A 136585-nucleotide genomic window follows, 5' to 3' on the forward strand; every position below is an offset into this window, starting at 1 on the left:
CAGAGAAGCCGCAGGGTGCTCTCTGTCCCCACCAGCTCTCATGAGGTGAAGGCTCCCTCCCTGCCTCGGTAGCATCAGACAGAGCGAGCGCATTCTGTAGGGCAGGCTCTCCCTGGGGCGTAAGAGCTTCAGCGTTCACTGAAGAGAAACAACCACCAGCTGCCTGTAACCAGCACAAAGACAGAGCCCTAAGAACCGCCCCACGGCTGCGGGGTCAGCCTGCTCCTCAACAGCAGGGTCTCTACCTCCCACCGCTGCTCGCGGCATCTCCCCTCCCGGGGCAGCAGTCCCGAAGGGCTGCGAATCCTTCTGGGCACCCCTGGGCTGTGACAAAGAATGGATCCATTCAAGAAAAACAGAGAAAAAATTTATTATTTTTCTTTATAAAATATCTCCAATAAGTTATATAGGCAAATATTTAAGTTAAAATAAATTAGCTCCGCTCTACGCTGGGACACACGACTGTCCACAAAGTCAAACTAGGATTTGTGTTTCTTTGAAAAAATATGCCCTAGATCTCCAATGTAAGATTTGAAAAAAATATCTATGCTTGGTGAGGAGGAAGGAGAAATCTGCAATGGACAGAGGGGTTAAGGTGCGGTGCTGAAGCTGCCTGGCGCCAGTGGCATCTCCACATCCAGCTAAGTGCTAAGAGCATCTTCATCGTCGCTCCAGTCGGGAGGAGCGTCCGTCCCGAAGTACCGATCGCCAAAGTTCCCTGTGGGGAGAAAGAGAGAGACGCAGTCGCGGGTGCAGCTCTGCAGGGAGCCCCGGGACCCGTCCTCCAGCCTGCCCTCGTCCCAGCAGGCGAGGGAACAAAAGCAAGTTTATCCAACAGCTTGAACAGCTCTAAAACTCGCGTAGCAGCAAAACTGGAGCAGCCTGGAGGCTGTTTTAGCACCCCGTGGCAGGGGTGTTTCCTGGCACAGCAGGGGCGAGGACAGAAGAACAGAGTGAGCTTGTCTTGGATGAGCTTGTTTAAGGTGACAGCTTAGGGAATGAGGTGGGCACAGGTCTGCTCCAGCTGTCCCGGCCCAGCTTCTCCACCTGGGGCCGGAGGAGGCTCGCGGCACGTGGAATGGCTCCTTCTGCCAACAAGGTTATGGCTGCCTGACAGCTCTCAGAGCGTGCATGTTGATCCCAACACCCACGTGGCAGCAGGACCCAGAAGAGGCAGCGGGTCCCCGGGTAAAAGAAGGCCAGACCTAAGCTGCTGCCTACAACCAGGGCTTCACCTCCTCTGGTGAGTGGGCCAGAAGCACTGAAAATCCCCCTGCAATAGGTCATTCCTACCCAGATACTCACCGATGCCGGGGATTATCCGGAAAAGGTCATTCACCTTCTTGTCCACAGCCGTGGTTATGATCTTCACCCGGGGGAAAGCATAGGCAACTGAGTGGACACCCATCTCCGCCATAAGCAGGGAGAGGAGGAAGATCTTGTCTTCTGGGACATCATGATCCTACGGGAAAGGCACAGAGACAGCTCGGGGTAAAGGCATCTAAGGCAGGTTATGGCCCATGCCTCCGGGGAGCGGCACTCGGAGCACTGGAGGGCCTCCCAGGAGCCACTTTCTCTCCTCCCCTCTCCGTGGCCAGCTGGGGTTACTGGGCACAGGACCAAGAAACCGACTAAATCCAGGCTGTTACTGCACAAGGAAGGGGTGACTTTGTCAACGCCTGGTTACAGAGTCACCCCAGCTTGTGCTGGCTCCCACGACACCCTCCTTCGCAAGGAGGAGCCAGTTTCAGCGCAAAGACCCTCAGCGTGGCTGCGGCTGCTGTTTTGCACATTATTTGGGGGCGAACCACCCGCCCTCTGCAGCGTGCCCAACATCCTCCATACCAGCAGCACCCGCACTGCCATCATGGCTGCTGCGCCCGTGGAGACCGTGCAGTCCATCAGGATGACGTGGTCTTCGCTGATGTCCTTCGGCAGCCGCAGATAGTGGAGCTGGGCAGGGGGAAGAGAGAGAGATCAGCTTAGAGGCTGCAGGCTCAAGGCGAATGGAGCAACCTGAGCCCTTCTCTTAAAGGGGTGAAGGATCTTTCATGCGTCTCCACCCCGGGACCCCAGCTGTCAGCTTGGAGCCAGGTGCTGGTGCAAACACTTGGACGGCAAACCAGCCCTGCGTGCACAAACATGCTGGCAAAGCCCACTTCAGAAGCTTTCAAAGCACTCGCTTTCTGAGCACTCACCCCCCCACCAAGATCAACTCTCAGATCGCTGAAGAGCTCTCAGGAAATACCCGAATCACATCCTGCATGCAGGCTAACGCCAGGAGATGCCCTCGGCAGCCCAGGGTCCTGGGTTTTACCTCCGGCTCGCCCGTGTTGCAGTTGGTCTGGATGAGAATGGTCCCGATGCGGACGTCCTTGCACACCGCTCGCAGCGCTGGCTCCATGGTCTCGCCCGCTCGCAGAATAGACACCCCGGTGATCTGCAGCACACAGCGAGGGTGACCGGGCAGGCACGGTGCGGGAGGTGCGCGCCACCCCCGTATGGCATTGGGCCTCGACAGCGGGGGACTCTATTGAGCAACCCCAAAGCACATCCCTTCCAAGAGGGTTGTGCTGCTCCCAGTTCAGGCTGCCTCCCTCAGTGGGAGGGCAGCAGTGGCACAGTGACACTGCCGATGGCACCCCTGGCCACCAACCTGCCACCTGTCCCGATGATACAGGGCATCATACTCATGACAGCGGGCACCAAACCCGGGCCTGATGGAAGCCCCAAGAAGCCAGGGGTGTCCTTCCCCTGCATCCACAGGGCTTTCCATGTAGCCCCACGGGGCAGGGTTGAATAGTAAGTACCTTTTGCTTCCACTTACTTGCTTCCCGCTGTATGTCCTCCCTTCGTAGTCCTGTCCCTGAGGGGTCTGGACTGTGCAACTCTACAAAAACCACGCGAGAAGCATTACCAGGGGCTCTGACGTGGCTCTCGGAGGAGCCCTGGTACCGGGCAGCCAGCCAGCTGTGGGCTGGTCTGGACCCTTGGAAACCGAGGCTGGACAAAGAGCTGTCACCCAGGGCCACGCCATTGCTCCATGGCCTAGGGGAGCCCTGCCCCTTTTTAATCTAGGAGGAAAGGGCTGATACACGGGGAAGGTTGGAGGAGCAGCGCCAGGACTGTCCCGGCTCCCCGGCAGTTACGGGTTAGGAATCGGAAAGGAAACACAGCGCCTGCTGCCCATCCTCCCAGCTACACCCTTGAACCCACCTGGAAAGGGAGCAAGGAGAGCGCATGCTCAATCAGCAACCGCATCAGCCTCTTGGAGTAGAAAATGAACTCATCTCTGCTGGTCTCCTTGTTTCTGGAGGGGAGGGAAAGGCAATGTAAGCTGTGGACCAAAATGTGCCCCGGGAGATGCTGACAGAGCTCAGAGGCTGCGTGGGGGAGGGCAGCCCCTGCCCCTGTCTGGCTGTCAGCGTTTTGTTTGCACGGGGGCCACCAGCTGAGCCTGGAATTGTGGTGGCAGTTTTAAGGTAAAAAAAAAGGCAGAAAAATTGTTGGCAAGACCATGGAGCACTCACAGCACAGCTCCTGTACCCAGGGCCCACCACCGTCTATCCTGTCCCATGTCCCCAAGTCGCAAGGACAGGGCACAGGTGGGATTCGGGAGTCCAAAGCAAGCCGAACCCGCCCCAGCCGGCAGCCAAGCCCCATCCCGCCCCAGGAGGCCGCGGTGGCGGGGGCTTTACCTGATGATGGTGTGCATGCCCCTCACCTGAGGGGTGCTCTTCAGCACACTGAGGGTCTGAGGAAGGGGGTGGCACTGGTGGGCAGAGGCCAGGGCGGCCCTGAAAATCAAACACACGGTCAGAAGGTCTCTGGGCAAGGCTGCCCAAAGGCTGGTGCACAGCACACGGCCGGAGCCATCCTCCCAGATGTCATCTCACACTGCAAACGCACACCAAGGGCATCCAGGGCGAGCCGAACGAGCGGCCAGCCCCGCCTGGTCCCCCGCGATGGCAAAGGGACCTACTGCCATGAACGGGACAGGCAGCGGGTGGTCGGTGGAGCCAGGGAGACCTCGCAGCCCAAGGACCTGCCTTCCTTGCTGGGCAGCTGACCCGTGGTTGGCCCATCTTGGTTTCCACTGGTTGGGAAGAAAGTGGAAAATAAAATCAAAACCTTCTCCTGCTCGGGAGTCTTATCTGGTGGTGGACCCTGAACTCATGGGGTGAGGAGGAGCTGTTGTGGTTGTCTCTGTCCTCCAAGTGCCAGATGTCACCAGGAACGGGTGACAGGCAGCCAGGCCCGCGGCGCTGGCACATGGCTCAACGTGGAGCCAGGCTGCAACGAGACCATTTCAGAGAGTGCCTGGCCCATTCAAGGATAGTCGGATCGACACCAAATTGGGAACAGCTTCAAGACTTTACGGCTGGACAGGACTGGCTTTGTGTGACTCATCTCCACGTAACTAATAGGGATGGGAGCTATTCTTGGATCAAGGGAACACCATTCATGGGGAAGCGCACAATGGAGCCCCATTAGTCACCTCGCTCTTTGAGAGCGGCAGTAATGAGATGAAGGTCACATCTGTTTGGCTTCCACAAGGCTGGGCAGAATGGACAAGCGACTTTGTCTGGGAGGAGGGCTGGGGTCCGAAAGCCACACATCAGATCACAAACGTGCCAGCAGCTGCATCCCGGTCAGAGAGATGTTGGGGAGGAGGAGAAAAGAGCAAACAAACAAAAGCACCAGGTGATTAAGACTTCAAATCAAGCAGAACCCTGGATTAATTGCACACACACACAGAGGCACACAAGCGGAGAAGAAGACAGAGAAGATGACTGGGTAGGAATGGAGGAGGGCAGGGCTAGATGACTTGAGGCCTCCATCCACATAGCCATCTCCTGGTCTTGGCTGACCAACACCAAACGAGACATTCCCAAGGCCTGCGGGTACTTAAGGGCTCCTTCTTGCTTTTGCCAGCTCCGGTCCTGTGTAGCAGCAAAGAGCCCCTATGCAGGGAACGCTCCCGAGAGCACAGACAGCTCGCAGCCATGCGGAGCGCGTGGGACGGGTTGTGCTCCCGTCGCAGGCTTGCCCGCTGCCGGCAGAGCCCGGCTGGGTTGGGGCCAAGCCCAGCGCGCTCCCGCTGCCCGCAGACCCCACCGCCTGTTTGGGACAAGCAGCCCTCAAGGCCCCGGACCTGCCGTCAGTGAAGCGAGCTCACTCTGTTAGTCACCGCAACTCGGGTTAGCTGCCTTCGGAGATGCTCCCATGCCAGGGCTGTGCTGCTGGCAGCACCCAGCAGCTCTGCCCCGGCAGCCCCCGCTTCCTTCCTCCTGCCAGACCTGGCCTGGGGACAGATTCTGGGGGCACAGTTGCCATCCAGCCCTGCCTAAACCCCTCCTGGCCCCAGGGATGCAGACCCACACGGCGGCTGAGGACCTGAGCCCTGCCTTTGGTGGACGCTGGTACCTGCGCAGGGGCTGCCTGCTTGCCTGCTTCTAGGGGGGGCAGAGATCAGCCCCCCAGCACAGAGCCACACACCAACTCATGGCCCCAGCTGGGTTTGCTAAGGTGACAAACCTCTGTCCCCCAAACCAGAGGAGCTGTAGGGGTCATAGCCCACAGGGCTGCCTCCCACCCACCACGGCCCACCCAGGGGCACACGCCTGAGCTTCCCACAGGCGCCTCTCCCAGGTCCACATCACAGCATCCTGCCACGCCAGTGGGATGGGCAGCCCCTCTCCTGCCCTGGTCTCTGTGGTGCTGCAGGTGAGATGCGGTGTGACCTGGCTATGGCTCCCTGCCGCAGATGCCAGCGAGCGCTCCTACCCCCGAGAGCGGCCCCGCGTGCCTGGGAACACCTCCCCTGCACCCCGAGCTGTCAACAGCCCCTGGGGAAACGCTGTCAGCGTTTTGTCACCGAGCTTTCCACACCTTCCTGTCACACCCGTGCAGGGGCTGGTGCTCAGTGCGGGGACGGGGAGGTCTGGATGCAACCCTGCTCGGGCGCCTGTCCCCAGCAGCCCAGGGAAGCTGCTCAGTGCTCTGGGGGTCCCCAGGGGGTCTGCGGCAGGTCCCATTTTTGGGGTCAGGGTAAAGATGGTCTCTCAAGTCCCCCCACCCCGGTTTGCCCTGCACTGCCCCAGCAAAGCAGGACACTGTGAGCTGTCTGCCCGGGTTAGTAACGCGGCTCACACTGCACAGCCCTCGCCCCCATTCCCCGGCGTTAGTGTCACAACCAAAACTCTGCCGTTAGCGTTTGTCTCCTCACATATCCCAGCGCAGCTTCCTCTGGTCATCAGGTGGGAGGGATGTTCAGGAGAGACAAGACAGGAAACACGAGAGTTTAAGGGGAGAGGGACAAACACGACATGAAACAAAGGAAAAAGCACTGTCATTAGTCAAAGGGGGGAAAAAAAAGCCCTAATTGATCTATGGCTCTTGGACCTGCCTGGTGCCTGGGCCATCGCTGTACAGACCCCAGCGCTCCTCCCTTGGTGACCAAGTCACGTCACAGCTGCTCTCCACGGCACCGGCTCACTTCTGTCTCCATGGGGGGGGAAAGCTCTGTCCGCTCTCACCGCCCCGGAGTCACGGCAGGGACACTGTCACATCTCTGTCCCGTGTGGTACCGTACTGCAACACCAGCTGCAGCTCTCGGAGCCTGGAGGGAAATGCCCAGCCCTCGCCCGGGGCTCTGCTGCAATCCCTGAGCAAGCGCAGGCGCTCAAGGCCAAGCTTGCGAAACCTTCATTCAACCTGCCCCGCACCCATGCAAACTGCTTGTGGGCTCACAGAGGTGCCCATCTCCTGGCACGCTGGAGAGACGATCTGCTCAAGCCTCGGAGAGCCTGGAAAGCCGAGAGCACTGGGAACGTGGGGAGAAACGCGGCTCTGAACTGAACATCACCGCCCGCCGGGAAGACCTTCCTTCCCCCGCGCTGACCTGGACCGGCCCTGGGATCGTCATCCCTTGGAGAGGGGCTGCAGGTTGAGGCAGAGAGAAGAGCTCAGCGGCAGCCGCCCCACCACAGCCGTGTCACCTGCGGTGAAACCCCTTGCCCAGGCCTGCCGGGAGGGACGGAGGGAGCGGATCTCTGCCACCACGACCCGCAGGCAGCCTGCCTGCGAGAGCAATGCTTCCTGTCCCTCCCCCTGCCAGGCAGGACCGCGACGGAAAATTCAGACGGGCAGCCATGAGCACGTCAAGAAAACGTCTCACTTTGGAAACTTATTTCCCCCCCCCCAGAATAAAAGCTTTAAATGAAAAAAAAAAAAAAAGAAGAAGAAAGAAAGAAAGAAAGAGAGAGAGAAAGGGGTGACCATCTCTCAGGAAGGCTTCAGGGAACATCCTCAGCTCTTTGTTGAGCATGCTATCAAGCAGGAAGCAGACAAGAGACATCCAGCTACAAAGGAGCTAATGCAGTCAAGGCATTTCAAACACGTACAGCGGCTGGCTTTCACGGCTGACATTTCAAACAAGGGCTATTAAACTGCGCCACGGGTTGATATTTAAAGACACAATTGGCAAAGGGCATGCCAAGCTGACCGAGACCTTGGGGGTGGGGAATATTGATTGGCAAGGGGAATTCAGCTGAAAAGAGCTGAATGGCTCCGAGAGCTGGGCTGGTTGCTGAAATAGAAGGGACAGAAAACAGGCTCGGCTGAGAGCACTGTGCCTCGGCCAGCATGGGCCCGCCGGTCCGGCTCCTGCTGCTGGGCTCGAGGAGAAATACTCACCTGGGAGTGCCTGTACATACTTACACCTCCAGCACATGCACGGTTAAACACGTGGGAAGCTGGACAAGAAATATCTCAACTGCAAGGATGCTAAGGTCTGACCTGCACTCTGAGGGAATACAGAGGAAAGCAACGATGCTCCTCAGCAGCCCGCAGTTACAGAAGGAAAAAAGGCTTGCAGGTCCAGGGAACGGCATCACTTTCTTTAAACTCCTCAGAACTCACCCATTTGATCAGCTGAGAGTCGGGGAGAGGCACTCCCTGCCCGGCCCAGCCAGCCTCTGGGTCAGGAGAGGCAGTCCAGGGCCAGCCTGGAGCACAAGGACCAGAGAAGTACCTCGGACTGGGGCCAGATCTAAGCATCCAGGTTTTATTCTACCAGCGACAAAGACCTCGCTGCATCCCCACGGCTGCCAAAAGGCGGTGACATCAGAACAACAACCGTGACATTTAGATGAAGCCATTCCAGACAAGAGGATAGGGAATTGTTTAAGATGAAAAGCCCCGTTTGCCAAGCACATCTCACTTGACACGTCTCTCCATCCGCCTCACTCCTCTTGCGAGCGCAGAGCCACGGAGGAGCTGATGGGAAACCGCAGCAGCAAGAAAAGCACTGGGACTCCAGGAGTGTAAACAGATTTTTTGCCGGAATTTTTTTCCAGACTTTCTGGCAAAGGCATAAATAGAAACCACGCGCCTTAAACAGAGCATAAAAATGTCTGTGGCTGTGGTCATCACGGTTATTTTTGGAGGTCAAAGTTACCTTTCCAAACCTGCTATCTTTGTACTTTCTTGACATATTATTAAATACTTGATTTTTAAGGTGCACAAAAAGATCACCCGTACTGAGCGCCACTTTGATTAAAGAGGAGAATCCCTGGAGAGAAAGGAAATTTTACATGTGTATATATACACACATACATATGGGCATATATACATACACACACACACACACCGGTCTACTCTCTCATGTTATTCCTGCAATTTTTTAAAGCAACAGACTTCTCTCCACGCTAAAGAGCACCTTCCCACCTGGCCCTCCAGAGACACAGGGGAGCTTACGCTGTCTGTATGGAAACGTCAGGCCCCATGGTGTTAAACAAGCAAACAGAAATAAAATAAAACATCCAGTTGCCTAGTCCAGGAAATGAATGGCTTAGCAGAAACGAGTCTTTTCCTGTTCATCTTAAGTATTTTGAGAGCTTTTTGTATGCTAAATGTAAATTTTAGGGTTACTTGAGTTAAGTGTCTCCATACGATGATGGAGATCCAAATGGAAACCCATCTGCAGTAATGCATCCCCTCTGCTTCCTACAAAAATACCTGGAAACTTTGCTGGCTGCTTAACGGAAGCAAGAGAGCTAAAGTCCCATCTGGATCCACTGGCTGAAGAGGTTAAGTAAATCAATGTACACTTTATAGCATCCACCTGCCGATACTGAGAAACCAGAAATCCTGCTGGATTAGGGTATAAGTATTTCCTTAATCCCCAGGGAGTTGCTGTGTAGTCTTTAGATACTGCAGGACAGCAGGTACCTCTTGCCACGCCGAAGCTGCTACGCTCCTCCCGGGTGCCGTCAGGCTTGCAGCTGAGAGCCTCTGTGACGGCGAGGGATCCAGGGCTCCCACCACCCTTAGGCCGCTTTGTTTAATTTAATAATTGATGTTTAATGATTAATCATCAGGGATGGAGAGTGGCTCTGAACAACCGTTCGTCTTAGAGGATGAAGGGAAATAAAAGAGAATCCCAGGACGCAGATCTTGCAGAGATCGGGGGTCCCCAGCTAACAAACCTGGCCCTGCCCCAGCTTCAGGGGTCTGCGCTCAAGCTGGTGGTACCCTCGCAGGATGAACACATCCCTGGGGAACAGCCCTGTCCCTGCTGGTCCCAAAGCCAAGGACAGGGAGGCCTTTCGTCAGCTTCGAGCGTGACGAGGCCATGCGTTATGCGAGCTGTCGGTCTCGACTGCAGGTCGGGGTTAGGCCAAGCAGTGCCTGGCATTGGAAATGCCTCGGGCTGCACAGACAGGACAGAGTTAGGGGCTCTTACCTGACACTGAGTTCACGCTGCGGCAGCAACACAAAGACACAATGCAACCGGTATTAAGCATTGTCAACACCAGGGTCGTTTCAAGATAAAAGAAAAGGAAAAATAGGAATATTTTCCTGCATTCACATGTAGCCTTTTCCCCTTCTTCCCCTCCCCAGGTAAATGAAAGCCCCCCCAAGCCAACCCCTCGCCTGGCTGGCAGCGGCGCTCTGGGGAAGAGCTGCTGTGTTTGCTTGCTGCAGCGTCCAGCCGTGAGCTTTCCTGGCCAGATCCCAGGGGCTGGGAGAAATGGCCATTTCCCCCCTCCTGGCCTGTGCCCCGCGGCTGCGTGCCCTCCTCAGCCTGCTGCTAGCAACGGTGCCAGGGCTCTGATCCTTGCTCCTGTGACCTGGGGTTTAGAAACCAACTTCCCGACCTGCCAGAGCTTAGTGCTGTAAATCCGGGCAGTCAGAAAGCCCCGACTGCCGCCTGCAGCCCTGCGGAGAGCGGGGTGCTCTGGGAGGGGGAACTTTCCATCACGCCTTTGCATCAGAGCGGTCCCTCCTGAGCAGGCACGGGAGGCACGATGCTGTCGCGTGCCAGCTCACATCCAGGGGCCGAGCGGCTCCGGCCATCTGGGAGCTCAGAAAGGCCTGCAGGAATCGAGCCCTTTACTTTCAAGTGCATCCATCTCCAGGTCACGCTCCTTCCACCTCCCAGGACATTGCTCTGAGCGTCTCCACAACTTAAACATCAAAGCTACAAACGTGGGGCGGGAGGAGGCTGTGCTGCTGAGGGAAGGGCAACACACAACAGCGTCATTTGATCGAAGGGTCCCAGGCTCAAACCCCTGGTCAGGACTGGCTCAGGGGACACGGAAGAAGACTTGTTAAAGCCAGTGATGGGGAAGTGATGGAGCACGTGCCTGGATCGGGGCTCAGGCTGGGCGTAAAACATGACAAGACTTTGGGTTTTGAAACCCATGGGCTGCACCCAACACAGAAGTGGAGAAGTGGGCTCTTGACTGGAAAGACTGTGCAGCAGTGTCTGCAAGGGGGTGAAGAGGAGAAGCCAGAGCCAGAGAGCTGAAGTATTGCAGGGTTTGGGGCGATGCTGGCCCCGGGAGGGCTGCAGGCAGTGAGGGCACGTCACTCAGATCACTGGAGGATGGTTGGTTTGTCCCCAGATGACTTGCTCTCCCAGGGAGGGAAGGAAGCTGCTGCTGGACCACAGCTTGCAGAGGAGCCTTGCGCTAACCAGAGCACAGGGACGAGGCAGTCTCCTTCTCTGAAACGGAGGGAGCAGGGCTGGGAGGAGTTCATGGGGACAGCCCCGCGCCTCACACGCCTGGAGCACGGAGGGAAGCCAGGCCATTCCCACCTTGGCACCCAGAGCACTGCTTCCTGCAACGCCACCGCTGCACAGGCAAGGTCAACCCCACCATTAACACCCGCGGGACCAGGCAGCTCTTACCTCTTCCAGCTGGCTGTGGACGTGCTGAACGATCAGGTCGATAGCCACTGTGTTTCCGCTCCCTGGAGCGAACCAAAATCAAGAGACAGCCTGGTCAGGACCACAGTGCTAGCAGTGCCTGGAACACGTTTCTTCCTCAAGCTCCCCACTATGTTAAAAAAATACACCGTACCCCAAACATCCCTTCCCTAGCAAAGCATCATCCAGCAGGAGACATTCCTGCTATTATTAAATTCTTATTTAGTAATCTATTATTGAATATCTAGAAGTCACCTTTTAAATCACTAAGCTGCAGGAGCTGGTAGGGCAGGAGACTGTTTGAGGGAAAAGTGCAGACCTCCCCCTAGGAATCTGCTTTCGGCCAGTGTTTGGAGACACTCAACTGGAGGAACCTTTGCTTTGGCATGGGACAGCCACTCTTCTGTCCTCGCCAGCCGGAGGGCGGTGGGACTGGCCAGCAGAGCTGAGGGACGGGGTCTCTCAGGTCCCGCTCAGGACTGAGCCACGCGGCAGCTCGGGGCAGCCCTGGGCAGGTACCTCGGGGGACGACGATGTCGGCCAGCCGCATGGTGGGCTGGATGTACTGGTCGAAGGCGGGCTTGACAAACTTGTTGTACTGCTTGATGACACCCTCGATGTCACGGCCACGCTCGCTGATGTCCCTGCGCAGGCGACGCACCAAGCGGATGTCCGAGTCCGTGTCCACAAATATCTTCAGATCAAGGAGCTGAAATGAGAGGGGAGGGAATGACCCCCACCAGGTTAGGTGTATAACTTGAACCGACCTTCTCCACCAGCCACAACCAGAAGGCTGAGCCCTGTGCACAGCACAACACTCGGCTCAGCTCTGCTCTGGCCTGGAGGGAGCTTTGCCTCTGCAACCCCTGAACTTGAACCTGGCTACCAGGCTGGCAGTGCAGATCATAGAATCATAGAATAGTTTGGGTTGGAAGGGACCTCTAAAGGTCATCTAGTCCAACCCCCCTGCCGCGGGCAGGGACATCTTCAACTAGATCAGGTTGCTCAGAGCCCCGTCCAGCCTGACCTGGAATGTTTCCAGGGATGGGGCATCCACCACCTCTCTGGGCAACCTGTGCCAGTGCTTCACCACCCTCAGCGTAAAAAACTTCTTCCTTAGATCTAGTCTAAATCTACCCCCTTTAGTTTAAAGCTGCAGTGAGTTCCTTCCTGCCACCTGCCCCTTAGTCTCGTGCCCCCTGAGACCTGTCCTGCTCCAAACCCTGTCTCCGCTTCTAAGCAGCCCCAACGCTTTGGCTGGATGTTACTTAAGAGTGAGGAGGAGACAAGAGAAGTTAATGCCCACGACACAGACCAACAGGCTTAACCCAGGAGCGCTGGCCCGTTAATGCCGGAGGGGAGCCAAGCACAGCAGGTCAGCTCATGACACTGCCCTTAATTGCAAGAGACAAGAGCAGGGATGCTCAGAGGAAACTCCTGGGGGATTTACCCGGCTGTCCACTGGAGGTCATCGTTGCTCCAGGAAAGTGCAACCCGGCTCACTTGGCAGGGAAGGAAACTTTCTAGACTGAGCTTGGCTAAGTTTGTGCATGGCTCACTCCCTCCTATAGCATTTCTCATGTATCCAAATAATTCCCAAGAAAGCCTGAAGTGCTGGATGAGTCCATGCTAGGCTTTGCGCTGTAGAAGTACAGCAGACTTTGCTGCTGGCTGTGCAAGCTGAGGCATGCAGCATGAAGGTGGGCTATTTCTAGTCCTGTTTATGCACCACCACTGCCAGGGAACAAGTCACCACTCAGCTCCCGGTTCCTGGGAACGAATGGATGAGATCAAGGTCTCTGCTTGACCTCTGCCAGGGGCTCTTCCCCTGCCGCTGCAAGACTCGAGGCCTATTTCTCCTGCACAGTAAAGTGCCGCAGCAGCCGGTGTAACCTGGAAGAGAAGGTCATCTCCCTGCTGCTGAACCTCAGGAGAAAGCATGCTCCCACCATCTCCCCCCAGCTGGCTGTGGGGTGGAGGGCTGGTTTGTAGGGGTCATGCTGAAGGTGGGAGGACAGGGTCCCATCCAGCGGTGCACAGGAGCCCCAGGGCACCTGGGACTCTCTTTGTGCTGCAGAAGAGGGGGCTGCAGCACTTGCGCCTGCCAGGCTTCCCCAGAACCAATTCTAAACCCTTCCTCACCTTCAGGAGCTCCTTGTCCGCGAATGCCATGATGCCTTCAAAGATAATCACGTTGGCGCCATACAGGGTTTTCTGTGGAGTCAAAATGGATGTGGTTAGACACAGAACGTGTTCAGAGATGCCCCATCCCGGGGAATCTCTCTCAGTTGTTAGTGACTGCGACAGCTCACCCGAAAAATGCGCCCCGAGCCAGCCACAGAGCAGAGGACGACTGCGTGAGTCTGACTGCAAAAGGCAGGGGCTGGAGGGGCCCAATCGGCACCCCCCTCTCCTGCCTTGGCGGTCCCCCCCACCTTGTCCCACAGTGTCCCGTACCCATTCCTTCTTCCGGCTGTGGGTGGTGAAGTCATAGATGGGGATCTTCACGCTCTTGCCTTGCTTCAGCTTCTTCAGGGTGGCGATGATGAGGTCAAAGTCGAAGGCATCGGGATGGTCAAAGTTGAAGTCATTGCTGGCTGCCTGCTCCTGCTGCTGCTTGGTCAACACCTGCCCACAAAGAAGGGGTTAGTCCATGGGGACATCCCCACCGGCAGCCTTCCTTCCCCACCGCCGTGCCCAGCAACCTTTCCCCCTGCCCCAAGAACCATCCGAAGGGGAAACCATGAGGCTGTCACTAAATCCACATTGCGTTTCCCCATCAGGGGGCTATGCCAAGGGCCACGGCAGCCCAAGGAGCCTGGCCAGGATGACGCGCAGCCTCACCTTGTAGAAGGAGTCCATGGACAGCAGAACCACCCAAGGGACGTCAAGAGCCTCAATGATCATGGTGGCCACCGTGGTCTTCCCAGAGGCGCTGCCTCCTCCCAGGCCTGCCAGGGAAAAGGGGATGAAGCCACCAACCCCACAGTCTGCCTTTCCAACCACAGGCTAGAGCCCAGGCCCTAGGCTGGGCCCAAGCCCCTTAGTGCAACCCCTGTTGCACTCAGTTGGAGGAACCTCCAAAGAGGGAGATCGACAGGCACTACAAGAGGGAGATTACCCTTGAAAATGTCAAATGGCTTGTACTATAACTGCCAGCGATGTGCACAGCAAAAGCTGGGAAACCCTTCGTTAGATGGTTGTGTAACAAGGGGAGAGCTGGCACGAGAACCAGCCTAGAACAAATCCCTGGGAACTCGTGACAACCCAGGCAACAAGAGTTGAGGGAACAACGAGCAAAGACTGTGGTCTGCCCCGTGCCTGCTGTAATCCATCACCCCCATCTGCAAGCTCTCAGCTTCTGCCCAATCCTACGGCTCACCCAGTCAACGCTGGACTAACCACGGGGACTCTCACTGCTCCTGCCTGGGCTGAGCAGCTCACAGCCTGGAGTCTGGAGCCAACCTCAAGTTTCCAAGGAGGTTGTGGGGCAGGAATCCTCCCAAGATCTCCTGGAGAGCCACCAGGCAGGCAGCACTGATGCTGCCCGTGCTAGCCTGCAGCAGCTGAAGTGCAGAGGTGGGACAGAGTCCGGACACGCGCTGCCTCTGCCTACCTATCACGAAGGCCTCTTTGGACTGCGTCCCATGCTCATTGTACCATGGTGGCCGGCCAGCTGTGTAGATGGTCCTCTTGCTGGTCCGCAGCAGGGGCGGCTCAGACTTGCACTGGCTAGTGGTCCGCTTTCGGGGTGGCTTGGTGGAGCCCACCGCAGGGTACAGCCGGTCTAAAGATTCGGCACTGCTGTTGCTGGGGATGGGGAGAGGAAGGAGCTTGGTTACAGGTGGTGGGGAAGGGCCCATGTTCCCAGTGCGTGGGATTGGGGTCTCCGGGGGATCCCACGCTGTATGGCTGAGGGATGCAATGGAAGAGGGGGAGATGCAACCACAGCCCCGCTGCAGCACTACCAGCACCTGAGCCTCTGCAACCCCGGGCCGCGGCCGAACATCAAGAAATTCTGACACAGGACCACATTTTAACCTGGAAAAGGTGCAGGTTAAAAGCCTACGTTATGTCTACGTTAAATAAACACTCCAGGGAGCTTTCAAAAGCACTGAGGGGTGTTATTACAGAGGGCAATAACCTGTCCCGACACGCTGAGGGACCTTTCTGGGGGATGGAAGCCAAACACATGGGCTACAGCTCAACCGTCCTTGTCCCCCCATGCACGATCCCTTTCCTCTCCTCGCTTTGAGCGCTCCACTCCCACCCAAACCTCTAGTTCTCCCACCCTTTAGGCCTGAAACCCCAGGGGACAAGCCTGCAAGCTGGCCAGAGCCGGGCAGCGGGGCTGCCGAGCTGTTCACATCTGCTTTGCCGTGTGGGCTGAGCGAGCACCGAGCACCGACGGAGCCCTGGAGCTGCTAAATGCCTCTCTCTTATCTCCCCTCCCGCCGCGGCCTGGGGAGGGAGAGGAACAAACCACCCTCCGGAGCCCTTTCAAGCTTGGCAGCGGCTGGGAGGTGATAAGTGGCCTCTGGCCAGGAGATAAGCTGCAGCCGTGCCACCCAGCCAACACAGGAATGGGGAGGATTATTTATACCAGCTCCTGCTCCTCCCAGCTCGCACTTTCGCCGCCTCGGGAGAGATGTCTCCTCCCTCTGAGAAGGTGCAAAGGGCTCTCCCTGCTCATGCTCGCTCCTCTCCTCAGCCGTGACGGGGCTGGAAATGAAACCTCTGCAAGGTCAGAGAGCCCCGGGCGCCGAACACGCCAAACCTGGCACCGTTTGGTACAGCCCGGCCAAGCTGGCGGGGCTTTGCTGCCTCTCTGTTATTTTTTGCTCTTGAAAGGGCTTAAACTGCAGGGCTTTACAGATTTTGGTTTGATTTTAAGCTGTTTTGGTATGAAGATTAATTCCCTTCCCTCCCTCAGCCCTTTTTAGAACAGTTTTAGATAAAGATCATAATTTGAGACCAGCCATCTGCACGTAAAGCCAGCCGGCAAACCCCGTGTGCGTGGCGCAAGCCCCCCGACCACGCCATCCCCACCTCCTGCACCGGCACATCCCTGCGGAGCGGGCACAGAGGCAGCGATTTGCCTGGCTTTGCTGAACCCCTCCTAGCAAAAGGCAGGCTGCAGCTCCTGCCCCTGCGTCAGGACATCTCACACCGACGCCGACCCTGCAAGTGTGCACCTACAGAGTCCCCCTGCGAGAGCCTCAAGCCACCAACACCCCGTCCCATGCAGGAGCCCATCGGCGCACATGGCCAGCACTGAGCACCGCCAGCCTCCGGCTCGCCCAGGAGCCGTAAACACCCCAAGGATCGCTTTTAAAAAGCAATGTCAGGAGGTGAGACCTGCCAGGAAAGTCTTCTGGGGTTTCTTTCTGTGCTGAGGTGGCTCCTTCCACCAGAGAGGCAGGGGAAGCAAACCCAGACGGGGTATTTCGGTCTCCTCTCCCACCAGTGATGCTGCAGCATCAATTAGCCACCGCGCGCTATTCCCAGAGCGGGGCTGACATCAGCCGACGATGTCGGTCCACAAACAAAGTAATTTTGGCTTGATAAAAGCAAGAGATGACAAAAACACAGTTGTTTACCAGAAAATAAAACGGTTTCTTTCATCTGTGTCCCAGCCCCTCTCCCGGGACTGCGGTTACTCGACAGCCGTGCCGCCGGCGCTGCCGCCGAGGGCTGCTCAGCCAGTTTTCCTCCGGGGATGCCCACCCGTCTCCGTGCGGCAGGCGAGCGTTTCGGGATGCTCTGCTCTTTGGTGTAACGCAGCGCCCAGCTCTCCTGTGCCAACCTCAGCCTGCAGATGCCGCGCCCGAGACCACGATCCGCACGCTGTGATGCTGACCGAGGCCACGATTCCCAAAGCGACTCCGAGTTGGGCAAAACTGGTTTTCGGAGCCGGAGCGGAGCCCGAGCGAGAGGCTGACCTCTGCAAAGTCCGCTGCCAGCATCTTTGCTTAGTACTGACATAACCCAGCTCCTGGCGGGGATGAGGAAGTTCGGACCCCGACAGCTCCGGCTGTATCCAGAATTAGAGGCTGACATCCCGCTTTCCCAGCCCCTCCGCTCCCCGAGGCACCCGCAGCACACCAAGGGGGCTGGCACAGAGGGGACCCACCCAGCAGCTCCGCGCCGGGGCATCGCCGCGGGACGTAGGGACACGCGTGGGGACAGGATGGCGCAGGGACGGTCCTCGGCAAGAAGCGGAGCCGTTCTCCGCCCGCACACCCGGGGCTGCTCTTGGATGCAGCATTTTAATCCTGTTCCAAGAGTTGGTCTGCTTTGCCTCCTCTCATCCAAATATTCTTGGACTTTCACCTAAATTCTGTATCTATAGATATCTATCTGTATCTATCTGTATCTATAGATATCTATAGGTACAGAATTCTCTGTCTGTATCTATATAAGAGGTAGATATTCTACACCTCTTAAACCAACGTTTCCCATGGTTTATCTCAGATAAGCACGGCCGTGGGGAGGGCTGCGGGACCGTCCCGGAGTTCTGCAAAGGTCATGCATTTTCTCCTAATGTTACACTTCAAGTTTTGTAGATGTTTTCCGCGGCTGCCTTTGCCAGGGAGGGACTCTCCTCCCCTCCCAGGGAACGGCTGATCCCAGCCATCTCGCAGCTCTCTCGCTCGGCCGTTTCTTCCTATCACTTTTTAAAAATTCCCTGAAGCAGCGACAAAGCCCGTGCAAGGCCCCTACCCGCAAGGCAAAGCCCCCAGAGGAAGGGGACTCTCTATTTATAGCTGAAGTTAATGCCGTTGCTCTAACCAAAGGACGGTCCTCGTCCCATGCAGACCCTCCCAGCCTTCCTGAGCGGAGCGTACCCCCTGGGTTTCAGCGGCACGATGCCATAGCAAGGCAAATATGAAAGGAAACATCGCCCTGGGCTCGGTAACCCCTCTCCTGCAAAGCCTTCCTGGAGGACTCGGCCACTGCCAGCTCTCCGCAGACTGTCCCCAGCTTTTGGGGACGCTTTGCCTTCCCTGTAGCCGGTGCAGCCTCGCTGGAGTCTGCCCGCGCCCCTCTGCCAGGAGGAAGCCTGACCCCGCGGGGATGCCCGGCGGTGGGGTCTGCTCCCCAAAAGGGCTCTCCAGCCCCGCAGACGTGCTGGCACAAACGAAGGAAGCATTTTGCTCCTGCTTACCCCAGGCATGGATTTACTGGGGTGAGAGGGGCAGCCCTCTCCCTTCCCCACCGCCACTCCCATCCCCATCCCCGTGCCCTCCGTGCCAAGGCTCCCTGCATCCCGCTGCCCTCCGAGACCCCTGACTACCCTGGATCCGTGCTGGGCTAGGAGGGGAAAGGCAGCAGGTCCCAACAGCCCCCGCAGCCAGCAAGGAAAAACGGCAAAGCCCCAGACCTGAACTTGGAAGCAAACAGGAGAGCACGTCCTCGGCCCTGCGCCCCGTAAACACCACACCGCCCAAGAGCCCAGCCCTCCAGGTGCCCCCACCCAGTCCCCCGCAGCCTGCCGAACGGCGCGGGGCTGGCTTCATCCCGTGTCTGGTGGGAAGCTGATCTTTCCCCCAGCTGCTGCCTGCGCTTTCGCAGCCCTCAGCTGGGGGAGCGGGACCGGGGCTGCCGGGGGTTCGCTCCAGCAAGCAGGGACTGAAAGCAAACAGGTGGAAAAAAGTAAAAACCCACCCGAAACCGAAGCCAAAGAGGAACTCACCCGCCGTCCGGCCCGAGGGCCCAGCAGCCCGATATGCGGACGCTGGAGAAGGCGGGGGGACTGCTCATCTCCACCCTGCCGTGGAGCGGGAGGCGATGCTGGGCAGAGGGTGCTCACCCCCCCGTCCCTTCAGCTCCCGTCCCCCAAACTCCCGGTGCTACCGTGGCGAGAGGGTGGCCGTGCCAGCGGGGGTCTGTGGGCAAACCCCGGTGCAAGGAGCCATGCACGGGAGTGTCTGCCCACCCCCCCCTCCCCCCCCCAGCACGGGGACGGAGGCCTCCCCAGGGGCGGGGGCAACCCGGACCCCCCAGCAGATCTGGGGGGCTCACGACGGGAAGATGGAGGAAGGAGAGAAGAGCGCTGCTGGGGGACTGTCTTTTGCTGGAGCTGTGGAGCGGTCAGCACGCATAAGAGGATAGCTTAACCTAGAGATTACGTTCATTACCTGATATTAATAGCACTGGCTTGATTAAAGAAAAAGCGGGGGGGTCAGGGGGACAAAGTGACACCTCCCCTCACCGCCCCCATGCACAGGCAATAAACACTGGCCCCCCTGCGCCTCTGTTCCCTGGGACTGGGGCTTGTTCGGCTGCCTCGGACGCTGGGGGCTCGCCGGGGCAGCGGGGAGGGCAGCTCTGCTGCCCGCCCGGTAAGTGCGCGGCCGCGAGCACCGGCGAGCTCCCGGCACCAGCGGGGAGGAGGCTGCAGGGGGGCAGGAGGGGACGGTCCCGGGGCAGGGATGGAAGGGGTACCCAGCCAGCACCCTGCTTGCAGCCAATGGAGCCGGCTGGGGCTCGGGGCCGGGGTGCTGCTGGCTATGCCGGGGTTTTTGGTGCAGGGCTCATCCCCCTCCCTTAGCTCCCAGCAGCGGGAGGTCTGGCTGCGAGCCCCCCCGGGGCTCAGCTCCCCGGGGAAGAGCTGCCCCTCGCCGTCCCCTCGGCCCTGGAGTAAACAAGTGGGTGAAACTCAACACCCCGGGGCTGCGGGCGGCTAAGAATAACGTCCCGCTGGCTGCTCCGGCCCTGCAATCTGCTCTCTCAGCCTTCCTCCTGCCAGCTGCCCGCTGCCCCCCCCGGCCATTTCGGCTCCTCTCCCAGCACCCGCCTCGCCGGGGAGGGCAGGGAGCCCGGGCACCCAGCACCGAGCAGCCCTCGGGGGAAGCCGGGCAGCAGCTGAAGGGCAGGACGCCCAGCAAGGGGTGGGAGACGGCTGGGCACCGCGGCAGAAGGGGTCCCGGCTGGCCCTGGAGCACAGGGACTGTGGGGCAGAGCAGCACCCACCACGCAGCGCTTGGCTGCCGAGAAAGGGGGAGGTAGCGGAGGACACACCACAACGCCAGGCAGGCAGCAGCAGGCAAGGCTCTGCCAGGGACGTCACGGCTCGTCACGACGAGGTCCTGCAGTCACCAAATGAGCCCCCAGCCCTCCCCGGCACGGCGAGACGAGAGCTCGGCTTCAGCACACCCCCAATCCGAGGGGGTGCGGGGCGGACGCTGCCCCCACACTTAGCATCAAGCAGGGCTGAACATCTGGAGATGGGGCCAGAGACGGGGAGAAGACCCCTTCCTCCTCCTCCCCAAAGCACCGGGGCTATTCCAGAAATGGGGGACACACGCTGCGTGCCGGTGTCCTCAGCAAACCCCCGCTGAACGGGGGGCGGCACCGGGCACGGCCACACCGGCCCCCTCCTGCTCCTGTCCAGCAACGGGACCCGCAGAGGAGAGCATCACCCGAAACATGCCTCAATGACTCCGAGACCGCCAGAGACCGGGGACAAGGCTCTGGTTCCCGAACAGGGGCTGCAGGAGGAGCAGGACGGGGACGGGAGGGTTTCGGAGGTAACCTGTCCCCAGCTCAAGCCACGGCTGCTGCCCCAACGATGCCAGTGAAGTGACCGACGATCAAAGGAACCTTTTCCATCCTGTGATTTCAGCACGGACTCCCCTTTCTCTGTAAAAGCTCTTTCAGAAGTTTAAAAATAAAATTCTCTTCCGCAGCGATTTCTATTCTTTCTCATTAAAGCAGCAAAAAAGAAAAGGGACAAGGAACTTGGCGGTGAGGAGCCCTTGCCCTTGCCAAGGCGACATTGTTCCTCATCGCACGCTCCCCGGTGCCTTTTTTCCTGCCTTTGTTTAAAACGTCCAAGCGACGGGAGCAACCCTCCCGGCGGCTCACCCGCCATCCCAGCCGGCCTCCCAGGTAGGACGGGCATCGCCCGCACCGGTTCTGAACCCCGGCAGCGACCGAGCCTTCTTCCCGGCACACGCTCCTCCGCAAATCGCCTCCGCTTCCTAATTCCCTTCCCGGTTTCTGAGCAATTGCACCGGCCGAAACTCCTGGGTTTTGGACTTTTTTTTCTTCTAGATGATTTTTAAGCGCGAATCTCTCCTCTGTAATGGCAGCCTCCAGGAGCTGGACTTAAAACCGGGAGAAATAGCAGACGCTGCGAAGGCTGGGGTCCCCTTTTCCTTCCAGTGACGGAAAGCTGCTCGGCGGGTTTTCCTTGGGATTTAAGGACGGAAGCCAAATTGCACGTGGCTTTTCCTGGTTTGGTCGCTGTAACCCGAATATCGTCACCGGATCCGTGTAAAAGCTCAGGACACACCAACCCCCAGCGGAGGGGTGCCTGGCCCCCCGGGAGAGGGTCCCTCTCCCAGCTCCCACCCCTGCGAGCAGCACCCACGGGTGCGTGGGGGCCAAACCTGCTTCCCTCCACCTTCGAGCGTGGTCTTTGCCAGGCCAGACCCGCGTGTGCCGGCCCTCAGCCGGGCCTTTCATGTCCTAACGGCGTCTTTAACTTAAGCCGAAAGCGGTTGCGCTGCAACAGCCTGGTGCAAAACCCTGGGGCCACGTGGGGCGGCCCCGCACCAGAAACCCCCTGTCCAGGGACCGGGGCGAGACGGGGCCGGATCCCACCACCCTGTGAGCAAGCCGGGCCGGAGGACGAGTTTCGTGCGGGGAGTTGCACAAGGAAAGGCTTCAGGAAGCCCTAAGCGTCGGGATGGAGGAACCCACCCAAGGGACGGAGGGACCCGGCCCAGGGACGGAGGGACCTGGCCCAGGGATGGAGGGACCCATCCAAGGGATGGAGGAACCCACCCAAGGGACGGAGGGACCCGCTCAAGGGACGGAGGGACCCACCCAAGGGACAGAGGGACCCGTCCAAGGGACGGAGGGACCCACCCAAGGGACGGAGGGACCCGCTCAAGGGACGGAGTGACCCACCCAAGGGACAGAGGGACCCGTCCAAGGGACGGAGGGACCCACCCAAGGGATGGAGGGACCCGTCCAAGGGACGGAGGGACCTGCCTGCCACCCCGCTCCAGGGGTGCCGAGACCCTGCCCGGCAGCCCCGCCGTGCTGTGCCTGTGCCTGTGCCGTGCCCCTCCTGCAAACTCATCGAACATCGCGCCCGCTTTTCCCCGGCCTCGCACCAAGCTCTGCCGCCGCCCTGCCCTGGCCAGAGCCACCCCGGAGCGGGACGGAGCGTCCCCGGGCGAGCTCAACACACACACACGCTCTCTCCCAGCTCTGTTAAGGACTCCGATTCCTAACGACGAAAAGGACAAACGTTTCCCTCTTCAAACCCAATTATCTCGCTGCTATTTATACGGAGCGAGGGCCGCGGGAACCGCGTGGTCAGCCTAACCGTCGGCTCGCTCCGCGGTGGAAGGGGCTCGGTTGTACAACCCGGTTACTCGTCTCCCGCCCGGCCGGCGTTACCCGGGGCGGCTCCTTCCTCCCCTGCTCACCCTCAGCCTCCCTGCTACCCGCCGCTGACTCACAGGAAGGGCAAAGGCGACGCCGTTGCAGGCAGCTGCCGGCTCCGTATTTAGCTGCCGAAACACGCGGGCCGGTTTCGCACCGACTCAGGCGGAGCCGGGGTCGGCCGGTGCCGCGGGGACGCTGGGGTGCCGGTCCCCTACAACCAGGGACGTTCCCATCCCTCTCAGCAGGTTTGCCGCGTCAGCAGCGTTCCGGAGCCAATTCCCGGGTATTTGGTGTTTGGGAGCGGTCACGCTCCTCCCTGCCGGAGGATTGTGGTGAAAAAGGGAGTGGAAAAGAGAGAGAAAACCTGAGTGTGTGTGTTTTGGGGGGGGGGGGGGGAAATCGTGGGGTTGTTGGTTGGGGTTTTTTTTTTTGGGTAGCAAACTCGCAGGTTGCCCCGCTCCGTCGACGCCTCGCGCTCGCCGGAGCCGACGCATGTGCCGGCTCGCTTGCGAACGGAATTCGCCCGCTGCGGAGTTAAGGTCCCCCCCCAAAAAATAAAAATAAAAAGGAAAAACGAGGAGGGGAGCGGGGGGGGGGGGGGGGGGGAACCAACGCAAACAAACAAGAAATTAGCCCGGTTTGGGTAAAAAACCCGTTGGATAAACGCTTCCCTGAGGCTGCGCGATGGGAAGCATCCGCGGCGTTGCTTGGGAAAAGGCAAAGGGGGGGGGAAAAAGGAAGGAGCGACGGCATCGGGGAGGCCCCACTCGCGGAAGTGGCATCGTGGGGACGGGACCGGGACCGCAACGCCCCGGAGCCGCCGGGAACCGGCGGCTCCGGGGCGTTGCGGTCCCGGTCCCGTCCCGGGAGGGCTTGTAACGGGGAAGGGACGCGGGTCCTTACCTGTCGTGCGGCTCCGCCGGAGCCCCCTCGGCCACCGGGGCCGCGGCCATGGTGCTGCCGGGGAGAGGCAGGACCGGGCGGGCGGGGAAGCGGCGGGGACCCGGGCGGGGGCGGTGCCGGCGCTTGGCTCCCCGGGACTTGTAGTGCGGGGATGGGGAAGGGAGGGCCGGGGCGGGGGGGGGGGGTGAGGGGGGCTGTGGGGCGCGGGTGGGTGCTTTGGGGCGCGGGTGGGTGCTGTTAGCACGGGTGGGTGCTGTGGGGTGGGGCTGGGTGCTGTGGGTGCTGTGTGGCGCGGGTGGGTGCTGTGGGGTGCAGGTGGGTGCTGTGGGCACGGGTGGGTGCTGTGTGGCGCGGGTGGGTGCTGTGGGGTGGGGCTGGGTGCTGTGGGTGCTGTGTGGCGCGGGTGGGTGCTGTGGGGTGCAGGTGGGTGCTGTGGGCACGGGTGGGTGCTGTGTGGCGCGGGTGGGTGCTGTGGGGTGGGGCTGGGTGCTGTGGGTGCAGGTGGGTGCTGTGGGCACGGGTGGGTGCTGTGGGGCGCGGGTGGGTGCTGCGGGTGCAGGTGGGTGCTGTTAGCACGGGTGCGTGCTGTGGGTGCAGGTGGGTGGTGTGGGCACGGGTGGGTGCTTTGGGGCACGGGTGGGTGCTGTGTGGCGCGGGTGGGTGCTGTGGGGTGGGGCTGGGTGCTGTGGGTGCTGTGTGGCGCGGGTGGGTGCTGTGGGGTGCAGGTGGGTGCTGTGGGCACGGGTGGGTGCTGTGTGGCGCGGGTGGGTGCTGTGGGGTGGGGCTGGGTGCTGTGGGTGCAGGTGGGTGCTGTGGGCACGGGTGGGTGCTGTGGGGCGCGGGTGGGTGCTGCGGGTGCGGGTGGGTGCTGTTAGCACAGGTGTGTGCTGTGGGTGCAGGTGGGTGGTGTGGGCATGGGTGGGTGCTTTGGGGCACGGGTGGGTGCTGTGTGGCGCGGGTGGGTGCTGTGGGGTGGGGCTGGGTGCTGTGGGTGCAGGTGGGTAGTGTGGGCACGGGTGGGTGCTGTGGGGCGCGGGTGGGTGCTGTTAGCACGGGTGTGTGCTGTGGGTGCGGGTGGGTGCTGTGGGTGCGGGTGGGTGCTCTTAGCACGGGTGGGTGCTGTGGGGTGCAGGTGGGTGCTGTGGGCACGGGTGGGTGCTGTGTGGCGCGGGTGGGTGGTGTGGGGTGCGGGTGGGTGCTGTGTGGCGTGGGTGGGTGGGGTGGGGTGCGGCTGGGTGCTGTGGGGTATGGGTGTGTGCTGTGGGTGCAGGTGGGTGGTGTGGGCATGGGTGGGTGCTGTGGGGTGCAGGTGGGTGCTGTGGGCACGGGTGGGTGCTGTGGGGCATGGGTGGGTGCTGTGGGGTGCGGGTGTGTGCTGTGGGGTGCAGGTGGGCGGTGTGGGCACGGGTGGGTGCCTTGGGGTGCAGGTGGGTGCTGTGGGGTGCGGGTGTGTGCTGTGGGCACGGGTGGGTGCTGTGGGGCACGGGTGGGTGCTGTGGAGCAGCTGCGCAGGAGCACCCATGCCCAAGCAGCTGAGGGGGTGCAACACGCAGCACCCCCCCACCACCACCCCGCAGCTGCCAGCAGAGCCGGGGGGCAGCGGGGATTTGGGTGGCCCCGGGCTCCGAAACGGTCACTGGGCGCTGGGGAGCGGCGAGGCTGGGAGGACCCCGGCCCCGTGGGGGCCCCGGGGTGCCGGGCACTTGGGGCGATCTGGTTTTTCACGGCATCGTGCTCCCTTCTCACGCCCGGGCTCCCCCAGCCTGAGGTTTGTGGTGCCGCATGTTTGGGGGGGGGGGGGCCGGGGCAAGCGCCGCTCCCCGGGGACCCCCCATCACACCCTCGGGGAGCCCAGAGGGCCCATCGGGAAACGCAGAGTTAACGGTCAGCAACAGGGAGATCGGCCTAAATCTGGCGCTTATTTGGGTTCGGTGCCAAAAAAGACATTAGGAAGCGGAAGAGGATTTGTTCCCACGCTGGGGCGGCCGGGGGGTGCCCCGGGTCCCGCAGAGCCCCCCGGGGAGGAGAGGTCCCGTGCTGGACGCGGCCCCTGGCGCTGGGAGACGCCGGGTGCTGTTAACAGGAGGAAGGGCAGGTTGGGGGCAGATTTTGGGGGGGTGGGGGGGTTGCCATGGGGCTGGAGCGAGGGCAGCCGGGCTGAGCGGGCACGGCAGCAGCTTCCTTGCACCGGGGATCGCTGGCTGTGCCAAGAGGCGGTGCGGGAAGCACCCCCGGGCCTCGCCCCATCCCTCCCTGGTTTTGGGGAGCCGGGGGCACCGCTGGGATGAAGACCGCGGGCTCCATCCCCGGCACGAGGCCGGGCCGGCCCGGGAGGTTTCCTCGGCCGCCGCCGCCAGCCGCCCACGGAGGAAGGAGAAACCCGGCCCATCCGGCATCAAACCCTCCCACCGAACTGCAAAATAATGATGATGATAGTAATAATAAAAAATCAATAAACATTTATTCGATACAGCTGTTTTTAATACATACAGTACATCGAGTTACCCCTCCGCGGTGCTCGGCGGCGCGGCTGTTAAGAGCTGCTGTTACAGTACTCTCCAACTGAGGATTTGTCAATGATTAACAAAAGAACAGATCGTCACAAATCGGGAGTTTATTATAAGATAGTTTACTGTTAAAACAATTTTATTTTTTGCAAATAAACACTTTTTAATATATATATTTATATATTTATATATATGGTTACAAGTGATAAATTGAAAATTCTTTTTTTTTTTTTTTTTTCCATTTTCTTTTTTTCCCCAAAATACACTTATGCACTAATAACTGGCATCGACGAGAAACATTCGGATATGCCGTGGGATGGGTGTCACCAGGAGAGAAAGAAAAGAACACAACGCTCCCAACGTTCACGGGCGCGAGCCATGCTCCGGGCCGGGGCAGCTCCACCGCGGCCGGACTCGGCCCTCGCTCCCTGCCCCGGAGGGTGACCGTGCCGGCGCGGCACAGCCGACCTGGCCGGCGCACCGTGGTCGTGCCGAGGGTTTCCTGCCCGCGGCAGCCCCCCGCAATCGAAGCTTTCGGGGGCGGCTCCGTGAGGTTTTTTTTCCCCGCGGGGTCGCAGCCCGCCCGTCCCTGACGCCACAGAGGTTTAGCCCTTTCCTCGGGGATGTGGGCGGCCGGACGGCGGGTCTCTGCAGCGGCAGAGGCGCAGGAGCCGCGGGAGCTGCGGTGTCACGGTCCCCAGGCGGCTGCAGAGGCAGGTGCCACCCAGGGACGCGCGGGGCTGCAGCCGGAGGAGCCGCCCCGCAGCCCCCGCCGTGCTCCGAGTCCCCACGCTCCCGTTTACCTACCGTGAGCGACCCCCCCCCAAGCACCCCGGGCGGCGGGTCGGGACCGCGGGGGTGACGCCACTCCCCAGCACCCCTCTCCCCTTCGCGGGGCTTTACGTTGACTGTAGGTTATTCCTCGCCGCCGCAGGGGACGACCCTGTGGCTCAGGCCCCTGGCCTGAGGGCAGGGGGGTGCCAGGCCCGGGGGGGAGGTCCCGCGCTGCCGGACCCGAGGGTCTCCAAACCCCCGCGGGTGAGGGGACGGAAGGGGAGAGGACGCGCTCGTCCCCCGTCTCGCCTCGCAGCCTCCACCCGCCCCTGTGGGTTTAGGTGAGTTTCTCCCCCCCCGGCCGCTGCCTCGGCGGGAGCACCCCAACGGGCACAACCCCAACGGGCACAACCCCATGGGCACAACCCCAACGGGCACAACCCCACAGGCACAACCCCATGGGCACAACCCCAACGGGCACAACCCCACAGGCACAACCCCAATGGGCACAACCCCATGGGCACAACCCCACAGGCACAACCCCAACGGGCACAACCCCATGGGCACAACCCCACAGGCACAACCCCACGGGCTCCCGCGATGCCACCGCGGCTCGTCCCCGCCAGCTCACGTGCAGGGGGCAGGCAGCTGCCGGTATCGCTCTGGAACCTTCCCTGGACAAGCAGGAGACTAAAGGATGTCTCATGGAGAAGGTGGCGGTGGGAGAACGTATTCCTCTTGGGTGATGACTACCGAGGGAAAAATACCTTTTAAGGGGGGGGGAGAACCCTGAAGATTTCACTTTCTCATAAAACTTTCCATTTGACCGAGGAGCTGCTTTCACAGGGGGCCGAGGAGCGTCTCCCAGCTCTGAGGGTGACGGGGGACAGCCCCAGCACTGGGACCGCCGTCCCCACCGCCCCGAGCCCATCGCCTGCCCCGAGACCCCAGACCGTCCCCGGGGTCCCCTCCGGGACGGTATCATCCCCGCAGGGCCACTGGGGCTGTCCCCGCTCCTGCCCCTCGCTCCTCCCGGGACACTCGTTTGGAGACACTCCCGTTACTGAAGCAGCGGGACGGGTTTGGAGCCGGACCCCACAACGACCCCCCCAAGCTGGCCCTTCCCCAGGTCTCCCCCACCCCGAGCAGCTCCCGGCCGAGCTCCTGCACCGGGGCTCACCCCCAGCACGGAGCACAGTGCTGCCTGTCAATTTAATCAAGGAGAAGCCAATTAATTGCATGTTAATGAGAATCGAGCCCTGCGCTATCCCCAAGGGGAGGCGGTGGGGATTATAAGGTCAACGTCCAAACCAGCAGCCGGGGGCCAGGCGGGTCCCCCCTCCCCGGGCCAGGAGCTTTGCCAGGGCCTTTCCCCCACGGTGGGACATGATTTCGGGATCCAGCGGCTCCCTCCGCCCCTTGGCAGAGATTTCGGTGCCAAACTGCGTGCCAGGTCCCCAGCTCTGCCCGCTCTCCCCTTCCCGTCGCTGCCTATACCCCCCCTGGCAGCTGCAGCGCGCCCCCCCCCAGCACCCCCTGAGCACCTTCCTCGGGTGCGGGGGTCCCTCCTCGCCGGCCCTTCCAGCGGTTATTGCTTCAGTGAGCGGGCACGGGGCTCTGCGGGCAGCCGGCGCCGTCCCTCGGGCTCAGCACAGCAAAATGCCATCGTCCCCGAGAGCGTCCCCACGTCCCCGTCGTGACAAAGACTGAGACGGCTCTGAGAGCACGGGTCCTACGGTTCCTTAAGCTCTCCTCCCTTCCCCGGGGAGGCAGGATTTGTACCGGCGACACCATCAAAACAAAGATCAGATGAAACGCGAGCGACGAACAGGCTGAGCTGCAGCGGCTAATTAAGCTTTCTCACTAATTGCTTCGAAGCCCGGCGCAACCAGCAGCGCTCAGGCGGGTTCCCTCACCCGCAGGCACGTGCCCAGCTCGCGGCTGAGCGTGCCGGGCGATGCAGATGGTGGCATCCAGCCGCCGGGAGCCTCGGCCGGAGCAGGAGCATCGGCTGCCCCGAGAAGCCGCCCTGGCTTCAGACACCGCCGTCCCCTCCCTCCTGCCGCGGCTCTAATAACCTGCCAGTGGAGAAGGACGTTAATTATTACTGAGCGTCTCCTCAGAGCAGGGAAACGATACTGAGCCTCCGGCGGGCGGAGAAGAGCAGCGAAGGAAACCGAGGGTTGAGGTTTTAATTGAAGTAAAAGCAGAAGCTCTCCTCCCCCTGACGCCGCCCTCCCGGCTTCCGCACGGGGGAAAAAAAATTGAATTAAGGTTTTCTGTTCTGTTACTGAGAGAAAACATGCCCGTTTCCCAAGGACCGAGGTAGCCTGGTTTTTGTCTGGAGACAGACGCATCCTGGTCCAGGGATGGTTCCCTCCAGGCCGGAGCGAGGTGTTAGGACGGTATTAGCACAGACGCAAAGAAAAGCCCGGGGAAAGAGAACAAGCAAGGGACAGCGCGCCGTGCAGGGACTCCCTATCCCCGAGGAAGACGGTCGGGGGCTTGGATGCATCTCGGGGGAGCCGAGACTCACCCCACGGTGGGTGCCAGCCCGGAGGGACAAGGCGAGTGCAACATGCCCGAAAGCAGGACCCGTGATTGTCACTTGATGCTGCCCCCTGTCCCTGTTACACACCTCCCGCGGCCGCAGCTGGGTGACCGAAACCCCATTCCTCCTTCCTGGGCAATCGGCACCTTTGGGATGGGGCGTGGTGGGGACTCGGAATCGTCCCTTCCGCCAGCCGGACCTGCCCGCGCCGGTCGGGCAGCTCGACGGCTGCCGGCTCACCCCAATCCCGGCGCTGCCATCGCGGCGTTGCCATTGCCGCTGCAGCGCTCCGCATCCGGCTACGTTTGCAACGACAACTTGAGCACCGGGGCGCAGCTCCCCCCATCACCACCACCACCACCACCACCCCCCCCCGCCCCGGTCTCACCGTGATGCTCTATGGTGCTCACGGCATTCCCACGACTTTCGGTTAAACCCAACTCCTACCTGATCTATCCTAGAGCAACCCCCCCTCCCATCGACTTCCAGGGGTGCTCACACCTCCCGCGCCCCCGTCTCGCAGCCGCAGCCAGCCCCGCCATCTCGGGACGATGCTCTGCCGGCCCCGTGCCACACTCCCTGCTCTGCCTGTGCCTCGCGCCGCCGAGACAAACCCCTGCACCGAGCCGGCCACAAAGCCGACACACCACGGAGCCGGTCCCTGCCGAAGCACGTCCCCTCTCGGCCCGGGGCTGCGGGAAAAGCGTGACCAGGACCCCCCACAGCATCCACTGCCAGACCCTGCCGTCCCTCTGTCCCTGCCCGGCCGCTTGCATGGGTCAAACATCTTTGGAAACACCGTCCTGGGAGCAGGGATGCAGGCGCTGCCTGCACCGGGAGGCTGCAGCTCGCCGGAGGCTGCCCGGACAGGCGGGCAGCAGGCAGCACTGCCGCGGGCAGCCCCCCGCCCTGGCAGGCAGCCGCAGAGAGACCCCGTCCAAGGGGACCCCGCTGCTATTGCACTTTTCTTTCGCTTAAGCGTCACCAGTTTGGCGCAGGGAGTAAGAAGGGGAGTCACGGGCAGGGCGGGGGGGGGGGGGGGAAGCAGCAGGGTCCCGCCGGGCAGGGGCGCGGGCAGAGGGGTATGTACATGGGCAGGGGGTGGAGAACGGTCCAGCTTGCTTGATCCTGTTTGTTTTCCAGTGTGAAACAAGGTCCGTGACTTGTTTAAAGTGGTTAATTGGTATTTTCTGTCTCTTTTTTTTTTTTCTTTTTTTCTTTTTTTTTTTTGTAAAAAGGGGGTGAGTGGAGGGTGGGGTGGGGGGGAAGGTGGGATGGGGGCGGACGGGACAGAAAACCAGGAGAAACCCCCACCCTGTTACCCTGGGCTGTAAACGAATCCTCGGAGACGAGTCTCTGAGCTGCTCATTTCTCGGGCATCTTACTGGCTCCCCCCTTCCGCTGGCTCGGGGGCTTGGGGACGCGCTCATCCCCGTCGGGGCTGCCTCGGGAGCCTTCCCAGTGCTCGAGGGTTTTCTTGTGATTAGTCTTTGCTGCCACGCTCTCTCTGCCCTTCGGGGACGTTTCTGGAGGCCTCTCCTTGGGTTTTCTCCCCCTTTTCTTCCCGCTTGTGCTTTTCTTTTTCTCCTCCTTGCTGGAAGAAAGCTGTTCCCTGCTTTTCTTTTTCCGGCTGGCCTCTGCAGAGGTTCGGAACCAGTTCTGTGTCCGCGGGGTGACACAGGGGTTAGTGACCATCCTGGGGCCGGGCACCGGCACCGGCACGCACAACCCACGCCTCGCCTGACGAAGCCTGGACCGCCCCACGCCCCGCTGGCATCACCTCCCCGAGGACAAGCTGGCCAGCGCTGGGCAGCTGCAAAGGGCCTGGGGGACCCAAAGAGGAACAGGGAGGTCCTCCCCCCGACTGTCACAGCATTGCTGACGCTGCTGGGAGCTGCTGTGCTCTGCTCTTGGCAGACACGGACGGGTGGAGCGGGGCAGCCCCGAGGATGGGTACGTTGGAGCAGGGACCGGCCCCGACCAGCCCCAGCCGTTTCCTTACCTCTGAGTGAGCCTTGATGATGTGGTACTTGACCCCGCTCTCGGAGCTGAATTCCTTCTGGCACAGGAGGCAGCGGTACTTGCCCACCGAGTGGTCCCCCTGCAAGACAGAGCATCCTCCTGCAGCTCCAAGCAGAGCCGAAAACGCCCTGGAGGGGTGGCTCCCCCCGCCCTGCTCCCCCCGCTGTGAAGGGAGGTTGATGCCTGAACCTCGAAGCAACAGAAAATAAACGCTCATGTCTAAACCACCAGATCTCTGCCGGCCCTCGGTCCCAGGCCAGGAGCTCACAACCGCATCTCCTCCTCTGAATTTCAGCCCGTGCCGGTTGTGCCGCAGCAACGTTGGCGGTGCCCGGCCACCACGACACCGGCACCAGGCACCGAAGCACTGGGTCCTACCAGCTTGGAGGGCAGCGAGTGGCGGGTTTTGCTGCCTGCGCATCCCCAACGCCGGTTGCTACGTTGCCACCGACAGCGTGTGTGTCCCCGGGCGCGCGGGGGGCTGACGGGGCCGATCGCCCCATTTCCTCACCGACAGCAGATTTGTGATCTCCTGGGACTGAACCGCCATCTAATTTACGTCCAACAGACTCACCTAATTTTCCTTTTACGCTGTCAAAGAGACGCAGCGGCTGCTGGATTTCTGTCATTACAGCCCTTGTGGGGATGACTGATCTCCCGGCTCTGCCGCAGTTCAGGGCACAGGGGAGATAATGTGCTCTCTATTGACGAGGGGTTTATGGATGGGCCCCTCCAGGCGATATATACGCTCCCTGGGAATTTCTCCATAGCTGGCTCCGTGCTGTAAATCTGGATTTAGACAGGTCTTTCATTTCAGGGACAGGCAGGACGCGGGCAGGCCTGGCCCCGCTGCAGGCTGGCTTCAGAAATACTCATGAAAAAATCACCTCGGCGCATCAATCCCTGCTGAGGATGGGGTGCTGCCTGGGAGCATCCTCCGCTCTCAGTAAGGCTTGATGTATTTCAACCAATTCTGCAGGGTTTTACAGCAGAAATCACAGGCCAGCCCAGGAGGGGCTGTGATTTATGCCAGATTTGGTGGCGCGTGTATCCTATTGCAAAACTAAATCCTTTGTAAGGGCGAGAGTCCTGCTGATGGCAGTGCGCGGGGGACACGAAGCAGCAAACTCCCCCAGCGCTGACCCCCAACACTCAGCCCCCGCCACGCCGGACTCGCCAGACCTGGAGGGTGCAGCTCTGCGGTTAAAGAAAATGCTCGTGCAAACGCCCGGCTGCTCCCTCTGCACGGAACCAGCTGGAAAATGGCTCCATTTTCTCTCGGAGACCGTTTGCTGGTGGGCTGCCCGGTGCTGCAGGCTAGCGGAGGAACTGCCCTGGTCTCTTGTGTTTGCACTTTTATCCTGCATAAACACAGCTTCTTCTGCCGGATCTCTGCAGCCCATTTTCTAAATGATCTCATTAGGGTTTGATGTTCCAGCTAGTGTTGGAGGAGCGCGAGAGTTTGTGTTTTTAATAACCACGGGGTATGTATTGGAACTGCCTCCTGGAAGCTCCATTCAATGGAAGCTGCAGCTGGAAATGTTTCAGGGTATAAAGCTTTACCAGCCCTTACTCGGTTCCAATTTGAGGGACCTACGCTGAGCTCCCGATCCCTCCCCCGTGGCGGCGGCAGGCCACCGGAGCTCACTGCAGCCGGCAGCGTTGCTGCTCTATCGAGCGAGACGGCACCGGTCTCTGCACAGACCGGCCGCCTCTTCCAGCCTCAGCTCCATCCCCAGGAGGCACCGCACCAGCGTTTCTCCAGCTGGGGAAACTGCTGGGCTTCCAGAGGGGCTGCAGGGCTGCCCAAATCAATGGAGAAAGACCCCCGATTCCCACCTGCCTCAGAAAACGTTCAGCTTCCAACGCCCAGCTCCCTGGCTCTGAGCTGCTGCGGTCGATGCGCGGCTGTGTGCGAGGTGCTGGCCACGCTGGGTAGCCAAAGGCTCGCAAACAACTCGGGGGTTGCAGAAGCCACGCTGGGCAGGGGCTGCTGCGGGACGGGGACGCTGAGGCGGGAGGACGCGAGGCAGGCGGGCTCGCTCCTGCTGCCCCCATCTCCGAGGCACTTGGTGCGTCGGAGGTCTGGGCCCTTGGATGAGACATTTGCATTGCAAGACCTCTCCTCCAAGGCTGGGGCGGTGGCTAAATCCCCTCCATCACATCTGCTCAGCTCGAGCCTCTCTGCCTTCGGCTGCCCGTGGCTGTGGGTTTGATCCTGCCCAGGAGGACGGTGCTGAGGGTGAGTGGCTGGACCGGGATGGTGTGACAACGGGCTGAGCGGTGACAATTCAACGGGCAGCGGCATGGCTCGGCCAGCCCTCCCAGCAGTCATGATCCTTCAACCCGTGCCTTGTCCCTTGGCCTGTTGCTTCCCAACAGCCCTGGGGGGAGAGAAAACCAAAACCTAACCCCATCTCGAGCTGAGGCTGTGGAAGGAGGGACCTACCTTGTTGCAGTTGGCCAGGTGAGCTTTCAACCCCGAGACGCTGGAGTAAATGGCTTCACAGCACTGCAGGAAGAAACAAAGCAGGGTTTGCCACGATCCCCCCTCGTCTCCGTGCCTTCCTCCGTGCCGGGGCCGGGAGCCCGCTGCGCCAGCAAGGCCACGGGTCCGGGCTAAGCAGCGTGAGGTTAATGCTCTGCGAGACGTGGAGGGCTCTGGTCACGCGTTTCCTATTAGTGCTAATGGGAGTCATGTGGCCACATCCCTCTGCAACGGGCTGAAAAACGTCTCCCCCAAATGTCTCGGTGGAAAGCGTACATTTGTGAGCAGTCGGGAGGTCCTGCTGGGCTACAGGAGTTCTTGGAGCCACAGCAGATGCTTAACGGAGAAATCACCTGGGCAGCAGGATGACCAGTTTCTGCGCAACCTCTTTCCGAAGTGCCTGTGTATGACATTAATTAGCCAGCGCGTCTCCCCTGGCCTTGTGGTTAACGGCCTCATTCAAAACTCCCATTAGCGAGGCTTTGTTTCAGATGATAAATCAACGGCCCAGCACAGGGGGTGGGGTTCACCTCCCCGCCAGCTCAGGCCAAGGCTGCACGGACACGCACCATGTCCCCGAGGTCTTTGCCTGTCACAGGGCTTTAAAAAGAATGGCTTCAAACCAGCCCCGGCTTTACTCTGGGAAAAGCAGGTTCTCTGCATAAAAAGGCTCTCGAGCACGGAGCGTGCAACCCTCGCCCCGTCTGGATCTCAGGAGCTCCCCAAAGGCAGCTCCAGAGCCCCAGTCAGGCGATGCTGAACTGCCAGCCCAAGGGCACCTGGGGAGAGGGTGGCCTGGTCCCCAAGCCCGGTGGCTCGAGCGCACCAGGAGGGTCCCAAAGGCGGGACACGCTTCAACCAGGCATGGCAGCAACCCCAGGGAGAAGGGGTGGAACGAGGGTCTGAGCATCACTGCTAGCTTCGTCTGGGGCCCAACAAGACCCTGGCTTTGGTGGGTTTCTGCCCCAAAAACTGCCCCCTTCCTCCTGCAGACTGAGACCAGCCGGCCCGGAGAAGAACAGAGATGGTCCTTACGTTGTTGGGACAGTTGATGTGGCCCTTCTCCTTCACTTCGTTCTTCCAGTTTTCTAGCAGCCTCGGATTGAGCTTTGGAAGCCCCGGTCGGGTGTAATTGAGCTGCAAACAATAGAAGATGATTAGCAGAGCGGCACACGCCAGTATGGACCTTGGTGGAGTCCTCGCTCTTCACATGGGTCTCGGGTCCGCCCCCGCTCCCCCCCACCCCCGGAGAAGTGAATCGGGGCTGAAAACTAGTTGGGAGGCTTCCCCCGGAGATGTCATCTCCCCCCCGGGCACGGCGCAGCAAGGGGGTGGCTCTGCCCGCTGCTGTGCCACCGGCGAGGCGGCAGCCGGGCTGGGGGGCGGCTCCGGGCGAGGAGCAGGGCAGGAGCCCCCGGTGCTGCAGCCACCTCCACGTGGTGCTGGCAAACGGGAGAGAGGAGGCTCCTGCTCCTGGGTCCGCGCCCCCATCGCGGGGCCAGGCCCGGACCCGGGGTTTTCGGCGCATCGCGTCGGCGTGGCCCTTCTGCCACGTTTCATAACCAGGAGAACAAACAACCCTGCACGCTGGGCAGAGGGGACGGACGCCAAGAGCCTCCATGGCTGCCTTCCACCGATGAATGGGCACAACCCGTTAAACAATGAAAGGCTCTTGTGTCTCTGCCTCTCCTTCTGGCGGGGCTGCTCTTTCCAAGTGCTTTTAATTACCGTTTTATTAGCGACTTTGAGGTTTAGCATAGCGGACCGGCCTTCCCAACTCCATTTCTGCATGTTCAGCACAAGCAAAGGCGGCTGCAGCATCTCCGTGCCTCCCGACTGCCGCGCTTGGCCCTACCTGTGGGGCTGGTCTCTGCCTGCCACCGTGCCACCGTGCCACCGTGCCAAGGCCCGCAGGGGACACGGCTGCTCTGCCTGCAATCTGAGCTGCTCTGCCTGCCTGCTGCGCAACCACGTCAGCACGACTCCCGGACCAACCTACCGAGCTCTGCTAGGTCTGACGGGTGTTGCTTGGGTCCCAAGCCCCAAACTTGCCCCGAGTCGGAGCAGGGCTGGGTGAGCTCGCACGTGGCACATGGCACCCTACGGGCGCGGGTGCTGCTCTCCGTGGGCACCTCCGAGCGCGGGGCATGGCTGCATCGATGCATCCGTGCTGGCCGGGGAGGATACGCAGACAAACGGTGCTTGCAGAGAGGTGCAAACCCAGGCCCTGTTTTTGAAAGGTGCCCCTAGGACACGGAGCTCACGGTTCCGACGCGGCGGGGAGGCAGCTGGCTGGATTTCTTTTCCAGCTGTGATTTTTCCTGAATGTGCTGATAAAGCCGCGAATTTGCCTTCGTCCGGCTCCCCCCAACAGGCTGCTCCCAAACCTCCCTGCAACGAGGAGCTCCCACTGAGAGCTGGGGATGTGGAGGGCTCAGACAGCAACCGCTCGTTTCCACCCAAATTTAAGTGATCCACAAGCCCCCGCGGCCCCCACCTCGGCACGTGGCGGGGCACGGCCAGAGGAGAAGGGAGCCCGGGGAGAGCTAGGCTCCGCGCGAGGGGCAGGGGCAAAGGGTCTTGCGAAACAGTGCGACGAACACTGGTAAGGACGGGTGTGGAAAAATCCCCCGAGCCCCAGCATGCTGCCATTCTGTCGTGCTTCGCGGCTGGGGGAGATGCCAGCAGAGCTCTCTGAACTGCTGGGATGGTGCATCTACCAACCGCCTGGTCCCCCGCCCGGGGAAGGCAATGCCACCTCCGGGGGAGAACACAGGAGTCCCTTTTTGTCATTGATACTGAGAGCCAGGATGCCAAACGGCCTCCTTAATTAAAAACCAATCAGTCCCATGAATGAGCAAACATTAACGGTAACCGCACACAGCCCCAGCAACAACCTCTCCCTCCGCGCGTCCCCCGGGAAGAGATGAGGGGGGGGACGTTCAGAGATGCGGACTCTGCTGCTCCGGCTTCCCACTCCAGAGAAAAATCCCTCCCCGCTCTCCTCCAACAGCCCTGCACAATAACATGCAAATCCCATGTCTTCCTGGGGCGCTGCGGTTCTGGGAATGTCAAAGTCATCTTTATGTCTCTATTAAGAGGGAGCCCCAGGCATGGAATATTTTTTTTTTTTTTTCCATTTATTTTCCTCAAACAGCCTGTAAGTGAAAATCTTCATGGCCAAATCATTAAATGACTACAACTGGTTTTGGCCGCAGCCCATCTCTTCTGAACAGTCGAAGGATGCCGGGGTGGGAAGGCTTGTTTTCTTTGACTGATGGTTTTATTTAATTAACTTTCATATTTCAATCCTCTCTGCTCCCTAGACAGCTCTCCCCTTCCCCAAAATATATCGCAGTAAATGAGAACCATGCAGGCTGCCTCGGCCCCGGCCAACAAACTCCCCTGGAAGCCTTACCGAGGTCCCCAGCGTGAGGCACGGCTCTCCCATCGCCCCGTGGAAACCGCGGCTGATGCCGTCCGGGAGGCGAAGCCAAAACACACCCAGGGACGCTGGCCGGCAGACGGGTCCCATACGTGGCTCCAGGCAGCTGGGTCACACCACACCGGCGCTGCCGAGCAAGGGGAGGAAGGATGGACTCGGCTCCGCCAGGCTCCGGGTCCGCAGCTGGAGCTGGGATCCGGTTTGGCCCACCAGTGACATGAGTCCGCAGGGCTCAGCCTGGCTCCCCCCTGGATCGCAGGGCCATTGTTTTGGGGGATCAACCCGAGCCAGGCTCTTCTGGCTCTGGAATTTATCTTGGCTCCAGGACGGGGTTTTCTGAAAAACTCAAGCCTGGAGATTACTTTTCCCCTTTAGCTTTACGACTGGCCTACGGCAGCCCTTCGCTCTGGACCCTGATCACCCCACCATGTGGCACCCAGGCTCCGGGGGGGATGCGCAGCCTCCATGGCTGCCCCCAGCCCTGCAGCAACACCCAGACCCCGAGCCCCGAGGCGAACAGGGTGCTCTTGCACCCCACGGAGGAGCTCTGCATCCCTCCCTGCACGGCACGGGGGCTGCCTGGGATGCAGGAGCCCACCACCACCTCCGGCACAGAGCTCGCGGCACCTTGAAACAAGCCACCCCACCTCAAGCTCCACAGGGAAAGCATCACACCATGAAACAGTGAGATTTCCATGGCGTTTTCTCCCCTCTCGCCTCTTAGATGCCTCTTCCCTCTGCTCGAGGAGGTTGTTTCTCTCAGTCCGGCCTCTCAAATGTGTAAGGGCATCATCCCCCACCAGATCCCAGAGTCCACCACTGTCTGCCTGCACCACCGAGCTGGGAACCTGCCGGCCTCTCGCTCCTTCCATGGCAGCCCCGAGAACGCTCATGGGCAGGTGATGGCCCCAGCGAAGGCCGGAGGAGGGTCGGAGGGTTGGCATCATCTTCACGGAGCTTCTGGAAAGGGGATTTTTCCCAGAAAAGCAGCAGGGGTGTGCCCTTTCCCATCTGACATCCCCAGCAAGCGGCCGTTGTGAAACACCCCATCTGTTTCAGCTTATCCAGAGGCAAATAAAGATCGGAGCGAGAAAATAAGGCTCCAGTGTATATTTAGAAATGCTGGATTTGGTTAGTGCAGAATGAAGGCAGCGCAGGGCCTGGGATCAAGCAGCAATCGTTTATTCTAATGCCATTGCTTTGGTGCGAAGGAATCTGTCCTCCTGGGGAAAGGCGAATGCATCCCACCACGGCCCACCAACGGGATCCAAACCCAACGTCCCTCTCCCCAGCTGGGACCGGCTGCCACGTGGGCCATGCCTGCGGGGGGGGCTGTGATCCCCCGTATCCCATCAGCTTGCTGAGGAGCTGCGTGCCTTCCCCTGGGGAAAAGCTTTGCTGCCTGGAGAAGGGATGGAGAGGAGGGGTGGCTTTCTTCATCAGCTCCCTTTGAAATCCACGCTGGGACCGTGGTGGATAACTGGAGAGCTCGGGGACAGAGCGGGTCCTGCGCTGCAGCAAGTCCAGGTGCATCCAGCCATCGCTGGTTACAGGCTGGAGCTGGGAAGCATCCATCCCTCTGGGACCCTGGAAATCCCCAGGTCTTGTTGAGACGGTGCAGGAGCAGCCGTAATCTGCCGCCGATTCCCGACATCCCACCTCTCTCCAGGTCCAAGCCAGCGAGGGGGGCCTGCGGGCCCGGCAGCGTAATCCCAACAGGTGGGCACGGCCCGTGGGAAGAAGAGGCAGTGGCGTGGCGGCTCTTCTGGGAACCATCAGTCCTACCGCCCCGGTCACGGTTCGCTGGTGTTTGTCTTTCCGCAGCTCCAGTGGCTCCAGGTTGTCAGCTCCCTCAGAGGGACGGCCACCGCGCGCGCTCGGCAGGGCGGTGGCACGGGGACGTGGGGACGCTCCTCCGAGCCTCCCGCACTGCCTGGGGCTGGACCCGCCACAGGGCTGTCCTGCCAGCATGGCTGAAGCCAGTTCTGAGGGAAGGGCTATTTTGGGGGCTGTAAAAGGGTCAAACTGGGTGCTTGCTGGCGTGTTTGAGCTGCTTGCAGTTGGGAGGTGTTTCTCCCCGCACCCTGAACTGGAGCAACTTGTAAACGTAGACCAGTCCTGAGCGACGCAAGATGCCGCTCAGCAGAGCAACACAGACTGTGCTGAAGTCAGCAAGCTCCCACCAGCCTCCCCGGGCAGAACCTGCCTCCCACCTCCTTCCCGCACTGCTCGTCGAGAAAAAATGTCACAGACTGAACAGATTATATTTTAGAGTGTTGTCAAGGGAACATGACAGTCACTGCAAGACGCGCCCGCAGGCACACTCACAGCTACATACGTATTCGCCCACTGCACTGACCTCCTCTGAAAGCCGTCTGTGCGACACACGGCCAGCACAGCCGGGGAGAGCAGCCCGCGCAGGGCTCCAGGTCCCGATCCTCCAGCCCAAGAGCCTTGTTTTGCCACCTCAGAGCTGGTCCAACTCCCCCCTTGCTCATCTTCAATGCAAACCTGCTGCCGCCAACCTCACAGCAATTCTCTTTGTTTTTTAGCGCTGAGATGGAGCTCAATTAAACTTAAACAATTAGACTCTCAACACAAGAAATGTCTCATAAAAACCACCACCGCCACAAACAGCACTTCACAGAGCAATTATGCCAGTGGCTGAGACCTTTATGATGCCTTTGTATGTCAGCTTGCACATGGGCCCTTTGTCCAGGCCTGGGACTCCTGGCTGCTCCCTCAATTCAAACAGAAAATACCCAAAGTCAAGAGTAAGGGGAGCAATTCAAGGAGGAAAGAGTGGAACACAAGTGCTGAGGCTGGAGGGGGGAGAAGAGAGCACCACACCTCTCCTCCCACAGTATTTGAAATGAAACAGCTACTTTGGGCTTGATTTTTTTATGTTATAAATGCATTGCAGCTGAAGTCATCTGGAAACCAACAATGAAAACACCAAGCATTGGAGAAATAAAAAGTTTGCAACCAGTTCTGGCCCTAAAAACCCCAGCTCTGCTCCAAGGCGGCCGGCAGCACCGCGGCCGGATCCCCTTCCGCGCCAGCCACCGGGATGCCAAGGCTGGTAAAAAAGATGCTGGTTTGTTTGTGTGCTGGCTTTTCACCGCGTGCAGAGTGGGAGCCGAGTCAGGCTGAGCTCCTCCAGGTCTCTGCAGGACGACGGTGGCGCTTCTGCCGAGAACACACGTGTGCCAGGACAGCACGGGACAGGCTGCGGCAGCGGGAAAGCATTTCGGCCGAAGCTCTGCTGTTGTGCCACCCATTTTCCTGGGGCGAGCCGCATCGCTTCTCCGGGCTGGCTCTGGGACTTGGGCTGTTTTCCTGGCTTGAGGCAGGTCCTCTGGGCTCAGGCTGTCCTGCGCTCTGCACGCTCATGGCAGAGGCACCGCCACACTCTCCTGCTGCAGCAAAGCTTTAACCTGCTGCCCTCTGCTCCTCACTCCCATCTTTGCAACGTGCCCAATATCCTGCCCAGGGTGAATTTCGGAGCACTGGGCAAGAGATGCCCAACTGTTCAGAGCAAGAAAAAGACCTAGCACCTAACTGCAGAGTTACTTGCTCAGGAAACAGGCTGCAGCTTGTGCAGAGACTTGCAGGACGGCTCTGCGTTGAGTCCCGGTGCTGGCCAAAAAGTATTGACCACAGGATTAAAAAACTCCGACTCCCTCTCTTTTTTTCCTTTTACACTGAAAAGGTTTATGATTTGCTGCTGCTTCGTTCCTTTTATGGTCCAGAAGGAGCATTCCTGGAGGGAATTTCAGCTTTGGGACATTCCCAGGAATCACATCCTCCCACAGCCAGGAGGGACGTTTGATTTAACATGTTACTCCAATGCCTCCACGAAGCATTTCACAAACTGCTCAGGGCACCGACTTTCGCCGTGCAGATCCCACAGCACCAGGCCACGCGTGCATCGCTGCTGGAGACTGCAGGGCTCAGCCCTGCCTCCACGCTCCGGTTTCCTCCGCTCACAGCAGCACTGCTCCGCCGATGCTGCAGGCCCTTTACCTCCGGGGAAGCATCTCCCAGAAATTAAGGAAGAGACGTGGAAGGGAGGAAATTCCACCTGGGGCATCTTTGCTCTCTGACAGTGCAAGGGAGATCGTTTCAGATCCAACCTCTGCTCTCTTCACGTGCTCCTCTTGGCTGCCAGCCCCTACTTCTCTGCTGAGCACGGACCAGAACTGACCTACCTCCACAACATCCTCTGGGCTGGAACTCTGATCTCTCCACTGCCCACAAAGCGCCACCTTTTGCTCCAGTTAGATTTGGGCCCTGGCAGTGGAAAGGGCAAGGCTGCCTGCTGCCAGGCTTGTACGGAGCCTCCAGACCACTGGGGCTCAGCCTGTGCTGGGTGGGCTCTTTAGCAATAAATTTGCCATCACAGCTAATTCATTTAAGGCACAGAAAATGAGGCACGTGCGCCCTCAGCCAGCTGGGGCCACGCTGGCACCCCAGGATCTCCGCGTACAGCTAGTGCAAAAAAAAAAGAGAAATAAAGGCTTCTCACCCGCTTCGTTTCAGGCACCAGGTCGTCCTTCATCCTCCGCTTGGTCCAATCCTTGGCGAGCTCATCCTCCGCTATCTCCTGAAGGTGGAAGACGGCTACTTGGGCTGACGTCCGACGGATGCGGCCGCTCGGGGTCCTTTCGAAATCTTCTATGGGGCCAGGCTCCGGCTTCACCTCTGGCTCCTCCGGAGGCTGCAACAGAGACAGAGTCAGGAAGGGCATGATGAGGGGAGAAGAGGCGAGCTCTCCGGCTCCGGGACGGGGATGCTGGGGTTCGGGCTGTGCATTTGCAGACCTGCTTTGTGCGGGCGGGGGCTGCAGAGACCCCAGCGTGCCTCTGCACCCGAGCACGGGAACAAGGGGAGCACCCCTCCCTCCCTCAGCCCAGCAGACAGCCATGCATTAGACTGATCGTGTCCTTTCGCACTCCCACGTGTATAAACGTCTCCATTTATTAGAGTTAGGGAGTTATTAGCGTCGGATGCACTGTCAGTAGGGATCAACAGAACAGAAAAGGATGCTCCCCAGGGACGGATCCTGCCACCCCAGCGCTGGCAAGCAGCCGGCACTTGCTTGCTGCCGAGGGAGCGGCCCGAGCTCTGGTTTTTTTCCCTGCAGAGCATGGATGCAGGGTGCGCTGGAGCACAGCCCCGCGGGCACCAGGGAAGGGGAACGCTCCTGACCGCTCCGCTCCCGTAAATGCAGCATCCTGTTTTTTCGGAGGGGCGGAGGGGGCCGTAGCCCGTTCCCCACTGACACTGCATGGTACAACACACGCGCGTGGTGACGTGAGGGAGAAAACAACATCGGTCCGACGTCTGCACCTGCCTTGCCCGGCCCGGCCCTGCCCGGCTCTGTCCTGCCCACAGGCTCTGCAGCTCTGCAGTCACCCCCAGGGGGGGATGGCCCCGCTCCTCGGGCTGCGGAGGCGTCCGGGGGGCTCACCGAGGCCGTGTGTTCTGACCGCACATGGTAGTCATGGCCGGCCTTGGATTTGTACTTCTTGCCGCAGTGTGGACAGCTGAAGACAGGCTTGTCGGCCTCGGCAAGCTGCTTCCCACAGCGCTTCTGGTGGTACTGGTAACCCATCAGGCTAGAGAAGTTGGCCATGCAGCCCTACGGAGATGGGGAGAAGGGGAAAGTTAAGGAGGGCTGGGGCTTCACGTGCCCATGTCGAAACGGTCGGGGTGCCGTTGCTCCAGGCAGGAACATGTCCCGAGGAGCCCCCTCCACAGAGCAGCTCCGCCAACCCGTCCCCTCCGAGCGCTGGGGGATCGCTGGCCAGCCCCTCTCCCCCAAAGAGCCACGCACAGGCACGACAGTGCCACGGAGGGACGCGGGGAGCAGTCCCTGTCCCCGGCGCTACCTGCCCCGACACACCGACAGGGCTCTCCGGACAGATGCACGGTGGGCAGCGGGAGGGGAAGGCGTTGGGGAGGCACTGCATCCGCGGGGACAAACCTCTGCCGCACGCCCCCGTTACCTGTTCGTGACTTGTCTGCAACCGGCTCGCGACCATTTTTTGGTGCGGTTCGGTTTAGTTTTACGCTGTGCCCAGGACAGCGCCGGCTGTGCCCCCTCCTGAGTTCAGGAGGCAGAACCTGCCCCTCAGCGCTCCTCAACCTGCCCTACGCCCACCCTCCTGCCGGGACGGCCCATCGCTGGAGCGCACGGAGCCAGCAGGACGGCGACCGGGATGGCTGAGCTAAGGCGGAAAAGTCGAGCGCGTGCCAGGGGATGCCTGGAGAGTGCACGTCCCCCTCTGCATCGGAACTCACTCCTTCCACCTTTTCACAGAATGAGAAACAGGAATCGTTCTCGTACCTCATTGGGGCATTTCAGTTTTCCCATCTGCTTTAGCACTTTCCTCAGCCTTTCCCGCTCTTCCTGTTCACCAAGTCCAGCGGTTTCCACAGGAACAGGCTGGAAACAAGGAAGTAACAGAAGCGACAGAGTCAACCATTTACTCATGTCCTCTGTGCCAGGAGTGGGTGGTAAACCTCTGCCTCGCAAGAGCTGCCCTTGGCTGGTGGGAACCTCTCGTTAGAAGAGCTGGATCTCCCACTGCTTTACCGCATGCCAACGCCTTCATCATTAGGTGCCAGATCTGCTCATGCCTTTCCCGTGTTTGCACCCAAAGGGCCAGCTGAGAAACCCAGGAGCAGTTCCTGCACGGAGGATTCACCAGCCAGACTGAAGAGCAGGAGATTAATGCACATGTAAAAGACAAGTCACAACTGGTAAGCACGGGACATGCAGAAATGCAGTTATGCCTTGCTCTGGTGTCTCGGAGACATACACGACCAGATTTTTAAGAACAGCACCTAAATTGGTGCCTGCCAGATTTTATTCATGGTAAATTTTGTGGCTACTTCTCACATGCACAGTGGAGAGCTAAAGACTGGATTTTGAGATTCGTGCAAGGCAGAACCCATCAGTCCCAGATTTGCGGGCACAGTTTTGGAGGCCGAGCTTTGCCACTCAAAATCCGCCTCACCGTACTCACTGAATCTTCCCCTGAAATCCTGTTTTATTTTTCCAGTCCTCTGCTCTACTGCCCGGGATCAACGTGAGCCTAACTAGCTGCCAGGGAAGGAATGGCTTTGCTCAGCAGGGAAGGGGAAAGGCCACCGTCTGGACTGAGCAGTTTGTGAAATGCTGCAAAGATGGTGTTGTGAATCCCTCCTTTACAAAGACAAAGGAAAGCGGACTGCCGATTGCTTCGTCTTCTGCATCTGCATGGAGAAACAAGGCGCGAGATGGAAGCAGCCCAACTCTCTTACCTTGCTGACGTGTTCAGCCATGGTGTGGTAATTCAGCCCAGCTTTGGACTTGAACTGCTTTTTGCAATGCTGACACTTCAAGGCATCCTGCAGCTGAAAGAATTAAAGGCAAGTCACCGTGGAGGCCACAGTCCACCATTCATTCTTCCAAGGGCTGCGGCTGCTCGTCAATAAGCCCCATGGGTAGCTGTTGCTGCAGCTGTACCCAGTGGTGGGACCCAGCAGGCAAGGCAGCGTCCCTGTCCCCCATCCCAATCCCAGCCTGCAGCTCAGAGTCTTCTCTCTGTTGTCCTGGATACTGTTATCAAACCCACATGCCCCAATTTTTGGAAAACGTTCCATTTTGGATGTAGATTTAAAGCCCCACTGGCTGGAAACATCTGGAACTGGTGTCTTAGTCTTCCTGTTAAAGGGTTAGGAAAGAGAAGACGCTTTGATCTACCAATATGTTAGTGGACTGTGCTCTGCAGCCCTATTAACTACGACAGATGCTGGCGTACGATACGCTTTCTGGGTGCCTGGGCTGTTTGAAATTAAGACGCCGCTGGACACGATCACAGCAGAATACTTCCCGCCTCATACTGCTCTGCCGTTTGACCCGACTTGGCCTCCTGAGTGACTGGGGAGATGCATTAAATGCACCCACCAATGTACAGGGGGAACCTGCAAAGTGAGTAAGCAGATCGTGACTTTTGCTGGGGCAGGTACCAGAATTTGTTGACTCAGGAGGAGAACGTTCTGGGCACCAAGAGACAGGATGTCTCGACAGGGAGCCGGTGCCTGGACGGCCGTGGCCGTTCCTGCTCCCCCTGCCTGGCTGATGCTCCACCTTCACCAGTTCCCCTCCAATCAAGCCTGGACTAGAAGCAGGAGAGGGGATGAAGATGGAGCTGCAAATCCCTCCTCATCCTGGAGCTCTGGGGAAATGAAGAATAAACTCTCTGCAGCCAGTTGGGAACGACTCGCTTGTACCTGCGCTCCCATCGGTTAATCTTGTTCCAGACCCAAGCGCTGATCCTAACAAGGCAGGTGCTAAAAGCTCCTTGACTCATCAAATGCCAATGCCAGCCAATTTGGGGGTTACTCCTCTGGTCAACTCCGAAGAACATGCCATGTCCATATTCTAACAAGCCCTCTCACCTCATCTCCTTTGGGCCCAAGCATGTTGCAACCATCCCCATCCCTTACCTCCTTTCTAAAACCGAAGGAAACAGGGCAGACTGCTTAGTGACAAGCAAGGAATGGAGGAACCAACTTCCGTTGTTTTACAACGGGAGCCTGCATACCCTTTTCCCATTGTCCAGCTAAGAAATACTTCAATCATTAAAGCAGAGAGCAAGCTGAGATGGCGCCTGCACTCCAGGGTCACTTCTGATGGGGATACCACGTGCCTGTAGCAGCGGGGCCTCGCTAAGGACGTGCCATAGGTTCACCTCAGAGATGAAATGCTGAGAGCTGGACCTGTGGTCACACACACAGAGCTTGGGGACTGTCCTCCCTGGGCCACAGGCTGCTCTGGCAGGGACGCTGCAGAGCACCCCAGCTCCCGGAGCGGCACAGCCAGCCCCAGTAAGGACCGTGCCTCCCAGGGAAGGGTGACAAACACCCGCTCCTTGGGCTAGAGCCTCGATTCCTCGGCTGAACACCCACTGGCCTATTTGTAGTGGGGAAGACAGGCCTGACTGCTCTGGCACAGTCACGTTCAGCACGCTGGCTGGCCGTGCAGCCCGCACGGAGCCTTCCTGGCTTGGGAGATGCCCCAAAGCGCAGGAGATATGAGCAGCGATGGCCAACATCCCCACTCCACTGAAGCCAGGAGGATGTCCGAGGAGGCAAGATTCTGCCCGGCACTGATGTAGTACAGGGTTTGAAAAGGAGAGTAGCCTCCCATTGCTGCATAAATAGTGAGGCAAAGGCTGAGGAGGCATTTACAGAAAATGAATGTGGAACCAAAGCTGAGCCACATATTTTCAAAGCGCAAGGCATCGATCCCACGTTTGGCTTTCTGTGGCGACGGCTCTGCACCGCGCCAGGTGACGGATGAAGACATAATCCTGTGCTCTGATGGATGGCCGTGTGGCAGAGAGACAATTTTTCACTGCACTGTTACTGAACTGCTGCGCCTTGACAGCCTGCCTGAGCACATCCAAGCTCAGTGTCTCCCCAAGACGTGCTCTCATTCAACCACAATTTATCTGGCCTGATGCAAGGCATGGCACACAGCGAAATCCCACAGCCAGGACTCCGGAAGAGACCAGATTAGAGACAACCCCAACGATCTCTCCAGCCTTAAAACTATTTGTTTAGCTACTAGAAATACCCGACTCTGCTGGAGACACTGGGGCAAGGGGCCCAGACCACAAAGGGATTCAGAATCGCTGAGAATTAGGTGTCCAAACCCCTCTGAATCGATGCGAGGCAGCCAGCTCTCTGAAGATGACTAGCAAGTGCTCTATCAAACACAGCCCAGAACTGGTTTTAGGAACACCAATACGCATTTATGAGTGGCACACGTACACGTCCATTCCCCTCCAAAATCCACACGTGCGTGACTGAATAAAGCAAGTCCTTACTTTCTGGCAGACGTCCATGTGCTTTTTGAGCCCCACAATAGTTTTCCTGGTTATAACGCTGCAGGTTGGACAGGCGACTTCTCCCTTCTCGCTGATCTCCCGCTGCCACTGGTCCTCAGGGTTTGCTGGTGAGGGAGAGGAGAGAGGTGTTACACCCAGCCGCGGAGACCACAAGCTGCCTGGGCTGCTCGGCAGAGGACAGCACTGTTGTAAGCCTTGGTTTGCTCTGTCGAAAAGCGCTGAACTGGGAAAAGTTCCCAATGTTAAAAAAAGAGAAATACTCTCCCAGGCATGGGCCAAGCCCGGCACAAACCATGCAGGCACTTGCAGCTCTGCCTGCCCCACACCTCCTGCAGCTGCCTGAGCAAATTGGGTCACTGGGCCGCTCTATGTGGAGTTACCTGACCTGCTGGCATTTCATGGAGAAAAGGAGGTTCACCTTTCCAACCCCGCTGGTATCCCGCACACTGGGAGTTAAAACACGGTGATACCCCCGGCCACCTCATCTTGCCCTGCGTGGAATAACTCCCCCCTGCCAAACGAAACAATTAGCGGGAGTGAAACAAAGGTGAGCATCTCGGCTCCATCCGGACGTGTGCCTGGAAAGCTTCCCTGGCACTCCTCTTCCTGGCAGACACACAGGCAGCTAGGGAGTGCTAGCTTTCAGGCATGTGTTTATTTGAATGGCTGTGACCAGCTTAAAAAACACCCCAAATACGAGATACGTGGGGCCAAAACCTGCTCCCAGGTCCAGAGTTCCCGCCGCGTTCTCAGCAGAACAGCACTGGGCTTCCAGCAAGGGAAGCCCAGTCTGAATAAAATCCGCCAAGTCTGTTTATTTGGATGCTTTTGCACGGCTGTGAGATCAGAGAGTCGTTTATTTGAATTTGAAAGCCATGTAAGACATTGCAGCTGTGTTTATCTTGCACATCCTGCATTCCTCCTGCTGTCAGAGCTCCCAGGGAAAGTCAGCAACCTGTGCTAGGGTGTAGGCTGCACCTCGGAAAAGACATAATTATGCCCGGAGTTAGGCACTGGCATCATACACGGATATGACGATAGAAAAATTCCATCACCCCAGACGCTGACCCAAATTGTGGTCACAGTGAAGCCAGGTGGAACCAGGATTTGGCTATCATCTCCCAACACTTGCAGTGGTCTGTCCTGGCAGCGAAGCGAAGGTAGAGTAACCCTTTTGGGATGTCAGCTGTGGCTGCACCAATATTTTAGGAGCAGCGGCTGTCACCACATCTCTGCTACACCTCAGAAGGGCAGCAGCTGCGTGCTCCTGCTTCTGATTTTGTGCTGCTTCTGCTCGCAGACCTGCTAGAAAACTCACCCAGCAAACAGCCCGCTGGGCCAGGAGGGGTGCGAGGACCACTAGCTGCGGGTGAAGGTGGGGACCGTGGCGTGAAGGTGGGGACCGTGCAGGCTTGGAGCAGAGCACAGGATAAGCAGCTAAGCTGCACACAGAGCTGCTGCCTGTGCTTTGCTTCCACCAGCCTCACCTGCTGGTAGATGCACAGCCGTTTCCTTCTTCACACCAGCTCCTGAAGGTTTCTTTTTCAGCTCCTCCGTGTTGGTGCTCGCCTCCAACTTCTTGGCTCGATGGGCTTTCGCCTTGTCCTCTGCTTTGACGAGACCTGTGAAGAGAGAGGATTTTTATTCAGTACTTGCTTTAATACTCTCAGACCAACTCACATTTAGCAGGTAAAAAATTTCTACCTCTAACCCAGGGACGCTGAGCTGGCTGTAGGTCTGCCAAGGTTCTATGTGTAGGATCAGGTCCGTAACTACGACAAGCAATATCGTAACAGCTTGTGGTGTTTTATAAACAGAATCATTTCCCCCAACCCAGTTTATGAACTATGGAAGCACCATGGCAAAGCGGGGTAGGATGCTTCTAGCAAAGTAGACTGTGGGGAAGACAGGCTGGGGAGGAGGCAAAAGGGCATTCTGCAAGAAACCGAAAGGGGGAATTGGAACAGCCAATTCAGGATATAAAAGTGAGGTTCCTGCTGATGCTCCTGCACTGGAAGGCTGTCTAACTGCTTACGCTAAGGAACTGGGGTCCCTCTTAGAAAACTGGGCAAACTTTGGGATCCCAGACACCAGATCCCGCAGGACCTTTCGTCCCTGGATCTGTATGCAATTGTCACGACGAACACAGGTCCCTCCGGGTGCTGGGAAGGGTCACGAAGGAACAGAAGGAGAGGAGGGGTGACTGGGCGACCGGCGCACGGGGAAGAGGAAACCCGGCGCAGCTACCCTGGGTTGCTGGCGACTGTCACCAAGCCTGCCGGCAAAGCAGAGAGGAACTTGAAGGCAGGGCTCTCCGTGCCGGCAGAGCGCCAGGCTCTCAGCCAGCTTCTCCCGAACGCATCCACCCTCCCACCTTGTCTGTGCCTCATCCCCACATGACTGCACGGGCAAAGCGTGTGCTTCCCATTCAGCCTGCTAAAGGCATCACTGCCAACCACCGAAGCATCCTCCCTGCACTGAGCAGGGCCAAGCGAGCAGGAGGAGGGTCAGCACACGCTGAGAGCGTGCCAGCAGCGGCAGTGCCGCCCGATCCCCCTCTGTCGTGCAGAATCCCTCGGCAGTTCCTGGGCTGACATAAGAAATGGAAAACGTGACTTGTAAACGATGCTTTGGAAAGGCTGGCGAAGAGAGGAGGGGGGCTCTCCCCTGGGTCCACCCCCCCAAATCCATGTGCAGTTCAACCCTGTGCCTGTGCTTCCACAGAAAATGCTGGAGGCAACACGGTGAGTGCCAGGGTCAGATCCGCACCTGACCCACGAGGGTCCACATCCCCCTGGACTTGTGGGTTGTGACTCTTGCAAACCCAGGGTCTGAACGGAGACAGCACCCCACGACGGGCTGGTGGCCCCCTTGTCTTTGGGGAGCGAGCTGCCACGTTGAACCCGGGGGATGTAGGCAAACGCCCGCCCGATCTTCACTCTCCATTTGAGGCAGCGGGTCACTGGGGGGGACCAGCTTACTCTCGAGGAACCCACAGCAGATGTTTCAGTCTATGGCAGTGCCTCTGCGTGGAAGTTAAGGGAAACAACCCCAGACTTCCCAGGAGCCAGGGGAAAGGAAATCGCAGAGACCGCATCCAGCCTGCTCTTCGGTAAGTGTTTAATTCCTTCAAAGCCATTAGTGCCTCTCCCCCGAGTGCCTCTCATACTGGAAGGTGCTGCCTCCTGCAGTGCCTGGAAATCTGCTTTTTATTTCCCTGATTGAACGTATTTCATAGCCAGTCCGAATCCAGTTGCTCTCGTGCCAGGGATGCTCCAGGTTTCCTCCCTCCTTTCCAGCCCAGTTGGGTGTATTTATGGAGCATGACCACAGTCCCACTCGCTCTTGCTTTGTCAGGCTGAAGCAGCCAGCTCCTGAGCCTCCTCTCAGAAAACATCCCGGTAACACGTCTCTTCCCCCTTGAATTAATTTTCTTGAACGTGGGCGACCAGCATTGGAGACAACGTCTGAGGGACGGATGCGTCACCCAGCCTTTCTACGCAGCAGAAATCCTTTCGACGCTATTGGAAATACTGTGACATCCCAGGACGGTGGGATGAGGACGATGAGATGATGTTTCCCATGTCTCGCTTGTGTCAGCAGCTCCTTACTCTTGCATTACGGCTGGACATACCCGGATCCTTTCTCCTCCTCCCTCACTTCCCAGCGACAGGCTCCCGAGCAGAGCAGGCAGGGTTGTTATCAGTGCCAGCTCTGCTGCTGCCTTTCATTCCCTTTCCAATGCTCTTACGGTCAAAGGCACCAGCTCCTCCAGTGTGATGTCCCCAGGCTCCAGGTGGCTCCCACGTATCTCCACCACAGGGAGGGCTCCTGGGGAAGCTACAACCCTACAGCTGACCAGAGTCGTCCCCGTATTACCTTTCAGTCCAAATGTCCCCGAGATGGACGGCTGCTCCCCCGTAAATTTCTTAGGAGTTTTCTGTTTCCTTCCTGACTCAAAAGAGAGAAACAGAGAGAGAGATTTGGTCAAATAACTGTACTGCCAGGGGGCCTTCAGCAGTCCCAGGGCGCGGGGTGGGCACATACTCCATGTCAGGAGCGGATCACCTTGAGGAGGCCTTTACCCCTGTGAAATACAGGGGCTGTTGAATGAAGCACCCACCCACCAAACAGTAACAGGATGCTGCTTCCCACCCCACAAAATCAGGAGAAATAATGGTATCCAGGGCTAATTCAAGGAGTGGAAGTGGTGGCTCTGCCTAGTGCCAAAAGCCACGTGGTTTCCACAGCCTCAGCAGCTAAGGTGGCTGGTGGCGGTTCACTGTGGTGCTGCAAGCAGTGTAAACCCATGCCATGATGGGGACAACCACGGCCCTGCCTGCCAGCCCCACAGCGGTAATGGACAGAGTGAGCCTCCTTACCCTGTCCCAATACTTAAGGAAAACACATTTGCCAGATCCACCCTGGTTTAAACTGTCACACCCGGTGAGGACAGATGGGCTGATACAGGAGCTTGCTATGCTGCAGGGTATTCAATCCATTTCCAAACCTGTAGGTCCTATAGAAATACCTCTACCACAGCTGCAACCTGGTTTTAACTCTCAGTGGAACTCACTGTTGCAAGAAACTGGGGGGGGCAAATTATCGGGGTGTTGAAAAAAGGTTTGGATACATTCAGAGAGACACCCGCAGCAGCGTTGGCTGGAACAGAGCCCCGTCCCTTCCCGTGGGACACCCCTCTCTGGGCTCCTGAAGCAGCACAGCCCCGGGCTCTAATCTTACTGTGCTTCATCCTCTCGGGGTCTTCCTCCTGCAGTGAGGCCTGGCTGCCCCCCTGCTGCACGGCATCCTTGCCGCTCGAGGACTTCGCCGTGGGGGTGGCGGCTGCCATCGCCTCGGCTGCTGCGATCTGAAACTCCTTGCTCTCCCGGCTCTCCGCCAGGCACTCGCCATTCTCGGCGTGGTCCTGGGCCACGGCTTTTTCCGTCTTTGCCTGTTTGGGATGGATGGTGGGGCAAGCTGAACTCTCAGCAGCTCTAGGGCAAAGCACAGAGGGCTTGTTTAAAGAGGGGTTGTTAGACAAACGTCCTGACACCTCTCCCCCCTCGCCAGCCCAGATGATGGGAATGGAGGCGGGCACGTTCCCCTTCTCCCAGCCGTCCCTACACCACCACCACCACACAGCCCAGCCACAGCCTGGTACCTTTTCTTGCCACCACTCTTCCCAATGGCCTTCGGCACTTTGTTTTCTGCTTTGCTGGTTGGCACTGGCCGGTCCAAGTGATTCCAGAGCCGATGCTTTTCTAGCTGGGTTTTGGAGGTGAAGGCAGCTTCGCAGTACGAGCACGAATAGGTCAGCTTCTCCGAGATCGCACCCTGTGCGGAGCAGGGAGAGACAGGAGGGCACGGACGTTAGACCACAAAAGGGACAGGCTTTTTCTGATGCAAACACACGCTGTGTGCAATACCCTTCTGCCCCTCCAAATGGTTACCAATGGTCCATGATCCCCCCAGGCCAGACCTCACACTGAGCCGGAGGGACCCCAGTCCCTCTCGTACACACCTCACAAACTGTCCCTGGCCCATCTGTGCCCTCCCCATTTCAATCTCACGTTTTTCCTGGGGTTTAAGACCTGAGAGGGGCTTTACCCTGTAGATGGTAGCATAAGAGCTGGCCACTGGAAAGGACACACAGCCCTCCGGTCTCCTTACCCCTTGGCAGCGCTGATAGTGGTACTTCAAGCCATAAATGCTGGGGAACTCCAGCCAGCAGCCTGAATTGGGACATTTCACCCTGGAGTGAGCTTTGAATTCGTCCTTCCACTGGTTCATCAGGGGGAGCTGGGAACCGGAGAGACAAGAGACATAGCTGAGCAAAGATCATTGCGTGCCTGGGTGCGTGCCGGTGCATCCTGGGGGGGCACATGGGACTTCCAATCGTTCCTGTCCACCCCTTCCCACTGTGCAGCTGCAAAGTAGACCCCAGGGCTGTGCTTCAGTGCAGCGGTGCACCTTCCAGCGAGGGGTGCTGGGACGGAGCCGCAGGCTCTACAGGCTAATGGTTCCTCCCGAGAATTTACCTTGCTGTGCCTCCCAGAGTGCACGCACGCTCCCGGCCAGGCTGGGGAATCAATCAGGCCAGAAGTCGCCCGAGTGATTTAACCACTCCACATTTTATCTAGTCAGTAAATCACCCCATGCCCATGCTTTCATGACAAACTGCTCTGTGTGTTGTCCATGCTACCGTGCTGGAATTAAACTGCACAACTCTGCGGGGAATAAATCACCCCTTTGCCGGTGCTGCCGGGTCATTAGCCAAACCTGATGTGGCTGTGAGAGAATCCAGCTCACCTGGGAATGGCCCTAGGAAGGGGAGGCTGGGGGGGGGGGGTACTGTTCCCCACCAGGGTTTTGGAGGATGCTGGGCGCTGGCATGGAGGGTATTCAGGGGCCAAGATCTTGCCGAGTCCAAGACAAGGCTGCTCTGAAGATTAAACCACCGGGAAGGCAGGTTTAACCCTGGAGCGGGGCTGGCCGAAGCACGCGGTGCAACAAGACGCGGAGGGCAAGTCAGAGGGAGCGAGGCAGGGAGGGCATCGGGGATCAGAGCGCGCGGGGTCTTACGGGGATGTCTTTCAGCGCCTGGTTCTCAGCCTTGGGTCGTCCTTTCTTCCTGCCTTCAGTTTTGTCACTGGTTGCATTTCCTGCAAACAGATGCAGCGCACGTCACCTGCCGTCCAGCCAGCCGTGCCGGAGGAGCTGCCGTCCCGGCAATCCTGCTGCCCAGCCCCAGCCTCCCACCGCCCAGCCGGCTCCCTCGCTCTGCACGGGGTCTGCCTCAGCTCTGGGCTGCCGTGTCCCCGCCCTGGCAAGGACAGCGATTCCCCTTTGGAAGGCAATGCCACCTCCCCTGCAATTCAGTGCACAGCCCCTACACCTGCAGATACCTGCACAGGAGACGGCTGCTTCTCCTGGTGTTTGCTGACCCCTCTCCTTTCATTTACACAGAGCAGTTTCAGCACAGCTGGGGCTCGCTTCGGAAAACTGTCCTTCCATTTGGGTTGGAAGAAATCCTTCAACAGCTACGCTACTTAGCAAAAGAAATCTGCGTCTAGGTCAGCACGCTGGGCCCTGGGCAGGCTGTCGAGCACAGAAATCCCTCATCCCCTTTGCATGGCCAGCGTGGCTGAGCAGCCCCAGGGCTGCAGGAGGACGCTGGCCCAGGGGATGTGACGAGCACATGGGGAGCAGCAGGGATGGGGATGGCTGGGGGGGGTGAGGACAGGGCAAGGCAGTGCTTGGGGGACTCGGGTGGGGAGGAAAAGCCGTGGGGACATCTTTGTGAGGGGCCACGGCTCTGCGTGTGCTCAGAGCAGGCTCTTGGGGCATCCTGAGCACGAGCTGAATGCCAGCGGGGCAGAAATGTGCCCGGTTCAACCAGACACTGCAATCAGGGGAGACTACGAAGTCTCCGATGTCGCGTGACAGGGCACGCCAAATACAAGCACGTTAAACTGCCAAGCCCCAGACCAGACACTTCGGCTCACAACGGCAGCAAACCCCCCGATTTCACCTACTTCACACCCAAAATGGGTTGAGCAAAGCGGTACAAACACCACGACAACTTTCACCGGGGTTTGTGTGCAGGGGCTGAGGGCAGTTCACCAAATCAATCCACTTTCACATCCAACCTCCCATCTCTCCAAGCAGGAACAGAGCACCCTGGTCACCTCACAGGTCTGGGGAGCCTTGCCAAGACCCCGCTCCCTTCGCCCAGCGCCGTCCCCCCATGGCTCTGCGCTCCCGGCAGGCCTTAAGCTGCATTTTGAGGGCTAACCCGTAATCTTAAGTGATGCTGGGAGTCGGTGTAACCCAAAGACAAACTGGACAGATGTGAGCGGCCAACGGGAAATGCCATGTACAGAAAGCTGAGCCTGAGATCTGGGAGGGCTTAATGAGCAGGACTGGGAATAAAAGCCTCCTGCTACAAGAACAGGAACAAGCCAAAAAGCATCCCTGAGAAGGAAACCCCAAAACAGCTAGGAGAGGATAACTGAGATTAAAAATCTAAACTCAACCTGTAAAACACTCTTCTCTGGTGAAAATCAGGTAAGAAGAAGAGGCTGGAAGCCGAGCTGGCAATCCCTCCAGCTCCTGAGAAACCAGAGCTCAGCTCCAAGCCTGGCACTGGCTGTACTCAGAAGCCAATCCAGGATTTTTTTGGAACAAGGGATGGAAATCAAACAGAAAGCCAACCAGTTACCTACAAAGGCACTGCCAAAACCACACACTCTCTCCCTTTTCATGCCTTCTGCCCCAGCAGCCAGGGGTAAAATAGCGAACAAGACAGTTGGCTCATTTATTTCCAGTCCCCTGAAGTCACGCCAGCTGGTTTGCTCCACTTTGATACCCGTAAAAGCGTCCCTTGGTGATGTAGCGTCCTTTGGAAATCCCTCTAGCCCAGAAGGCCTCGTCTGCAGGAGGTGGTGACCTTTATGGACTATAAGAGAAAGTCCCTAAAAAGCCAATTACCTGCCCCCCCACAAGGCAGCCTCTAAGCTGTCCCCAAAACACCCCGTTCGGTTTGGACACCCACCTGCCTGGCTCCTGCCCCGAAACGGCTCGTGGTCCTAAGGAGAGGGGAGGATTTTGCAAGCCTGGCCCCAAACCGTGCTAGTTCTGGAGCAACTGTGCAGGGTTCATTCAAAACTCTCGTAGCGCCCATGAAGGACGTTTGTGCATCGCAGCTGCCCTCTGCATTTTGTATTTTCTCCACTGCTCTTAGACCACGTGCTCAGGCTTTTCCTCCACACTCGTGTAAGCGAGGACCTCACCCTGCACGTGAAACGGAGCTATGTTTCTTGCACATCATGGGACTCCATGAGCTGGCAGTTTATGAAAAACCACCAAATTATACAGGATTTGAAGCAAAGGCTCACAACACTGCAGTTACCTGCTTATTGTTCTCCCTGTTTTCTGTTTTCTCTCATAAACTCTTCAAAATATTCCAAATTTGAAATATCCCACGGCAGCAGGTCCCTGTCCCTCCGGACAGCTCTCCCTGGGAGCCCAGCATGTCCGGGGCTGCGGCTCGTGCAGATGCTCAGTGACAGCTCTCCTCTCCTTTTCACAACTTGCACAAGTTTCAAAACTTTCGGGGACGTTTCGTGCCAAACCAGTGCACAAGAGCGCCCAGCCCAGCCGTCCCTCAATGCCCTCGTTGACCAGCTGCCGGCTGGGGACAGCGATGACAGGGACAGGAGGAGCAGAAATCACGTCTCCTCTTCCAACATCCCACTCCTGGCCACCACCCGCCGGCTCTGCTAAACCCTGGACTTCACAGGCACTTGCAGGAGCCACGAACCCGACGGCGCTCGGTGTTATGGCCGGCACTGTGGCTGCGTGCCCCTGCAGCAGGTTACCGCAGTTTTGGGCTGACTCAGCCGGGTGGAAACGTCGTGCTCTTTAGAAACGGGACCGGGGATGGCCTGCGGATGGACTCGAGGCTTCTCTGGACCAAGACCTGGCTTGGAAAGGATGCTCCCTGCGCCAACCAAGCTGCTGCATCTGAGGGGGCCAGCAAAGCGACTGCAGGAAAGGCCTCTTTCTCCCCAGTCCGCATCAAGCCTAATCCGCCCCAACAAAGTGAACCCTGGCAGACGTTTCCACCTCCAGCACTTTCCCAGGGAGAGCAATGCGGTATCTTTCTTTATCACGGAGTACCCTTCACTGTGCCTCATCGCTTTCAGTCCATCTAAACCAGAAGGAAGGGCTAAAAAAAGGGGCTTTTCTACTTTTAAAGGTGCTGATAAGATGTGGCGCAGGGAAAAACGCTCTCCCGAATGCAGGTATGTTCATACTGCGGACAGCTGGAGTTCATTCCCCTTAGCAATAAGTTATACCCCTCTGTTAGCGATTACAGCTTCAACCCCCTCAAGGGAAGAGCGGCATTTGGGAAACATTTAGGGCACAGGCGTTTCTCCGTGAGGCCACCGATTTTGGGTGCCTGGTCTGAGATACATCTCTGGGGTCCGACCCTCGCCCTGGGTGCAGGCGCCCCGCGGCATCCAGGGCTGCCGTCAGCAAGATAAAGGCAGCGAGCGCCTCTCCGCACCCGCAGAGGGGATCTGCCCAGCATAAGCAGACAGGAGAAAAATCTCCTTGGGCCTGGAGATTCCTGGATAGAGAAATCAGCTATCCGTCAGAGTGACAGCCCCTAGGAAGCAGGTCCCCCGGGGCTCGTCCACTCGCAAGCCTCCATCCCGGAGGCCGTGACACAGGAGACAGCAGATGGTCTGAACTCATTTAAGCCTTTCCATCCTTTGATGTAACACTTAGCTACCAACACGATAAATAGGCGGCGAGACACCCACCTCGTTAAGCCAGACGCACGCCTCTCGAAAGGGAGAGGCCGTCTCCATCCCTCCCCTCCTGTTCCCAGGGACCGGCTCTCTGCAGCTCCGAGGGTCTGGGGCTTTTTTGGCCCAGCACAGCCCTCGCCGGTAGGTCGAAGCGAGGAGCAGAGGCACGCTGAGGCACGATGCACTCGCACCCCCTCGTTGTGGCAGCCGCCCCCCCCCAACCCCTGAGCTCGTCCCCTCCACCCCATCCACCTCCACGGAAAGAAAAACCCAGTTCCTTACCGAGCTTGGGCAGCTCTGCCGGCGGGTTTATCCTCGTCTCCGTCCTGCTTTCTTTGCTGGCAGCGGGTTTGTTAGAGCCTGCAGTTTTCCTTCCACCTTTACAGGCATAGGAATCCGCCATCTCTGAAAGAAGCAGGGGAGGCGTTAAAATTCACTCCTCGGAGCCGGGAGCAACACATGCTGAAAGCAAGGAGAGCTGCTGGGGAGGGAAGGAAATTAGAAAACTATCATGCAGCTTAAAGGTTCCCACAAAGAGAAGAAACGGGACGTGTTTCCGAGTATTCGTTCTACGGTCAAGCAACGCCACAGACATGGCTGAAAAGCTGCGTTCATTATAAGCTGGTTTCCCCTCCACATATAACGGCAAAGACTTTATTAAAAATTATGGGCTGACTTTGCCCAGAGAAGTAGCAAATAAATGGCTTTCCCTCTTCGTTTATTTCACTGCTTTCATTTAAGACACCAAAAAAAAAAAAAAAAAAGTGAGTTTTAACGAACAGATGTAGTGATAAATTTCCAATTTTCCTTATTAATGGGAAACTGTTATAAACTGAGAATTGTTAACGTTATCTGAATTTTCATATTAATAATTCAATTTGGCTTCTCTAGAAATAATGAACACCAGGAATTATCGCAGAAGGCCCAATCTTGCTCCCAACGGAGGCGGGCAGCAGGACACCCCTCCACTTCGGCGGTGCCAGGACGAAGCCCACGGCGCGGCTGGCTCTGCCCCCGGCTGGTTTCAAGTACCCTCCTCCCCTCCCGACAGCACAAGCAAAGACACGTCTGAGGACGGGGGCTGCGTCGGGAGGTGCTGCATACGGCCCCGGGGGAAAGGAGTCCTCCAAGCCTCCAAAACGAGAGCATCAAGCCCTTGGGACGTGATTCCCCGGACCACCACGGCCTTGAAACCTCGGCCGGGACGTGATGCTGATGCTCAGCCAGGCACCGGCAGCGTGACTAAGGGAAGTGCCAACTGGTGCCTTCTTCACCTTTGCTCAACACTTCTCTCCCACACACACGGGTTTTTTAAAACACAGATTTGACTCGTCACCCCCAGTTCCTCCCACGAGATCACGCTGGCATCGTTTAACTCAACGGAGTTAATGCCCTGAGCATCCAGACTCATCCCGCCTGTCCTCGTGCCCAGAGGGAGGGGGAACATCTCCCGTGTGCCTGGATCGCCGGCTGTGCCATCAACACCTGGGACATGAGGGTCCAACAGTCCTTTCCGAGGTGCCCCCGGGGAACCTTCCACGTGGGAATGGGCACTGTGCATCGCGTGCAGGCCAGATGTTGCGAGAAGACCTGGCAAAAGCTTCTGGCATGCGTTCGGCTGGTGACACATATGGGGTTATTTGCACGGACACAAAGGTTAATCGGATCAAGTGAGAAATTCCAGCCTTGGCAACAGGTTCTCTGGCATTTGGTGCTGAACACAGGGACCATTTATTCAGCTAATTTGGGCTCTTTCGGTGGGAGACCTGGGTAGGAGCCGCAGCCTGACTGCCAGTGGCTCTGTCCCGGGGACTGCTGGTCTCCGGAGCAGGCACAGAGAGGGGTCCCTGCGGCCTCTTCCCAAATCACGGCTCCACTCTCAGTCGCGTGGGCACTGCTACTGCCCCCGATCCTCCGGGGACGAACATGACAGTCCCCTTCCTTCCTGTGCTGCCTCCTGGCACCTCTGCTCCTCTGAGCGATCCTCAAGTTGCTCGAATTAAAAAAAATAAAAATAATAAAAAAAAAAAGACTCAGGAAAGACCGGCGAACTGAAAGCTGAAGATGACAAGATCTCCGCGCTTTACAACGGGGTGAAAACCAAGGGGAAACCCACGCAGCTGACACGTTTATCCAACCTGGGCTAGTGCTGAAATGCAACCGTGCCATGGCTTCGCCCCTTGGGCCGGGCACACATCCCAGAAGGAGAGGGGAGGGAGGGCCAGCGCCGGGGCAAAGGCTGAGCAGGACCCCCCGTGCCGAACGGTGGCCACCAGCACGCTCGCACCCCAAGCGGCGAGACACCCGGGCGCAGGCAGGCAGGGCTGCCGTCGGACGGGCGACAGACCACAAAACCTCTGTGTCCGCCTCGCCGGGCAGCTCGAGGACGACTCGCAAAGGGTGACAGGCGGGGCAGACCCTGTCGACAGCCAAGGTGCCCAACTCCTGTGCCCTGAACACCCCATGGGAGCGCACACCAAACCACGGGAGCCGGGGCAGTGCTGAGCATCACCCCCCCAATGCTCCCTTCCCGAAACCACTGCCGCGTTCGAGGTGCCTGGCTCAGCCCTGCTCCCGCAGCCGGACGTTTCTCGTTCCCCTTAACACATCTGTCCCCTCAAAGGGATCCTTTCTGGCCAGCTGAGGAGGTTTTGAATGTCTTTTGTTTTTCCACACCAAATACTTCTTTGAATTTTTTTCCCCTTCTTATTTTTTGGCTAAATGAAAAATAAAAATCCCATAAACCACTTAGCGAGAGCCAAACTCTGCTCCCTGGCCACCGATACAACCCCAGGGATCCGAGAGGAATTGCCCCGGAGCCAGAGAGCAGAAATCAGGCCATTGTGGTTTTTTTGTAATGTCCAAACTTCTCACTCGTTTTTCAGTAACACACACTGAAACCGGGCAACAGCCCGCGCCCTTCCACACTTTCGTTGTTTTTGGTGAAAACCCTTTTGCAACCGGCAACGGGAGGAGAAGATATCGGCAGGCCCTGCCTGAGAGCGGGGCTAGGACGCGGCATGGGACGGTCGGGGCTGGCAACGTCTTTGCCGATGAAGCCTCCAGCTCTTTTTAGGTAACTTTTTAGAAGTTCGTGGCAGCATTTTCGAAGCGTCCCACTCCAGCTCCGGAAAAAAACAGCCCGTGTCAACACAGGAGCCAGCACGGGATGAGCGGAGGCCGAGCTGGCAGTGCCGGGAACGGGGGCGAGGAGCAAGCCTGCGGCCGCAGGAAGAGGGGAGCAAAGCCTGGGAACCCACCACGTGCTCCCAAGCCACCGGCATCCCTGCCCGGCCGGCGCAGCCACGCGCTCCTCCGCCGGGTTTGACAAGGGATGGCAACGTCCCAGCCACTCACCGCCCCGACAGGCTCTTTCCCTCCGTGACAGACACCTCCTGCGGAGCTGTCAGGCTCTGCAGGCTGGGCACAGCCCTGAAATTGGGCACAAACTGGAAAAGGGGAAATAATTCCACGCATAAATGCCCGTCCGTGACTTTGGATGGGGTCCACAGGAGCATGTAGGGCAGCCAGGGACGGCTGGGACCCTCTCAGCACCCAGACATCCTTATCGCTGCAAGGGGGAAAGTCACCCGTGGGTCCTTGACCACAAATTCTCCTGCCGGGACTCCCACCCCGGTCCCATCGCCACGGATGCACCGTGCTGCGCACCGACCAGCCTGGTCACCCGTCGATCCTCTCCACTTATCATTAATAATTTACCAACGGCTCCAGATGTAGGCAATGCCAAAAAGGCAAGCAAGCTGCCCGCCCCTGCCCTGGCGCCAGCGGCGTGCCAGGCAGGATGCAGGCAGAGATGCGACGAGGCCGGCGTGGATGATGGACGCCAAAGGGCGCTGCCGGTCTTTGCTGCCGCCGGAGGAGCCGTGCTCCTTCCCGCGAGCTTGAGGCCGAACCGGAGCCGCGGCCACGCGCTGGGAGAAACTTCCCGGGAATAAAGACGAGGAAGCGGTGGGAGAGGCTTCCTCGGGAGAGAGAGGAATCGCCCTCGCCGCAGGCTTCCCGAGAGGGAACCACGTGGTGGGTGAAGCCCTGCAAGCCCCTGCCTCCCCGGGCACGGCCGGTGAGCGGGCGGCTCCGGAGGCGCGCGGTGCATCCCCTTGCCATCGCCCACGCCGAACGAAGCCCGGCGGCTGGTGGCTGTCCCCGGTGAGGCTCTCCTGGAGGGAACAACTCACCCTGCGGCGTGAGGCCGCCGTGCTCCCACCGAGCGGCTCTCTCTGGGCGCGGGCGAGGCTTTTTGATAGTGTAAAGTTTCTGTTTGAAGCACGTTAGCCAGTCCCTCCCCCCCTCGCCCGTCCCCAGGCACAAAAGCAAAGGGGAAAAGCACACAGAAACCGCCCGGCAGACAATGAGACCTCGCCGTACCGAGGCGGGGACCGGGGTGTCCCCCCGCCCCGGGCATCCCCGGGGCCAGCGGACACGGGGACCTTCACCCCGCCTGGTCCTGCTGTCACCTCCCCGGGCCTGGCTGCGCCCCCACCTCCCCTGCCCCCTGGCTGGCCCTGTCCCCCCATCTGCCCCACCTCGCTGTCACCCCTGCTCCCACCCGTCACCGTGCGGGCAGGGCCGCCCCGGGCCTGCACCTCCCCGGGCCTGAGCGGGGGCCGCCTCGCCGCCCGTCAGCCGGCCGGGCCGCCCCGCGGCCCGTCGCCTCCCCGGGCCCCGCCGCCCCATCCCCGGGTAGACGGCCGGGGCTCACCCCAACGGGCCGGGGCCCAGCACGGGCCGGCGAGGAGGGCCCGGCCCGGCCGCGCCGCCGGGAGGGGAAGAGCGAGCGGCAAAATGGCGACGCGGCGGCGGGCGGAGCGGAGCGGGGCGCGGGGGGTCCCCGCCGCGGCGGGGCCGGGGGTGCCGGCGGAGCCGGGCCGGGCCGCGGCTCGGTGCTTACCTCGGCGGCGGCGGGCCGCGGCGCGGGGCGCGCAGGGCCGGGCGCCCCCCCGGCCGGCGAGGCGGTGCCGCCCGCCGCCCCCGGCTGCGGGCCGCCGTGCGGGGCTCCCCGGCGCGCCCACACCCGCGGCGGCGCCGCGCTCCGCTGCCGCGCTCCCGCCCGCCCGTCGCCGCCGCCGCCGCCGCCGCCGCGGCTCATGCGCGCTCCCCGGCCCGCCCCGCCCGGCCCGGCCCGGCCCGCCCCGCGCCCCGCCACCGCCGCCGGCCCGCGCCGGCCCCGCGCCGCGCGGATCTCGCGTGGCTCCGCCGACGGGGCCGGGGCCGGGGCCGGGCGGGAGGGCGGGCGGGGGCGCTGCCCCGGGAGGGCGGGACCGGGCAGCGCCCCCCGGCCCGGCCCGGCTTGACCCGGCCCGGGCAGGTGCGGGCAGGGCTGCCCGGCCCCCGGTACGGGCAGGGCAGGGCAGGGCAGGCCTCCCGCCGGCTCCCCCCCGCCCCGCCAGGGGGCAGGCAGGGCTGCTCTGCCTGTCCGGGGTGCGGGCAGGGCGTCCTGCCCGTCCTCCTGCCCTCCAGGTGTCCTGCCTGTCATCCTGCCCTCCAGGTGTCCTGCCCGTCATCCTCTCCTCCAGGGTGCAGGCAGGGTGTCCTGCCCGTCGTCCTGCCCTCCAGGGTGTCCTGCCCGTCCTCCTGCCCTCCAGGTGTCCTGCCCGTCATCCTGCCCTCCAGGATGCAGGCAGGGTGTCTTGCCCGTCGTCCTGCCCTCCAGGGTGCCCTGCCTGTCGTCCTCTCCTCCAGGGTGCAGGCAGGGTGTCCTGCCCGTCGTCTTGCCCTCCAGGGTGTCCTGCCTGTCATCCTCTCCTCCAGGGTGCCCTGCCTGTCGTCCTCTCCTCCAGGGTGCAGGCAGGGTGTCCTGCCCGTCGTCTTGCCCTCCAGGGTGTCCTGCCTGTCATCCTCTCCTCCAGGGTGCCCTGCCTGTCGTCCTCTCCTCCAGGGTGCAGGCAGGGTGTCCTGCCCGTCATCCTCTCCTCCAGGGTGCCCTGGCCGTCGTCCTCTCCTCCAGGGTGTCCTGCCTGTTGTCCTGCCCACCAGGGTGTAGGCAGCATACCCTGCCTGTCGTCCTGCCCTCCATGTTGCCCTGCCCATCGTCCTGCCCTCCAGGGTGCAGGCAGGGTGCCCTGCCCATCCATCCCCCCTCTAACCCCGGGGTGCAGGCAGCTGGAAGGAGGCTCTGGGTCCCCTTGTGAAGACACCCCGGCTCCTGGGGACAAGGCTGGGTGCGAGGCCGGCGTGGTGCCTGTGGGATGGTCCCGTTTTCCTGGCTCCCAGGCTCGGGGTGTCACCCTCCCCAGAGCCGGTGGCACCCGGGAAGGTGCCGCAGGGCAGAGCCAGCCTCGGTTATGGGCACTGGGAATGCACAGCCGCGCCAGGATCCAGCATCACCATCTGAGTGGCCGCAGCTGCCTAGAAATTAGGGAAAAACAAATTTTGCTACGTGAGAGCAAAACCCAGAGCGACCGTTGCTGTCGGGGCCGCCCTGAAGCACCATCACCGGCATGTGGCTCATGCAGTGCCACTGGGAATCGGGAGGCCCCGTGGCGCAGCCATGCAAAATCGAAGCGAAAAAAAAACCCAACCCAAGTTGGGAGTTTCCCCGCGGTTCCCCTCTTTGTCTCCATTGCGGGGAAAGAGCTTAATTAATGTCTGCGGAGAGCAGGGAAAGCTTTGTGTAATTGCTAGGTATTATTATCGGCGGAGCGGAGGGTGATCAGCGGGGTGGGAGGGACAGGCACAGCCCACCTTCTTTGTATAAAATGAGGCATATCTGAGGCAGCTTTGCTTCCCAGCCAACGAACTGCCTGCCAGGAGAGCTGTTAACCTGCAGCGGGCAGGAAAGCAGCTGCCTGTTAGGGCTGTCAGGCAGCTTCACCTGCCCACTGGGACCAGGCAGCATCTTCAGCACCTTCAAAGTCTCCTCCTCGCTGTAGGGCTGCAAACGGTGCCAGTCGCCTTCGCTCGTCCCCGCAGCATCCTGATGGCCACCCTGGGCACGTGTGCCGGTGGGGAACACGCACGTGTACGCACACGCGAGTGTGCAGAAGTGCCACCGCGTTCATTTTCTGCATCTGCAAAGCACAGTTTTGCATCTCGAGGAGCGGGGTGAGGGTGAGAGGGAGACACGGGGGAGCCTGGCCACCTGGGGGGTTATACAGAGGCTTGGAGAGCGGCCGGCCGCGGGCTGGTCGAGGTGCAGAAACTCTGAAATAACGCAATATAAAGGCAGCCACAGTTGCTATTTTCAGGCCCCGCTGAGCGGAGGGGAGGGGGCCAAGGAATGGACTTGAAAAGAACAGCAAATGTAGAGCAGATGCTGAAGAGTGCTTTGTTTCATGCGCAGAGTTGTACCGGTGTGGAAGAGCCTTGCTGGGAAGGGTGGGAGGAGGAAGAAGAGGAGGAGGAGGAGGAGGAGAAGGAGGAAGAACAGTGGCAGGGGCAGCGGTGCTGCCTTTCTCCGCGTGCTCGCAGGAAACCATCGCACCTCCTCTTGCATTGTGGCTTCATTGCAGAGGTGGGTCGTGGATGAGAGCTCGTCCTTGCAGACTGGCACGATGCTGTGGCGGGGACAGGACCACGTGTGCCAAGCGGTGATTCCTCGTTGCTCTGGCCCCTGGGTCAGCGTACCCACCATTCCCACCGCGCAAGGCAGGAGGAGGCAGAGGAGAGGCAGCCCGGCACACGCTGCAGCCATAAATGCCTGAGAAGGTGCTTGGCAGCGGGGGATGAGCAGTCCAAGCCGTTGAGCGTGTAAATTAAATTGATACGGACCCCAGGAAGAGGTGAGGGGGGAAAAAGCAATTATATAGCCAGGATCAGATAAATCTTGATGTGGAGACCATCTTACTGGGCTTCCCATGGAGGATGCTACATTTTGTGCGGCTGCTCCTTCTCATCAGCTCTGCCCCGTTCCTGCATCAGGCTGAGCAGAGGGCAGGGGCTGCAGGCAGCGGTGCAGGCAGGGCGGGAGGCTCTGCCTTCTCGAGAGGGCAGGGAAAATTCAGGTGTATTCAAGGCAGCCTTTGCCAGGGCTGGCAAGCCCGGCCTCGTCCCCCCGCGATGGGCAGGGGTGAAATGGGGCGACCCGGTGGGGTGTCACCCGGGACAAGCACACGTGTGCGTTCCCTCCTCTCACTCAGTGAGGACAGCCGAGCGTCACCGAGGGGCCAGATCCCTGCGGCTCCACTGCCCCCAGGGAGGGACAGACCGGGCTCCACATCCCCCCGGGGACCCTGGCCCTCTTGAAGCATCCGCCGCTGTCGTCAGAGCGGTCCCCGGCTGGGCTGCGTGTGCAGCGAGGTGCTGCCATCCTACGTGCGCTCCCGACATCGCTTCTCCGGCCTTTCGTGCTGGTGCCGAGCAGAAGGTCTTCCCTGAGCTGCCCTGGGTCTCCCCAGAGATGCCGGGATGCAGCCAGCACGGTGACCCCCACCCGTGACCCAGCATCGATCTCAGGTACCCCTGGGGAGGGTCAATTCTGGCTTGTAAAGACACCTGGGCAAGAGTTCAAAACACCAGAAATGAGCAAAAAACCCTCTTAAAGGAAAGGCAGGAAATAATCTGATTTTCTGGCTGCGGATCCTCCTGGGGGTGTTGGGAGCGAAGCCAGGACTGTGCCCCTCGCCCAGATTGGGGCTGACTGATCGGGCACTTACACGGCCAGTAACTTTAAAACATATATTAGCCCAATCGGCTGCAGCAGCGCCTTTCAAACCGTTCACACTATTAGAATAAAACGGGTGCTGGGTTTGCGGAGCCTCTTCCACGGGCCGCTGGCTCTGGAGACATCTCAAAAACTCCTGCCGACTGCTGTGCACATGGGGCTGCGCGGGGCCAGCACCAGCATCTCCGGCGGGGGGGCGGGGGTGGCGGGATGCTCAGCGTATGGGACTGGGAGGGACTGGGAGGGACTGGGAGCCCAGACTTCAGCCCATGTCTGCTGAGCCTCGTGCACCAGGCGCGGAGACAGGCGAGGGAAAGGGCACGATGGCGATGCCCAGATCCAGGGTGGGGGACCCGGCACTTCCACCTCTCCCAGGGTTTTATCCTGGGATCGCAGCTGGGTCCGGAGCCTGCAAACCCGCTCAGCGGCTGCTCCATCCCCTGTTATCCTCGGAGAGGAGGGGACAAAGCCCCTCGGACAGGCTCTGCGCTCCCACATCCACAGGACGGGCTGTGCGGTGGCTGTTTTGGCTGAAGCAGAGCGATCCCAGAACAAAGAGAGAATCGCTGCTGGTTTGTGAAGCGGCATCCGGGCCAGCCCCAGCCCTCCTCCCCGACGCGCTGGCTCCGCAGCCCGGGCCTCTGATTGGAAACTGGAGCCCGCGATGACTGTGTGAGCCATGAATTATGCTGATGGCTTTTTTATTATTTTTTTTTTCCCTTCCCTGTGCTTGAATGCACTCAGCAAATATAAGCAAAAGGGGAAAAAAAAAAATGAGCGAGAGAAAATCCTAACAGATTTAATTTTAGATATGGCGAGAAAGCAAAATGGCTGCAGCGCAAAGAGGGAAGGTTAACGGAGGAAACGCTCCTGCCGGCAGAGAGAAACGAAGCTCCCAGCAGCCCTGAGGCTGCTATTTATTATTTACAAGGTCGTATCAGTGTGGGGGGCATCTCCCGCAGGGAGCCAGCCCCGAGCCGGGGGGGTCGGGTCCCTGGGGCACTCACAGCCCCACGGAGGGCAGCAGGGAGATGCAGGGGCATGGGACAGGACTTGGGGGCTGCGGGCTTGGTGACGAAGCTGCATGGCTGCAAAACCCCCAAATCCCCCTGGTTTTAAAGAAACGCATCCTCTGATGGGAAGCAAGGTGGCTCATTTTGGTTTGGGGGTCTGAAGATTTTTATTGGAGCCCTCCGCTAACGGCCCGTGCAAACACGCCGCCTGGAAATGTTGTGTCAAAACCAAGCCTGAAACTTTCCCTTCCAAAAAAGGCCCAAGTGAAATGCTGCAAGTATTTCAACATGTTTCTGCAGGGCTTGTTTTCGCAGCAAAGCTACTTGTGCATCCAGGCTGGGGGACAGCGCTGGTCGGCCCAAATGATATTAATTTCGGGACAAATTATTTCTCTCAGCCCTGCTGCCTGCCCTGGGCTGAGCTTCAAGCGGTCGCTGCTGCCCCGTGGGGCTGCCCTGCTCCCGCTCCTCACTGCCCGTGGCTGCCGGCCATCTCTCCCTTCCTCCAGCCCTGCCAGACCCCCAGCCCTGCACCGGGCTGTCCCGTGTGCCGCCGAGCCCGGTGTGAACGGCCGGGGACCTGCTCCAACCCTGCCTGGGTGCTGCCAGCTCCCAGCTTTGCTGCAAGCGTGGCGCTGCCCCGGCGAAAGCGGCAGCTCTGCAGCCGTACCTGCACCCACCCCTCTCCATCCTTCCCGGCTCCGCATCGCACCCGCTGGACCTGGGAGCATTTCTGGCTCTAGGGAGGCAGGGCTCCCAGCTGGCATCCAGCAGCTGAGAATGAGGACTCAAAAATGAAGGAAGTAATATAGGGGAAAAAAAAGAAATGAAGCAATTATCCCTGCTCCGATACTTTCTAATTAAGGGAACTGTCACCCTTACTAAGAGGCCATTAATTCATTGTCACAAGTCACCACCAGAGTGCAAGTACCAAAAATGTTCCCCGAGCCATCGGAAGCGGAGCAGCATCCCCTCCTCCCCGCACTGCAGTCTCCAGCACCACGCGAGAGCCGTTCCTTGAGGCCACGGGGCTGCTCACGGCTTTCTGCAAGCGATGCCCTGCTCCCCGCGCCACGGCCGGTGCTTTAGGAAGCCGTAAGCTCTGCCGCGGTGCTCAGCCTCTCCCGGGCAGGAATGAGCCCATCCATCTCCACTGCATCCCTGTGCCTGCGCGCTCTGCCCTGCGCAGTCCAAATGCATTTGCGGTGCAAAGGATGCGGCGGTTTCTCAGCAGACATCAGCTCTCGGCCACTCTGGGAGGAACCAAACCCCCAAAGAGCTGCCAAAATATCCCCGGCCCTGTGATTAAGGCCAGCATTTCCCCCAGCATCACCTCCCGCTAATAGCCAGCTCCGTCTCCAGCAGCCTCTCATTATGCATTCTGCATGGAGGGCCCCGCATCAGCTTAATTAACAAGGTAAGAAAGACAGGACCTTTGAGGAAATCTTAATTATATTATCCATCTCACCCTGAGTGGCACCTGATCCATCCCAACACTGTTCTCAAGTTCATTAGCAATGAATCAAGATTGATTAGTCCTGGACGTGCAGCGAGGACATGCTGGGGCAGAAGCCTTCTGCCGAGATCGCCACAAGACCCTGCCTGTCCCCAAGCCCCATCTTGTCCTCCGGCACCAGGCAGCCAGGATGGGGACCAGGGCTCTGGGATAAGGCAGCCGGAGGTTTGCCATCACCGGGATGCGGCTGCCGGAGCATCCCAGGAGCAGCCGTTTCTCTGTGCCCCCGCCACGCGCCGGCGTCTCCCCCGGCTCACGCCTCCCCGAGATGCTCTGATTTGTACCGGCACCCCTGCAGCCCTACCAGGCTGCTATGCCCCCCCCACCCACGCCCTGCTCTCCTTCCCTGGGGCTTGTGTGGTCCCAACGTGCCACCAGCGTCTGGGATTCCTCCTTTTTTCTTGCCTGCCATCCTGCTGCGATGCATTCAGATGCCTGCAGGTCCCCACTGCAAGAAACTTCATGAGGAGCTGCCTGAGAGCACCAAAAAGGAATGATTCGAGGTGGTTTGTAATCCCCCCTGGACACCTGATGGGAGGACAGACTCCGAATTAGATCAAGCGTGTAATCTACTGGGGACTGGTGTTCAGATTCAAACTGGCCTCGGTTCAGCAGAGCCCGTGGCAGGCGCTGCCATCCCTCTCTGCTCAGCAAATTGTGTCCTCGAACCCCATGCAGCCAGGGAAATCACAGGCTGTGTTCATAGCCCAGCATGAATTTCAATGTTGGGGGAACGAGGATCGTTTCCTGAATCAGAGACGCAATCAGCAGCGTTTCAGAGCTAGAGGTATCTGTATCATCAAGCTGGGCTGAGTAATTACTTGGACAAATTAGGCATGCATTTTCTATGTGCAACTGTGTTGGCTTTTTTTGTTGTGCTTGAAAACCTTGCTAGAATCTGCAAACCGCCTCTACCACTGGGAAGGGATTGCTGGATTTTTCCTTTATAAGACAGTAAGATGCTGGCCGTTATTTCTGATGCCAGCAGTGCATTGTCCTGCTTATTGCAAAAAATCACCACGAGCAGAAAAAGTTAATCAGAGGCAGCAAAGTCACGTGCTCTCCGGTAGCTGCCGTTGCCTGCCCCTTCGCCCCAGTGCCGCTGCCTGCATCCTCCTGCCTGCTGCATGGCATGGATTTATGCTTGCTGGTGTTTTCTGTTTACTTTAATTGTTGTCTGCTTTTAATATTGCATGAATCTGCACCTGATTGATCTGCGTTTCATTGTCTGGCGCTGTTTGTTTTAGGGCAATGCCTGAAATACCCCTGGCAGATAAGTGCTAGACAGGTACAAGGTATTTTACTTGCTTGGCAAAAGCTGAGGGGTGACCGAGCTGTCCCTCGGTCCGGAGAGGAGCCCAGGCACCCATCTCCCTCCAGCGCCCGGGGGTCCCGGTGCAGCACCCACCTGCCCAGGTGCTCGCTCAGGAGCCCGTGGGGAGGACGGTGCTTCCTCGGCGCAGTCGTGCAGGCGGATTTTGCTGCGTGCCCAGAGCCACCGAAGGCAAAGCCGTGCTCAGGGTTGCTCCGGATGCGTCCCTGCTGCTCTTGGGCAGAGTCTGGCCCTGAGTGCCCCTCGGATGATGGCACCAGACACTGGTCCACAGCCAGAGCAGCGGTCCAGAGCCAGCCTGGAAGGATGCTCCGCTCTCACCACCACCATCCTCTCTGGGACGAAGGTGCAGCCGGCACAGACCCCGCTAGAGCAGGGGGCTGGGGGGCAGGACAGCATCCTCCTGCCTGCCCCATGAACGTTGTTTCACCCGGCTCCTCCGGCCCCGTCCTGCCAGGTCTCGGCAAGCCCAGGTGGGTCTCAGAGGGGACACCCCTACAGGGTCGTGCTTCAGGCTCCGGCCGAGCGTGCTGGTGGGGCTTCTGCTTTCTTCTGTGCCTCCATTCTTCTGTGTGGATGAGGAGAGGGAGGAAGCCGGAGCGCAGCCCGGCACCGGTGGACATGACACACGGCGGGGGGTCCCACATCCACACACCCTCGGGACCACCAACAAGGGGCAGCCGGGCTTTGGGACAGGACCTGGGGGACACACCCTGCCTTTGCGGGGGGGCCAGGGGCAGCCCCAGCACCGCTCCCTGCGCCCCGGCTGCATTTCAAGCAAAACCACCACCAACTTGCTGCGTGAGCGCAGCCAGGAGCCGGACCCTGGAGAAGCCATTTCTCCCCCGTGCAGCTCCGAAGCTCTGGAGAGAAGCTCAGCATCTCCCTCTAACGATGCGCCTCACCCGCTGCCAGACACCCAGCCGCTGCCGTCTGCTTTCGGGGATGCTGCCGGCTCCCCGGTCACCCCACAGCCCCGTGTGCCCCCGCCACCGCTCCTGCTGCCCCCCCGGCACCCTCCACCACCCCTTCGCCAGCACCCACCGCTGGGGCAGAAACTAAACCCATGGAGCCGGGGGAATCAACCCGGCTCTTGGCCATGGGTTGTCTCGCTCGGGTTCTATTTAGCTCTGATCCGTCCAGGATTGAAAGCTTAATAGTTTCCTACACGGCTGCGTCAGGAGGGGACGGGGCCGCATCCTGCACGGGGCTCTGCTCTCCATGTAAGGGGGTTACAAGGAGCAAACGTGGATCCTGCACCAGCCGGAACGGGTGCGTGGCTCCATCGTGGCTGTCGGTGCAGAGTCCATGGCTGAGCGTGCCACTGCTGCAGAGGAGATGGGGTTTTTTCCTGGTTGTTTTCTTTCCTTTTCTTAAAATTCAATAAATTCTCCCAGCTTTATTGCTCGTGAGGTTCTAGCGAGGTGAGAAGACCCAATTTTGCTGCATTTTTTAAAAGGTCAGTATGGGCAGATGAGGAAATTCCAATTTCTGTGTTCCGGGGGGGGGGGCCGGGAGCTGTGCACAGCGAAGCCCCGAAGCCAGTTCTCTGCGGACGGAGCCTGGGGGTCGCAGCCCCCCCTCTGCCCCCACCACAGCAAAACTCAAACAGGAATTACCCGCTGGCACAGTCCGGCTGAGCCGACCGACGTGCAGAGAGGGGAGAGAGCAGCCGCCACGGTCTGGGTCGCTCCGTTGCAGGCACAGACCAGGCGATGCCTTTCTCCGAGTTGGAGGAAAATTGGATTTTGGAAATTTGGAGGAAATTTGGAGTCTTTGCCTTCATCCCAGCACCAAACTCCTCCTCTGAGGGTGACAGATGTGAGTTATAAACTCCTTTGGCAATGCTGATGTCGTGGAAATCACGCTGGTGCAGGAGAGAGAATTCACCTGCTTGGATCCGAGTACCATTTGGTGAATCCGTTATCCAAACCAAAACGGTCTGAGAACTAGATTTTGTTTCTGAGACCTTTCCATCACCTGGGCCTTGTACAAACCCCCCCCGGGGACCCAGTGCGGCCACCGCGGCCGGAGCTCGAGGATGTTCCATGCATCCCGCATCCTGCCCGGGCCCCGCCACGTCCCTCCCCGAGCCCTGAGCCAGGTGCTGGCTTGAAACTCCTGTCCAGCCTCAGCTGGCACTCGGGGGTCCGAGCCCGGGGGGGTTCCTGCCCTCCAAATCCTGGAGGCAAATCCCTGGGGTGTTGCATCTCCTCCTGCCCCACCAAGACCTTGAGACCGCCTGGAGGGCTCTGGGGACAGCTTTCCTTGGGGAATTCAGTGGGGAGACAAAAAACCTTTGGGTGCAATCACGATTTTTGTTAGCTGTGGGCAAACAACTCGTTTTCAGCTCCTCTTTGATCCCACCCCCGTGGAAATCTCCCAGCTCCTTCACTGAGGAGCAGCGTCACCGCGACGGGGCAGGGATGGGACAGGGATGACACCGGGCTGCCGCTGCCCCGCACCAGCCCCAGGCTCTGCCGCTGGCTGCCTTCACCCTGCCCGCAGCCCCGTGCTCTCCCCTCCCGCTTAGCATGGCTCGTTAGCCGGGGTAATGCCGCTCACAGACGAGCTTTGGAGACCTTTGCTTTGCCACGAGCCGTTACCTGCACTGGAGTCATAACTACGACCCCAAATCCCCCCGTCCAGCCTGCCGCCGGCAAAGATCAGCGGCTTCTTTAATTCTCATTTCCCCAGCGGTTCTGTGGAGCTGGGAGGGGATTTAAATACTGGCAAACCCCCAGGCTGAGGCTTGTTCCCGCAGGGCCGTCCGGTGGGACCCCTGTGCCCCGTGAAGGTGCTTGTCCCGGGGGGTTTAGGGCTGTAGACATCTCCTGAGCATTCCCAGGAAGGGCTGGAGGGACTAAACCCATGGCACAGGTTCAGGCATGGGAAGAGTCAGAAGAGCAGCAAGTTAAAATAACAGTCTCTTATTTTATTACCAGCAGAGGAGGAGGCGGGTGGTGGGCGGGTGCCCGGCCGGGGGGGGCACTGCGACCTGCCTTCGCATCCCTGCCAGCTCTGATGCCCCAGGGGCTTTGGGGTGCTGCTGTTTTGGGACCGCCCCCCCCAGCCCCACAGCCCTGCCCTCGTCACCGGAGGGGGAACGTGGGGAGGTGACAGCATCCACCCTGCCCCTAAATCCTCAGTTGTTCCTTACCTGCCTGCATGAGCGGTCTGTGGCTCCGGACAGGGGGGTTTTGGGTGGTGGTGGGGGTGTAAAAGTAAATGTTACTTCACCTTAATGACAAGCTGGGTCATCAGGACGGTGCCTGGGTTCGGTGGCACTGTCACCAGCCCCTGGGCAGGAGATTGGGACAAGCATTTGCAAATGCCCGGAGGAGCAGAGCTCTGCAAAGAGCTGGTGGGAGTGCAGACGGTGCGGGAGGGAGCATGACCGGGCACCGGGGCTGGGGGGGGGAGCCGTGGCACCCAGGAATCCCCAGCCTCACCGTGGGCAGCACCCGGCACTGCCCGGCAGCGTCCCCAGCTGCTCCCACCCGGCCCCTGCATCGGCTCCCCCCGTCTGCCTGCAAACAAGGATGGATGAAGGATGAGCTCCTGGCACAGCTTCCTCCAGGCCACGGCACCCTCCTGGCACGTCCACCCTGCCTTTGCTCCCAGCTTTTCCAGCTCCAATGACTCAGCTCCCTTTTTAACTCAGCAAGTGGAGCTGGGCACTGGTGGCTTGGCCCCCCTTTTAATTATTTTTTGGCTGGTCGGGTCATCTTATTTGCTACTGATAATGTTACCTCCTAGGACGCTGGAAGACAGCCCAGTCTGAAGAGGAAACTAAAGCTCCCTAAATAAGCTCCAAGGTACGGACACAAAGCCACCGGGTGCTGGATGTCGCCCATGTGCATAATGCTTCACCGTCCTGCGCATGGCTCTGAGCCGTCCTGGGAATAACCGCACTCGATTCGTCCGCGACGCTGAGCCCTGCCTGTCGCCATCTCCTTTTTCCCATCTCTTTCCCTGTGAACCATCAGGCTCAGGTGGGCAAAAGTTCATCTGTCCCAGCCGCTGTTTTGCTAATTCTCCTCCAGCCAAGAGCCACGTCTGCTGGAGGAAACCTCCCATCTCTGCACAGAAATGTATTCGTAAGAAAGAAAGAGAAAGAAGAAGAAGGAGAGAAGCCCCGGAGTGGCTGGGAAGCTGTCTCTTCGTATTCCAAGCGTGCGGTTCAGGTCTCGTATCGGCGGTGCACAGCCCATCCCAGAGGTGCTCGGTTCACAGTGTTGGTGCAATCTGCCAAACAGATGGATCAGCTAGGAGACATTTCCAAAAGAAGCTGGAACAAGGGGGGAGAGGAAGGAATAAACAGCCTGCAGGGTGGCACGTTCCAGCTCACCCACTGCCAGCCCTGGAGAATCCCATCCCTTCCACGCAACATGCCACTAAGGGATTTTGTGCTGTGCACCGCAGCCCGGCCCCGGGCACCACAACCCATCCCTGCGCACCGCAACCTGTGCTCCACACCCCATCCCAGCCACGGTGTGGGCCGCATTTGCACCAGCAACATGCAGGTGGCTGCCTCTGGCTTTGGCAGCCACCCAGCCGCTGCTCTCCTCCGGATGGCTGCGGGAGGGACACAACCTCCCCGGGGTTCGGCTTCGTGGCCTCTCTCCCCGCTCGGCCTCCCGCCGGCCCTACCTTGGCTGAGCAGCTGCAGGTTTCGGACCTCCTCGCGCACCTGGAGCTGCAGGACCTGCTGCAGGACCTCCTGCCGCTGCGCCTCGTGAGCGATGCCCATGCGCTGCAGCTTCTCCCCGTTCAGCCGCAGCAGCGCCCGACCTGCAAACACGGCGTCGCTCAGCGACGTGGCGGGGACACCGTAAAAGTGCGACCCAATGGGAACCCGTGTTCATGTGGGAACAAGGAGGGGGAAAGGGAAGAAATCCTAAAATGCTCTTTCGCCACCTGGACCCATGGGGACGGGGAAGCCTCGCGGGTGGCCCCGCTTTCGGAGAGCACCGGGTGGCAGCTCGAGGTCCCCAGCCTTGGGACAGCTACTGACTCTAGCAATCACGCAACCCATCCCCGCAGGCAGGAGCTTTCCATTTCTCCGCTCCACCTCCCACATCAGGAGATGTTTTTCCGAGCGCACGGTCCCCGCACGGGCTGGCCGTCCCGAGGGAACAGGGGTACCCATCAAAATGCATTAGCATTGCCGCCACCGTCCCCTGCGAGCCACTCTCCTCCAGTCCGGGGGCTATTAGATGAGGGATTTACAACCAGCTTTTGTCCTTGTTTCCCAGCGTACATTTGCTAATGCTGCCTTTGTTTCCCGTGCAAGGGCTGGCTGGGCTCTTGCATTAGGGCTTTGCATCCCTCGCAGGCAGCTCCAGCGCTCCCTTCCCCGCTGCTTTCTCCTGGCCCTGGCAGAGCTCTGCCCGGCCATGCACACGTCACGGTCAGACCGGGACGGCGCTCGTACATAGGAGTCAAAGCCAGAGTCCCCAGGGGTCAAAGGGGAGGGAGCAGGTCCTAGAGGTTATTATCCTTCAAGGACTTGGCTGGGAGTTGGATTCAGACCTGGAGGAAGACATTTGCAACTTGGACTCCAGCTGAGCAGGGATCTTTCCTCTCCTGCAAGAATTTTCAATATTTAAAAAACTGTAAAAATATTCTTATTATATTAATCTAGGCAAGGAGAAGACTCTTCCCCATCTTATAAACCACAATCTCCCTTGGGCAATTTATGCTCATTTTAAACAACATCCAGCCTGTCCCGAAGCTCACCCCAGTGGCAGATGCCTCCTGCCCAGCCCGGGTGGGCGTCCCCGTGCCCGCTGTCGTGGGGCAGCTCTCACCCTGGCTGCATCTCCGTGGAGAGAGGGGACAGAAATGGGGGGTACGTCTGCCTTCCGAACCACAGACCTCCAGACAGCTATTTCCCAGGAGCACGTGCCGATGGCGATTAGTACCGGTGATTAGTGGGGGTGTCTACCGTACCTGTGATGGCGTGGTGGGAGAACGCCTCGACGTAGATGAGATAGTTATGCGGGCAGTGCTTCTTCAGCCATTTGCACACATCCTGCTGGGTCCAGAGCACCACCGGCTTGGCCAGGCTGCCCAGCGTGGGGCTGGTGTGGTAGATGCCATAGTGGTCGCAGGCACGGCCCTGTGGGGAGCGGGAGGGGAGGAGGTTAGTGGGATTCAACCCTGCGAGGAGGGAAACGCCTCAGCCGGGAGGTCAGCCCAGGGGGGGTGCTGGCCAGCGGCACGGGTCTGCAGCGACACCGGCAGATTTTGGCTTTGTACCCTCTGGAGTCTCTGGGCCCGCCCTGAAATAGCAGCAGCAGAGGAACCGGTGAGGGAGGCGGGGGGAGAAGGGATGGGAGGCCGAGGTGGGGGTCCTGCCCTACATAGACCCTACACCTGGGAGCCAGCCGGCCCTCCTGTGGCAGGCGAGAACTCTGGTCCCCCTCCCCTACACATCTCCCAGCCCAGCAGAGCATCGCGTGGGCTCAGGAGACGTCCCGGGGGTCCCCAGGGAGCCCCCCTCGCTGGGCAGAGAAGGGCGCCTGCTGGCAGCTCTCATGGGGATGGAGCCAGCGAGGTCCTGGGGGGCAGTGGGTACCAGTGCAAAGCCATCCCCACCAGAAGCTGGTACCGGTGCAAAGCCATCCCCACCAGAAGCTGGTACCGGTGCAAAGCCATCCCCACCAGAAGTCCCCAGGGAAGCAGCCAGCAGCCAGCTGGTGCCCTGGAGCAGGAGGGACTCTCCCTTTCTCTCCTGCTCAGCCTCCTTCAACCCTGAGCTGACCAGGCACGACGAGGTCCTGCAGCCTCACAGGCATCTAAAGCCACCTCTGAACACGGCAGCTCTTTCTTGGGGTGCTGCCATGCCCGGAGACATCTGGGATAAACCAGGGTTGCAGTCCTCAGCACCCTAAAGTGACCTGGCCACCCTCCACCTCCCGGAGACCTCTGCCACACACCCTTGCCCCTTGCCCGGAGTGTCTTGGCCCCCAACACAGGCTGCTTCCTCCAGCACTGGCCGCCTGCCCGGCCTCGGTGCCCAGCAGGCACCTGCCTGGTGGCAGGATGGGACCAGGACCTGCAGAGCAGAGGGGATGGAGGGGGAGAAGCGGTGCCCGTGGGGAGATGGGGTTTGTCTGCCAGCATCCCTCCCTCCAGCTGCCTGCTGGAGTGGCCGGTCTCGCCCCGAGCTGCCCGGTAGCTCCATTTCCTCGCCCACATCACAGCGACCCCGGCCTCGCGAGGTCTTTGCAGCCTGGGTTTATCTCGGTACGGAGCAAACCGAACGCCTTGAGCTGTAACAGCGCAGGGGGACGAGCCCACTTCTCCCGGGGGAATCCTCCAGGCTGGTTGGGAAATGGGGCTGGGGGATGCAGAAATCCACCGTTTCCTGGTTTTAGCACCCAGGGGAGATTGGTGAGCTCTCCGCTGCCGGCAATGCCGAAACTTCATCCTCGAGCAGCACCAGCAAATATCGCTCCTCCAAAAGCAGCTCCCTGCGCCCGAGCCGCCGGGACTGTCCTGGGCTGGACCGCAGGCAGGTGGGGATGGGAAAGGGGTCCCCGCTGCCTGCAGCAGGAGGGGACTGGATTGCCAGGGTCCCTGCTGGCACGGTCCTCACCCATGTCCAGGGCACGGCAGGGGCATGGCAGAAGCAGCAGCCGATGCGGGAGCGTACAGGCATGGGAAAGGTCAACAGCACTTGGACCGCGGTATGCCAATGTCGACCTCCATGTGTGAATATTGGCTAATTAAGCATGCCTAATAGACGAGCGGAGATAATTAGTGTGACAGGGACTCCAGACATCCCGCGGTTACTGAAACTAATGACACGTCCCTGAGCGATGCCAGAGAGGAGGCGGCGGAGGGCAGCAGGGTCTGGGACATCTCCCCTGGCCCCGTGCCGGGCATTGCTCACCCCGCGGAGCCCGGCCAGCCTGGCAGGAGCTGCTGCCGGCGCCCAGAGGAGCATTTGGGCTTGGAAAGGGACCTTGCCTCAAGGAGGGCTCGCCTGTGGCAGCTGGGGACATTCGAGCGACAGGGAAGAAGGCAAAGTTGGGAGGCTGTAAATTAATAACCAAGGAGTCCATCTCCAAAGCAGACAGAAAATGCGATAGACAATGCGCACAATTTGGTTTCCCAACCAAACCAAACCAAAGCCCGCCTTTGGGGGGCCCCCCGGTAGCTGCCCGCCCCCCCAGACACGTCCCGGGAGCCGCCTGCCCACAGGAGCAGCCCCAGCCTGCGCCCGGCCGCTCGGCTCCTTCACACTCGGCTGAGCGCGCCGGAGAGCGTGCCGTGGGGAGGAGGAGGCGATTTGCTCTGGATCCAACTAACGAGCAATGATGAGAAGCGGAGGGGCTGGGGGAAATAACGGCCAGCTTCCTGCGAGCTTCCCGTGAGCTTCCTGCAGCTATTATCCAACTAACCCTCCGAGGCACGGGGGAAGAGGTGACAAACAACCTGCAATTTCCCTGGGCACGCTCATGTCTGCAAGCGCTTCGCCCATCAGACACAGCCCCGCACCGGGGACCCATCTCAGCATCCCTAAACCCTGCCCTGCCGGCTCAGGGCACATCATCCCCTGCAGTGGGCGAAGCCCCCCCAGCGGGTCCCCAAGCGAGTCCCTGCGCTCCCTGGGTGGGAAGGGGAGGTGTAATGAATCACCGGCTCGTTTTCCAGCCGGTTGAGCTGCGCTGTCTCTCTGATAAACTCTCAGCCGTGAATATCGAGCGCCGGTGTTGAGGAGAGCAGGCGGGAGGGCTCGGAGGCTGCTCCTGCGGGGAGGCAGGAGGTGGCCGGGGGGAGCTGGGTGGTGGAGGCCGTCCCCTGGGAGCTGCAAGGAGCAACCCACGTCACCTCCCTTCTCTCGGGTATTTTTCCTTGCTTATGGCAAAATTAAAGCCTTTCTCCCCACCAAATCCCTCTGGGAGGCACATAGAGGCAGACGAGGGAGAGCCATGATGAACACAGCTGGCACCCGGAGAGTGGCTGGTGTGTCCCCGTGCAGGCAGCGCTGTCCCCATGCTTTTCACAGAGGTTCAAGAGGAAAGGGGCCACCGGGGTGCCTGGAGGGGTGATGGGGACGAGAGGCACAGCACTGCCAGGACAGGGGGACCTGAGGGGCTGCCACTCCTGTGAGCATCACAGCGTGAGTGTGGGACTGTCCCCGTCCCTGCGGGGACCCTGCTCCCCTCTGACGCCGAACCAGCCAGGCCCTCAAGATGGAGAAGCATCTCCATGTAGGAGGCTGGAAGCCGGGCAGTTCGATTTCCCCCGTTTTCTTTCCAGAGGTCACCGGCTGGATGTGCTGCCTCCGAACACCGCTCCCAGGGCGTTACGAAGGGGTTAGGAAGCAGCAGGAGCTGCTCACTGGGAAGATGCTCCTTCCCACCGCCGTGCAGAGGCAGGGCAGCAGGCAAATCGCTGAAAACCTTCAGCTCACAGCCTCATTAACGCAATACAGTTCAGAATTTTAGGAGGTCAACGGTCCAAACCTGGCTAAGAGACATACCCAAGCGCTCAGGGATTTTAAGGCATTATAAGGAATTTGGGTCTGGCACATTTACTGCAAAATTGTATTAAGTCCCAGCTCCAGGGGTGGACGGGAGGTGACTGCACAGCCCTCCCCCCAGCACAGCCCCCAGCCTGATGATAGTAATCAAATTATTATATTTATATATATTACTATAATTAAATGCCCAATAATCACGAGGGCTTTCAGCAAAATGGGATCTGAAGGCCTGATCCTGCAGAGAAAGAGGAGATGCTCCTGTGGGGAATCGATGGGATGGGGGGCGACATGAGGAGCCGCGTTCCCCTGGGCAGCCCCGGGGCAAGGTCCGGGGGGGTGCGGAGGAGCCCGGCGGGTACCTGCGAGCCCTCGGTGCCCGGCTGCCGCAGGAGCTTGATGGTCCGACCGCCGTCGGCCCGCTGGCTCCGGCCATCGTGCCAGGTGAGGCTGCTGCCCGGGTTCCTCTGCAGGCGGTAGCTGAGGTTTTCGGCCGAGACCGTGTGCTCCAGGAGGCTGCGGCAGAAGCTGAAGTGAGCGGCGGCAGCTGCGGAGGGAAGGGGGGTGAGAGACGGCCACGGTGCCCCTCTGCCCCGTGCTTGGGCACCCAAAACCACCACTTCTACCCCACGGGACCTGCCGAGCTCGGCTGTACCCCCCCACTGCCAAAATCTCCCCCCTCCCGCCTTCCCTTCCCATTGCCAGGGTGAAAACCCATCAGCCCACGAACCTGCCAGCTGGCGCCGGGAACCAGCAGGCGCCGACAAGATGTTTGCCCACACAAACCCCTCGCGAATGATGCTTGTTTTGACACCTGCCTGCCGAGCAGACGTGGGGACCCGCAGCTGATCTTCGCCGCGTGGTTATAACCTCCTGCTCGTCACTGCCGCTCTGCCGGGCGAGACGCCGGGAGGGGGCAAAGGGGAACAGCCACTTTCCATGGACCAGGCTGACATTAAACTGCCACCGCTGAGGGATGGGAAGCAGATAAACCCCACCCTGGGCAGCCCGATGGAGAAGGGGACGCAGGTTAGTCCTCCCCCAGCACAGACCGTGGCTGCTTGGAGACGGCCGCTGCCACGCAGGCGCACAAACCTGCACACCCAAGTGATGGCCGAATACGCGCCAGCCCATCTACGATGGCCCACGAAGAGCCATTTACCCACGATGAGGCGTTTTTGTCCCTCACCCCTTGTGTTTTAATAAGCTGGGGGTATTCGGGTTGCAATGAGGATGCAAAGCTTTCCTTTGGGGGGGGGCTGAAGGGACCCGGCTGCTGTGGGAGGAGGATGCATGGGTATTAGGGGCTTACGTGCTTGTCTGCTCCGGATAAAAGCCAGCCGGCTTGACATAAGCAGCGCTGATCTGCAGAAGCAAAGACCAGAGCATCCCCCAGCTCACCTGCTCCCACCACAGCAAGCTGGGCAAGTCATGAAACCACGGAAAGCAGAGCAGCACCCGAAGGAGATCCACCTCCGGGGGTAACCCACCCTGGGAGAGCGGAAGGGCTGAAGAAAACCTGCTGCAGCTCATTTTCACAATTAGTGGGTTTTCAGAGGAAAGAGGTTTCAAAGAGACCTCTTGAGCACGCCTTCATGCAAGGGGAGACCAACCGGCCAAAAGAAGTCAAAGTGGAGCAGGAAACGGTTATCGATGTGTCCGTGTGTCCCAAGTTATCCAGACCACATCACACCGCCTTGCTTAAGCACACCCAGTGACAAGCATTGCCATGGGGAAACTGAGGCAGAGGACCTGGCTGACGGCTGGGGAAGCGATTTTACGGAAAACAAGCTGAAGGGAGATCCATGCAGAGGCTCGGTGTCGAGCGGAGGCAGAGCTGGCAGGGGTGGTCTCTGCGCCTGTCTCGAGCGATGGGGATGTCTCCGATGGCTTCCTATAGCCTCAGACACCCCGGACCTGGCGGGCGAGGACCGCCAGTGGGTTGTGCTCCCTCCAGCCAAGGATGCCCAAGGTGCCCCTGGCTGTCCTGCCCCCAGCACACCCAGCACCCAGCCCTGCCACATCCGTGCTGGGCTACCCCCGAGCTGAAAACCGCCCGTCCCACCAGGCGTTGGGGGCAGATACGGACCTGGCAGGTCCGGAGGGGCTGGTACCAGAGCTACGCACTTTGGCTCTGCCGGGGCTTCCCCAGGACTCGCTGCAGAAAGGCTCAGTGAGGGAGCAGCGGGGAACGGGGCTCTGGCCGCCAGAAGGACCTATATCCATAGGGGGCTATAGAGCATCTGCCGCCAGCAGCAGGACGTGGGCATCTACGCTCCCCCAGCAAACACGGCTGGAGGCGAGAGAGCCGGAGCGAGAGCAGATGGGAGAGAGGGGGGAAAGACGAAGGGAAAAACAAGCCGAGAAGAAAGGCAGGGCTGGGAATGCCGGCGGCACCGCTCCCCGTCGGGGGCAGGCAGCTGCTGCCCTGGAGTCCAGAGCCCCCAGCAGCTCCTCTGCAACCTCCCGCTCCCCCAGCCCAGCCCTCAGGTCCCAACTTTCCCATCGCCCGGCGGCACTCGACATGGGTGAGGGTAGGGGGTGCTGAGCCAGGGCACGTGGGAGCGTTTTGGAGCAAGGGAAGGATGGGGGCAGAGGAGTCCCGCAGCAGGGCAGCCCCTGGGCTGGCTCCACGCAGGGACACAGGGGTTGCTTCCGACACAGGCTCCCCTCTCCTTCCCGTGCCCTGCACACAGCAACAGCCACGAGCACCCGGCCACCCTCCATCCCCTCTGCTCATTTTCTGCTGAGCCAGAGGCTGTGCCCGCTGGCTGGGGATGCACATGCAGCATCTTCCCCCCACCCCGTCGGCCCCACAGCCCCTCGGTCCTGCCCTGCAGCCCCCCAGCCATGCCCTGCAGCCCCCCTCACCTGGCTCGGGTGGTCCCTGTGAGCTGCGGATGGTGGAGACGCAGCAGAGGGACGGACGGCCCTGCTGCATCTCGGCGGGAGGAGGGATGCGCGCGAGCGCCCGGCACCGGCTGTCATGAGCACGGCTCCATCCCTGCCTCCCCTCATACCTCGTCCACACCTGACTGACTCCCCCCATCGCCTCCCTCCTGCTGCCAATAAATGGTGGTTGCACGCTCGCCCCGGATCCGGCACCGGGCAGCCCCCAGCCGGCCTTGCATGGGGAGGCGGGGGGGGGTGAATTACACCCCCTCCCCGCCACCCCGTGGGCATTTGATCCGGAGAGATGCTCGGCTTTTTCCTGACGTGCTCCCGCCTAATCCCGTGGTAGGGCCAGCTGGCACCGGGATGGACGGGAAGCCTGGGGGGCTGCCACGGGGGATGCCCGACCTGCCGAGCATCAAAGCACCCCGGGGCTGAACAGAGCCGTCGCAAGCTCATGCGTGGCAGCACCGGCGTCACCAGTGGCTTGGGGCATTCAGGATGCAGGAGGCACCGGATAAGAAAAGAGGGAGCGTGGGGATGAGCATCCTTCCCAGGCAGGGGCTGCAGGGCTCGGCATGGTCTGCTCCTGCACCCGGCCAAAGCCGTCATGGTTGTGGCCATGTCTGGGGTCCGGGCAGAAGGGGGGTGCCCACAGCTGGCAGCGCGGGTCAGTGAGCAAATGCTGTGCTGAGCATGGGGAACGGCACCTTGAAACGGGGCTGCAGGAGCCTTCGGGCCGGCGGAGCCCAAGCTGGAGCAAAGAGAGGAGAGCTTGGCTCTGGTCCCCAAACGGCCACTGTGCCACTGTCTTTCTGGATCCCCACCAGGGATCCCCGCCAGTCCATGGTCCCTGCGGCTCATCTGGCAGCCCCGCGCGATGGAAAACCTGCCGCCTGCTCACAGGCTGAGGAATCGCCACCGGCTCATTCTCCCTCCGTGGCTCTTTGATCCATTTTGGGCATCTCTCCAGCCACACAGGACAGGTGGAGGGGGAGGCCAGGGACCGGGTCACCGCAGGGGGACCAGCGGCCACGGCAGTGGCAGGGACAGACGCTGCTCCCTCCCCTCGCCCAGCACGTCGCTGCTCTCTGCCTTTCCCTCTCCAGACACTTTTATGGCTGGTGAAACGTGAGCGCTGGAGAGGCTCAGAGCAGCAGCAGTCACTGCTGGGGAGAGGGACGGGAAACCTCCTGGGGACGGAGACCTCGGGGCAGGACGTGGCAGCGTGCAACGAGCCGGATGGTGAAAGCATCCCTGGGTCGGTCCCGAGGTTGGCGCAGCCTGATCGCTACCAGCAAACCGGCTTCGAGCTGACTTTTCGCAGGCGCTGCCTGCCTGCTCGCCGGTGTTCGGGACCTGCCCCGGAGAAAGCGGCAGCAGGCAGCCAAGCTGCGAGAGGAGCAGGCGGGGGCACGGAGTGGGGAGCCCAGCGCCTGGACAGGCAATGCACTGCTCGCATCCAGCTCCCTCCTCTGCCACCGCTTCCCAGCATGGCCTCGGGGACGTCCCTGTGTCTTTGACGCCATCGCACACGCGGGTGTCCCACAGACCTGCCCTCCTGCTGGGGACGTGTCTGCAGGCAGCTGCCGTGGGGGGCTGCCAGGCTTCCCGGGGTCAGCCAGGCTTCCCAGGATTAACGGCGGTCCCTGGGAAAAGCTTGCGACAAGCTTCACAAGGAATGAAATCCCTTTGTTGATTTGCCCGGCTCCCGGTGTCTGGGAGGGAAAGAGACATTTAGCACCAAATGCGGCGAGGGATTTGCCAACAGTCAGAGAGGGATTCGCGGGGAGCTGGTCGTCCCTCTTGTGTTCCTCCAGGCAGGTGAAGGGTGGATGAGACCGGAGCTCTCCAGGGACTCCAAGGTCAGGGAATCCACTCTGCTCACAGTGCAGCTTTGCGAGGGACTTATCTCGCTTTTAGTGGCATCTGCATGAGCCACAAGCCCGGCTGACATTGCCATTGCCCTGGTCCCCTCTGTCCCTTCCACGCAGCTTCACTCTGGTGCAGGGCAGAGCTGCTGCTTGTGCTGGCAGAGCCCCCGGCACCGGCCCCAGGGAGACAGCGATGCTCTCTGGGATCTCCCAACGCATGTAATCTTTGAAGTCGTACCCACAGGATGTCCTTATGGACCAGATCCTGCCCTGAGCCATTCCCTAAGACCTGCTGGCCCCAAGGAGGACGAGACCACATTCAGAGAGGACTGACACCCCCTCAAGCCTCTCCAGGTTCCCCTGGGGCGTACTTGGCCCAGGCCCCGGCTGCGATGAGCATTGCCCCAGCATTTCCCTCTGAATTCTCTGCTCGCGGAGGTGAGCTGGGAGCCCTGCGCAGGGACGGAGCTCAGGCCGGCGGCTGCTCACCGCTGGTGCCTCCCGAGGAAGGAGGAGGAAGGGAACAAAAGGCAGATGCCCTTTCCGTCCTCCCCGTGCAGCACGGTGCCCTGGGTGCATATCAGGGGAGCGTGCGTGGGAGCCTGCCCCTCCGTGCAGGCAGGCAGCACTGAGACAGCAGCCCCTGGGGCACAGCCTTTGGGGGGACTGTATGTGTCTTTGGGGGTGTCTGTGCCCCTGAGCCCCCTGTGGGTACTGCCAGGAGGTCCCTGAGCACCCCAGGACAGGGGATCTCTGGAGGGTTGAGCACCCAAGAGAGCGTGGGGTGAGGGCAGCAGGCAGGACCTCGGGGTGGCTCTGGGCAGAGCAGGCTCTCCTGGCAAGAGGCAGGCATGGGAGCCCACAGGCACGGACACCCCTGCCTGCAGCGAGCCCCCTTCCACCTTGTCACACTCTTCCCGGGGGTCCTGCCCTGCTCCAGCACCCCCAGGCCTGTCCTGCCTGGCCCTCACACCTGCACCCCCTCGCTTCAGCCGAATTTCCCAGTCCATTTCACTGGTACCCCATAATTCTGGGGGTAGGGAATGGGGACAGACCCTCCCCGGGACGTTGACGGCAGCAAAAGGGGATGTGGAGGGGCAGAGCCCCGGGGATGGAGGGGGCAGCACCGGGGGAGAGGAGGATGAAGGGCAGACCCCCGGGATGGAGAGGGCAGCACCGGGGTGTGGAGGGCGGGCAGACCCCCGGGATGGAGGGGGCAGCACCGGGGGAGGGGAGGATGAAGGGCAGACCCCCGGGATGGAGGGGGCAGCCCCCCAGGGACGTGCCCGCCGCCTTTGGGGCCGGGGGAGGCGCGTCCCGCCGCGCACCTGAGCCCACCCCCGCCCGTGCCCGGTACCTTCCATGTCCTTGGGCCGGCCGCAGCTCATCCTCCGCGCAGCGGGGCCGCGCTCAGGCGGGGACGGAGCCCCGCGCCCCCCCCCCCCCGCCCCCCCAGCGCCGCCGCCGGCACCGGGCGCTCCCGCCCCGCCCCGCCCCGCCCCGGTGCCCGCGCCGGGGGCGGCGCCGCGCTCCGCCACCCCCGGGCGCTCCGCCCGCCGCGCCGCGCCGCGCCGCGCCGCCCCGCCGCCAGCCCGCCCCGTGCTGCCCCCCCGCCGCCCACTCCCTTCCCCGAGGATGCCCCGAGCATCCCCCCGGCTCCCTGCCCGGAGGCCGCCGGGCATCATCGCCCAGATCCCTCCCCGGCCCGGGGGACAGGTCCTGGGGACGCCAGGGTCCAGCGGGCACCGTGCACCGGTTGTCGCTCGTGTTTGCGGCGGGCACGGAGCAGAAAGCAACGCCCGGTTGTTCCCTCCTGCCCAAATTTCCCTCCTCCCCCCCCCCCCCCCCGACCTGCAGCTCCCCGGATGGGTGCCAGCGGGGTGGGCGAAGGAGGGTGCTCATCTCCGTGTGTGCAACGTGGGCTCTGGTGGGCGGCCGCAGCGCGAGTGGGCACCTGGCAAACCTCGCCGGAGCGTGGCACGCCGGCACGGAGCGGAATGGCGTCTCCAGCACCCTTCACTCCCCCGGGGTGGCACCCGGTGGTATTTTTGGAGGCGCCTGCCTTCAGCTATCGCACCTGACTCCCAGCCAGGGACCATCACTGTCAGCCCGTGGAGCTGCGGAGCGGCCAGGGATCCGACTGTGCACCCTGCGGTTATCCTGCGCCGGGGTGGGACAGGGACGGGGACGCCACTGAGTGCCCAGGACGAGGACAAGTGGATGCCTGTGCCGCGATGCTTCACCTTTGCAAGGTGTTCCCCATCACAAACCTACCGCAGCACCGCGCAGCACCCTTGCCCTTGTTTTAAGATGAGGAAAACTCAGGCTTGCGGGATGCTGCTTCCAAGAGGATGCTTTCCTCTTAGTGGACGGCTCCGGCAGGGTTAGGCACGTTGGGTGGTGATCAACCGCCGTGGGCTGGGGCTGTAAAGGTGCAGCGGGTGGTACTGACCCTACGTGGCCTTGTGGCGGGGGTTGAGTGGCTGTTCATGGTGCTGGTATAGCTACGGCATAAACCCCACCTGGATCCAGGCTACGCAGCCGTGTGTCTGTGCAGCACTTGTAAAAATTAAATTCAGCTCCCCAAATCAATACGAGCTTTCCAAAATTTTGGGTGCTCACTCAGGAGCTGCTCCGGATGGGGCTCAAGCCCCCGACCAGGCTTAGCTCCGTGCCATGAGCCGTCCGGGGCTGCCGTGCTCGGTGAGCCAACCGTGCTGCCGTGCTGGGATGTTGGGCCATGAACCGTGCGCGTAGCATGCAAACAGTCTACTACTAAAATACTACTCCCCAGCCCTGGTGTTAGCATTCCTCCTCCTACCGCCGCAAGAGAGCGGTCAGGGCAATATTGCTCATTGCAGGCACCCAACTCCGTCAAATAAAGAACGAACTTATTTTCCATTACTCTGAAATTCCCAGTTCTCCCTCAGTCTCTGTCTACACGTGGAGCTTTCAAGCCATGGCAGAGATCTTCCAAGAGAAATATGGTTAAAGACGGGCCTTGGCAGGAAAAGGCTAATGTCGCTTGAAAAATGTGTGCGGATTACGCCAAGCTGTTATTAAAAATAAGTGCTGCACTGTTCCCAGCCTTTGCTTTCCCTGATTTTTCTGGTAGTAATTGCACTTCTCCAGGAAAGGTTTTGTGTGTGCGAGAGAAGGAATTTGTTTCCTCGTCGTCATCTGCAAACAGGTCCGGTGCCAACCTACCGTCCTGCCGATGCCCGGTGATGCTGCGGTGGGGTCTGGGTGTGTGGGGAAGCCTGGACCACTCACCCATCTGCAATTCCAAAGGATTTTCAGGAAAACCCTGAGCCTCGGGGCTGCCCGAGGAGGTCTGGGGAGATGGCGTGGTCCCATGCATCCCCGCGCCTGCTCCGTGCTCCGGCTATCCTCGGCTGTTACAGCATCCAGCATCGTTCTTGGGTTATCAACTCAACCCCTCCCATGGCAGAGCATCTCTTAACCAGCCCCAGCGGCTCCGTCTTGGGTTTTGGTCTGTCTTTGGGTCTTCTAATGCCTGATCGAAGGTTTTCTGCAGTTAAACAGGAGTTAAATAACAGGGGGAAAAGCCTGTGCATTGAACCCAAACCCAGAGTACAGCTCGGGAAGCTCAAAGCACCGGCCAGGGGCCCCTTTCCCCCACGCGTTGGTTGGGGGGGAAGGGGACAAGCCGGGGACAAGCTGGGGACACCGGCTCCAGTGAGGCCCGGACCTACAGGCTTCCCCTCCACATGCATATGGATTTGGGGAGGGAGAGCACTAATGTCACCGTGGGCCCCGTCCCTCCCCTCCGCCAGCCTCCAGAGAGGGTACAAGGATGGGATGATTCAGCATGTTCATTTTCCAGAGAATAAAGGAAGTAATTAAACATCAGCTTTCCTCCCGCCGCAGCCCTGCGAGGATGGGAGGGGGAAGATAAAAAGCCTTCAGACGGAAGTTATTTGTCTAAGGAGAAAAGTGGCTAATTTCTCTGTTGCTCTGCTTGTCTGCTCGTTAATGAAAACCACCCGTCAGCAGGAAAAGGGACTACCCAGCGGGGAAGGGAGGAACCGCACCGTCCATCGGTGGCCGGGCAGGTGGCCGTCGGTGGCCTTGGGACATCCCATCCCCATCGGGGGGTCACCTTCGCAAAGCCCCCCACGGCATCCGACCGCTGGGCTGGGGGCTGGGGATGCAGCCGGGTGTCGGGGAGCCCCCCCCCCCTCACCGCAGCCCCACGGGTTGGGGGCTGGCGCTCGCAAGCCAAACGCCGTGGAAGGGTTTTCCCGATTCCCCCCCTGAATTTTTGTGCAAAGAGTTTAAAATGAGTTTGTTAAGGCACTTGCAGGGGGACTGAATAGAAAACAGCTTCGTGCCTGAAGCCTCCTGCCTGGCGCGGGGTGATGGATGGCGCTTAGCTCGGCTGGGCATGGAAATACTTAGTGTTATGAAAATCTCTCCCTGAAAAGAATTTATTTTCGTGCTGATAACAGAGCGCTAAATGTCATTGCCGCAGGGTGGGAGTTGCTTCAGGTGGCACCGAAGCTCCGGTTTACAAAGCCCAGGTGGTACCTGCGGTCTCCTTTCGTCCCTGGCCGTGCAGGACACCCTCTCGCCGCTCGCAGCGCGAGATCTGCACCTTCCCGAGGACGGTGATTTACTGACAGAGGACGTCCGAGGCATCGCTCCCTCCTTTCTGCTCCCTGGGACACGAGGGGGGGGCTTGAGACTACGGAAGCTCTTTCATTCGGAGGTTTATATAGATATATTTCTAATTGGATTTTGGCATGTCACGGTTATTTTCAAGGCAGCCTGTAATTATTTGAGAGCGTAGCCCAGATCGCCTCCTTTCTCTCAGCGCAGAGGGTTGGGGTTTTTTTAATATTGTTTCCCGAAATGAAATTGTGAATTTGCAACTTAATCCACGCGCGATGCCATCATCTGCAAGGGCACAGCGAGGCAGCGTGATTCACGTTTCCCAGCTTCGTAATCAATTCACAGCAAGAATAAAAAAGTCAAAGCAATGTTTTAATTCTTTCCAGTAAGGAGGGGAAAAAAAAAAAGTATATATATTCTAAGAAGCTGCTCTACGCTCATGGGTATTTTATGAGCTGGGGAGGTTTTGCTGGTCCTGCCGTATCTCAGCCCACCCGGCGCAGGGATGCTGAGCACCGCGGAGGTGCAGCCGGACGCAGGGCAGCCTGTGCATCGTCTTGGCACGGCCGAATCTCCCGGCAAACCCGGGGCCGTGGCAGAGGAGGGCGGTCGGACGCTGTTCTCAGGCTTTTTCTCTCCCAACTGAAACTTGATGAAATTGCCATTAGGTTTTGTTGGTTTTTTTTAACGTGTTGCAATTTTTTGGGGCCAAAATAATTTCATCCAGCTCCATCTGCTCTCCATTAGGTAATTGAAGCCCGAGCAGGTCGGATCCTGCCGTCCTCACCAGGGACACCCGCCCAGGCCGGGCATCGCCATCGCCCCACCGCTGCAGTTGTTATTTCAGCGCCCAGAATAGGCACAAATGAAACCCATCACCCGGGAACGGTTTTCCAGCATCTGGCTGCTAACCAGCGTGAGCAAGTTAATGACCGTACCACGGCCCCGTTACATCTTAGCAGCCTGAAGTTCTTACGTTTTCTTCAAGCCCAATTTCAGGGCTCGCTAGCTGTATTCAATTGCTTACAGAATCCGATTTATTATTTACGTTACAAGGTACAGCCTGGCTTGAATTGATTTGCTGTGCTCTGCTTGCCGCTGCACGCTGGTGTGGGATCTGGAAACTGGTTGCTCACGCAGTCAGGCTGCAAAATCGGGGATTCAACAGTTAGGGAATGCCAGGCTTAAAACCGCCCGTGCATCCCAGTGCTCCGCGTTCTGCTGCTGCCTTCGGTTGCATCTCTCGGGATGCAGGGAGAGCTGATCCTGCCGGGGGCGGTGGGATGGATTAGCTGGTCCCCCCCCAAGGGTCGTCACCCCGGTGCTGCAGGGGAGATCAGGCGGTTGCAATGTGTCCCCCCTCATTTAAGCAGCCCGGGTCCGGGGAATGGGAGGGTGCAAAGTGACACCGGTTTTTAGGAAGGAGCCGTGGACGGGGGTGCAGAGCAGGCGGGGAGAGCAGAAGCGATGGGAAAGACCAGAATTGGGAAACCACTGGGAGCCCTGGTGTTTCGGAGGGTGCTTAGCAGGCCTTCACCTTCACCTTCGCCTTCACCTTCACCTTCACCATGACCTTCACCTGCGCTCCTTACCCTGCCCATGGTCAGAGCTTGCAATGCCTTGGGTGCCAGGAACGAGCAAAAATCCCACGAACCCAAGCCCGTTGCTCCAGGGCAGTGGAAACGAGAGGCAGCAGGGGTTCGGGCAGGTTTGCTGATGGCTGATCCATTGGAGATGGACCAGGACCAGCGGGCTGGTGGGCAGGACCACGGGCGCGCTGCCCTCGGCACGGGGACCCTCTGCACCCACCTCATCCAGCTGCCCAAATCACCGGGCACTTTGGGAAACGTTGGTCCATCTCCAAGAGCTCTTGGCTTTAGACATCCTTGGATTAAAAGGTGATTTTAACGAAGGCCGTTTGGGTAGCATCATTAGCATGCCGCTGGCAAGCAACCCGCGCCCTTGAGCTTTGTCCTACGTGGGGATTATTACCAGCAAACCCCCAGCTGACGCCAGCTCCACTCTCTCGGTTGCCGAGAGTGCGGGCTCCGTGTTGAAGACCCTTTAGCAGCCTCCACTAATTGTCTCTGAGATCTAAGACTGCTTCGGGGGAGATGTTCAAAGGCACCTCGCTCCCTCCCAGCTGCGGCGGGAGCTCAGCACCTGCCTGCCGCCGGCTCTGGCACAGCTCCCTGCCGCGTGTCGGTGCTCGGCTCGGTGCATGGAGGAGAGCAGATGCTGCAGACGCGTCCTCGGGGCCCCTCTGCATCATTGCATGGGACTAATTAAAATTTCAGGAAGTATATTTACCTAATGTGGAGTTGATTTCGCTAAGTAGGACATCCTGTCTTCAGAGGATTTCATGGCACGGGGTGATAATCAAGTGAGAACAGGCTCCAAAAGTGTTAATTTAGTAGCTGAGCCGACAGGGATTAAAAACAAGCCCCTGTTTTAGTCTTTTCTCACACTTCCACGTCTGAAATCCAAGTAATCATCCCATTTGGGAGTGCAAAGCAAGCGGCACCTCCGCCCAGCAAGCACCGCGCTGGCTGCAGGTGCAAACGTGCCCCGGGGCTGCGGTGGCCGAATTCAGTCTCTTTTACCTCCCAGGTAAAAGCTGAGGAGCTTGCACGGCTCCGGGTACCCCGCGGTGCCCCCGGGTACCCCCGGAATGCCCCGTCCCCGTGCGTGGTGCTGGCACCGGCACACGGGCAGGTGATGCTGGCGTGGGGCTGGGTTTCTGCTCTGGGCTTGCAGGCGGGAGTTTTGCAGGCGGGAGTTTTGCAGGCAGGCACCGGGAAACGGTGCTTGGGAATGAGCCCCGCCACTGATCCTGCCCCGCGGCCGCATTCTTGCTGCGCTATGTGATATTTAACAACATGAATTTCCAGCTTCGGGAGAGCCCTGGGGTTTGTTTTCCCGTTGTCCTGGGAGAAGCGGCCGCCGCCTCCGCTCTCCCCAGGGACACAGAGGCGGCTTTGTGCGATTGAGGGGGCCGCAGCGACCCCTCCACAGCAGCCCCAGACATGGGCTGGGCAGCGCCTCGCTCGGCTTCGGGCCGGATCCTGAGCAGCCCAGCCCCCAGCGGCATCCGCAGTAAATAAGCTCGGCCTCGCAGTCTCATCTAAGTGATGATTTTTCACTTTCAAGCCTTTGTGAGTGATTATGTGCCGACGTACGCAGCATCCCCTGCCCACCTTTGCTTTTCTTAACCGGGCGTGCAGAACCCGAGCTCTAAAAGCCGTAAACCAGCAGCGGGGTGACTCTGGGCATCCAGGAGAGGGGAGCGACCGACAGTGGCTGCCGTTGGCGGCTCCGTTGCTCCGGGGTTTTATTCCCCATCCACAGAAACACCGACAAGGGAGATAAGATGCGCTGTGCCGACATGCAGACCTGGCAGCAGGTCCGTGCGGGTGGTGCATCATATTTGTACATTTAACAGGTGCCGTTACTCCTTTGCCCCTTCAGATTATGTTCCACCAGGGAGAAAGCATCTCCTCCCCGCTTCTTGCCCCGTTTCAAGGTGTTTTTGCGGGGCAGAGCGATGCCGGCAGCACGCACGTGGCAGATGTCCCGCTCCTTCCCACCATGGCACTGCGGGGACCGGCCACCTCTCTCTTGACACCCACGGCCCCCTTGCTGTGACCCGAGGAGGAGCTCAGGGCTTTCTCCCCCACCCCAGCTTCCCACCCCACCCCCCTGGCCGCATTAATCAGAATAACCGCTGATTAATAACCCCGCGGGGCTTTCGGCCACGTCCCTGCAGCAGCCCGGTGCCGGGGGCTCGGGTAGCAAAGGGGAACCCCAGGAGAAACCCATGGGGGTGTCCAAAGAGGAAGAGCTAGGCTGGTGAGGACGCTCGAGGGCCGGATCCTGAACCACTCGTCCCTGCCATGCTCCAACACCGCTGGAAGATCAAACCAGAGCGCCGGGTGCCTCTGGGGTGCGGGGTCGGCAGGACGCGCAGCTGGTGCCCGGCTGCTGGCTCTCCCCTGCGCTTGCCAGTACATAACAAACCCCGGGTCCATGCACAGAGACGATTAAAAATCATTTACGATTGATTTTATCCAACCTATAAATTAGTCTGAGTTTTCTCCTCGGTTGGAGCGTGCGTGTGCTGCGAATGCCAGCTAGCCGCGGGAGAGGGGAAACCTTCCTGCACATGGAAAGGCTGGATTTGTGCCGGCTTTGTGTAAAAGAGAGAAGATTCACAGCCCTAACACCAGCCCCGTGCTGGGGTCACCCTGCCGCCATCCCTCACCTCAGCTCTGTTTTTCAGGAAATATCCCCCAAAATGAAATTCCTGCAGCTTCCACGGCCTCGGCAGAGACCGGGCACTTCCCTGCTCTCCCCATCCCCGCCGCAGCTTCTCTCCTCGGCTCGGGGAGGTTCCCGGTGGATGCTGCCGGGCGGGACGGGCTCCCCTTCGTCCCCATCCCCTGGCAGGGATAGGGATTTATATCCACCCCCCAGCCAAGACCCTCTGGGTTTCACCTGGCGCTCGGGGGCGCGGGATGTGCTGCAGCACGGACGCAGCATAAGATCACTCGGGATATACAGAGGAGGCCGGACTTGCTGGGACAGCAATATCTTTTATTAGCCCCACCATAAAAGCCGCAAGAGCTGCTGAGAGCAGACGGGCCCTTCTCCCGGGGCCAAATCCTGCCCCAGCGGGGAAACGGTCCCCGGCTGCATGGCTGCATGGAGGGGATTGCAAAACCGGCGGTGCTGGGATTTCCTGCAATGGGGAGCGTTTGCAAGAAGAGCAGCCGCTCGGGGCAGCCCCTGCGGGGCTGGGGGGGTCGGGGGGTCCCGCACCCCTCCCTGGCTCTGGGGATGCTCCCGTGGGCTCTGCCCCGGCACTTGGGTGCTTGGCCGGGATTGCTGGGACGCTGCGGCCTCCTCCCCCCTCCGTCACCCCAACTGTTTGGCAAAAGTGATTTGATTTTATGTTTTTTCTCCAGCGGAACCCAAAAATAGATCGATGGGAAGTGGCTGGGGGCTGGGTTGCCATTAGCATGCAAAATGGGGCTATTTGTCTTCCTCGCAGCTGGTTTCTGCTCTGAGGTTTGGAGCACGGAAACCTGGCAAGGGGCTGGCAGCGGGAGGCAGGGCTGGGCCCTGGCAGGGGGCTGTAGGACGGGGACAGCCCCCAAAACCAGCCCCGAGCCCTTGGCGCCCCTCTCGCTCCCCCTTGCCCTTGCGATCCGTGACGCCGAGCCTCTCCCGAGGGCCAAAAACGCCTCGGTTCTCTGTTACAGCTGGGCATGGATCTCAGGATCGCCCGGAGACTTTGCAAACAGCAGCTAATTAATCCTGACACACACCCCCCCCCCAGTGTGGGTGGGCGAGAGAAACCTGCCCGGTGCTGCCGGCTGGGGAAACTGAGGCAGGAGCCCCCCGGGATGTCCTCGGGTCCCCTGGGAGGATGGATGGTGCAGGCAGAGGGGGCCGCTGCTCTGCCCAGCCCCGAGGGGCCGGATCCCTGCACCCCGAAGGGGTTGGCCCTGTGCCCCCCCCCCCCCCCCCGGTCCCCGCGGGATGCCTCGGCCCCCTCGGCACGGCCGTCCCTGCTGCCGCCGCGCAGCAAAGCCGGGGGCGAGAGACCCCCGGGGCCGGCGAAACGACGAGCACAAAAACTGGCTGGTGCTCACAGAGATAATTTGTCTTGGAAATCGTTAGCGGGTGGGCAGCGGAGGGGAGGGGGGGGGGCAAGGCCCGTGCATCGCAGCCCCGCAAGGCGAGGGCTGGGGAGGGACGAAGGCGAGCAGCGCCCAGGGCTTCATCCAGCTCCGGGCCCTGCTGGGATGTCCCCGGCCCCTTTTGACCCTTTTTTCCCCCCTGGTCTGGCTGGGGGTTGCTAAATACCCCCCCCAATACGGCTGGGGGTGTCGGCTTTGCTCCCCAGCAGAGATGCTCACCTCCCGGGGCTGTTCCAAGCGATCCTCGGTAGCTACTTGTTTCCTAATCATAATTGCCATAAATTTTAAATGCTGTGATAGCGCAGCTTCAGCATCCCCGTCCCCCCCGTCCCCCTCGTCCCCCCTCGTCCGCGGCAGACCCCGCTGCAGGCGGAGCCCCATCAGGCCGAGGCACCGCTGGCTTTAAATGAACGGTGCACCATCTGCTCCGTTAATTGCGGAAGCAAAAGGAGAGGGATCGCGGTTATAATTAATCAGCAAAACGATCCCAGTTGCTTAATGCCGGCGGAGGCTTTTTGCTGGGCGGGGCGTGGATCGGCGAGGGTTTTCTTGGTTATCAGAGGGAAATTAGGAGGGAGGTGGGTGGTGCGGGGGCTGGCGCACCCGAGGGCGTCCGCACACGCGTCCGCCCGTGGGGCAGGGATGTCTGAGCCAGCACGGGAGCGTGTTCGTGCGTGTGACGGCGGGCGCCCAGCCACGTGTGCGCGTTCGCCTGGGCAAGGTTTGTGTCGATGCACGAAGGGAGGTGTGGGGTCGCGGGGGTGCGAACAGGGAGGTGGTTCCTTGCACATGCAGGTGCGGGGGAGCTGGGCCGGGGGGGTCAGCAGCAGGTGCGGGGGGAAAGGCGTGCTTCGCACCTGGGGGGAGAGAGGCACGCGCGCGTGCGGTCCTGGGTGGAGGCGCTGTGGGTGTGCTGGTGTGCATGGGTGTATGGGCAGCTGCGTTGGTGTGTGAGCACACGCGTGCAACGTGTGTGCAGGTGTGTGCAGACGCGTGCAGGAATGCGCAGATGCGTGCAGATGCGTGCAGACACATGCAGACGCGTGCAAATGCGTGCAGACGTGCAGATGCGTGCAGGAATGTGCAGACGTGTGCAGACGTGTGCAGACGTGTGCAAACGCATGCAGACACGTGCAGGTGTGTGCAGACGCGTGCAGATGTGTGCAGATGCATGCAGGAATATGCCGACGCATGCAGACATGTGCAGACGCGTGCAGCTGTGTGCAGATGCGTGCAGATGTGTGCAGCTGTGTGCAGCTGTGTGCAGATGCGTGCAGGAATGTGCAGATGTGTGCAGACGCGTGCAAACGCGTGCAGACGCGCGCAGGAATGTGCAGACGCGTGCAGACGTGTGCAGACGTGTGCAGACGCGTACAGATGCGTGCAGATGTGTGCAGATGTGTGCAGGTGTGTGCAGGTGTGCGCACACGTGGGCGCGGGCAGGTGCCGGCAGGTGCGCGCATGCGCGCCCGGCTCACGCCCGCCCGCTTGGGACCGCCGCGGCGCCAGGGGGCGCTCTGCTCCCCCCGCCGCCGCGGGAGCGGAAGTGCCGCGCGGCCCGCCTGGGTAGCCCCGCCCCCTGGCGCCGCCTGTTCTCGCCGCCGCTTCCGCCGCCGCCGTCGCTCTCCCGGTCGGGTCCAGCGGCTCCGGCCCCGGCCCCGGTCCCGCCTCGCCGCCGCCGCCGCCCCCGGCACCATGAACAAGAAGAAGAAGCCGTTCCTGGGCATGCCCGCGCCCCTGGGCTACGTGCCGGGGCTGGGTCGCGGGTGAGGCGCCGCCCGCGCTCCCCCGGCTCCCCCGCGGGCCCGGCCTGGGCCTTCGCCGCCCCGGCTCCCCCTCACGGCCCGGCCGCCCTCCTCGCCGGGCCTCAGGACGCCCCCCGGGCTCCGTTTCGTGCCTGGCTCGGTGCCCGTGCCCCGTCCGTCCCCGTCTCCTCGGGGCGGGCCGGAGGCCCCGCGCGGCCTGCTCGGCTGTCCAAGCGTTATTCCTGCGAGATGGCCCGCGGTACCGTTCGGATGGGCGGTTTTTCCATTTAAATGCGGACCCGGCACCGGGGATAAGTTCCCGGGCGCTTTAGACGCCGCTGGCTGGGAGGGGGATCGTGTCAGCGGGTTCCGTAACTGCGTGTGTACGTGGGGCCCCGTTAAGAGTCATTAAATCTGGGTGCCTTTGTGCTGGGAACAGTGAGAGGCAGGTTTCGGTGGCGGGTGGACGCCAGGAGTTGCCCTTTGCTGGGTGTGAGTTAGGTTTGTCCTCCGCTGAGTTGTTCGTGCCCTTACGCTGGGGCGGTTCTGTCGGCTGTGCCCTGGGAAATTACTGTCTGGTTGAGTGGGGGGTTTCTGAGGAGCCCCAGTCGCCCCGGCCCCCACCCCCTAGTGCCTTACAGCCTGCAGGATCAGCTTTTTTACCGTGTCTAACCGAGAGAGACAGTTTAGAAGAGGAAGCCTTCTCTTGGTACAAGGTGGATGGTAGAGCGGTGAGCTGGGCGATTGCAGTGTCGTTGTAGATAAAGTTCCCCCCTCTATATATTTTTTCCCCCAGGCTTTACGGACGGTAGGGATGGGGACTGGCTGATGCCATTCTTGCAAAAGAATGGTATTTTTATTTGTCTGTTACAAGTAATAATTTTGACAGACCGCCTGCGTAACAAACAGCGGGGCTGCAGCGTGCTAAATAGCTGCTACTGGTTTATCAACACAGAGCCACAGGTTTCACCACCCGCTCTGACATTGGCCCTGCACGTGATGCCAATGACCCCGTGGACGATCGTCATGCTCCGCCGGGGAAGAGAACTGTTGGGGATCAGATGAAAAAGAATCAGACGGCCGATGACGACGATGAAGACTTGAACGACACCAATTACGATGAGGTGACGAGATTTTCATCATCCTGGAGATGTTTTTCCCCAGGTGGAAGAGGAGTCCCTTAGCTCCCCGCTCTCTTGCTGTGAAACCCCGTATCAGCTGAGGTTTCAAGGCCAGAATTTCCTGTAGTTTGCTGGCAGCACTTCCTTTTTTTCTTTTTTTTTTTTTTAATTGAGACCTCATTATACGTAATGGCATAGTGCTTGCAGATTTTTGTTGTGGCGTCGATCCACGTGTTGTGGTTTAATTATCTATACAGAGCCCTGGGAGTCTTGGGAAGAGATCCATAAATAAAATATTAGTTTAAGTACTTTGGGGGATGTATTTTGTATTCTCCTGCACAAAGGAAATCTAAGCTCTTGTGCTTTGATATATATTTGTCTTTATGTGGCCTGTGTAGTCTCGCATCTTTAAACCCCACTTTGGTTAGTTAAATGTGTTGTTCTTTTTGTTTGCTTTCAGTAGTTTAAAAAAAAAGTGGTTAATGGAAGAAAATGGCCTTTCTATACTGGGATCTCATCTATTGCTTAATAAAAGCAATTTTGAAGCAGTTTTGCTTTTGAAATGGTGTGGGAGAGTAAACGCTAGGGGTGGTAGAAGAAAGCTGCTTTTATTTAGGGACGTGTTAGTCTGATGCAGTCTTGTTAGAAGTAGCCCGCTCATCCGTTTTCGTTGTTCGGGGGGACTGTTGGCCGTAGCAGGAACATAACGGGAGCTTTAAACTGAGGATACTGCTTTTTTTTTTCTTTTTTTCCTCTTTTTTTTTCCCCCCCTCTCTCTCAATTCTTAGTTCAATGGGTACGCTGGGAGCCTGTTCTCAAGCGGTCCCTATGAAAAAGACGATGAGGAAGCAGATGCTATTTATGCGGCTTTGGATAAGAGGATGGATGAACGCAGGAAAGAAAGAAGGTAGGATAAATTACAACGCGGGCGTGGAGTGTTTTCCTGTTAGTTTGTGTTTTAGAGTTTTCCTCTACCTCTTCCACTTTCTGGTTCGGATTTGTCCTTGTCTGCTGGGTCCGTTTTCAGAAGCGTACGCAGTTTTTATTTGTTTCAATGCCGTACCTTTGACCCTGTGGCTCCAAGTTTTACGGACGATGGGTATTTTGCGCAGCTTGCTCTGAGAGTTGATGTGGTTGAATTGCTTCGCTGTAGTTCATTAAGATTCACTGCAGTTCATTAAGATGACGTGGGGCGATGCCGAGTGACTGGTTTTGACACATCGCATACTGCACAGCACGCTGGAAGTTGTTAGAAAAGTCATGTAATGCAGGTGCCTTGTAAATCGGTGAGTGTTACCTAACTTGTTAAACTTGCTACCTGGTCTACAGGTCAGAGGGCGTTAAAGGCTGACGTTCGCTTGGAGACGTCTGTTTTTGCACTACAATATTGTCTTATTTGATAAGGCATCTCTGTCATAACGTTGATAATCTAAGCTTGGAAATAATGCCTTTTTTTTTTAAATGCCTTAGCTCTGGTCAAACACATTTTTCTGTAATATCAACGCTTTGTTTAAAGACTTGCTGAGTGTTACTTTGAGCATAACCTCAGTACTCCTTTTCCTAAGGGAACAACGAGAAAAAGAGGAAATAGAAAAATACCGTATGGAACGACCCAAAATTCAGCAGCAGTTCTCAGACTTGAAAGTAAGGAAAAAATGTCTGAAATGTGACTTTTATCTTTATGGCACAGGAGAGGTGGACGTATGTTCTGCATTTCTTTGCTCAGATTTTGTGTGTTAGCAAACGAGTACTTTGCTATTCTCCAGATTGGAGTTACTTTCTGTTGGAAAAATAAGTAAACGGGTACGAAGCTGGCAGCTGGTGGTGCGGAAGATCTTCTTGCTTTGAAGCTCTCTCCGGTGCTGCAGTATAATTTTCAGTCGGTTGCAGTGGCACGGTTACAGACAGTGTAATCGGTAGGGCCGATTTAAATCGGAGTGGCGATGGAATCTGCAGTAAGTGATAAAGCAATGTTGTCTCTACCGACAGCGCCTTTCAGAGTTGCGCTCCGTTGGTGGAAGCGGGTGTTTATCAGCTACTTCGTAGGGATATGGGAGAACACAGCGATTCTGCCTGTTGAGCACTTTTCTTGTGGATATACAAGGTGGTGAAATTCATGCAGATTTTGATCCTAGGCTTTTGTTTTGTGCTTTACCTGTGACTTCACATCAGTGCTTGAGAAGGCGCTGCGCTTCTGTTTTTGAGGGACTGGTAACTCGTTGGTATTGGAGCAGTAGATGAGCAGGATCTCCTGACTCTCAATCTTCTTTTAAATAAAATGTATTGTTTAAGCTATTGTCTAATGATTAGTAATAAACCAGTCAATGCTGCAGGCACTGAGATTAATCTGAATATTTGTAGCATTGAATAATAACAAAATCGTTTTGGAATCTCAGTCTGGACTAAAGCCAAATTCTGATTAAATGCATCTAATTCTTTTGTACGTTGGATTAGAAAAAAATCTGACCTTTGACCTTTAAGTGTTCAATTGATCTTAAATTCTTTCAAGAGAAAAAAACCTATTAAGGAATTAGAGCTGTTAAAAAGAACAAATTTCTACAGCAAATAACGGTGACAACTCCTGTTTGAATAGCGGAAGCTGGCAGAGGTCACAGAAGAAGAGTGGCTGAGTATTCCAGAAGTTGGCGATGCCAGGAACAAGCGTCAGAGGAATCCTCGTTACGAGAAGCTGACTCCTGTACCCGACAGCTTCTTTGCAAAGCATTTACAGTCAGGGGAAAATCACACTTCTGTGGACCCACGCCAAACGGTGAGCACGAAAGCAAAGCTGGTGACGATGTGATCTGTACTTTATAATTAGAGACGAGGGTTAACCCGTGCATTCATTAGTGGGATTTGGAAGAAAAGGTGCTCGACCAAAAAACTTGGTGTAGTTTGTGAGTCTGTCGAAGGAATTGCTGGATGTTAAACTCCTGCGCTTGCACTCCGGTAAGTGCATACCCATTACCAGAGAAAACTTGAGGATAGGCAGGGAGAGCCTGGTTCTTGTGTTGAAAAGAAACACTTTCTTCCATTTTTCTTTTCTCTGGCTGTGAAATGGTGATAATGAGTTTTGGTGAGCAGAACCAACGCCCGTTTCTGTTATAACAACGTTTTGCAAAAATGGAACAGAAAATAAAGTTCAGTTTCACCTAATGGTTTAGCTGAACTCTGAAGCAATTGTGTTAAAAATTATTTGTCTAATTGTCAACGGGAAATTAAGTAATTTAGCTTGTTGCTGCATCGCCACAGGCTACTATTGTCAGGCAGTTACAGGAGAAGCTGACTGGCACCGGCTGTCCATGGGATGACTTTGTGGGTACTCTTGTTTGAATGTGCTAGGTTTAGATGCTTGTGCTCAAATTTTTCACTTTCTTGTTAGGTATTTCACTGACTTGACTAAACTTGCATAATTGCCTACGGATTTACAAAACCTGTATGAGAAATGTCTCATTATTCAGGGAAGCACTGTCATAGAAGTACCTATGGGGTTTTGGCATCTCTGTCCTGTAGCCGTTGGAGAAGAGCAGATCAGCCAACAGCCCGAATTATTTTTGAAATCTCAGAAGAGTTTTTAGGAATGTATTTCTCTCGCTCTTGTTTTTAGCAATTTGGTGGATTGAATACTCCGTATCCAGGGGGCTTGAATACTCCGTACCCAGGAGGAATGACACCAGGCTTAATGACACCTGGGACAGGCGAATTGGATATGAGGAAGATTGGCCAAGCCAGGAACACCTTGATGGATATGAGGCTAAGCCAGGTAAGGATGTGGGAAGGGCAGGATCTGTCACGGGTATAACCCGGGGTTGGTGGTGTGCTGCTATTTAAGACCTGGTTTTAGAAAAGTCTTTCATTCTCTTGGGTGTTAGAAGAAACGTCTCAGCTGTGAAATAATTTTGTACTCCTCCTCCCCAAATCTCGTGCCCCCTACACTAGTAGAATTTCCTGAGAAATAACAGTTTGTCCCTGGAAGTCCTGGTCATTATGGGAGAAGAGACCGCCCTCTTGTACCAGAGGTGGACCTCAGGTGAACAGCGCTGGTAGTTTTACCAAGGGTAGCATGTCTTCTACCCTGTGTAGGGATGCAGGACAAAATGCTGAACAATACTACTCTTAAATTGTTGTTGACTTCTGTTCTTTTTCATTGATTTTTCCCATCTAAATCTGGTCTAAACTAAAAAGATGAGCTTTAGCTGGCAGGGCTGCAAGACCTTTTGGTGACTGAAAGCCAAGCTGCTTGTTTTCTGGATTTTCAGTGGTACTAAATTTTTAATGTTAAAATCGTGTGTTTTAGGGGTGGAAAAAAGCTAATAAGCAAGGCTTGGTGTTTTCCTCCTTCCTTGGTTTTGGTAACAGATGAATGCCTAGGTTTCTTGTGTCGCTGCAGTGTCTTTTCCAGTCTTTAATGTGCGCAGGCAGACTGTGGGGCTATGAATGGTCATTTCAGTAGCGCTGACTTTACTTTCCCAGGTGTCGGACTCTGTGAGTGGCCAGACTGTAGTGGACCCGAAAGGATATTTGACGGACTTGAATTCAATGATTCCCACACACGGAGGAGATATCAAGTAAGTTTAAGAAGGATTAACTGATTTATCCTCTTAGTAATGGCTGTGATCCTGCATATAAATGGAAATCTGTCTGAGCGGGTGGCTTTCAGCTAGAATTTAATTTGTAAAAGATGATAGGTGAGATTTTGAGAATGAATTCTTTTAACATGAGATCTGGCATAGTCTTTTCGACTGATGTATTTAGCATCTGACCTGGATGCGTCAGTTGTGGGGATTGTTTCTATTCTATCCCTGGACTAACATGCCAGAGTGATGGCAGTGTGCGGCTGCCGGCCAGCCAGGAAATAACCTGGTTAATTGTACCTGTGTACTGCTAATTTAGGCTTGATCGACGACCTCTGAAAACCTCTTTAACCTGAAGTTTGACACCTGTTTCATAAAGAATTGCCATTAAGTCAAAGCGATACGTGCAAATGTTGATGCTAATACTTGACTTAAATCAACGCTTGTGCTTACCAGCTTCCAACTGCAAGTGCCCAGCTGTAATTCCTAAAAATCTTACTTAAATACTTAACTGGTTTTCACTGTGATCTCGCTGTGTCAGTGTGTATTTGTAAGCGTGTTTTGGTAGTGTGTAGTTTGTGTCACCAGTATGGAAACGTTTGAGGTCACAGTTCCTGTGCATCTGAGTGTGGCTGTGAAGAACTGACTGTAAAGCACTTAGTGATTCGGGAGAATTGTTTGCTAGCGTGCTGAAAACTTTCCTGCCTGTCTTTCCTCCTCCTTTAGTGATATCAAGAAAGCCCGTTTGCTCCTGAAATCTGTACGAGAGACCAATCCTCATCATCCGCCAGCCTGGATAGCATCAGCCCGGCTGGAGGAGGTCACTGGCAAGCTCCAGGTGGCTCGAAACCTCATCATGAAAGGAACGGAGATGTGCCCCAAGGTCAGAATTGCTTTGCTTCCCTGCTGATCTTTGCAGGACAGTAGGAAAAGGTTGTGGTTACGAGCAGCATCATCTCTCTGTTAAGCTTGTATCAGGCTATATCTGATACGGCTTCACTATCTGCAGTATTGAAAGAACACATATTTTGCTAGAAGCTCTAATTTTAAATTCTTGTTTTGATGTAAAGGAAGATTGTTTCTTTTTCCTGACAGAGTGAAGATGTTTGGTTAGAAGCTGCTCGGCTTCAGCCTGGGGATACAGCCAAGGCTGTCGTGGCCCAAGCTGTCCGCCACCTTCCACAGTCTGTCCGAATCTATATAAGAGCAGCGGAGCTGGAGACAGATATCCGTGCAAAGAAACGCGTCCTTAGGAAAGGTGAGAGCTTCTGCAGGGTCAGGGAACAAAGTCTGAGTCTCCCTCTGTTTCTGTTGCATTGTAAGTTGTTCAAGATGTGTCCATAAGTTTAAGTGCTTTTTTTTTTTTGCATCCTTGGTGAAAATGCGGTTGTTAATAATGTGTGCCTTAATGCTGGAACTTGCTGCTATTGAGTCAAAGAGTAGAGTTGTTGAAGTATTTGTAAAACATCCTTCAGGGGAAAGCTGCTGTTACTGAGCAATTGCAAAATGGCATTTCACTTACCAAAACCAATTCCAACTTGATCAAAGTTAGATAGGTAGATGAAAGCGGTTAGAAAATGACGCTCTAAGGAGAAAAGAGTGTTTTAACTGTCACCTTGTGATATGTTTTGGAAAAGATGCCGGACTTTGAGTTCCAACTTGTCTGTATCCTGTTGGAGACCACAGTGATTCCTGGTGGAGGAGCTTTGGAGGCCTCAGGGCTCTCGTATCATTGAGCCTGGTGGGCCTTGGGGTTTGCTTTACTGTAGCAAGTTCTGTCTTCTTGACAAACAGCTTTTCTCTGTGGTGCTTACCTAAAACCTTACATCTGCTGTTGTGTTGCGCTTGGAGGTTTTCCTCTTTTGTGGAATTACTGTCTTTTTCCAAACAATGATCTCTTTGACAGCAGTTGGTTGTGTTGTGCTGAACCCAGGTCTTCCTCGCAGGTTCATAGTATTGGTTCTTTGATTACTTTAAGTTACTGTGCCTGTATCAGTAGTGATTAGATCCTTGATGACTATTGAGTTGTATCAATTGTATCTCCTGACTTTAATCTAGGCAAGGAAAAGGGTCTGGTTTTAATACATTTACTAAATCACTGTGAAGCAGTCTGCAGTATTGAATGTCTTGGCTTCAAAGGAAGTACATTGCCTCCTACCTCTTACTATTGCATATAAAATTGCACATCTCTGGTGGAATGACCTCTTACTGCACATGGATGAAAGGCACTTAAAGGTTCCTGGGTTTGAAGTTGTAGGAGTTCAGATATTGACTATTCAGTAGCTTTTTTTATTTTTCATTGGCTAAGCAGCGCAGCGTGCTGTGGAGTGTCGCTCCTGTGACACTGTGTGTCCTTCTCAAGAGCAGTAATAGATGCTGAACAGGAAAAAAACTTTTACATGAGCAGAAATAGATTTCTGAGTCCAGCTCGGGTAGGAGAGCATCTTGTGTGAAAGCAGCGACTAACCCGTTAAGTACTGAGTTTTGCTTTAGACATTGTATTTGCGAAGAGAAGAACATCTTGGTTCAGTTTTTGGAACCACCTACTTAATCTCTGATACAAAGCTGTTAGTGGAATGGAACATGATTTCTCATTCTCTTTCCAATTTCTGCCTGTTAACGGCTTCACAGTGCTCCTCTGCTACCTAGGGAACATCAGTAATATGATGCTTGGAGCTGTTTGTGTATACAGCCTTAAGATAAGTGGCAGTTTAACCCATTATTTCTCCTAAAATAAAAAAGACTGACTGCCAGGTAATGTCACTGAAGTGTGGTCTTCCATAACGTGTTTCTCTCGTCTGTTGGCTGTGTGCATTCCTACTACCCAGCAGAACCTCTGGAGTTTTTAAAGCCTTTCTCTGACTGGAGAGCCAGCAAGCCGAGTGTTTAAAATGCATCTTCAGGTGTAAAAATCAAATGCTCTGTCTATGAAAACACATTCTGTCCTGCTGAGTGATGCTTTCAGCTCTTGCAGGCTGGTATGATGCACTTAAATTCTTCAGAAAAATCTCCTGCTGCTGCAGACTCGAGGAGAAACGGTTAATGCCCGCATCGTCGGTGCACACTACTTGTAAATGCTCTGTGTATTTCTGTAGAGCTGGGATGCGCTCTGAAGTTGAGGCCCAGCAGTGTGCCTCTGCCTTTGCAGGAATGCTTAAAGGAACAGCCTTGCCTAGAAGCCTAGCTAGTTTCAAAGTAGGCTTAGATGCCTCTTCCCACCTGTTTCTGTGGCCCTGCAATTGTGCTTGCTTTATTGAAGAAGGATGTACTCAGTCCTCTGTTACATAGCACATTTGTGTACGATCACCATGGAAACAATGAAACTACTACTGCAATGCAGCGAATACTAGTAATCTGTGGTGTAAGTTGTAGGGACAAAAGGCTAAAAAAAGAACCAAACCCTTTAGTTTCTCAATGTATCTTTAAGATAGAAGGTTATGAAGAGACAGACTGAGAAAAGCTGTTGTCTAGACTTTAATGTTTCGGACAGCACATGTAGGACAGTCTGCAGAGAACGCAGTTTCTACCAGCAGTAGCCAACTCTTGGGTAAGATTAAGGAAGCCTCAAAGGCTCTTAATTATGATGGAGCCCATATTGCATTGCTGAAAGAATGCTTTGGATTCAGTGTTAGTGGATTAGGGTGTTAGTGTCAGCGATACCTTTAAGCTTTTACGCATCCTCCTGTTTTATTTTTGCATAGCGGGCCAATAACTTTTTGGGAAGCTAAACTGGGATCCATTAAGCTGTCAGGAGCTGCCTATGGGAAAACTAAATTGTGAAGGGACAGTTTCAACATCTGAAGAAGGAGGTTGTGTTATTAGTCAGTATTGAAGATGCTCCTTTTTTATAAAGGGAGACCCAGCATGATTAGGCTGCCCAATTTTGAAGATCCTACATATGCTTGTTTGCTGAGACTGGAGGCTTTGTTCAGCTAGGTGTTTTACTGAAGAGGATGCAATTACAGCTTGTACAGGGAAAAAGCCCTTGGCTCTCCAAAACCTGTTTCCAATTAAAATTATTAAGTAAGTTTTTTATTTTCTGATTTTAAGTTCTCATTGTTGAAGCAAGAGCTAATACAAGTACAGTTCCCTCCCTTCTCTCTTTCAGGAAATTTCATCTGTAATAGGACAAAGCCTTTAATATATCATCTTTAAAAAATACAGTTCTCTTTGGTGAGCTACTTTGTCATGATTGACATAGTTGTTTTGCCTCTCTAGCCCTTGAGCATGTTCCAAATTCGGTGCGTTTGTGGAAAGCAGCCGTGGAGTTAGAAGAACCTGAGGATGCCAGGATCATGCTGAGTCGGGCTGTGGAGTGCTGTCCGACTAGTGTTGAAGTAAGTTTTAAAAAAGTAGAATAAAGCAACCCCCTACACACCACTTTAGGTGGGTGGTAGAGCTTTGAAAACAAAAGGCAGAGTAAGCGCAGTATGAGTTTTGTACCACGCGCTTTATGCCACAATGCGAAGGATGTGATGAGTAGTGGACTGTGCTTTTTTTTCTCCAGAGTTAATTGTCCGGCGGTCATTATATGCCTCATTTTCCTGTGTAATTGTTACGTTAGTTATGCCAGTGTACTGCTGTGCCTGCTGTAGCCAATTAGCCACGTTCGTGTTCATGTTTAGTGCCTCGACAATTGTGAAAACAAGCATATGTATAGCCTGGGGAATCTAAAGCAAAATTGCTCGTTTCTGGAACACTGAACCAGAGTGTAATATTCAGCTGTTTAAAAGGTGATGTGAACAGAAAATATGAGTGCAGCAGCCCAGCAAATGGAGAGGATAGCTCGAGGTGATTAGGATTGAGCTTTGCAGGCAGTAGTAGACTCCGTTTCTACTATTTCTCCATTGGTATTCTGCAGCCTGCTTATACTACTTGAGGACAACTGCCAACTAGTAGCAAACAGCATAAAGCTGCTTATCTTTGGGCCAACACTGCCATACGGCGGTGTTGTCATCTCCTTGTTCTAATCTAAAATACATCTTTTGTTGCTCCGCAGCTGTGGCTTGCGCTGGCAAGGCTGGAGACATATGAGAATGCTCGTAAAGTCCTTAACAAAGCCCGTGAGAATATTCCAACTGATCGTCACATCTGGATTACTGCTGCCAAACTGGAGGAAGCCAATGGAAACACCCAGATGGTGGAGAAAATCATTGACAGAGCCATCACATCTCTTAGGGCTAACGGTGTGGAAATCAACAGAGAGCAATGGATACAGGTATTTGCTTGGTCTTGGTTAGAGACCTAGATGAACTCTTCAAGTTCCGTTTTGAAGGCTATTGATACAAGATATTGTAGGATAGAGTCATTTTGCACTAGGTTTATCAGTGGAGATCCCCATGAAAATACAAGAGGTGAGACTAAAAAGCTGAGGAGAGCCAAGGCCATAGTTGGGCAATACACTGGGGTAACGTTGCGTGTGTTGAGCTGAGGAATTTCTGGTTTACTTCTGTTCTGGAAGACAACCAGCTTCAAGTTGAAGCCGCTGCTGCCTTAAGTAGGACAGAGGCCTTAAGCCTCCAGTGAAGGATTTATGTATTTTTTGCATATGTCTCTTTTGGCTTAAAAGGTATCTGTTTGCCAAAGAAGTCTTTGTCAGATAGTGTTGTAAGAAGTCAGTAAAAATATTGCATATGCAGGAGGCGGGAAATATTCTGTTAGTCCTTTTTTGGCTTGTAGTCCTGAGGTTGTGCGAAGTAGTCACAGCTGGCATGTGGAACTGTGGTGTACAGTGACGTTCACGAAACGCAACCTCTGTGGAGGTTCATCCCAGGTCGTCATATTTTTGACGTTCTGTACTAGAAAAGTAGCAAAAAGTTGTAGGGGTTTCCAGTGTTTTGGTCACATTCAAAAGCTGTGGTGCTTGAGTTTCCTGAGTTAGTGAGACACTTCAAAGACTATTGCCATTTAAATGGCCTGATGTCCAGGTTAAAAGAACCCCTTTCCTCCTGAATATGTACTGTGCTTTGTTTAAGCCTAAGTCTTTAAACCAGTTTACTACTAAAATCACTTACAGTGGGGCAAGGCAGCAAAATGTTCTTGGCGCACTGCTTGAGAGTATTGATAATGAACAAAGTATGTAATATTAAATGGATATCTGTGTTAACATCTAAAAGAATTATAACTTTTTTTACAGCAGTAAAACAATTAAAGGTTAATTTCAACTTCTGTTAAACACCACCATAGCCTCTGCATCATTGTCTTCTCGAGTTCCTATTCAGTACTAGAACTCTTCCATTTCTGTTATCTGATCAGAGGCCTTTTTAACAAGTTTAAGCAAGACATGCTTGGCTTTCCGAAAGCTTTGCATGTCAGAAAACTCTACTTTTCCTTATATGCTCTGGTGAGAGAGCCTTTGCACCTTTAACTTAACACCGGTTGAGGGTGTATTCATTTAAATTCAGTTATTGCTTAGCCCTTATCGAGACTTAAGAATCAACCCAAAGCTGAAAGAAGATCAGTAGCTTTGATGTTACAATTCTTCCTTCTCAAATTCTTGCAGTTTTTTATTGGTCAGGTCCCTGTTTGGCCCAGCCCAGGGCAGGTCAGCGGAGCTGTAAGAGGAGACTTTTCAGGCTGGAAAGGTCACGCGTTGTCACACTTACTCCTTTTCAGTGGATGTGCTCTGTTTCTTAACCAACTTCTGATTAATTCTGTGTACGACTATAGCACCTTCCTTGTGGGTGTAGGCTCACTAGTTAGTGTCAAGATGCGTTTGAGTAATAAGATATTTTTAACGTGGCAGTGACCCACAATGTGTCTGTGTTTGCGCATGGGGAGTTGCTGTTGCGGAATCTAACTTCTTGTGCTGATTTCTTAAAATGAGCAGGGCTTTACTCTTGTTTCTAGGATGCTGAGGAATGCGATAAAGCTGGAAGTGTGGCCACATGCCAGGCAATCATGCGAGCTGTGATTGGGATTGGGATTGAGGAAGAGGATCGGAAACATACCTGGATGGAAGACGCAGACAGTGTATGTCCAGCTGTGATGCTGGTTTTTGGTGCTTTTTTGTTGTTGGTTTTTTTTTTCTTTTTAATTTTAATTGTGGGAAATCAAACTGGACCCTGGGAAATGACCTTTTTTTTTTTTTATCGGTGAAAGTGGATGTGATTCCCACACCACTTGCCTACGTTTGGCCAGTCTGCCTGTCAGGAGGTTACTGTATTGCAGAGCTTTTTTCAGATTTGAATTTTTACTAAGCAAAAAGGTGGTATTCTGATAGATTGTTTGCTGGTTTTGGTGTGGAATTTTTTTGTGTGTGTGGCATCAGCAGAGGTTGAGGGTCTGGTTAAAGGAACTGGGAGCTGAGTTTCAAGGTGTAAACATTGTAGCTCAAGAGTTAACGTAAGACTGCACAGGGGAGTAGGTAAAAGTTTTACCAGGCTTTCTTTGCTTTAGGGGAGTAGTTTGAACATGCACTAAAAACTAAATTATATTTCAGCATGAGAAATGTCCACTTCACTGGCCTTGAATTGGGCTTACAGCAGTAGGGGGGCATATGCTGTGGCGCGTCTAGTTTTGCTTGTAAAAAACAAATGAAGCGCAAACACGAGAGCATTTACAATGCCTTGCTGATTTTTCAGGCTGGCCTGTGTGTGTCAGTCCCGGTGAAAGGCCGGTGATACTTGTGCTCTGATAGAGGGACGCTTGAAAATTTCCTCCCTGCTTCCTTTAAAAAGCTGATAGTAACTGTTCTGTTATATGTAATGCCCCAAATCATGTATTATTCTGAGTTACTGAGTTCTGTGTTGAATTACGCATGTGTAATTCTTTCTTGCGCTTGATGTCAGTGCAACCCTAAACTGACTTGGTTCTGATCTGTTTTTCCTTAGTGTGTTGCTCATAATGCTCTGGAGTGTGCCCGAGCAATTTATGCCTACGCCTTGCAAGTTTTCCCGAGCAAGAAGAGTGTGTGGCTGCGAGCAGCGTACTTTGAAAAGAACCATGGAACGAGGTACGTGTGCCGCATAATCCTTGGGTGGAGGGGTTCATCCTTGTTACAGGGTGATGGATGGAGGGGGAAGAAAAGCTACAAGATGATCCCTGAAGTGGTGCGTTGCACGTGCAGAGTTAGTTCAGCTGGTGGAAACTCGCTGGCGCTGTTTGCAGGTCTGACCTTCTTTGTTATTGTTGTGGTCAGAACATCTTTCGTTTTTACAAAGTCGTAAAAAGTTTTTTGGCAATAGGGATTACTTGGTTAAAATAGCTATGAATAGGCAGGGTAGGGACGGTCATCTTTGAGAAGGCATTTCTAGAAAAAATTGGGAATACAAATCACCTAGAAATACAGCATGTGTTTAATTTAATTTTCATAGGTAAACTACTTCATTGCTGAAGTTGTCCGAGCGTCTCTGGCATGTTCTGATTAAACATACTGTGAATGTGTATCACATTCTGTATTAAGATTGGTGATATACTGTCACGGTTCAGGCCTCTTATTTTGAAGTTTATTCATAAAGCTTTACACATCTGAAACTTTCTGCCCAAAGTTTAGAATAAAGCAAACAATCTATGCAGTAGACCACTTATGCGTGTGGAATCGGCCTTATTAAAGCCAACAAGCCTGTTGTGTGGAAGTGACTGCAGATGCTGAGTTCTGCCTCATTCAGGCGTCTTTTCTTTTTTCTTTTTTTTTTGAACAAGTATGTCTTTGCTTTTGATGTTGTCCTCCCATGTTTCCCAGCAGTGGCTGGCTTTTAAGCCCCTTGTTCTACCTGAAAAGTATATTTTCCAGACGAGAAAAAAAAAAAAAAATTCAGTAAGATCAAGCCAACTTCATCTAATAATTCTGAAAAACTTCCTGTCTCAGTTTCTACTAAGGTTTGTTAAGAAGAATGGCTCTTTCCAAGACAAATGAGCTGTTTGCGTGCAGGGTCTTTCCGCAGAGGCTATCAAACAAAGGTGTCTGAACAATGAGCCGTTTGTGGAGTGCTGATTTCAGAACCCTTGTGAAAAAAGACCCCACCCTTTCCTTGTTATGAAACCACTTATCAAGGTTTACAACGTTGGACTTTGCAACAATATTTATAACATTGAGTGATAGTGGAAATGGTGTGTGAGAGCTCGCCTTTGGCAGTATTTCGAGTGATTGTAACTTGCTCTTTCTTGTCTCAGAGAATCCTTGGAGGCTCTTTTGCAGAGAGCTGTTGCTCACTGTCCCAAAGCGGAAGTGCTCTGGCTCATGGGAGCCAAATCGAAGTGGCTGGCAGGAGACGTGCCAGCAGCCAGGAGCATTTTGGCCCTGGCTTTCCAGGTGAGTGTGTTAGACTTGTGTGACGGTGTTAAGTACGACTGGTAAAGAATACAGAGTAGGCTTTTTCTGTCAACACCTGATTCCGGCTGCCTTTCAAAATGACGGGGGCTTCCGCTGTTCTTTGATTGTTTTTTGTGGCAAAATGTTCTCCTGTAAATTAGCGGCAAGCTGGAAGCAAGAGTTGGATTACTACTCTTTTAGTAGTACCGCACCAGGTTCTGAGCTCGCACGCCATCAATTTTACTACCACGGCTCCCACCAACCCCAGTCATGGATCAGAATCTCCTTGCATTGGGTCATCTCTCTCTTCAGTAAAAAGGGTCCGCCCTAATTAATGAGGATACCGCATTACTTAGGGCTTGGACCAAACCCACTAATCCACAGCAAAATGAAGGGAATTGTCTGCTGGATGCCGAAAGAAAGATGGGCAGAGCGATACAGTTCTAACACTGGGAATGAGGCTTAAAAGCTAAGCGATAGCAAAACCAAATGACAGGTTCTGAGATGGAAGGTAAAAGATACTTACTTCCGAAATTTGTTCCTGGTGCTTTTTGTTACCGTCCTGAAGTCTTTTTGACACAGTTGCCACTGAAATTACTTTTTTTGGAGGGGTGTTCACAGACCTCCGTTAGGAATTCAAGCTTCAGGTTTTTTTTCTCAGGGATAATAAAACGAGGGTCTCTGTGGCAGACCGTGTGATCTTTTCAGTGTTTAAACTGGAAGTTCAGAAGATCAAGCATTAATGCTTTTCAACAATTGAGAAGCATCCAACTTCTAAACTGGCATATATCTTTGTGTTGTGCATCTGTTTTGGAGAATTTCTATAAACTTCAAAGGTCAAAGAAGATTGGGAGGAGCTTGGACTGAAAAAAATCCTAGTGTGGATTGACAAAGCTCTGATTTCAATTTTAATCTGGATCAAACGAAGGATTAAATCTGCTGTTGATTCACTGTGTGCGTTTGTCTGTCATTTTATGTTCTTGCAGGCCAACCCCAACAGCGAGGAGATCTGGCTGGCTGCCGTGAAGCTCGAGTCAGAAAACAATGAGTATGAAAGAGCAAGGAGGCTGCTGGCAAAAGCTCGCAGCAGTGCCCCCACTGCAAGGGTAAGGATGTGTGAAGGGTGGAGAGGCTGAGACCTCTCTTGGCCACGGGGGAGTTTGAGGCGGAAGGAGGAGTTCCTTCAGCTCTGCGGCCTTAGTGACTGACCAGATGGCTCCCTGCCATTGCCTTTTGCAGGCATGTGGCCGCTTTGCTGCAGCGCTTCTCCAGCGAATTGCGACACAAAATCACGGCATGATGGGAAAAAAAGGCTAGGATCAAGTGAAGGGTTTCAGTTTTTTTTACACAAATGGCAAAAGTCAGGAAATTCCCAGTTTTCAGCTGTTTGTATAACGTTCATGTTGCATAAAAGCATGTCTTGGAAAAAAGAGGGAGAAAATACTTTCACAGAAGACTCATGCTTGCTGTGCTAAAGGCAGCTCTGGTTGTTTGTTGTTTAAAGTTATACTCTTGTGTTTGTCTCTAGAGTTACTTCTGGTATCATAAACTTTGCCAATTTTCAGCTGTTTGTACAGAACCATTTTAACTTGTCCAAGTAAAAGAAAAATGAGTTTGGTTTCCCCCCTGCCTCCCCCCCCCCCCCCCCAATTTTTGCTCTATCCTAGATCTTTTACACTGTCCTCTTCCTCTTTTGTCAGTCAGGGAGCAGCTGGGGCTGAAGGTCTGGTCTTGGACTTGATGCCTCTCTTGCGAAGTCATGGTGGGGGGAGTTTGGGAATGTGGAGGACAGGGATCAAAGAGTAGTGAAACAGCCTTCAGCCTATAATGTATTTCTCGCAGCTGTAACTTCCATGTGTAGCTAAAAGAAAGGCATTTGGGGGCAGAAAAGTGTATGTACCAGTTTGTAATTAACAAGATAACAGTTGCGACTTGAAGCTGTAAGTGAGAATAGGTGGTCTTAGTAGCCTGGACCTAAGGAGATCAGATTGTGCTGATGAAGCAGGCTCAAATTTGTTAATTGGTTGCGCTCGTAAAGCTATGCTCTTTGTACAAATACTATACAAATGTCAACTTGATGCTAATAGGTGAGATATAGATTGATCGCGCTGTTCCAGCTCCTTTAATATTTGCATTTACCTTTCTCATTGTTATCTGTTCCCACTGTTATTTAACCCTGCTCTTTTTTTTTTTTTTTTTTTACTTTAAACTGTAGCTAATCAATAACATTCTAATGAATGTATGAAAGTGGGAACCCACTGCATTGATGGAGTAATGGTTTTTCAATGGTTGCTAGTGATAAACACCTCTGGTTTGTTCTCAGGTCTTCATGAAGTCTGTGAAGTTAGAATGGGTGCTTGGGAACATTGCTGCAGCCCAGGAGCTTTGTGAGGAAGCCCTGAAGCACTATGAGGACTTCCCCAAACTGTGGATGATGAAGGGACAAATTGAGGAACAAAAGGAGCTGGCAGAGAAAGCACGGGAGGCTTATAATCAAGGGGTAAGATGCATGTTAGTGCAAGTTTGCTTTGTGCTTCTGGCGTGGAGAGATGTCTGTCTTTGAATCAAAATGGAGAGGGCTCTGTCCCAGACTAACCGAAGAGATGATTTCTGTTCTCTCTGTCGTTGGTTAAAACAATAACAAAACAAAAAACAATTAGGACCTTGAAATAAGCAGGAAGAATTTCTCTTACCCAGTATCTGTGTGGAAAATTCACTTTCTTGCTTGAGAGAGGTTGCTGTATGCTCGACTCCTCACTGGTAGGAAAAAAAGTAATTGCACAATAACTCTCTAAGACCTGTAAAGACTAAAAGCAGAACTCTTAAAAGAAAAGCCTCCTAACGAGCTCTTAGATACACACAGTAAAAGGAGGTGGCCTACAGAGCACTCGTGTCTCTTTTAAATGGTAATCGGTGTCCTTGGGTGTAAATGCTTCTGAAACTCAGAACTTTCAGCCATGAAAGTAATATGGAAGCAGGTTTCTGCCAGTGTCGATATCCTAATGACTTCCCGGGCTTCAGAGGCAGCCTGTTTCCTGCACACTCTGTTGCTGTGGTTTGGTTATGTATAAGAGCCCTCCATTTCCAGACGGAGCAGAAATTGTAGATGTGTTATTAAGGGAGGTGTGTTCTTTCTCTTGCTACTGGGATAGCTCAGTCATGGTTGATGTACCCGACTGTTCTGGGTATAGGAGAAACTTCTGTACTGTTCTGTGCTGTAAGACTAACTAGGAGAAATTTGAGCGACGTAATCAACTTTCTCTCTTCTTGTAAACTCTCCAGAAGGATGTAGGGAGGGAAGTTCTTTTCTATAGGGGTTACAAGACTTTTTTTTTTTTTCCCAAATCTACATATTACCATACTTTTTTTTTTGAACAGTTGAAAAAGTGCCCCCATTCCATACCCCTGTGGCTTTTGCTGTCCAGGCTGGAGGAGAAAGTTGGGCAGTTGACTAGAGCAAGAGCCATCTTGGAAAAGTCTCGCCTCAAGAATCCAAAGAATCCAGATCTCTGGTGAGTTGTGTGGAGATGAACTGAATTTGGGCTACGAAGCCAATGCACTCTTTGGGCCAGCTATTTTACATCTTCTCAGCTATCTGAGCCTAGAACTTATGACCATGCCCGTCCTAGAGTTTCTTCTGGACTAACAACTTTTTCTGAATACCAGAAATGCTTTGGTGATCCTGGCTAGTATGTAGCTACTCTAAGGAGCTGGGGACTAGTTACTTCTTTACTGATAGTTGCAGTGCACAGAGCATGAAAACTCAGGGATCTTTTATTTCTGTTATAGTCCCTTTTTCAGATTGTTTTTGATTTAGGCTATTATAGAATAAAGGTCGTGTTTATTTTTAGACAGAGAGGAATGGGAGGATGTCAGTCACCTACACGTATTCAGAATGTGGGCAGATGTTTGCAATTTCCAGTGACCTTCATGTGACTTGCTGTTTGTTTCCGCATAGTGAATACGTTGTCATAAATATCATCACTGAGTCTCTTCCTCACCAGGTTAGAGTCTGTGCGATTAGAGTACAGAGCTGGGTTGAAGAATATTGCAAATACTCTGATGGCCAAGGCATTGCAAGAATGCCCCAATTCAGGTGAGCTGGATCTCATTTCTATCTTAAACATGGTTGTTTTGCCCAGTTGATAAAGGCACATCTTTTCCCAAGATGTCCTTTCTGGCCAGGTCTCAAAATACTATGTTTTGGAAGAGGTGTCAGTCATCCTTCTGCAAATGAAATCTTGAGGGTCTTTGTGAATAATCCCCGTTGCTTTGTGCTATCTTGCACCAGAGAGGTCACAGGTTGGTGTTCGTTCCGTTTCGCTGCAGTATCCAGTATATTATTGGGTCTGTGGTCCACAGTTTGTCCCCGCGTTTCCTGGGAAAGCATCTTGGATATGGGTGGCTTTCCTCTGAAGCTGATAGAAGTCTGCCAAGGTTTAAAACTGAAGAAAGACTCTCGAGTGTTTGTAGTTAGGAAGTTCAGCGGAAAAAGAATGGGTTTTTCCCTGTCTCATTGGAGTACAGCTGGCCATAGGAGACTTCCCGTTGTTGGTTTGCCTGCACTGGTTGCACTGCTAACTGTGTGCTTAATAACTTGTGCTGGCAGCAAATTTCAGTCGTGGTCACGATTAGGGGATCATGTACCATAACTGTTTAGTCCTGGTTTTTGATTATCTTAACTCATTTAAGAAAAGGCTAATAGGTCATATAATGTAAGTCAGTTGGTTCTAACCAGTGGTGGAAACATTTGCCTCTTGGGATGGGAGGAGAAAGTGCATAATGCTTCCCTATTTTTTTTTTTAGCAGAATTGCGGGAAGACTTAATTATTTAAACATGTTGACATCTTTGGAGAGAAGATGTCACATAACTACAAAATGTAGTAGTCTACTGCAGGGCAAGCCTTTTTAGCTTGCCTTCAGGCTAGGTTTTGAAAGGTGTTTAACTGGTGGCTGCTTAAGTCCCAGTGGAATAATTGGGAATTACGTGACTTCTATGACATGATAAACTCATTGCAAGCTGCTCACCATGTGAGTGGGTCAACAAAGCAATACCACTCAAGTCCCACTTTGTTTTGTGAATGACCTAATGCTTAATGAGTGTTTGCCACCGCAGGCTTTTTTTACAGAATCTGCCTGTTGCTATGGAAATGGGCAGCAGGATCTCAGTTTTTGTTTAAATAAAATCGCTTCCGACTCTATCTAAAAACTCTGCAAACCAGAATAAAAGCCTGCAGGAATTAGCTCGTTGGACACCTACAGTCATGTAAACCAGAGACTTGCGTCCATCGATTGCTGAATTGATTCCCGGTTGCTTATGCCTGATGTAGGCAGGCTGCACAAAGAGTAAAATTGAAATATAATGGTGTTTGTGTCCTCAGCAGGCCTGAAAATAGAGGCCTGAAAAATGTGGTTTGACCCTATATATAAAGAGGAAGAAGAGAAGAGTTCTGCTCCAGTCTCTCACCGCAGTCATCAAAGCTTGTGTATATTCCCGTGGTGCAGTTTATGGGAAGCGAGAGCGCTTTGATAGAGTCCTGGCAGACACGAGCTTTCAGGCTTTGCTTTGAAGTGATCAGCAGGTATGGTTGGCTGACATGAGAAACTGAAGATTTCATGCTCCTCTGAGCGTATTTCCTTTCTTGCTTTTGGCAGCGAAAGGAACTAGGGATTAAACCCAGCTTTCCTGGACCTACTCTGTCCTTCATCGTATGTGCGGAGAGCCAGCATCAATAAGACTGTGGTGCTCTTTCGCACCCTTGAAACCGCTTCCAAACGGTGTACTTTGCACCTTCTGGGACTTCTTCTGCCACTGCAGTTTCCCATTCAGGCAAATGGATATCTTTCACTTTTGAAATGCTGAGTTGCCCTCCCCTGTTCCACTGCTTGCAATGTCTCATCTGAAAGGCGTGAGCTCTGGGTTAGCGCACACCAGCGCAGGGAGCGCTGAAGCTGCAGGAGGGTTTATGGTACAGAGACGTTCAGAACTGAAGGTCCAGCGTGGTGGAAGCGATAGCTAAAAATTCAGAGTACCGAATGAAGTATCCATGCAGAAAGAGTGATCTGGGATGAGGTCGGGGCATGGATAACCACCAGGGTGGGGGCAGTAGTGCTGCTTGTGTTAGAGAGCACTGGCCTGATGACAGGATGGGGAGGGTTAATCTCGGAAATAACACTAAACAGTCTTCCTGCTTGACTTAAGGAATCCTGTGGTCAGAGGCAATTTTCCTTGAAGCGCGACCGCAACGAAAGACCAAGAGCGTGGATGCTCTCAAGAAGTGTGAACATGACCCACATGTCCTGTTGGCTGTGGCCAAGTGAGTTCCTGCGCTTGATGTAGTAAAAATACCTGTTTCTGTGTGTGGCTGCATCCATGATGAAACATTGCACGCGAGCACGACCGTGTGATTCTGGCTGCAGCAGCTCTAATAAGCCTCAAAGCAAGTAACAGCTCTCAGGCTGTCTCCTAGTAACTGTGCCAATCTCGCCCTTGATTCAAAGCAGGGGATGTCAACCTGCCCTCAAGCTGTTCTGGGACCCCTCAAGGGTCTGGGACTGCGGCACAGACAACGATACGTTCACACGGAGTCCTTTTCCAGTGCTGAAAAATTGCTATCTTTGTGTCCTTTGAAAGGGATTTCAGTGTACCTTCAGATGAACTAGGCTTAATTAAGTTTTATAGGATGTTTTAAGTATTTCTGAAACTAGGGACAATTTTTGCTGGTTATTTTTCAATTTTTATGTGGCTGACTGTGTATTCTTCATCTTTTCTCTCTATCCTAGATCCTGTCAGATCTTTTTTTAATCCTGAGCTAAATTCTGTCCTGTTGTAGTCTTCTCCCCTCCTGAATTTCTGCTATGTCAGTTTTCTTCAGTTGTGGCCCTTCCTGGAATGCAGACTACCAGTCATACTGTAGTTTGTTTCTCTGAAATGGGAAGATAATCTACTAGGAATTGTCAACTTGTCTAGATCCAGTTGTGAGGCTTCCAGTGATGAAAAGCCAGTGTTAGAATTGACTCACGCCATATCCTTTCTGATCTGATGTGCAAACAGCTCTACAGCAGTCGTGATTGGAACAAACTTAACTTTTCTTCCTTTGAAGAAAGAAATACCAGAAGAGGTTAATGCAGGAAGCATTTTGTCCAAACAGTTGCCCAATTCTTTCACAACCCTTTTTTATAAGCCAAAGAAAACTGTAGGATACACTCCAGTGACTGCAACACTGGGTTCTGCCAGATAATGACAGCTGACTTGTTCAGCTTTAGCAGCAAGTGAGAAAAATGCTAACTTTTGCTTTATGGAAACTGCTTCCAGGCCCCTTCTGGTGCAACCTCAGACAGTTTAGCAGCTAATCCCAACATAAACAGCTTCCACCTCCCATCACGACTTGCATGTGGGTGCAGTAATACCATAGTGTCACACATCTGTGAAAAACTTCTGTTAAATAGGTTGCTGAAAATGGCCACTACCTGCAGGTGTTGAGCCTCTGCTGTCATTGTTCATGCTCTTTTAAATCACAGTTTATTTAACATGGAACAATCAAGAGTATTACAGGGCTTAAAAACAATCACATAAGCTGTATAATTTTATGACTGGCTAAGCTCTTTATGAGTGATGGCTGTCTGATTTGATAAAGACCTTACTAGCTCAAATGAACTGTTTAATGCAAAGGAGTGAAACTATAAGAGACTATTGACTCAGCTGGGTAATTACTGGGGAGAAATTTCAGAATTCACCAGTACCTTTTTGAAATGGCAGCGGTTGGGCTGGGTGCCAGGCAGGGATTTGAGTGTGGAAGCTTACGTGCTCGCCTTTCCTTGTAGAGTGGAGCTGACGAGATAGGTCTGCTCCACTAGAGCATGCTTCGTGGATGTGAACGTGTGACTGCACACAGCCATGGCTCCAGGAACGTGCGTGCCATTTCAGCTTTTAGAAGTTATTTAATTGTCAGATGCTAAAATCGACTTGAAATATTAAGAAATTGGAGGAGAGGAAATAGATGTAGGCATAAGATCCTGTCTCTTTCTACGCCAAATCTGGAACAGCAAAATTAAGCAACTGAGTTAGCAAAGATTGAGCTCAGAGAATAATACTTCCCTTCTCAGGAGGGTCTCTCTCTTCCTGGGGCTAAGTTAACCTGCTTCACGAGGGGGAGAGTGAAGAGGAAGCGGTGGATGTTCTTTTCGGTCCTCTCGTATCTCTTCCCTTCCCAGGGGAAGGACAGTCAGCAGATGCCTACAAAACCTGCTGTTTCCTTCTTGGGAGAGCAAATAATTGAAATGCCTGTAGAGCCTTTAAGTGGGAGTGCTTGCAGATTGGCATGTTCCTCTAAAGAGGCTATTTGTCGGCTCACTTTTGCTTTTCTCAACAGGCTGTTCTGGAGTGAGCGTAAAATAACCAAGGCCAGAGAATGGTTCCACCGAACAGTGAAGATAGATTCTGACCTGGGGGATGCCTGGGCTTTCTTTTACAAATTTGAGCTCCAGCATGGCACAGAGGTGAGTGTGTGCCTGGGAACAGGGAGCTGGGGAAGGCAGCAGGAATCCCTGGCCGGTGTTGGTTACCCAGTCCCGGGGATTGCTGCGGTGCTGGGCTGAGCACGGTGCCGCCGCCGCCTGTGTGGCTCACAGATGAGGCTACGGCTGTCACGCCTGGTCATGAGTGAGCATGAACAGGCCTGTGTGGTGGTTTTTAAAAGGCTCTGTCATTAGCTGAGCTGTCTTTCGGACTGCTTTGCTGTCCACAGTCATGCTAGTCTGTGCAAAAATCTATGAAATCAATCTTCCTTCTGTAAAACGCAAGCTTTCTCGTAGGACGTTTTCCTGTAACTGCGATGCTGGGTTTGTGTAACTAGTCCCGTTTCTTCACACGTGTCGAGTACAGGTTGCACGTGAACACAGCCGGAGGAACAGTCTGTTCTAATCTCTTACGGCAGTTTTTACTGCCTGGTATTACTGAAATGATGGGAATGTTTATCTTCCGACTTCAGAGAGCCCTCTCACTTGAGGGATCTCATGCAGGTGGTAACGCAAAGGAAGTTGCTGCAATTTCTCTGGTGTAGCCAAAACTTGCTTGACTGTAACTCGGCCAGTTTGTTCGGTGAGGCAGGAGAGTTGCTGCCACTGAATTTTGACTCGGGCTTCGGTACTGCCTTTAAAAAAACAAAACAAGAAACCCACCGTAAGCTTTGGAAGAGTGTTTGAATCAGGGAGGGGGTTGCTAAATTTTTGGCTCTGTGCTGGAACAAACCAGGGCATTAAGAGACTTGCAAACTCTCGTTTCTCTTCCTCATAGGAACAACAAGAAGAGGTGAGGAAGCGCTGTGAGAATGCTGAACCTCGCCACGGAGAGCTCTGGTGTGACGTCTCCAAGGACATAGAGAATTGGCAGAAAAAGATCGGAGAGATTCTCATGCTGGTGGCAGCCAAGCTTAAAAATACCTTCTAGAGTACGCTGGCTTCAGCTGCGTTAGTCATCTCTGTAGGACTTGTCTGCTTACCTGCTTTCGGTGCGTTCACCCTTACAGTGGCACAGATTTCAGAGGACAGGAGGTCGATGGCAATATGAAAGATCTTTCTTCCAAAAAGAAAAGCTGCTTCCTTCTCTTCCCAGTGACAGCGCTCTTGGCTCACACAACGCGGTCGTCAGCTTCCGCAGCACGTCTGGACGTTGTTGCTGGGGTCACATAGGAGAGACGAGCAGTCTTGTGAGGCTCCGTTGGCATTTTCATTTTGATGCCTGGATCCCCCCTGTAAATACAAGCTTTAATTAGTGCTTGTATGGGTTCTGACGTTTAGCAGTTCCTCTGGTTTCTTCCCTAGCATGCATTCCCGTCCCGTCCTGTCTCCCTTTGTGCAGTTTCTCTAGTGTTTGGCCCATCTGATGCTGGTTCCTTGTCAGCAGATCTGGTTTGTTGCTGTTTGAATACACTGAATGTCCTTGAAGGAGACGAGTGGAGTTCTGCTGGGGGACGACCAGCAGCCGAGGGGAAGGCCTGGGCTAGCCCCTCTTTTTTTTTTTTTTTTTTTTTAGTGTTGTTTTTTTAGTTTTTTGCCACAAGCCTGGTTTAGCTTGGTCTCCTCTGCTGGCAAGCTGCAGCGCAACTCAAAAGTATTCCTCAAACCTGAGCAGATGGAGCATTTTGTGAAATTCGAGGGCATATTTTTAGAGACCTTTTCCTCAATTTTTAAATGTATATAGTATAACCTTATTCTTTTAGGTGTCTGATCTCATTAAGCACAGTGGTATTTTAAAGTAAGAAGGCAAAATCCAGCAATCCCTGAAGGCCCTTTTGAAGGAACAACCTGTGTTTAGAGTCGTTGAGAGACTGTGCACTTTTACAGTGGCAGCTGCTTTCAGTTGGGATGTTTGGGATGACTCTCTTCAAGTGCAGATGGAAAAAAGGAGATTCATGAGAGGAAATGCTTTGTGTTTGGGACCCTTTATAAGCTGTCTTCAATTTTCTGCCATTGTGATCTGTATTATTTTGACCCCCAAAAACCTGACTTTCTTGTGATCATTGAATGAAAAGCTGGAATGTCTTACATGTTAGGATGTAGCAAAAGTATCCAGGTCTGTGTATGTGCATTCTATAATGTATTTAGTTGGAGGAGAAAACCCCTTGTCACTTGTTTGGACAATATGTATAAAATACAGCTTGTTTTTTTGTTTCCTTACGTTCTCTTTGAATGCGGTCTTGCCCTTTGGCTGGGAAGAGTGCGTCTGATAGCAGAAACCTTTGAACTTATCAGGCTCCCACCACTCTGGGAATGTGTCTGCCAGCGGTGGTTACACCGAGTTGTGCCTTTTGCCAAAAAGGATGAGAAGCCTGTCTTTTAACATTGAAGTAGAAACGGTTGGTCTTGAAGCAAAAGCCTGTTTTTCTTTGGGTTTATAATGGAAACTCTTGTGCTTTCTCTTGAGTAGCTGGTGAAAGTGTGTGAAGCTGCGTTTGTGTTAAGGAGGGTGTAGATCAAAGATGCCCTGTGGAATTGTAGTTTCCCAAAGGTGAGTGAGAGGCCTTGGGAGTTGAGAGACTCGGGGATTTCGTGCTGTCATTGGCATCCTTCCTGTATGTGGGCTTATGCAAAGGGGAAGGGAGGGGAGTTTGGGGAGAATGGAGACGTCAGTCTGTTGTAAAAGAGGAGCGTGGGCATGTGGGAAGGGAACATGGCTAGACCAGGATTTCAAGACTGAGCCAGAAACTGCAGAAGAAAAAAATGCTAAAAAGTAGTTTTCAGCACGTGCTGTCCTTCCTCAGCCCCTCGTGCTTCTCACGCGGCTTTTACTCTTCCTCCATAACGTGATCTGTGTAAGTGCTCGGCCGTAGGGACTGTATCCCACTTCTCCGGGAAGGGAGTACGGCGTTTTGGTTGCTGTGGCACTTCCTAGCGTAGTGATGCGCTTGGGAAAGCTGGGTGCCGGTGGTACATAAATTCCTCTGCCCTGCGATGCTCTCGTTCGGTGGCTGTGGAGCTGAGGTGGGGAAGGACGGTTGGAACCGCGGTGGCGTGCCTTTTCTCGCTGGAGAGACTCCCGACTTGTGTTTGGAGCATCTCCCTCGAGCCAAATACTGTGTGCGCGCCCACTGATCAGGATCCGTGCGCTCCCCCTGCTCAGGTGGCAGCACCACATCCCTTAGGGATTTGTTGGGAAAGGCTACCTGAGAGCCCTGGGGTTGAGAAAACGCATGGGAAGGACTTGCTGGGGAGTCAGTCGTTCCTCGCGGGTGGTGAGGGAAGAGATTGCTTCCCAGCGCTGCGCACAGGGATGTGCTGGAAGCCCCAGGCAAGGGGACCTGCGCTGGACGCTGCACCGCGTCCTCGCAGCACCAAGCTCCTTTTGCCACCTGCTCTTCGTATCTGCAGGTTCCCTTTCCCCTGGCCTGGGGGCGTTACGGTCCTTATTTTTGTTTTTTTTGTTTGTTTGTTTGGGTTTGTTTTTTAGATAAAAGGGATCATCGATCTTAGAGCCTTTTTAACGCTTGTGGATGTCTTTGTGTTTTTTTAAATGGATTATGGCACCTATGAATTTTAACTATATAGAGCTCGACAAACAAGTTAGTGGGTCCTGTCGTCAGCGGTATGTTGTTGTGTATGCTGTCGTTCCCACTTCGCATGGAGGAGCATTCTTTCCAAGCTGAGAAGAGCTGGATTATTCAACCATTTGCTTCATTCCTTACTAAAACACACACGTGCTCCACTCTCCAGTGGAGCCTTGTTGCTCTTGTTCATTTCTTTTTTTTTTTCTTTTCCCCCATTGCATCTTGCACGAAAGCAATCGGAACCGAGTCAGGGCAGTTTTCTGTTGATGTGCCTGTTCAGAACTCAGAGGGGAAACAGGAGGGGGGCTTCGGGACCGCAAGGCGTGTGGGCGCGTTGGGGGGGGTCTCAGGCTGGACAGTCACTTCGGTTGTGTGTGGCAGGCGATGGTAGGCGCTGACCGGGGTCGGTGGCGGCCGCTGACTGTGAAGCCGGAATGGTAACGATGAACACAGGCGCTAACAGAAATCCAAACTCGGGGTGGTCTTGCCTCCCTGGCCTCTGGCACACATTCGCCGCCCGAAATACAGCCCCGGCCCCGCTCTGCCTCGTCGTGCCCCGCTCCGGCGCAGGGACGCGCGTCACTTTGGATCTCCGGGCGGGTGAGGCCGCGGGTGCTGCTGTCACCGCCGGCCCCTTTGGGCCCCTCGGGGCAAGGGGGAGCCTCTCCTGCCCTGCCCCTTCGGCCACCACCGCTCCCCGAGAGCGGGACCCGTCCCCTGCAGCCGCAGGCGTGACTCCCCGGGCCGGCCCTCCCTGCCTCCCTCCCCCGGCCTCTGCACTTGCCCGGGGGCAGCAGCCGGTTGCCCCGGGGCGGGGGCGGGAGGCGATGCCGGAGGCGCGGGGCAGCACTCCCCCGCGGGGGCCGGGGCTGGGCCGGCGGCGGTGTGGCCGCCGCGTCCCGTCCCCTCCCACCGTGGAGCCAAGTTCAAACCGCGAGCCCCGGCGGAGCGGGACGCGGCGCAGGGGCCGGGCCGGGCCGGGCTCCCCGGGAGCCGCCGCAGGGTCCGCGCCGGCGGCCCCCCCAGCGCCCGCGGGGCTCCATGGTGAGTGCGCCGGGGCCGCTGCCCCTTCCCCTTCCCCGCTCGGGGGTCGCGGGTCTGCGGGCGGGGGTGACCCGCTCCCCCTCTCCCCGGGACCCCGCCGCGCTGGGCGGGGGCGGAGGGCGCCGGACAGGAGCTCCCCCCTCCCCGCACCGCCGGGATGGGGTCGGCTCCGCCGGGGTGGGACTCGCAGCAGCCGGGACGGGGCTTGGGATCCCTCGGGACTCGGCTGCTTCTCCTGGGATGGGGCTTGGACCGACCGGGAGAGGGGCCGGTCCGGCCGGGAAGGGGCCGGTCCAGCCGGGAAAGGGCTTGGACCGGTCGGAACAGGGCTGGGCCGGGTCAGGATGGGGCTTGGATCCAGCTGGGAGGGTCGCGGCGGGACGGAGCTGGAAGCCGGTGGGGAAGGGGGCTCCGGTCTGGCTGGGAGGGCTGGTCCAGAGGAACCAGGCTGCTGTGGCCGGGATGGGGCTCGGACCTGGCCGGGATGGGGCTTTCACCTGGCTGGTCCCAAGGGGGAGAACGGAGGGTCTGTCCCTGCCTGGAGCTGCAGCAGGTGCTGGGGCTCTGGGTGGTGGCAGGGTCCCTTTGGATAGGAGAGTGTCAGGGACAGGGTCCCTTTGGCTGGAAGGACCTGGGGACCCCAGTGGGGATCCCGGGCAGGCAGCAGGCATTGCCCCTCGCTGCCTGGGTGGCTGGGGCTAGCCCGGGTGCCACCAGGAGCTGCTCTATCAATAATGGTGATTTCCCTTATCTCCTCGTATTTGCTGGAGGATTAGAGCCGAGGAAGAGATTAGCTTCCCCTGCCAGGCGGAGCAGGCTGTGACCGTCCTGCACCCACGCTTCCCCTGGCTGCCTCTTCCCTGCCAGCCCTCCCGTGGGAAGGGATGTGCCTAATCCCAGCGCTGCCCTGCCTGCCTGTAGCTTGCTGCTGCGGGGATGGGAGCAAGGGGAGAAGGAATAACCCCAAATCAGCCGCTGAACTTATCTTCCTCCATCCTGAAGGGTGGGAAGCAATGGCTGGGACTGGGGTTTGCCGGCTTCGTCTCTCCCCCGCATCCCTCTCTTGTCACCGCTGCTTCCCTGCTCTCTGCGGGGGTGGTGGGAAGCACCCTCTGAGCTCCTCTCCCGGCTGCTCGCTGAGCTTTTTTAACTGCAGGCTGCGCTTCCTCCCGTGCGGACTGAGAGTCCAGTGCCAGGCTCGGCTGCCTGGAAATGCTGTAAATGGGGTGATTTCTCCTGGAATTTGGTCCCAGTTGTTTAATAAGCCACTTCAGGGAAGTCATTTCCAGTTTAATGGTAAAATCGCATGGCCTTGTCTTCCTGGCGGCGGAGGCTTCCTGAGAGCAACCCTTAGACTTTGGACAGGGTGTCTTCATGGAAGCAGCGCTCTCCTTTGGTGCCCCTGAGGATTATACCCTTGGCTCTCTGCTGAATCACCTCTGGGGTGAGATCTCTCTGTGGGTCTGCAGAGAGCAAAGCCAGCAGCACGGGGAGGCTCTTTCCTCCGTGGAAGGCGTGTGGTGATTAAGGAAGCTGAAGAGCCCAGTGGGATTTGTACTGGTTGCACGTGGATTTGCTCATCTCCTCGCATGCGTTTCTGCTCCAAGGTGCGCCTGTGTCCCTGGGTTCCCAGACTTGCGGCGTGTTGGGCTTCACCTTGTGTCAAGCTGCCATCGCTCCTGCTGAGCTGTGGGAGCGGGAGAGCGAGGAAAGTTTTCCTTGCCCTTTTGGAGCCGGGTCCAGCCCTTTATGGAGCGGGGAGCGCGGAGCAGATGCAGGTTTTACAAACAAACCCTCCAGGTTCCCACCGAAGGGCAGGAGGGATGGTGTCTGCCTGGGCTCGGACTTCAGCAAGGGAACTTCTTCCTTCTGGCTTCTCTGAGCAAAAAGCCAAGCCCGAGAGGCAGACGTGGCTGGGACAGCAGTGAACCTGCTGAGATGTGAGCTGGGGCTCGGGGCAGGCAGACGCTGGCAGCAGGCAGAGCTGCCTGCCCCTTCCTCCTCGTGCGCTTTGGCCGCAGCACAGGGGTTGCATATTTGGAAGGAGCTGAGCTGCTTTCTGCCTGCCCAGACCTGACGCCCAGAGAGGGGGGGATGGGGGGGATTTTTGGGGGGGCTTTTCCTGCAAACAGGAGATGATAGGAATGCCCCGATGCCAGGATGGGGCTGCAGTGCTGTGCCATCTCTCAGCGATGCGAAGACGTGGAGGGCCGTCGGGCTCCTTTCCTGGCAGATGCTGTGCGTGTATTGGGCTTCCCATCCTCGCCGCGCTGCTGTGGGACTGCTCAAATATCCCCGGTCCCGGTCACCTGAGGTTGCGCTGGCTTTTCTTCAAATCCTTGGGACTCATCCCTCGGAGGGTCCGGCCGCCCCCTCCCTGTGCTCCCCTGCCAGCTCAGATGTCAGCACTTGGGTTTCCCCTCTCTGCCGGGGCCGGCTCGGGGCTGCCGGGAAGGCTTGGAGCTGGGAGGCTCGGAGGCAGCCTGGACGCGCTGGCGAGAGCAGGCGCTTGTGCTGCTTTTATCTGGCTCTTGAGTGAGGGCACCCGAGCCCGGGATGAGTGGGGGCTGCGTGGGAGCCGGGAAAATGCTGAATAACTGCGTCTGTGCTGCGGGGCTTGCGGAGTTGCAGAGAGCATTCTTCCGAGGGTGCCTGAAACCATTCATGTCCAGGCGTGGAGGTTTCCTGGCAGGGAACCAGGCAGCTCCCTGCCTCCTGCTCCTCTCCAAAGAGCAGGGCACATCCCTTTCTGCTCCCCTTGATTTTTGGTGGTTGAGCGCCTGGGCTTGAAATGCCACAAGCTGGGGAGGTACTGGGGACCCTGTTGGGGCAGAGAGCTTGGGGACAGATCCTATAGACCTACAAAGGTCCCTGCCACACTTTGCTCCAAGAGGAGACAGTTGGGCTGGGGGGACGTCCTCTGGGAGAGGAGGCAGGTGCTTTCCCTCCTGCACACGCTGCGCCTCCAGAGGGGGGAACAGGTCTGATGGAGGCTTGTGGTGAGGGGCTGAAGGCAGAGTCCGGCGCATCCCTTTATCCCCGGCTTCCCCCTGGCTGACACCGGGCCCTTCCCTGCGCAGATTCTCCCCCGGGCGCTGTCCTGCACTGTTCTGCTCCTCCTGCTCGTCGCTGTGCTGAGCAGAGGGAAGAGGTGCAGCATTGCCAAAATCCTCCGGCAGTACCACGCTGTCATCTTCCACGAGATCCAGAACCTGGTGAGTGGGGGGGGGGGGTGGTGTGTGTCTGCTCGGGGCCCCGGCTCTCCACTCTGGGGGATGCTGCCGAGCTGGATGCAGCCCCGCTGTGGGATGTGGGTGGGGAGGGATGAGCCTGGAAAGCTTAGTATGGGGTTGGCAGCTTTGCTGGCGTTTCTGGGGAGAGCGCTGTGTTTAAATGGGGGATTCCTGCCCCACATGGGAGGCATGGATGCTTTAGGGTGCCTGATCTCCTCCTTGCTTTATTTCTCCAGAAAAACCTGAGTGGGTCGGAGGACAGGGGCGGAAGGGCCGGACCGGCTTGTCGTTCGGACAAGGTGAGCACCAAGGGACCCGGGGCTGGGGCGTCGTGTGGGCTGAGCTCCCGTGGAGCCGTCGAGCCTGCCCTCCCCGCCCGGGGCCACGTGCTTCTCTCCTCTCCAGGACCAGAAGATCCTGCTCTCCATCTACAACATCAGCATGTCCCTGCGGGAGGTGGCGGCTGGCACCCTGCGCGGCCCCGAGGAGCTGGCGGTGTGGAAGGTGGCCAGAAACACTGACTTCGTGCTCAGGGAGAACTGCAGGAAAATCAGCAAGGTGGGAGCCCTGCCCCTTCCCAGTCATGCCAGTGGCTCCCAGTTCCCCATCCTGGGGGGTGAAGGTCTGTGCTGGGTTTGTGGCTGAGGGATGCTGACGGCACGTCCCGGTGAGCTTTAAACTGGCCGGGGAGGGAAGTCCGGCTGTGGCAGCGTGGGACAGGCTGGTGGGTTTTTTTTTTACCACCAGCTCCCAAGCAGGTTTGTCTGCCTGTGCCGCGATGCCATGGCTGATGGGAACACAGAGCCTCATCCCGGTGGGATGCTTGCCCGGTGGGTGGGCACACCCAGCCCTGCTCTTGCACCCGGGTGCTCGTAGGCAGGAACTGGGATTTCTCCCCAAAGGGCTGGTCTGGGCTCCCCCGGCATCTCCGGGGCTTTGCTGGGGAAACCCCGGCCAGGAGGATCCCCTATGGCAGCCGGCAGCAACTCATTAACTAGTGGGGAAACCCCGGTGCAGCGGAGCGCCGGCTCCCCGGCTCCGACCTGGCACGGTGCTGGGGTCGTCCTCCCTGCCATCACCAGGGAAATCAGCTGGGGGGGTTGCTGGTGTGGGATGGAGGTGCTGCTGGTCTGGAAAGCCACCTGCAGACCCAACCTGGCCGTCTGCCCTACCCGTGGATGTGCCGTGGGATGCGTGCTGCCGGCTCGGGGCAGGGATGGCCAGCTCTGGGGACCTGAGAGCACATCCTTGCTGCGGCCACGGGCGGTTTGGCCACCCCAACCCGCAGCTTTGCCCACGCAAACCCCATGTGTGTGGGGTGTGATGTCCCAGGCGCATCCTCGGTGCTGGGGCAGTGGCTTTTGTCCCCCTGATTAACGCCTGTGTGGTGGTGGTGGGGTGTTTCTGCTCCCTTGGCACGCTGACCGCAGAGCCCGCCGCGCATCCCGGCACAGCCCCGGCGCAGGGGACCCGGCCGCAGGAGGAAGCAGCTGCGGGAGATCGGGAGGAAGGTGGAGAGGCTGGCGACCTGCTGGGAGAAGCTCTACGCCCTGCACACACCCCACCGCGCCCCGCGGGACTCGTAGGGACGCTCTTGCCACGTGCCGGAGGGATGCACTGCTCTTGCACTGTGGCTGCCGGCGTCTTGTTTGGAAACCCGGGGCAAATCCAACCCTGAAGGCAGCAGAGTTGCTACCGGTGGGTGCCCGAGTTGAATTCGTCCTCCTGTTTCAAACGGTACCCGGGGACCGGCCCCTCGCACTTGGTGGGGGCTGGCAGGTTGGTTTGCCGTGGGATGGCTGCGGCTGGAAGCTGGAACACCAGAAACGTGGGGGAGAAGGGGAAGAGCTGAAGAAGAAAGGAGGCGAGGCACTGGATTTCTGTGATGCTCCTGGCCCTGCATCACCTGCTGCTTTCTTGGGGACAATGGTTGCTTTTCAGGGCAGAAAGAGGACACGTGGGGCCACGGCTCGGAGGACTCTGCTGGAAGCGGGACTGCTGTGCATCCACAAGGCTCTGAGCGTGGCCGGGCTGCGGAGAGGGATATGTGTCCCTAGTGCACTTCTGGGACAGGCGGAGCAGCTGGGCACCCACCGTGGACAAGGAAACCTGGGTGCATCACTGGGTGCCCAGGGAAGCCGGGGGAGCGCTGGTGCCCGCCGATAAACGGCAAAACCCCAGGCAGCTGTGGGGGCTCGAGACCAAGGCTCGGCCTCTGTAACGGGCAGCACCACAGAGAGACCCGGCTGCCCCGGCACTGCGGGTGCCAGGGGTGCCCTGGCACCCCCTGGCAAGCTGAGCCTGGAGGGACGTGGGGTTCGGTGAGATGAGGAGCAGTCCTCCCTCATCCCCGCGCTCTGCCAGTGCCTTGGCCGGGGTCCCCGCTCCCCCGTTGGCTGGCAAACAGACTCTGGGAAGCCAGAAGTAAAACCTCTCCTTCCCTGGAAGCCTTTTGGGTGCTTTATCTGGTGACCCAGGGGCTCTTGTGCTGTGGATGGGGCTGACACGGTGCAGGGTCCGGGTACGGGGCAGGGTCCAGGCACGGCGCAGGGGCCATGCAAACCCGGGAAGGAGCAGGCAGCGGGCACCGTGGCATCCTGCCTCTGCCCAGCGTGCCTGCATCCCCGGCCCACGGGGCCCCAGCCTGCACGCTTACGCTGGTCCACGGGCGGTGGAAGATGGGGCTCTGCTGCAGGAGCTGCTTTTCTGGGAGGCCATTCCCCATCCCCGAGCTGCGGGCAGGGCTGGAGCAGCGGCAGGGGAGGGAGGGCTCACGTTGTGCCCCTGCCTCAGTTTCCCCAGCCCCTCTCCACCCGGGAGGACGCTGTCACCACCGTGAGCGGGGCCAGCCCGGGCTGTGTGGCTGTGGGGACATCTGTTGAGGACACGAGATGGCAGCAGTGGGCTGTGCGTGCTGAGTGGAACCGGACGGCTGCCCACGGCTGTGTGTCCCTGCGGCCTGGGCCACGTGGCCGCCTGGACCACAGCCACGGCTCCCACCTGGACCACGGCCATGCCAGCATCCCCAGGCCCCGTCCCCACGGGGGCCTTGGCCACCATCCCCAGTCCGGGCAGGGCTCTGGCCCGGGGGGAGCAATGGGTGCTGCCGATGAGTGGGACCCCAACCCCTGTGCCTTGGAGGGGATGGGGGACACCTTTTCCTGGGGGTTTCTCTGGGGGTTCAAGCAGCCGGCTGGGGCGGGGGGATGCGGGGAGGGGAGGGCAGGGGATGCTCGGGGGGTCCTTGCCCACCTCCTGCCTCTGGGACCTGGGCTGGGAGAGAAGCCTGGGGCCGGGGGGGGGATCTGCATTGCCGGGGATGGGTAGGAGAGGCCCCCCCCGGGCACACTGGGGCCCCTGGGGTTTAGCAGGGTGCAGGATGGGCCCCCTGGTTTGATGGGGCAGGACAAGGATCCTGGTTTGGGGGTGGGAGCAGAGGGGTGCAGGCTGGGGATGCTGCTCTTGTGGGGTCCCGCCAGGGCCCATGGGTGATTAGCAGGATCAGGCTTGTGGGCCCCGGCAGACGCCGTCTGCATGGCATTGGGGCAGGCTGGCGCCGGCGGCGGGGCCCATCCAGGGAGCCGCGGTTCGGCACATCCCGATGCCGGAGGCCTCCCGGAGCTGCACCATGCTGCCGCTGGTGCCACGCTCCTCCCCGGCCAGCCCCACCGTGCCTGGACTCCTTCCTCCCAGCTCCATCCTCCTCCTCGGGGTGCCCGGAGGGCGGGGACCAGGCTCAAACTCTGCCTTCTTTTCCTCCTGCCCTTTCTGCCACCTCTACAGGAGGGGTTTGCACTGGTTTGGATTCGAGTTTTCTTTCTTATCCCCCCCCCCTCATCCCAACCACCACCCCCAAATATAACAAACCCCCCCGCATCCCGCCAGCATCCCAAAATAGCCCTATTGATGCTTGTTTCCCTACGGATGGGGCTGGGGGTCCCACCGGGGCATTGCGGTCGGCACGGCCGTGCCGTGCCATGGTTCCTGCGGCACAGCACGGCTGTGCCGACCGCAACGCCCCGGTGGGACCCGGTGGCTCGTGCACCAGCGCGAGCGGGACGGTGGCTTGGGACAGGGTGACTCACTGCCTTTTTCTGCGTCAAGGCTGGAGCAAAGTCCCCCCCCCCTTTTCCACCAACCCGTCAGCACCTTCCCAGATAAAACAGAGCAATAACCGGCCCCGTTCGTTACCCTTCCCTCGCAGGCAGCAACAGGGGAGGGCAGTTGCTGCCGAGCCGGGAAACCACCGTGTGCTGCCTGTGCACCCCCCCCGGCATCTCGCCCCGGCTGCCTCTGCAGGCAGGGAATAGGGGGGGTTGTGCCTGGTGCTGCCGGTTCGGCATCTGAGTGGTGGTGGGAGGTGAGCACTGGCGTTTACGGTGTTCACGGGGGTTTACAAGGCATTGGCATGCTCACCGCGAGCTTGCCACGAGCTCACCGTGAGCTTGCCGTGAGCACCGGCTGCCGGGTGGGGGTAGAGGGAGCCCGGTGCAGCGGCAGGAATGAGCGCATGGAAAGGAAGGAAAGAGTGAAGGAAGAGGCAAAAGGGAGGGAGGGGAAAAGCGAGGTCGAAGCAACGGTGGAATCACAGCAAAAACAGCCGGAAAAAGGAAACAGGCCCTGAAAAGTCAAATAAAAATAGCAGCGAGGCGAACCCAAGTGTGCAGCACATGGGAGTGAGCGCATTTCCTTCGAGGGCAGCACCACACGCTCCCGGCTGCTCCGGGGGGGCCGCTCTGATGTGGCTCCAGCAGCCGCTGCCGCCGTGGCCCCCCCGTGCCGTGCCAGCCGCTTGGCAGCCGGTCGGCTCCCCGCCAGCCCCCACCTTGCCCGCGGTCCAAGCGGGCGAGGCGGACGCGGGGGATGCCTTGGGCGCGCTACGGGGCAGGACGTGGCACGCGTGCAAAGGCTGCACACGCGTGTGTTAGAGCACGAGGGGATGCGCGGGGTGGGGGACTCGCTCGCCGTGCCCTTGCCCCCTGCACGGTGCCATGTGCCGCTGGCTGATCGCCTTGCCAGATGCATCCGAGCGCCGTGCAAACAGCGCAATCACGGCTTCCTCCCCTCGCCGCTTGTTTTGCAATCACGGCAGGGGCCCGCCGGGAGATGGGGGCCGGTGGCGAGTGCTGCTGGGGCTGCGGGGATGGGGACGGCGGTGGGGACAGGGATGGGGACTGGTGCTCCTTACCAGGACCAGCGTGCTGTGCCCCAACCCGGCTGCAGGCTGAGCTCGGAGGCAGCAGCAGACCCCGGCATGCCAGGGCACCGTGCCGGGGGACCATGCCCAGGGTACAGTGGCTGCCGTATTTCCGCAGAGCCGATGCCGGAGGCACGTTTCGCCCCTTTGCGCCATCACTGTCTCACCGAAACATAGCTGCCCCTGGACTGGAGCAGAGCCGTCACCATCCTGGGGTGCCAGCAGCCCCCCTGGCCAGTGTCCGGGGGGGGCCCTCACTCACACGAGCCCTCTGCTTCGGTCCTCGTCCCCCTCACAAGCGGGGCTGGGGGCCCATCCCCTGGCAGCCCCAGCGCTGGGGGCACTGGCACACGCAGGCTGTGTCTGACGAAGCAGAGCAGTGTTTTGTTCTCTCCCATCTCCCTGCAGCATCGTAAAGCTGTTGAAAGCCCAGATTTACAGTGTGATAAACGCTAGGGGCTCTGCTGAATATTTTACTGCTCCATCCTTTGGAGAGCGGCTGGTTTGGAGGAGCGGGGAGAGCCAGGCGTGGGGCGGCACACCCAGCGGCATCGCTGCCCGGCTCCAGCTGGAGGTCGGCGGGTCCCAGGGGACGGGGACGGCCGTGAGTGGGGCCACATGGAGCCATGCCACGGCCCAGGTGGGTCCTGGCACCCCCAGCCGTGGGCTGCCGGGTGCCTGAGCCCCTCCGGGCAGCGGGAAAGTGCTGACCCTCCCAGTTTCCTGGGTCCGTTGCTGGTTTTGGAGGCATCTGCCGACCAGATTGTGCCACAGCGTGCCGGGGTGCCTGTGCCAGGACATGCCAGCTGAGAGGTGGGGTGCGTCCAGGCCCAGCTCCGGGTGCTGTCCCTCCCCACGCCCCCATCGCCCGCTCCCCCGCTGGGTGCTGCAGGCTGCTCAGCGGGAGGCTGCGTCCTCGCTGGGAAGGGCTGGGCGATGCTGGAAAGCAGCTCTGCCCTGCTCCACCACCTCCTCGGCCAGCAAGAGGTTTGCAGCCTTGGGGCTGCGTGTGCATGCGCGTGCGTGTGCGTGCGAGCGCTTGGTTGTGTGCGTGCACGCATGTTTATGTCAGTGCATGTACGTGCACGCACGCACGTGTGTCTGCGTGTGTGTACGGGCGTGTGCATGTGATTCTCTGTGTGCGCATGCACGTGCCTGTGCGTGCATGGGTGTGCGCACGTGATTCCCTTCCACGGCTGCTTCCCGAGGGGGTGGCTGCAGCCCCCGGCACCGCCAGCCCTGTGCACCCTCCTCCCCGCCACCGGAGCCGGAGCTGGAGCTGGGTGTTGGAGCCAGCAGGCCTCAGCACGGGGGGAAGCCAGCAGGACCGGGATGCCGGGCTCAGCAGGAGTGCCGGCTCGCGCCGAGGCTGGATGCTGCCAATATGGGCCCTGATGGTATCGCGGCTCCCCAGGCGGGCGCTGGCTCCGGCAGCTCTTGACGCCCAGCGGGAGCCAGGCAGAGGCGAGGGGCCCGGCCAGACCCTGCTCCCCCTCCGTGCCGGCCAGCGGGTGCGCGATGGCTCCAACACCAGCACGGGGCACGTCCACACCAAGCCGCCGAGAAGCCGGGGGGCTGCCGGGGCTCGGCTGTGGGCCGGGGGGGACCGGGCTGCCTCCCGCCGTCGTGGCCCCCGGCCCCGCTGCTCGGCCCGCGGCATCCTGCGCCGGGGCCCATTGTTCGGCCGCGCTGGGCTGCGGGGCAGGATTCCTTTGTCAGAGCTCGGCAATATTTTATTCTAACAATTAACCAAACACGCCCGGGCTCCCGAGCCTGTTTGTGATTATTGGAGGGCAAATTCCCCAGCCTCGCTCCCTCTTGGTGTCGGCTCCGCCTGGGGCCGCGCCGAGCGGTGGGGATCCAGCCCCGCTCCCTCCGGCTTAGGGTTGGGGACCCCCAACCGTGCCAAGAGCCCCCCGCTCCTGCGGCCGGTGCTGGGGGGGGTTTGGTTGCCTCGACCCCCTCGGGAGCCCGCAAGCATCGCCGACATTGTCTCCGCAGCAGCAGGATCCGTGGCGGCGCAGGGGCAGCGGTGACTCATGGAGGGGGGGGATGTGAATCACAGCCCTCGCTCTCTGGGCAGGATGCGGCCCCGCACTCGCAGCTTGCCGCATGCCAGGGATGGACCGCAGGCTTTGTCCTCCGCGGGGTGGAAGCAGTTCGCTGCCCGGGGCGGGATGAGACGGGGCCGCTGCTCTTCCTCGGGGGCCCCCAGCATCCCGGGATGCCGACGCAGCTTTCCCGGCCCCAGCTTTGGGGTGGGATGAGGGTACTGTGGGGTGCGGGTGCCTCCTGCATCCTGGCTCTCTCCGAGGCTCCTCGCCATGCTTGGGCTGCGTCCTCATCGCTGCTTGCTGCACCGGTGGTAAAAAGAGCTGGCACCTCCCTTTGCAAACTATCCTGGAGAGTAGATTGCCCGGCGCGGGTTACCAAATCCCTGTAAAATCCCTCGCTTGGGGCCAGCTCAGCTCATCTCACCTCACCCCGCTGCTGCGTTTCCACCTTCCAGGCAGTGGATGCTGAGTCCCCAGCCTGGTGCCGTGGCCAGAGCCGGCAGCGAGCCGGCAGCCCTCACCGGGTGCTGCCCACCGTGGGCAGGGGAGTCCCAAGCGGGAGCTGGAGCTGAGGCTCAAGGCGGGCACCGTGGGTGATGCCGCCTGCCAAGAGCAAAGCAGCCGGCGCCGGTGCTGGTGCCCTGCGGTGGGGCTGTCCAGGTTAGCTGGTGGTTATTAGCCGTTCCGGGGGGAGACACCCTGAGCAGGTTGTTTCTCCGGTTACTGCCGGGGATGGAGGGATCCTGGGAGCGGCTGGGGCAGAGGAGGGGGTTCGCAGCCACAGGGTGCGAGGACGGAGGAGGGACCGGTGCCGCGGTCCTGCCCCAGCCCTGCCAGCATCCTCGGAGGCCGGAGCCGGGCATGGGGCAGGGAGCGGGCGCAGGCAGCGTCTCCTGCCCACTGCTCCCCGCGGGTGATGGGGGCAGAAAGGTACAGCCCCTGAGCCGGTCCCCTGGCCCTCGCCGTGGCTGCACACATGCCAGTGCCTAAACCCGCTCCTTCAGAGCCAGAGCTTCTTCCTCGGCGGTGCTGCCTGACCCTGGGCTCTCAGCCTGATCCTGGATGTTAAAATACAGCGAGTCGTCGAAGCAGAGCTGCTCAGGAGGCCGGGCCAGGCAGGGCAGCCGGAGCACGGCACCGGCGAGCAGCCCGGCGAGCAGCGAGCCGCCGATGGCCACCGCCAGCCCTGCGGCCTGGCACAGCGCCTGCCTGCCCGCCCCGCGGTCCCCCCACCGTCCCCCCGCCGCCTCGCTGGCATTGCCCCCGACGGGGGACATCTGGGAGAAGGGGGACCCAGAGGTGTCCTCGGATGCCACCAGGATGGCCACGGCGCTAGCTGCGGCGCCGAGGATGCCGGGCAAGCCATGGAGGTTGTGGATGCCGCACTGGTCCTGGAGCGTGAGCTTCCTCGCCAGGAATGGGGTGAGGAACCTGAAGCCAAGGACGCATGCCACAGCTGAGAGGCTGCCCAGGGCAAGAGCGGCCACCGGTGGCACGGCCATGTCAGCCACCGCGCCGATGGCCACCCCACCGGCCAGGCTGCCGTTCTGCAGGTGGCCGGGGCTGAGCTTACCGTCCCTCTCCAGCAGGCTGGAGGCCACCACAGTGGTCACGGCGCTGGCGCTCATGGCCAGGAGAGTGTTCAGGATGGCGCGATGCTGGGCAACTCCTGGTTGGCAGAGGACGGCCACGAAGCTG

General features: G+C 57.5%; 5 protein-coding genes, 1 long non-coding RNA gene and 1 pseudogene across 12 annotated transcripts; 3 read left to right on the forward strand and 4 right to left on the reverse strand.

Annotated features, from left to right (window-relative positions):
- Nucleotides 1-354: 354 nt before the first annotated feature.
- UCKL1 (uridine-cytidine kinase 1 like 1) lies at nt 355-23584 on the reverse strand. Of its 3 annotated transcripts, none has more exons than XM_076351591.1 (15): nt 23528-23584; nt 14835-15028; nt 14063-14169; nt 13676-13846; nt 13361-13432; nt 11738-11927; nt 11201-11262; nt 6230-6249; nt 3699-3797; nt 3217-3310; nt 2828-2890; nt 2318-2440; nt 1846-1953; nt 1306-1462; nt 355-718 (listed from the first exon to the last, which is right to left on the reverse strand). In XM_076351591.1, the coding sequence occupies exons 1-15, from the start codon at nt 23575-23577 to the stop codon at nt 642-644; spliced, it is 1587 nt and encodes a 528-aa protein (XP_076207706.1). In that variant the 5' UTR covers nt 23578-23584; the 3' UTR covers nt 355-641. The 3 variants fall into 3 exon arrangements, with proteins under 3 accessions (XP_076207706.1, XP_076207704.1, XP_076207705.1); XM_076351589.1 differs by lacking the exon at nt 23528-23584 and adding an exon at nt 18915-19092; XM_076351590.1 differs by lacking the exons at nt 6230-6249; nt 23528-23584 and adding exons at nt 9749-9765; nt 18915-19092.
- LOC143166814 (uncharacterized) lies at nt 19491-20913 on the forward strand. Its single transcript, XR_012996455.1, has 2 exons — nt 19491-19563; nt 19773-20913. It is a non-coding gene; the product is annotated as an uncharacterized LOC143166814 (long non-coding RNA).
- A 7040-nt stretch (nt 23585-30624) lies between the features above and the next one.
- Nucleotides 30625-62477, reverse strand: ZNF512B (zinc finger protein 512B). Of its 2 annotated transcripts, none has more exons than XM_076352187.1 (17): nt 62451-62477; nt 57824-57946; nt 53805-53884; nt 52893-53021; nt 52384-52556; nt 51963-52216; nt 51099-51170; nt 48707-48841; nt 47199-47323; nt 44626-44718; nt 43667-43765; nt 42788-42958; nt 41843-42034; nt 34905-35006; nt 33831-33893; nt 31362-31460; nt 30625-31018 (listed from the first exon to the last, which is right to left on the reverse strand). In XM_076352187.1, exons 2-17 carry the CDS (start codon nt 57942-57944, stop codon nt 30725-30727), a joined length of 2202 nt encoding a protein of 733 aa, XP_076208302.1. In that variant the 5' UTR covers nt 57945-57946; nt 62451-62477; the 3' UTR covers nt 30625-30724. The 2 variants fall into 2 exon arrangements, with proteins under 2 accessions (XP_076208302.1, XP_076208301.1); XM_076352186.1 differs by having other exon boundaries at nt 42671-42958.
- Nucleotides 62478-72975: 10498 nt separating this feature from the next.
- Nucleotides 72976-85691, reverse strand: SAMD10 (sterile alpha motif domain containing 10). 4 transcript variants are annotated; one of them, XM_076351822.1, is made up of 5 exons: nt 85643-85691; nt 79882-80066; nt 75979-76147; nt 74677-74817; nt 72976-74271 (listed from the first exon to the last, which is right to left on the reverse strand). In XM_076351822.1, exons 1-5 carry the CDS (start codon nt 85671-85673, stop codon nt 74207-74209), a joined length of 591 nt encoding a protein of 196 aa, XP_076207937.1. In that variant the 5' UTR covers nt 85674-85691; the 3' UTR covers nt 72976-74206. The 4 variants fall into 4 exon arrangements, with proteins under 4 accessions (XP_076207937.1, XP_076207939.1, XP_076207936.1 ...); XM_076351824.1 differs by lacking the exon at nt 85643-85691 and adding an exon at nt 82391-82460 and having other exon boundaries at nt 74717-74817; XM_076351821.1 differs by lacking the exon at nt 85643-85691 and adding an exon at nt 82391-82460.
- A 10562-nt stretch (nt 85692-96253) lies between these two features.
- PRPF6 (pre-mRNA processing factor 6) lies at nt 96254-121992 on the forward strand. The gene is made up of 21 exons (XM_076352453.1): nt 96254-96388; nt 97323-97491; nt 98277-98395; nt 99054-99132; nt 100082-100258; nt 101096-101251; nt 101962-102056; nt 102789-102945; nt 103158-103320; nt 106281-106399; nt 107062-107280; nt 108912-109034; nt 109895-110016; nt 111177-111315; nt 112302-112421; nt 113639-113815; nt 114694-114827; nt 115320-115411; nt 117518-117632; nt 119688-119814; nt 120611-121992. The coding sequence occupies exons 1-21, from the start codon at nt 96318-96320 to the stop codon at nt 120761-120763; spliced, it is 2826 nt and encodes a 941-aa protein (XP_076208568.1). The 5' UTR covers nt 96254-96317; the 3' UTR covers nt 120764-121992.
- Nucleotides 121993-124186: 2194 nt separating this feature from the next.
- Nucleotides 124187-129280, forward strand: C14H20orf204 (chromosome 14 C20orf204 homolog). Its single transcript, XM_076352399.1, is given in 7 exon segments — nt 124187-124324; nt 124327-124403; nt 125560-125620; nt 127484-127618; nt 127873-127935; nt 128042-128194; nt 129067-129280. Coding segments are annotated over 7 exon segments (783 nt in total). The 3' UTR covers nt 129223-129280.
- A 6593-nt stretch (nt 129281-135873) lies between these two features.
- LOC143166811 (ammonium transporter Rh type B pseudogene) overlaps nt 135874-136585 on the reverse strand; it is a 1395-nt pseudogene continuing 683 nt past the window's right edge.

Source organism: Aptenodytes patagonicus, chromosome 14 (genome assembly GCF_965638725.1).
Source record: "Aptenodytes patagonicus chromosome 14, bAptPat1.pri.cur, whole genome shotgun sequence".
Lineage (NCBI taxonomy): Eukaryota > Metazoa > Chordata > Aves > Sphenisciformes > Spheniscidae > Aptenodytes > Aptenodytes patagonicus.

What these genes read in the sequence shown, in the direction of transcription:
- UCKL1 (XM_076351589.1), bottom strand. Translation starts at nt 18,982, where the DNA reads ATGAGCAGTCCCCCCGCCTTCTCCAGCGTCCGCATATCGGGCTGCTGG. An exon ending in CCATGGACTCCTTCTACAAG is followed by an intron (nt 13,847 to 14,062) that starts GTGAGGCTGCGC and finishes CTTTGTGGGCAG; the next exon opens with GTGTTGACCAAGCAGCAGCA. An exon ending in TCCACAGCCAGCTGGAAGAG is followed by an intron (nt 6,250 to 11,200) that starts GTAAGAGCTGCC and finishes CCTGATGACCAG; the next exon opens with AGGAAGCTGCGCTGGGATAT.
- ZNF512B (XM_076352186.1), bottom strand. Translation starts at nt 57,944, where the DNA reads ATGGCGGATTCCTATGCCTGTAAAGGTGGAAGGAAAACTGCAGGCTCT. An exon ending in GGCTGTGCATCTACCAGCAG is followed by an intron (nt 47,324 to 48,706) that starts GTGAGGCTGGTG and finishes CTCCCTCACCAG; the next exon opens with CAAACCCTGAGGACCAGTGG. An exon ending in AACTGAAATGCCCCAATGAG is followed by an intron (nt 42,959 to 43,666) that starts GTACGAGAACGA and finishes CCATCTCCGTAG; the next exon opens with GGCTGCATGGCCAACTTCTC.
- SAMD10 (XM_076351821.1), bottom strand. Translation starts at nt 82,460, where the DNA reads ATGCAGCAGGGCCGTCCGTCCCTCTGCTGCGTCTCCACCATCCGCAGC. An exon ending in ACAGGGACCACCCGAGCCAG is followed by an intron (nt 80,067 to 82,390) that starts GTGAGGGGGGCT and finishes TTCCCTCCGCAG; the next exon opens with CTGCCGCCGCTCACTTCAGC. An exon ending in CGGGCACCGAGGGCTCGCAG is followed by an intron (nt 76,148 to 79,881) that starts GTACCCGCCGGG and finishes CGCTCCCCACAG; the next exon opens with GGCCGTGCCTGCGACCACTA.
- PRPF6 (XM_076352453.1), top strand. Translation starts at nt 96,318, where the DNA reads ATGAACAAGAAGAAGAAGCCGTTCCTGGGCATGCCCGCGCCCCTGGGC. An exon ending in CTGTGGACCCACGCCAAACG is followed by an intron (nt 100,259 to 101,095) that starts GTGAGCACGAAA and finishes TCTTGTTTTTAG; the next exon opens with CAATTTGGTGGATTGAATAC. An exon ending in GCAGTGCCCCCACTGCAAGG is followed by an intron (nt 112,422 to 113,638) that starts GTAAGGATGTGT and finishes GTTTGTTCTCAG; the next exon opens with GTCTTCATGAAGTCTGTGAA.